This window comes from Diprion similis, chromosome 1, assembly GCF_021155765.1.
Source record: "Diprion similis isolate iyDipSimi1 chromosome 1, iyDipSimi1.1, whole genome shotgun sequence".
Lineage (NCBI taxonomy): Eukaryota > Metazoa > Arthropoda > Insecta > Hymenoptera > Diprionidae > Diprion > Diprion similis.
In genome coordinates, this window is record NC_060105.1 from 12,517,699 (window position 1) to 12,661,877 (window position 144,179).

At 35.4% G+C, this 144,179-nt stretch overlaps 2 protein-coding genes and 1 long non-coding RNA gene across 11 annotated transcripts in view; all 3 read right to left on the reverse strand.

Annotated features, from left to right (window-relative positions):
* Positions 1-882: 882 nt before the first annotated feature.
* LOC124408098 (multidrug resistance protein homolog 49-like) lies at positions 883-61,018 on the reverse strand. Of its 8 annotated transcripts, XR_006929397.1 has the most exons (15): positions 35,550-35,931; positions 25,794-25,930; positions 21,299-21,368; positions 19,612-19,693; positions 17,365-17,558; positions 15,303-15,551; positions 12,131-12,968; positions 10,523-10,726; positions 8,157-8,508; positions 7,831-8,058; positions 6,777-7,726; positions 6,060-6,461; positions 5,549-5,695; positions 2,566-2,968; positions 883-1,527 (listed from the first exon to the last, which is right to left on the reverse strand). XR_006929397.1 is itself a non-coding variant. In XM_046884801.1 (14 exons), the coding sequence occupies exons 2-14, from the start codon at positions 25,906-25,908 to the stop codon at positions 2,765-2,767; spliced, it is 4,035 nt and encodes a 1,344-aa protein (XP_046740757.1). In that variant the 5' UTR covers positions 25,909-25,930; positions 60,802-61,018; the 3' UTR covers positions 2,281-2,764. The 8 variants fall into 8 exon arrangements, 7 of the variants coding, with proteins under 7 accessions (XP_046740757.1, XP_046740766.1, XP_046740743.1 ...); XM_046884801.1 differs by lacking the exons at positions 883-1,527; positions 35,550-35,931 and adding an exon at positions 60,802-61,018 and having other exon boundaries at positions 2,281-2,968; XM_046884810.1 differs by lacking the exons at positions 883-1,527; positions 35,550-35,931 and adding an exon at positions 37,595-37,750 and having other exon boundaries at positions 2,281-2,968.
* A 335-nt stretch (positions 61,019-61,353) lies between these two features.
* On the reverse strand, positions 61,354-87,993 carry LOC124408255. Its single transcript, XR_006929406.1, has 3 exons — positions 87,737-87,993; positions 68,476-68,583; positions 61,354-61,653 (listed from the first exon to the last, which is right to left on the reverse strand). It is a non-coding gene; the product is annotated as an uncharacterized LOC124408255 (long non-coding RNA).
* A 10,199-nt stretch (positions 87,994-98,192) lies between these two features.
* Positions 98,193-144,179, reverse strand: part of LOC124408067 — a 54,973-nt gene continuing 8,986 nt past the window's right edge. Inside the window, exons 2-50 of one of the 2 annotated variants that reach the window (XM_046884735.1) lie at positions 135,647-135,723; positions 135,256-135,479; positions 135,006-135,148; positions 134,793-134,923; positions 134,271-134,656; positions 133,868-134,185; positions 133,540-133,792; positions 133,257-133,448; positions 132,947-133,164; positions 131,391-131,601; positions 130,927-131,303; positions 129,916-130,195; positions 128,222-128,404; positions 127,930-128,135; positions 127,412-127,605; positions 125,719-126,224; positions 124,869-125,267; positions 124,130-124,789; positions 123,349-123,558; positions 122,822-122,907; positions 122,520-122,724; positions 119,828-120,006; positions 119,522-119,732; positions 119,059-119,435; positions 118,850-118,980; positions 118,424-118,746; positions 117,338-117,542; positions 117,109-117,249; positions 116,181-116,997; positions 115,851-115,971; positions 115,407-115,597; positions 115,139-115,277; positions 114,854-115,061; positions 110,919-111,062; positions 110,305-110,497; positions 109,227-109,424; positions 108,615-109,151; positions 108,345-108,523; positions 106,798-107,065; positions 106,615-106,714; positions 106,316-106,458; positions 106,033-106,242; positions 105,450-105,630; positions 104,724-104,836; positions 103,810-104,635; positions 102,766-102,914; positions 102,421-102,603; positions 100,916-101,159; positions 98,193-98,543 (exon numbers count right to left, since the gene is read on the reverse strand). In XM_046884735.1, coding sequence (XP_046740691.1) covers positions 98,397-98,543; positions 100,916-101,159; positions 102,421-102,603; positions 102,766-102,914; positions 103,810-104,635; positions 104,724-104,836; positions 105,450-105,630; positions 106,033-106,242; positions 106,316-106,458; positions 106,615-106,714; positions 106,798-107,065; positions 108,345-108,523; positions 108,615-109,151; positions 109,227-109,424; positions 110,305-110,497; positions 110,919-111,062; positions 114,854-115,061; positions 115,139-115,277; positions 115,407-115,597; positions 115,851-115,971; positions 116,181-116,997; positions 117,109-117,249; positions 117,338-117,542; positions 118,424-118,746; positions 118,850-118,980; positions 119,059-119,435; positions 119,522-119,732; positions 119,828-120,006; positions 122,520-122,724; positions 122,822-122,907; positions 123,349-123,558; positions 124,130-124,789; positions 124,869-125,267; positions 125,719-126,224; positions 127,412-127,605; positions 127,930-128,135; positions 128,222-128,404; positions 129,916-130,195; positions 130,927-131,303; positions 131,391-131,601; positions 132,947-133,164; positions 133,257-133,448; positions 133,540-133,792; positions 133,868-134,185; positions 134,271-134,656; positions 134,793-134,923; positions 135,006-135,148; positions 135,256-135,479; positions 135,647-135,709 — 12,303 coding nt within the window. In that variant the 5' untranslated portion in view covers positions 135,710-135,723 and the 3' untranslated portion in view covers positions 98,193-98,396. Of the gene's footprint in view, positions 98,544-100,915; positions 101,160-102,420; positions 102,604-102,765; positions 102,915-103,809; positions 104,636-104,723; positions 104,837-105,449; positions 105,631-106,032; positions 106,243-106,315; positions 106,459-106,614; positions 106,715-106,797; positions 107,066-108,344; positions 108,524-108,614; positions 109,152-109,226; positions 109,425-110,304; positions 110,498-110,918; positions 111,063-114,853; positions 115,062-115,138; positions 115,278-115,406; positions 115,598-115,850; positions 115,972-116,180; positions 116,998-117,108; positions 117,250-117,337; positions 117,543-118,423; positions 118,747-118,849; positions 118,981-119,058; positions 119,436-119,521; positions 119,733-119,827; positions 120,007-122,519; positions 122,725-122,821; positions 122,908-123,348; positions 123,559-124,129; positions 124,790-124,868; positions 125,271-125,718; positions 126,225-127,411; positions 127,606-127,929; positions 128,136-128,221; positions 128,405-129,915; positions 130,196-130,926; positions 131,304-131,390; positions 131,602-132,946; positions 133,165-133,256; positions 133,449-133,539; positions 133,793-133,867; positions 134,186-134,270; positions 134,657-134,792; positions 134,924-135,005; positions 135,149-135,255; positions 135,480-135,646; positions 135,724-144,179 lie in introns of both variants that reach the window. The other variant, XM_046884743.1, reaches the window with a different exon arrangement.

Here is a 144,179-nt window from a genome sequence, read left to right on the forward strand (position 1 = left end):
ACTTGACATATTTTACGTAAGTATCCTTAAGTATATAATGTAGTCATTAGAAATGAAAGCACCGTTTTTTAGCCCCAACTGCTACTACAGTTATGTATATTATCTTAATCTTGATTACGTATTGTCGTTTCAATAAAGCACTGCGGTATACGTTTTTCGAATTGATTCATTCTTAAGTACTGCATATCGAATGAAAAGATCGTATTGGAAACTGGCTTGAAAAGCTTTTTCGTTCTACTCATTGCTTAACCTCACCCACTTCGCATAATGAATCAATAAACCTTTAAATAATCCTGGTCACACACTTCAACCCTATGGTAAATTCACAAAGATATTTTCAAATAGCACAAAGTATCGAGATTTCTTATCGATTATCGCTACTCTTTTCTCAGGGCTCGACACAACAGTAGGATCGATGCAAAGGCACTTGTGCTGATAAACGATGCGCACCACAAACCAACTAGATAATGATAAGAAATATGAAAGTAAGTGGAAACCACGATGGCAAAAAAAGGGCGAGCCACACTCTAGTGATATACATATATAATCTGTTGCCAAGTGTAATGGATATTCATAAGGCAAATTTTCGTACTGTTCTAAGCAAGTCTTATTGTTGACTATCTTATAAAATATTAGGTCAATAAAAGGAGCCAATTCAAAAATACTTAAGTCATTCATCCGACACGAGGATGTGCAACAGCTGTCGCAACCAGCTACGTTTATAAAATTTTATTATAATTTTTGGTAGCATTTGTTATTTCTACTTATATACCTATTCTTTGCGTAATGGCTTGAGGAAAAAAGTGATTAAATGGAAAAAGTCTTCACTGGTATAAGTAATACGTATTTTATGTAGTCTGATTAGGTGAGGGCTTGAATTGTTCCGAAAGCCTAGTTGTGTAATAAGCAAGTGCAGCCATTCTACAGAATTTTTAAACTAATTGTAAAATAAAATTAGAATTTTTCCAATAACCATTTCTAATCTCTGACAATTTAGAAATTAGCACATTCTGTTCCTTCAACTCTTTAGTAAAAAATTTTTCAAAGCTTTTTGTCATACTTTTCATTCGACTGAATTCATCTCTCAACAAATAGTCTTCAATACAAGAAACTTAAGCAGTACGAGTACACAGAAGTATAAGTACAAATATGGATTTATTAATAACTCATAATCTATGAATCATTTGTGCAAAAATCTCGATGATAATCAAATAACTGAAAATATCTTTCTCTCTCATAAGTACAGACAATGAAAGTCAAGTTAGATCGATGAGGACTTGATAAGTGCGATGGAATAATGTTTCACGTGCCAAACCCATAGACAAACATTACGTGATTCAACTTTCACGGATATAAAAATAATAGCCTATTAATAACGCACATTGTATGTATATTTATCGTTGAATAAAATATCACTATGATATAATCAAGCAAGAAATAAATCTATATTATTCAATACAGAATTGTGCCTTTAAGTTTAAAAGGTTGCCAACCCCAGAACGGTTGAAGTGCGTAATATCCCAATTGCTGGAAAATCAAGTATTTGGTAAGATATTTCGTTCCCACCAATTTAGCACCATAGTGACGTGACAATGAAGGTTCGACGTTAAAACGACTAATGGCGAAGAAGTATGACAATTTAAAATAGTTGAAAGATATGCTGGAGTCTGGATAATGCATATTCTATATCTATATACATGAATGAATATATGGTGAAATAAAAATCGAAGCTTTGATTAATAGACGCCGAAAACTCGCAAAGTTATCGTGCATATGTAAAATATTTCTATCCTATATGAAAATGATTAAATTCTCTTAATAAGACTTTCCTTTTCGGGATAATTTGTTACAGATTATATACCGGGAGGATTCCGTGAATGTAACTGCTCAACACCAGTAGCTAAGGATTCGAAACTACATTTAGAATAACGCGTTTAAAAAAAATTCAAACCATGCTGAATCAGGGTGAAAATATTTTTTTGTGGGAATAATAAAAAAAAAAAAAGAATATCAAAATCAAAAATAGAATTTCGGATAATTTTTTTCACAAACTTTGACTGAAAACGAGCATTTCATATTTTCGCACGTTTGTTTTTTTAAACTGAGATATTTTTAGAAAAAATAATACTAGTAGTTCGAAATGTACAATAAATGATTAGTCAAACCAGTATGAGCAAAAAAAAAAAAAGATCTGAAATATAGTTTTACATAGAAAAAAGTGACTTAAAACTTTCTTTCAGTCAAAACTGAGAGTCAAATTCAGAACGTTTTCATCTCGAACAAGAATCACCCATACGTAGAAATGTAACTTCAGTTGCCTATCCGCTGACATTGAGCAGCAAGATTCACGGAGTCTTCCGGTACATTTAATGGCTACGATGATTGAGACTACATTAATGAACTTGACGAATTATGAAATTAATTGATTTGGAAATCAGTGTAGTTTGTTAGTACGAAGAATTATAACATTGTAAAGAAAAATAATGATAGCGATATTCCTTTAAAGATAAGTACGTTGTTTGTTTGATTTTCAAATAATTTGAACACCAGGTAGACAGAACTCACCTTCGGCTCGGCGCTTCTTCTTTCTGGACGCTCACACTTTATACTTGTTATTCTGCCATTGCGCAAAGCGTTTCGGCCGATTATTTTGCTGCAAAAATATTTATGTACGATTGACGTTTGCAGAATGGAGAGAAGGCGCTGAGTTGAAGGTTGAAGGTGAAGAGTCGAGGGTTGAGATCTAATTCAAAAGTCACAAGTTCTACTCTAACGCGGCTTCTTGAAGAGCGTGTAAGTGGGCGTAAAGGCCATCTGCTGCAATCAGATCTTCATGGGTTCCCATTTCGGCGACAGTTCCTTTTTCCAAAACGCAAATTACGTCTGCATTTTGAATAGTAGCAAGTCGATGGGCTATGGTGATGCATGTTCGGCCTTCCATTGCCTTATCCAGAGCAGCTTGTACGATCTGAAAAATGACGTAAGAACAGCCATTTTTTAGTTCAGCGGACAAAGATAATTTAAATCCGTAACTTTCAGGGATTTGTTTTTTTCATCGAGAATCGTTTATCGTGAGTAATGCATTAGGATCGGGTTTATGGATTCACCAAACGTAGAAATGACAGTGCAACTGAAGTTCATCGAGTTGAATTTACTTGGAACAATATTTCCACACAATGAAGTTTAATATGTTTAGAAATTGCATTTTCTGAACGATTTTAATAAACTAAGCTTTATTTTAAAAGTAAATAAATTCTCCACAAATCATCAATGTCATATTATTTATTTGGCTTTTCAGCTAATCGAAAAAAAATAATTAGTGAAACCATTATAAGTGATAAATAGTTTACTTCCACCTGAATAAAAAAACACTTCACCATTATGCGAAATCTGTTTTCGTAGATTTTTAGAGAATTCATTTACGAACATAACGAGCCCTTATAGTTTATAAAAATCGCATAAACGATGCGATTTTTTTAGTGTCACAATAATTCGACATTGGGACCTCTTCAAAGTCATAAATAATTGTCCTATTAGAGCAAAAATTTATGGTGTTTAATTTTTTTCTGTATCAAGGGAATATTATTCCAACTACTTCCCTACAAAAAATGTCCGACACAATCTAACACGTTCGAATAGGATACAGACAAGATTTCCGGATAGACCTTTACCGATTCGATTCGCATCTGTCCGTGTCTATTAGAATCCTGTAAGTATCCTATCCGAAACGTGTGTGATCCTGTCGAGATTCTTCCATGGAGAATCAGCCTACAGCGCCACCGCCGGCCAGTCCCGAAACAGACTCCATATTTGAAAAACGGAACATAACCTATTGTAACGATTTATATAGATCACCAACGAATCAAAAGAAGGGCTAAAGAGAATTTGACTCGGAGAGTGAGTCACGTGGTATACGTTTACGCCAATTACACTTGCCTTGGCGAAAGTGAATTTCCCAGCATGTCTCTCTTGCTGGTAATAAATTTCTCTGCCAAACTTTCTCGTCGGAGCACAACGTACAAAATTTTTGTCTCTACGAGTGTCTTCGATATTGCCAAATAACCAGACTTCGACAATAATTACAGTAAGTTTCTTAAATAGTCACTAAGTCAGCGTGAAGTCATGTATATTAAATCTTGTGAGGCGTAGTCGAGAATGAAAAGACATTAACATTACACTTTTAACGAACATATCGCCATTGTAAATATCGGCAGATCATTATTCTTATTTTTGAATAAAAATTCAAGAGAGACTGTACAAAAATAAGCAAATAAAGAACAGAGAGATATTTTAATGCCAGTATGGCCGTTTACATTTGAGATTTCTGACATTTTACATTATTTTAACCAGCATTTTATGTACTGTATGAGTGAATATACCTGAATGAATGAATGACTTACCTGTTATGATTGTCCGGCAGTAACTATAAAATTTTCTGAATTCAAATATAAAAGAAATATACACTTTTTCGAATTCTACCGTCTAAAAATAATTTGTGAATTTATTTTAAATAACCTGACCATTACACTATGAACTTCGAATCAAAATTTGAAGCGCTGCAGGCTGATTCTCTATTGCCAACGTAACAGACTAGTCCAAGAAATTAACCGTCACAGAATCACTGACCTCAAGTGTACGACACTGGTTACCACTTTCAACTATATACGTGCTGTGCTATAGCCGTCGATTTGTTCCGTTGCTTGGTATCCCTTTGAAATGATATTTCCCCGAGTTATTACATACTCAGGCGTACGTTGACGCCTTAAAAATATCTTAAACATACCATGGTGCGTGGAAGAACAGGCTTCTTACATCTGTATACCAGAGGAGACGTCGCCTTTGATCTTCCGAAGCAAATGTACCGAGAACGAAAAGAGATGGAAGAAATTTCCTCCAAAACTTGACGCGTTTTCAGGGAGAAAAGTGACACTGATATGGGTTGTGACTTCTGGATGGTGTCTTTTTTGATATTTTGAAAGTACTGTCTGATTTCTGATAAGGATCAGATATTTTTGGTATGAACAGACTGTAGCAAGTTCGCAGAAGATCATCAACATCATGATGGAAATATTTATTTCTGAATTTTTTCAGTTATATTTATCATGAACTTAGCTTCCGCACTTATTCATTGTCCCTCTTCCTCGCTAAAAGGTTTTTAATCATGATTCATGATGCAAACTAAAATTTATGACGAAGATTATTGTGTAACGTTTCAAATTCGATAATGAATACCTCCAGGAGCTAATATGAAAGGAAAAAACTGGATAAAGAAGGAATTACAAAAACATTTTCAAAAATATTTTTTTTTTCCAATTTTTGGATTTATCTTCGACATCACGATCCTCTGTTATATCGAAAATACGTGTTTCCTACCTAAAATCAGACGTTCTACCACAATCCAAAAGTCGACTTACATGGCATCAGCGTCATATTTTTCCATAAGAGTCTTTTCTTTTTATCTCTTTTTGTTTCTGGGATATTCACGCGAGAGGATTGAAATCGCTCACCCTGTATATAATATAATCGTATACATTTGCACTGGACCAACCTTTTCACTTTGGGTGTCGAGAGCAGATGTGGCTTCGTCCAACAGCAGAATTCTTGGGTTCCTTACTAGGGCACGCGCAATAGCTATTCTCTGTTTCTGACCTCCGGAAAGCTGAGTTCCCTTGGTTCCAAGTCTTGTCTCATAACCCTACAAATAAACACGAGAAATCCATTGTCATCAGATCATTTTTTGTATACCCTATTCGCACAGCTCATAAACTGGAAGAAGCAACTCACAGATGCAGTTAAAACGTTAGATAACCGAATACCTACTATCCAAAGTTTATATCCTGATACATGCGCATGAATTTTTCAGATAAAACGTCCATTTTCTTTTAAGTCCAAAACTAATCGTTAAGTTATGGTTAAGTAAGACGTTAAATGATCGAACGAATTTTCGAGTGCAATTTCTAAACAAATTTGTCATTGCGTCTTTCCACGTTAGTGGAAACCTTTGCAAAATAAAGAAGAAAATGTTTGAATGTTATGTTGCACACATCCGTGATACTTACCAACGGTAAAGAGCTGACAAAGCTATGGATATTCGACTTTTTTGCCGCTTCAATGATCTCATCCATGGATGGTGTGCGGCTGTTATCACCATATGCTATATTTTCAGCAATGGTTCTGTCAAATAGTACTGGTTCCTGACCTACAACACCAAGCTGAGATCTCAGGGCTGATAAAGAGACTGATGATATATCACGGCGGTCCATTGTCACAGTTCCTGACAGTGGATCGTACAAACGTTGAAGTAGTTGAATGCAAGTTGATTTTCCGCAACCACTTTGACCAACCAGGGCAACCATTTGACCTGGTTTTACAACGAGATTGAGACCTCGCAGAATCTGAGACTCCGTACGAGTTGGATAGTGAAATTCAACTTTAGAGAATTGAATGAGACCGTCTGCTTTCTGGAATCACAAAACAAACGGACATTTAGTAACGTGTTTAATTACTAGTGATAAAGAAGATACTGTGTTTAAAAGATTGAGTGTGATTTTTGATGATTGTATCCCAGATATGAAGCCCAGACATTAATAAACCATAACGCCGTGAAGCCCCAGCGTACAATCATTATCAACAGACCAACTCCAAATGCTAGACTAAAAGATATTCTTTTTGATGATCATTCACAATGCATCATCACTTGTGATGAATCTCATTATTTTCGGCAATATTTCACTTTGCTTACGTAGCTTTAACATAAATTCAGTCTGTCAGCTTACCCAATCCGTGTCCTTCCCTTCAAGTTCCGCAGGCGTAGTGATTTCGGGAACACGATCAAGTAATCTGAATATTCGTCCAGCAGAAATTTTTGCAGTATTGAAATTAGGGGCAAAGGCAAGTGCTTGTCCCAACATCCAAGAGCCAAAGATCAATGCTTCGGATACCTTGATTACATTCTGATAATCGAGATTTTCTCTGGCCACTAGGTACCCGCCATAATATAAACTAAGTGCGTATCCAAAGTAGGGTGTAGTTTGACCGCAAGAAAATACTAGACCCCTAAGCCTGTTGCGTATTCGGGTAGCTTTGGCGACATGCGCTAATTCCACACAATAGCGATCCAAGAAGGCCTTCTCTTTTCCCAGACTTGCAACGGTGCGGATATTCCCGATTGCTTCAACAGCAATTCGTGTTGCTCCTTCCATCTTTTTCTTCTCCTGCAACCCTTGGCCACTCATGATTCTTGCCTCGAAGAAAACCGCGCCCAGTACCAATGGAATAGACACCACAGAAACCAAAGTCATTTTCCAGGTGTAATACATCGACACACCGATACCAAGGACTAGAGTTGAAAGTGCTTGAAGAATTGCACCGATTCGAGTCCCAGTCGCACCTTGCACTGCGCCTGCATCTGATGACAATCTGGCGCACAATGCACCAACGCTGTTTTTGTCTTCGTCGAACCATCCCATTTCTTGCTTCAACATCGCTTCGAAGGTTATCTTTCGGATTCTTGTTGTCATGCGAACTCCAGCTAGACCAAACATGTACATTTGCAAAAATGTGCCAATGCCCGTTATGACACCGACAATAATGAAAAGTATGGAAAAACTGATTGTTTCGTCGCGGACTTCTTGCGGATCCTGTAATCCTAAAACGTAGTAGACTTCACCGAAAAGAACCGCAAATGCTGGAAAAGATGCTCCGACTGTAGCAGCGGCGAGACAGCCTGGAAGAATAAACAAAATGTAGATTTGTTTCATTCCAGGGAAAAAAAAGACCAGGAATATCAGTTTCAAGGTATTTAGAAAGGAAAGCAAGCTTGCTAATTACCGACTATATTGAACGGCCATTCTGGCTTGTTCAAACCAAAGATTCGCATTAACGGAGCTTCATAGGGTTTCTCATGTTCTTCAAGTTCTTCTTCGGAGCCCTCAGAAGCAGCAGCTAACGAAAGCCGATGAGAGTGCATCGAAAGGGTAGAAAATTGTTTCTTGAGCGGTGGTTTGGGCTTTGGTTTAGCAGCGGTGACAGTTTTTGCAGCAGCAGCAGTCGCTTTAGCTATTAATGGATTTTAAAAGGGTTTTAGAAATCAAATTGCCAGTTTCTAATGGTCAATTTTGCATACAATAATATTGAAAATTCAGTAATTCATGTACCTTTGGCTGCCGCGTTGGAGTCAGCAGAGACCAGAGCGTGATAATGATTTCCAAGCGCAATCAACTCCTCGTGAGTTCCCATTTCGGCAACCTTTCCATCTTTGATAAAAACGATCCTGTCGGCATTTGTGATCGTCGAAAGCCTGTGGGTCACAATTACTGTTGTTCTACCCTTCGATGCAGCGTCTAAGGCTCTCTGAACTGTGTTTTCACTATGCAGATCCAGTGCTGACGTTGCCTCGTCGAGTAATAAAATAGCTGGTCGACGTACCAGAGCACGAGCAATGGCTATCCTTTGTTTTTGACCACCCGATAGCTGCGAGCCTCTCTCGCCAACTGGACTGTCATAACCCTACAACAAACAGAAGGAAAACCATTCTCTTTACGTACTATTTTCACATAAACATTCGTGTTTACGATCTGATGCATGATTTAAATAGATCACATCCGTAATTTGAAATCATAGGACAGAAATGATATGGTAAATGATCGTAGGTAAATGTCGTTCAAGTTTCAGATACAAGCACCATTTTACCAACGCAACATTGGCCATTGGTACTTGTGGTTGCTTGAATACCCTTGTGTGAATGTGCACCAGCTGTGGCCAAAAGCCAAGCGTGACCCAAATCATATACTAAAGTTGGCTCGCTTGCAGTCTGCAGTCTGATGCTTCGGGTGTTCATTCATTAATTGCAGCTTCTTTTCTCGCTTACGTATGAATGACGTTAATACCATCCTGAACGACCAACGTACATGACATGCAGAATGACGTCACAACTCAAACCAAAAGCTATGGAATAAGTACTATTGATATGCTTGTTGGTAATGTGGTTGAACTGTTTCGTATGTAAAAAAAATTCGCAAAAATCATCCAGACGTATCTGTTTCCAAAATACAAATTCATGCTTTTTAATCATGCCTCTCCGCTATATGTGAGAAATGTTAATGTAATAACTTCAGAATCGTCAAATCCTGTACCGGTTAGACATTAGGTCATGTGACAGTCGACGAATGACACGGTCAAATTTAATATTCGAGCGAAACAAATCCTTGGCATTCTCAGACGGTTAGCCAATAATCGTTTCGCAAAGTAACTGTATAAATAACTCTTAATTTATTTGCTGAGAGTGCGTAAAGGGGAAACACAACTGCTAAAATGCGCATCGTGAATACACAGCTTAAAACTTTGATATCCAACGTAAAATATTCCCATTTTGGTAATGACGATACTACAGTTATTTTTACACCTAATTAGAAGCATGAATTCCTATCAGATTTGTCATCGCGGAACAAAATCACCATAAAAAAAAATTTGATTACAACTTGTAAAAATTTTCTACTGCTTTTTTGTTTTCTGGAACTTGCTGACGTTTATTTATGGATAAAATATTCCAAACTTGATTACTTGTATTTAGAAAATGATAAAACGTGTAAAATTTTGAATAATTGTTAACTATATCTTGACTTCCCAGAGGCTTGACTGATGCAGTTAAATTTTAGGGACAAGTCAAGTTTGAATTTGAGTTTTTGAATATTACGATTATAGTTATACTATAATACTCTGAATTTATTTTGAAAATAGCCTTTTTTCTACACGCAAAACAGATGAATGTTTACCATTTTGCTGGCAGTCTTTCGCACAAGAATCTGAAGCAATTGTGATAAAATCTGTAGTAAATGTGCCGGATTCTCTGTACTGACTGATGAATTTTACATTTTAGTCCAATTGCTGTGGATCCTACGGAAAGACGCTTTTGACACAATAGCTATCGCATTTGAAATACATTTTAAATCTAGTTTTTTTTCGGAATCACTATAAGTTGTTTTACGGTTTCTGTGAAGTCTGTTCTAAATAGCTCGTACACAGCATCAACAGCGTCCAAATATATGAGAAAATCACGCGTAACGTTATAGGGAAAAACATGACACGCATAAATCATTCGCTATGAATTACATACATTAAATGCCATAAAATAAAATCACCGCCCCATTGATCGGATAAATTAACTCTTATTTTCTTCTTTTCAATGTGAATCTATCGTGGATCGTATCATTTTATGCTTTACTTAATTGAAAAGCATGGAACAATAATTGTATTACAATCGATGATATATTTTGGCACATTGCATTCTGTCAACTGCAGTTAATTGCAGTTTGAAAACTGCTGTAGTTCCCGCCGAAAGCGAGGAATGAGTTTTCCAGTAAAAATTCCAGTTTGAAAACCTTAATGATTATTCTTTTTTTTTTTTTTTTTTTTTTTTTTTGTAAATTAAATTTGATAGCAGAAAGTCTTACAAATATTGTTTATAACAGTTTACAACAAAAGTGTTTGTATTTTATAGGAAAATAATTAAGTTTTCACTAACCTCTGGAAGTTTGCTGATGAAATCGTGTGCGTTTGCTTCTTTTGCTGCCTTGATCATTTCTTCTTCAGTTACATTTTCGTTTCCATAGCGTATATTTTCGCGAATAGTAGTGTCAAATAATACCGGCTCTTGACCCACAACACCAATGTGTGATCGGAGCCACTGTACGTTCAGTTTCGAGATGTCAACTCCGTCGAGATGCACCTGCGTTAGAAAAAAATAATTTAGACTTTTCTTAAATACTATTCATGCGAATGATCCTAGTTTCACAGATTTCTAATAAAAACTGAAGGCATAGCATGGTTATCTGTAAAAATTCAATTCACTTGTGAAAACATTAAAGTTTCAGTTAAAAAGCACCTAAAGTCATAATTCATTTCTAAATACCAACGTAACTTTGATAAGTCACGTGATTTTTTTACATGGAATACTGATGATAAATAGCACCTACCAAGTTATTAGTTTCAAAAGTAATTTCAGTGGAATACGTCATGCGAAATTTGTATGTTTTGGAATAACTATGTGCCGAGCAGTTAGAAATAAGATTTGAAATTCTCACTCTCCAGACTTAAAGGTAGTATGATTTAAACCATAGCCCATAAAAAGAAGATCATCAAGGGAGTTGAATTTTCTACACAAAATTTGAAAACGATTTTTTGAACCTTTTGAAAAGTTCTGACGACAAAATCCGGAGTTTCTTGATACATTAGAAAAAACGAACCGTTGACGCGGAAAAAGATTTCCTTGCGAGTAGCGATAACAATAAGTTGTTGTTTTGAACGGTTTTTCCGAAACAACAATATCAAGTGAAATTTAGTTCAGACAATAAAATATTTTCTCCGCTGACCTCACAGTTTTTTTTTATTTTTTATTTTTATTTTTCCTTTCGGCTCAAATAATCCTTTTCTTTACTGCAGATCAATTACGAAAGATCATTTTTAGAAAAATATTTTTATGAAATTATTTTTCTTTTCTGCAAAATTACATCAGAGTTTTGACTCTCAATGATATCACCTGAGAAAAAGGCGTTCCTGAGAAAAATTTACGTCATATTTATACCCTAAAATTACTTCAATTGAAGCCAATCAATAAATGAAAAAAATTAGGAATAAGAATAACAAATTAGCATTGTTCTCCAGTCGGTAAAATTATGAGAATAGTACTAAAGTAAACATAAATCTGGATTGGATATTTCTTATTCTTACTCCTGTTTTTTTTTTACCGCTGTGTGAGGGGTTCAGTAATTAATCGTAAACTTGAATTAAATTAAAAATTAATCTTTGAAGCATACATTCTTCCTGATTTCAAAAATGGGGATAGATATGAGAAATTTTCAAAATTCAAAATGCAAGATCGAATATGAGCGAATAGTATCAACTTTTGTATTTACAGTTCACCATATTGGATCCACCATCTTTAATTGTGAAATTCTGACGTCGGATTCGTTTTCAGCGACCCAAAAACCCAAGACCACTGAGTTCCACTTTTTTAATTGAAAAACCGATTCAAAAAAGGTGCCTCGTGTACAAATCGCTGCGTCTCAAAGGATAACTCCACCTTGGAAATTCGTTTCTGATAAACTAACAAGCAAAATCAAATAGCACTCACCTCACCCTGGTGGGGATCATAAAGCCTTTGAATAAGTTGAAGACACGTTGACTTCCCGCATCCAGAACCTCCAACTAACGCGACCGTTTCGCCATGATTGATTTTCAAATTCAAACCCTGGAGTACTTTCACATCTTTTCTCGCAGGATACTTGAAGTGAACATCCTTGAATTCTATATCACCATTGACACCCTTCAGCTTCTGACCGTTGGGACTTAGGCTGTCAATAATCGGTACACGGTCTAAGACTGTAAATACAGCAGCAGCTGATCCTCTGGCCACAGCAAAGGCCTCGAGATGAGGTGAAGTTAGTCCCATATTTTGAGCACCGGCTAACACACCGAAAAATACGATGACCAGTACGGCTGGTGTGTAGTCCTTCTTTTCATTCGGTCTATCTTCCAAAATCAATTGAACGCCGTACCAAAAAGCTAAAGCATAGCTCAAGTAGATGATGAACCACATGACACCTCCACCTACTCCGGACCACATTCCACGTCTCGTACCCGTTCTGTCAGCTGGAACCAACTTCTCCGCGTAGCGACTTACTTCCTTTTTTTCACCACCAAAGGCCACGACCGTTCTTATGGCCCCAAGTACCTCTTCAGCTACGTTACCGGCCTGCCCATAAGCAGCCAACTCCTGAGCCGTCAACGAACTTTGAACCTTAGCTACGATCGCCGTTGCGATAACGATTATCGGTGCACAACTAAGGACCACCAGGGTCAGCTTCCAACCATAAATAAAAGATATGATTATCGATGAGATGAAGGAGACCATCAAGTATGTAAAGATGCCGAGTTTCTCGCCAATTCCGTCTTTCATCTTGTCAAGATCTCTGGAAAGAGAGATCAAGGCTGGATTAACTATTAAGGTATCCATGGTTTGGTGCTGTCCTTACAATTAACGTGAATCTCAAGCCCACATTGATCAAGTTTCTCATTTTTCACTCGTAAATGCGGCACTTTTACCTTTATTGAAAAGAAAAATCAACACTCTTCTTCTCTTCAAAGGCTGGCTTACGTTTGATCTGAATTACGGATAAAATGTCAGAGTAGTTATGAAGCAGTATGTCTATTTTGAAACTCATCAATTTTTTATCTTTCCTGATACATTGTGGAAAATGAAATTTTCTTCTTATTATTGTTCTTGTTTTTATATATAAACAAAATCATAGAGTTTTTTTATATCACCTGTTTTCTGGACAAAGTACTCAGCAGCTACTTTACGAAAATTGTGTCTCAATTCGTCAATTCTTTGTGAGACATGGGAAAAAATCAACCATAATAAAGATAATGTACAATTTTTTTTAAATTCTGTCCTTCAATTTGTTAGTAGTAACCGCTTACATTTTGATTTTTCGTGCCAGTAACAGAACCCTTTAGTAGTAAACATTTGGATCTCATAAAACATTATCTAATGAAAGCAGTCGTTTCATTTTTTATTTTTTTATTGCCTTTATATTATTTAAATAACTCAAAAACCACTCAACTAATAAGATTCAAATCTAAGCTGCAAACAGCTGCGTCGATTGGGACTAAAATCGTCATATTAGAAAACCACTGGATCAATAATATTCAAAATCTAATCGGTTCTAAGTTAAGAAAAGGCCCGTCGATTGAGACCAGTCATTAAAATCTGTCTCATTTGTTCTAAAAATATCTTCGGACATAAATTGTTCAAAATACACGACACATATCGGTTTTTTGAAAACTGAAGTGTTCATTTTCAGGGTGATTACAATAACTTCCATTACTCAGCGGGAACTGAGAAGATTATCAGTGTTTAAGGTCATGAAAATTTATTGACAATCAAGAATCAATACTTTTATGTCAATTTTATTACGAAATAGTTGCACGTATTGAGTTATCTATCAAATTATTGTACTCCTAACCTAAAACAATTTTTTTATTTATTTTGATTACAAGGAGACAAAATGGTAAAAATTTATGTGATTGATTCTGGACATCGATTTCTATTTCAAAACGCTTTAAAATTGTACAAAACGTAATGGATTCGTTATTATATTTCACTCCGCAATGACACCATTTTATGCAGAAGATTATTCTCTGTACGAACCGACTGAAATAATTTTTCCTATCGAATTGTTATCATTAAATATTTCATTTTCCAACAATGCACTGATGATCATTTTAATCAACAAAAGACAATATTGAATTGCCTGTTAAAAAAAAAAAAAATCAGTTTCAGTGGATGCGACAAGAATAGCTTTTCGTACAAGATACTCCATCGAGGCGTGAAATTGAACGAATCTGATACATTTTTCACCATTTTAAAGTGATTTCAGTGAAAAATCGATGTATCTTGTTTAATTTTTTTTCCTCGCAGTTTTACGAAAAAAATTATTTATCTTAGTTTCCATTAAAATTTTTGGCTGTCTTAACAGAACAGATACATTGGATACGTTGAAAGACGTTAAGATATGGAAATTTGTAATCAATGTAAATTTTGTATATAAAACTGTCTGATTGAAATTTGTTTGTTTTTTTAAATTGATGAATACGTATTAAAAAAATGTCTAGGCCGAATGCTTCTGCTCTATTAGAAAAAAAACCTAAGATTCATCCGCCTCTTGAACTTTGAAACAGGAATACACCCTCAATCAACAAATTTCAATTTGGGCAGCGACATTATCTCGCTATGCTATCACGTTAGTTATAAGGTCACCTCAAACTTTGATATGGAAAACTGTGTTGTAAGTTTCTTTTCCACAAAATCTCTTTGAAACGGTCCTTCGAAATTTACATTTTTTACTACAAAACATTTTGCATGATCAACGTTCTAAAGATTCATAAAGAGTAGTAAGATCCTTACAAAAAATCCAAGTGAAAAAAAAACGTGGTCTTAACTTTGGTAATATTTGAGATGAATGCGTAAATTTTTTCAGTGAATTAATAATTTAATAAATTTGGCGCGAGGTGTTTGACCTAATATTAATCTGTTTGGTAATCATGATCAACTATCGTTCGTACTAAAATTTCAGACAACTTAACTACCGATTTTAATATCTTATAATAATAATTTTAGCTCAAACGTAACTCAAGCTTTGTCGCCTCGAACCGATATCGCAGGTCTGTATTCATATTCAATTCTAAATCCTCGTGACAACCGAGAAGTACAACACATGTGGCGATCCATGTTGTCAACTTACTCTGTAATCCTGCTGGCAAAGTTCGTTGAAGTGTTGGTGTCGTACCATGTCATGTCTTGCCTGAGCACCGCCTGTAAGAAAATCCTGCGTACTCTAGCGATCTGTCTAAAGGCAGCTACGTTAAGAAGGTCTACGGTGAATATGGCAAAGAAGAACTGTAGCGTTGATAGTGCGGCACAGGAGACACCGAATGCCTTGGAATCGTCGTATAAAGCGTCCATACGTTCATCGCGGGTAGCATTAGGACCCCTGAAACATTCGAAGGCATCGAATTACTGATTTGTTATTTCAGGAGATCGAAATTGACATTCTCAATGTATTTCGTTTCTCAAAAAATCTTTCATGCAACCCAAGCATGTTTTACGCGTTTTTTTATACCTGTTTTCCGTACACGAAGTACCTTTTTGTCTTACGGTAGAGTTAATCTGCGAATGTGCATGTAAGGGGTACAGAAAAGACCAGGTTTGAGGTTATGTAGTACTTCTACCTTTACCGACCGAGCAAACTCACCCTTTTTCTTTTCATATTAAATAAACAAACGAACGAAAAGGGTTCAAATTTGGACGGTGTATCGCTTTTTTGTAGTGGAATTCAGGAAAGTTATTCATATCCCGAAAATCGTCAATGTTTGGTTTTTCGACACGTGCTATTATTTCAACATTTCTTGCATTGCTGGGATCAGAAAGTGCAGACTTGAGATACTTTGAGCAATTCCGGAAAAAATGAGGAGTGGAGTTTGCCTCCTTTTTATACAATATACTATTAGTTACTCTTTTCGATGTAAATTTATACTCCAAAACATATTCGCAAGCCAATCAAGGATGGTAACAAGTTAACGAGAATATGCCCAAGTTGTTATTGGAGAGACGTATTCATTTGTGAAGTATTCATTGTGTTTCACTCTGTTTTATAAAGTGATAAGAAACCTCTTTATTCTTTCCGTGCATTCTAAAGTCTTTAATTTCATTGTTATTCTCTTCGGTGAGAAGTTTGTCTTGTGAATAGAATACAATTCGACGAATGCAACATATAAAGAAGAGTCACGCTAGTTAAAGTGGACTCTTAGACATGCTATTCAGCTTTTATTTTTATTCATAACATAACCGTACGTTGCCTGAAACTGTTCAACACTTAATGATCGAATCAAGTATTGAATAACAATCACAAGGCGCAAAAAATATTGCATGCCAAAAATACTAATTATGAGTTTAAAAGAGATTCTACAGCATCATCGACGCTAAGATTGTATTCATATTATATACTGAGATGAAGAACGTTAATAGTAACTATGCTACTATAAATAACTGGATTTATTATTCTCTCGATACGGTACTAGCTAAACAATCGATTGTTTTGTGTGTCTTTTAGATTCACAGGCAAAATAACTATTTATGTGGCATGCCCGTAAACCGCCTGTTTTTTTTTTATTTGGCAAGGATAAAGATTTCTGGACGAGCTGAAGGCGAGCCGGAAGCGAGCCGGAAGAGAGTACTGAAATTATCCGAGCCAAAAAACGGTTTACGGGCATGCCACATACAATATTTTTTACGTTTTGGGCATTGAAAAGCAAAACGAAGAGTGAGGTTATGTCGCAATCTGTTCAACGAAGCTACTTTATTCGACAGTTTGGGATGCGCACTTCGAACTGCGCATCAAAACTGCGGAATAAAGACTTTATTCCTCAACTTTGTTCGCTGCCGTATAAAGCGTCACTTTACGGAACGAAAACTGCCACAAAAAGTGGACTTTTCAATCCCCATGCCGTAAAAATACTATTTTTCGCCTCGTTGGCCATTAATTTACTTGACGTACTTTCGTCGATGCGTCTGTACAGTGAAAAAATTTTAGAATAAAAAAAAAAAAAAATAGGTCGAACGTTGAATAACAAAACTACATCCGAGTCTTCCGCTATTATTTCCTAATACTATTGTAGAAATTATTTATAGCCCCATACTCATATGATAACCAACGATATTCGCAGTGCGTCATGGCGTATTATTATTTATACTTTAACACGTGAATCGAACCGGAAATAATATGTCTCGGCACCAAGTGAACTCACAAGACTTTTCCACCGCCAAACCACTCCAGGATCAAGGTCGGCGTGCTGGTTTGATTGTCCATATTACGATCGACAAGGAGGGTCGTGAACTCGCCGTATTGTATGGTGGAGATGGGAATGCAGAGTCCCGTTAGGGTGCCCATGAAGAGTCCACCGAATACTAGCATCAGCTCACTGCATGTTGCAAATCGGAACTGTAAACCAGAAGAATAAAACATTGTATATAGTAAATAGCTTCGGAATATGGTGCTTGGAATGCATCGCTCGTTAAGGGGGTCCCCTGGTCGTTTCGACGTTGACGTCCGCGTATTTCAAACTCAAAACGAGATTACCAGCTCCATTCTGTATGCAATCTTGAAAAAAAACATTTCAACACATTTTCATTTGACGCAGAAATAAAGAATTGGCATGAATTCTAAGAATTTATGATTGCGATTTCGTAGTATCCATGACATTGCTTTATTTCTGCGTCAAATGAAAATTCGTTGGAATGTATTTGGTCAGAATTGCGTATAGAATGACGCTAATAAACAGTTTTTTGCGTTTGAGATACGTGGACTTCGATTTTTGAAGATATAAGGTATACGTCAACGTCGAAATGGACCAGAGCACACCCTTAAGGGGAAATGTTTACCAAGGTTTTCCAAATTTCAGGTACATGATTCGTTAATTTTGAGGGGATAATGCATTTAGACTGTAGTAGTTTTCGTTTGAAAATCAATGATCGTAAGATAGGAATATTCCAAAAAATTTTCAATTTTTCAATAATTCAGTTAAACTGACACCCATCAGGGTTGGTTTGTAGAAGTTAATTTTTTGTTTGGTAAAAAACTAACGACTCAAAAAATTATTCACCTTACGTAATAGGGATATGATTATTTTGAAAAAATTGTTTTTCATCTGAAAATCATTCCAATGTTCTCTTTTCGTAAATGATTAGTAATATAATCCGATTTTATAAAAACAGCGGTTTAATAGCGTTTCGTCAGTTTATGGCGAAAAATGTTTTCTGCAAGGGCATTTAAATACTTGAAGTATTAAAAGCTAGTTTTTAATGAAAAAAAATAGTTTACAAAGTGGAAATAGATTATTTTCACATATGCTCGTATCACGACACAAGTCTTTTAGTTCGATGTAAGGTAGTCGCAACTAACCCTACGATCGTGGCGATCTAGATATGAGTAGGTCACTATTTTTGGTCGCAACTCGTCGTACGATAGGCTGTGACGTATCTACATGTGACACATGAATACTATCTTAGGATGTGGGGATTGGGTAAGAAGAGAAAAAAAATACGGATATTACTGGAGGGTGTTAAATTTATAATCGAATTTTTTAGAGAAATGAAGATGCAAGTGATTCCGATTGGTCCAAAAATCCGGACGAGTAAACGAGAAAATGAGGTCGACGAAGGCTAATTTGAACAGTCAAAATAAAGGTTTACGAAACAAGTAATTTCCTATCTATTTACTAATAATTCACAATATTCAGATAAATCTTTAATTTAAAATAGTTTTGTGACGTATACATGAGAATTTAATATCAAAAATAATTGTTATTACGAATTTTAACATATATTTGTGTTCCGTCATTTCAACTTTTTTTTTTTTTTTTTTTTGCAAATAAGTAACACAGCTTGATAAGTCAGATCGGATTGCAAGAACGATAACTTTTGTTCTCTAGGCTGCTAGTTGTAGGAACTTTTTTGAAAAATACTTTTCTTCTTATACCTGTACATTTTGAAAACTAGTTAATTCGTAAAATTTTAATAATATATAGTAAAATTTCATGGACATTGAAACTGCTCAGAGTTATACTGAAGTGTCCTTTCAATCTGTTGACTCATTGTACAAATTGTTTCAATTTTTCCGAACAAGAAAATCAAATCAGTCAAAAGAAATTTCTAATACGATTATCGAACTTCTCGTCAAAATCTGCGACAAAAAAAAAGACTCGTGAAGATGGACGAGGATTAATTTTCACTCGCTCCTCAGTGAGACCCTTTGGTGACACACTGATCCTGATCTCAGAAAAAAGCGTCGCTAGAATATATTTTCACTTGTTAATATGAAACTTTAGTTTCTTAGAAATGTTTGCACCTTACCCAAATTCAAATTGGGGACGAAATCAACGATTTTTCAAATACGAAATTCTATCATTTTTTTACTGTACACGAATATTATTAAAGCAAAAAATTATAAGTAAAATACAGTGAGCAGCAGATTATTTGTGACCAGATCTACTTACAAGCCTATAATAAGGTACTGGTGGTAGACTTGGCTGAGGGGCCGGTTTTTCCTCCTCTTTCTTCTGTGGAGGAACAAATTCACTGTGGACAGAAAATATTTTTGGTTACTGAGACACCTACGAATAATACATATTGATATATTGATATATTGAATATGATTATTCGAAAAATTTTAAACTATCTTTCCCAGAATTGCAAACATGCGTAAGAGTTCAAGTTTTTTTCTTGATTCTTACCAGTTTTGTTTTACGAAAAAAATATTTACCGTATAACATTGCAAAGTTTAAAAATTTCTTAAATTATTTTAATCAAGGAAATCGTTCAAATATTTTTGTTCGAAGATTTGATGGAGTATAAGATTCCATTTAACTCTTTTGTTCTAATTTTTTATCTAATCCGTAAACTCAACAGCCCAACGCAATGTGCTTATCTAACAATTTCATTTTCATTTTCGAGTGTAGTTGTTTAGGAATTTTTTCTTTTACAAAGGAGTCCAAATTCGCCACAGGATACAAATTTTCATAACATTCAACCATTATAAATTATCTAATATTTTTTCTAATAAATCGCGTAACGGATTGATTTTTTCGATCCGTATTAAAAAATTCAAAACTAAGTAGAAAACAAAATCAATCGACGTATTTAAGTCCTAAAAAATTCTTTTACCACGTTCGAAATATCAAAAATTTAATGAACTTGGCGCGATCGATGACCGCCGATCTTGATACAAGATAAAACTAAACACAACTAAACTGGATAATAGGATCATTCACAAAATGTGTTTCAACTTGGCTTTTAGATCAAACGACAAAAAAATGTGGCCCAAGTGGCAAAGAATGTTGAAAGCATACTATTTCCAATAACTTTCTGTACAAGTTTATGCCATTGATTGGGATTAAAATGTGAAAAAATTTTCATATTTTAGTTAAAAACCGTAGAATAGCTGATTCGTCATTCATAGTACTTTCAAACAACGTTTCATTTTACAATAAGTTTGAGCCTCAATTTCCAGAATAGATCGAATATTCCAGTCTGGAATCTGAAACACAAGCACAATCTTTGCGTGAATAGCGTTGAGTTCGGTGAAACAGTTATATTCTGTCCACGACAGTAACCTCGATTCAGAATTGTTTTCTGGCATGGCGATAGTACTTCAAGAAGAAACGCAGCTGCCAAACATAAGTCAAACTAATCGTCACAGCAGCGCGCAATTCTGGGAAAGGTAAATGTGCAGATGTGTACAGTCCGCTTAAGGTTATGTAGTACTCGCTACCTTACCGACTGAGAAAACTCAGCATTTTTCTTTAAATTTGAACGAAATTGAACCATTTCCGTTCGTTTGTTTATTTAATATAGGAAGAAGAAGGGTGAGTTTGCTCGGTAGGTAAGGGTAGGAGTACTACATGACCTCGAAAAACACGCAAGAGCTAGGCTCAGACATTTTGAACTCAATTTCTTTTCAATCCTAATCGTATAAATCAACCCCATTTGGGTTCTATGAATTTTCCGTTGCTTTGCTCTCTTTTTGTCATTTAAAATGTGAACAATGTATCTTCTGGATTCTCATCGTTATCGCCTTTGGAAGATTTTCTGTTGCGTTTGTTTCCCGGACAGGATTACCCGTCCATTCATGTCCAAAACCTCGTTATTGTCATCTAAATTAATTTTCTCAATAATATGCCGTACATTGGTTCGCCATTTTCTTGCAGCATGTACTCAGTCTCCTGATTATCCTTTTCCTTGTCGACCTGCGTGTCTGTAATGAAACACAACTTTCCGTACTTACTAACTCATATCAAAACCGATGAACATAAAAATAAGCAAAATCAATCAAGATTTTTGTAACAAAATTATTGGATAAAACAATTAATGCATAAAATTTTAATTATAGTCATAGCGGAATAAAAAACAAATGCATAGATTCGTAAAATATAGAAGACATGTCCGAAAAATCATATCAACGATGGATTTTGATCATAATCGCAATTGCTGATGAAGAGGAACGATGCAAAAGATATCAGATAAGCAGAAAGGCGTTTTGCGAAAATCCTAATGATGGCGCTGGGATAGGAAAAACGTGATATTCGTCTTTGCCTCGCACCGCATCGTGGCGAAAGATTTTTGTCTTGGGAAATAAATCAAATTGATGGCCAGGTGGATTAACCCTTGACAAATGGTTCCACTGGTTATTCCTCTACTGTGAAATTACCATTCACTGCGCTTAAAGTAATAATAATATTACATAATATTTAGCGAAGATTTCATTTTCTAAAGTAACTAAACAAAATATATCATCTCTGTGATTAATCTGTGTAATTCTATATTTATGTTATAAATCAATGCAAAATATTATTTATTTAGTTAGTACAGGAGTCGTTCCTCGAATTTTTTCCTGGAACAGTTTTGTACGTCGCTACCACTATTTTGATTCTAATTTTTTGAGTTGATATTAAATATCAGAAAGTACGACGCCTACTTCTCTCAATTTTTTTTGGCTCTTAGTTTCTTGAGAATCTTGGATCATGGATTTTTCGAGTAATCAAAATCATGGTATTCTGATTGTAATTTTTAGTGCTTCTCTAGTACGTAACGAAAAATTAAGCATAGTTATGCCTGTGTTAAAATCCTAAGAATTGTAAAAAAATGTCAATTTTGAATTTTGACGTTAAGAAACTTTGGAAAATTATCTTTGAAGTACAGAAAGTCGTTTTTTATTGTGTGCACAGATATAATTTTTGTTTTTTAATTCGAAATTTTTTATTTGCAAGAATTCGATTATTCAAAAATCGATTTTGTGATTCTGACAAAATAGAAAACAAAAAAAATTTGAAAAAAAAGGAGTTACAGTAGTTCGAGACGTTGACTATTTACACAAAAATTAAAATCAAATTGGTGTAGGTAAAGAAGTACAAAAGTGTTCCGTGACTTTGGAGATGAACTCATATGATTGCTCGGCAAAATTGAGGTTCGAAAAATTGTTTATCATTGTTATGAATTTTTACAATACTGCAGCTTATGCAATAACACGATATTATATGAGATCTTTATCAACCTTGACCGATTCATCGATTTCTTTTCTAAAGGGTGTTTATATTCCACTTCGTCCGTATATTCCGTATTCAACAAAAGAACCACATTTTTGTTATGTATGTCCAAGTCGTCAATTGCGAGTAAAACTGCTTTAACTGACAGCTGTCAAACATAACCTGAGATTAATGCAACCCCGTTGCCTTTGCAAGAAATAGATAACTGCAGGTCGATGGAAAAAATTTATATATAAAACACAGTGGCATACAATGAACTGTATTTTGTTGTAGCAACTGCATAATCATGTCAGGTTGTCAAGTGTTCTCATTGAAAAGTGATCGAGAACTGAAAAGTGTTACGCTTTTTTCAGGAAATTTATTGTTTATTTTAATATTGTTCGATGTCGATTTTCAGAGGCTGGTGCCAATAGCGTTGCAAAAATACAAGAGTCTCTCAGAAGCCTTAATACAGCACAATTGTTTGTAACGAATCATTTTTTTATGTCGTATTAGACATTTACAGACAGTGCAAACTTTGATATTTTTTGGATGAATGTTAAAAGGCATTCGAGGTGGGGTTGAAATTGCGCAATTTTAAAAGTTCCAAAAGCGCCGAATTTCGAATTTTTCGGTGATGTAACTTGAAGTAAAAAAATCAAACTTCCATGAAATATTTAAGTTTTGAATGGTCCAGAACCAGACGCTCAAAGTTCCGAAAGTACGTAAATGAGAAAATTTAAAAACTTGAAACATCAAAATTCCGAAGGATCCAAGATTTTCAGTTCTCCGAATTCCTGGCTTGGTGAAATTTTACCACTTTGATCTTTCTTTGTTTTGGTTTTTCTAATTTTTTACACCCAATCGTTGAGTGAACTACCCTGTGTGAGTTTATTTTAATCTTTGAAATTTTACTTTATCGAAACTTTATTTTTCAAAATTTTACTTTATCGAAATTTTATTTCTTGGAACTTTGCTCTATCGTCGCTTCAATTTTCAGAATTTTGCATTTCGAAACTTCGAGCCGTCGGATTTCCAACAATTTGAAACTTTGGTGTTTCGTAAAGGTTTAATTTCTTTACTTCAAGTTTCGTCACCAAATAATTCCGAATTATGTAGTCTGGGAATTTCCAAATTCTGAACTTCAAATCTCTTTCATGCATTCCCGAAACAAAAAATTCACAAAGTAATAAATTTTAACTCCCATAACATGTTGCCGTCAGACCCCTACTAGGATTTTTTTTTCAAATATCAAGCTAAGAAGCTTTATCCATAAACTTGGAGCATTCCTAAATAAACTATTCTGCCTGATTCGGCAAAAAAAAAACTTTAGAAACTTTACGTATCATGTTCGCGATCAATTAATTGAATATGAAAAATAATTGGAAAATGAGAAAAACCACAAAAAGAACAACTTTCACAGAGAATTACAGAATTTTTTCAAATCTTCATATTAAGAGCTGAATTTTTAGGTGGGCACTCTTAAAATTAAACATTCCAAGAACAAAAATTATATAGAAGCTGGAGTTTAAAATAAGGTATTTATTTCGAAAGTTTAAAGGACGAATTTCAACCAAATAAGCATTACTCATTTTTACAAATTATACATCTTTACCAAAACTGTTTAATAAATGACAGATTACTAAGATAAAGGGATTTAAAAAAGATCATAATTATCTACCCGTTAGCATGGCATCTGACATGAGCAAAATAATATCTGGTATCATTAGAGAATGCCCCAAAAAAAAAATCAACCCCCAAACACATAGTACTAACCTTTTGACACATAAAAATAGTAAAATTTAACGAAAATAAATTATATTAAACAATTATACAAATAATTATAACTGGCACACTGGGGTCTCTGGAGACTCACATCCGTTTCGTTTAATTGACGCAACTGCACTGATGCTTCTACAGTAACGTAATCTAGTCGAGAGCGAAGAGGGTAGCTTAAACTAATAAGATATGGTATGACGAGAATCATTTTCACGATATAAAGTGGCTTAAATTGACGTTGAATTAGCTGGGGTCGTCTCATATCCCACAGTGCCAGTTAAGGATTAAGAAAGAATTATAGAATTGTTGTACTCAAATAACCAAAGTTTGAACATGGAAGCTCGATAATATGGAAAATAAATAAGTAGCCAGAAAATTTTTCGAAACGCCATTTTTTAACATCATGAGAATTATTATCTATAAAGATGTGTCAAGTAGAATTAATCTAAACAGAATGAAAACCTCGATGGAACTTTTATATTTTTGTAAAACGTTGGTAGTGTTCGTTATGGGTTCCCATGGGAGAGGACCGTTTCTACAAGTGGCACTTAAAGTTTTGACTTCGTTTTTAACATTTATTTCTGCATTAACTGAAATGAGATTTTTTCCTACGGTCGATCGGCGATTCCTAGAGAAAATAAAAGGCTTTCTACCACATTCGCAGCTTCTTTGAAGCCTATAAATCTATTGAGGTGCACACCGAGCAGTTGTCTATTGTATCACTCTAGTGCTCATAACTTTCTCAATTTTTGGAAATTTGATATCGACTTTGGGCCAAAATATTCTTGAAAGATATAACTATAATAATGTGAGGAAAAAAATCAATTTTTCCAAATTTTTAGACCAGAATACTTCCGTAATACTAACCACTATATGGCTCTCTGAGTCGGACTTTCTTAATTCAAGAAATCAGTCGATGTTGATTATTCAATAATCAAAGAAACATTACAATAAAATATTGTACGGTTTTGGCAAATTTCATCGCACTGAAAAATTCTACCAACTATTCTGGCTGAAAGAGTTACTATAGGTAAAACAGAAATAACGTTATGACGTAGTATTAAAATTTATTCAACTGTACTCCTCGAAACTTGTGCGACACGGTTGCACAAAAGAATAAAAGAACTTCATCAAATTTGTAAAACATATTTTGGACGCTACCTATAAAGTGACTCCCATCAGCCAAATTATAGAATTTTTTTTTTTTTTCAAATCAGAAATGGTGAGAGCCCCACGTAGGTTGAGTTGGCGTGGAATGCCCCATACATTTAAGCTCTTGAATTACTTTTTACGGTATTGTAGCAGGTCGCGTAAATTGTATGACGTGAATCGCATGTAAAAATAAGTTTACATTGAGGTTACTGAATATGAATACTTACACCTCGAGGGGATTTTTTCCTGGCGGCGTGAGTTTAATTTGAGGGGTTCCATTTGCAAGTCCTGCTGCTGTCCCTCGTGAGGGTTCGAAGACCACTGGTAAATTCTCTGTGTCATTGCGCATTCTCAATTAGCAAATCTAAAACAGAAACAAGAGGGCACATTTTTAGTACGATGAATAATATTCTCATCGATTGAAATATTACAGTCGAGTAATGAACATTTCCTTGTTTGACGTTATTACGGAGATTAATAAACATGTGAATGTCTTTGCCGATTTTATTACCTTTGAGTCACATTGTTACGTCATCATTCGGGTTTTATGTAATACGAACCATGACTTGTATAGTTTTTTGGATACTCATCATCGAAAAACATTTTGAAAATCTACCTGGATTCGATCTTTTCCCGTTTTCTCACGACGCATGAAATTGAGGTTAGGGTCACGTGATGTCTGATATGGTTGCGACTGCGCATGCGTGGAGTGAAGAAAAGACTACTTTCAACTCTTGAGAGTCACTCTACCCTTATAGAAACGGGTACTTTGTGCACGGAAAACACACGTGAAAAATCCTGATTGTGTCATATAAAAGATTTAATTCACTAGATTCGGTATTAGAAATATTTTCTCAATTCAGATCGATGCGCTTTCACTTGATAATGTAAATTGTTGGTCTTGACACTTTTTTTCTAACCAAACGAGATACCATCTTTCGTGAAATCGATAAATCCTCTCTCTGTACGTACTGTTTTCATTTTATTTACTCATTTCTAAATGATAAAATATTGTTCTTTGATGTAACATCATTTTTTACGAACAATTGCATTGAGTGAAGTGCATATAGAATTGTCAACGGCAAAAAACATTGCTTGGAAATACTACAATTTCAATTTGCATATCTTATTTATTTATCTTGCATACTATTTTATGTCAGTTCTTAAACACCACTAACAAGTTAACAATAAGAATATTTTATGTCTCTGTGCAGCAATCGAGATGCTGTTACAATTATTAACACAAATCTTACAAGTTTCATCAATCATATTATATATTCATCAACTTTCGTCAACATTCCGTAAAACCATAGAGAAGGGCACAAGAGTGACAAGTGGTGTGTCTCATTAGCAATATCTAAGAGGTTGCAAAAATGTTGATTAACAAATCGCAAAGTGAAGATTTTAAATGTCTCAAAACTGGGCTCGATCTTTTTTCTTTCTTTCTTTTTCCATTAATCTTAGATTATTGAAATAAATGTTATAATAAAAGTAAACTTTTCACAGCGATATTTCAAACGATTTGTGAATAAGAAAGAAATAAATGTACGATATAATTCAGTGAAGCTAATCAGATTCATAGCTTTTATGCAACTCGTGAAACGTGACTGAGATTTTTCGGAAGAGCGTGAATATCTTTCAGAATAACTGGGGAAAAGTTGTAAAGGAAATGCTTTACGGAAAAAGATGAGAAACATCCCCGAGCATTGCTTTCTCCTGATGAATTTTTATGTAACGAGGCCTTTATGTTCCCGGATGTTTAATTTGGTAAAACGAAGAGGGAAATTTTAGTATAAATCACGGTTTTTCCTCATGCGAATGACCTCGGTGATTGCATTTTACCGCGCGAATTATCGGAGAGATTTAAGGTTGATTCTGCAAGTGACAGTGATCGCGTATTTGTTGTACAAGGTGAGAAAGATGAAAACACACAAGAACGTTTTAAGTAAACGTTTTTACCCGGTTGACACCGCTTAACTACACTGGTCAACAGTGCTTTTGTTGCTCTTGATAATTGCGTGCTCTTAGTGTTTGTAAGATTTGATGTCATTGACCCTAGGAGTGAGCGTAGTTTTTTCAAAATTGGCTTCAGTTATTTATTTTATTGAAATTTTCGTATTCGTTTTAATACGACTCAAAAAAGCAATAATTAGCTGAAAAATTCGATTTTCTTTCTTCTGAATCTCTAGTTTACCAAAAAAATACTACACAGCTTTACAATAAACAATTTTTTGGTTGATTTAACGTTTTCCGTACAGTCTTGTGTTGAAGAACAAAGAAAAAGAGCAAAATCTAATAAAATCATGATTTTAATCGCAAATTCTACGTTCTCAAAAACCAAAATGCGTAGAAAAAACGTCGCCTCAACAATAAAACTGAATTTCTTTTTCTTGAGACAATCTAAGTACGTCACCGCACTTAGCATTGTTTTGTTCGTATTTGTTGCAGTATAAACTAAACATGTGACAATTGCATTTGTTTAATTGTCGGCAGTATCAATTTCGATGACTGCAAACTTGATAGAGATGCTTTTTTGGTTCTGAGGTCGAACTTGTCTTACTTTATTCGTATCTAACTTCCTTCATACTACCCGGTCTTATAAGTATCTCTGAAACCACTTCCGTAGCGAGAAAGTTCACCGCCTAGCGGCCGTTTATGGTACTATTATACTGACGTTTACGATGAACGTATTCTCTCCTTGTTTCAAAGCATGTGGCGTGTCTTTTACCTCTTATTGTTAAACAAATTGGTACAACTGATGCAACCAGTTATGCCAAACTAACTCCGGTTAGACCAACAAAGTATGAACTCATTTTATTTGAAGTACCAAATTGTTTCTGTCGTCGAAGATGCAGTTTGGAGAAACAATGCATAAACTTCAAATGAAAGGTTCACTCTGATTCATACTAAATTCGATCATGACAAGAAAGGCTTTTCTTAAAACAAGGAATTCGCTTGACTAAGTCATTTTGACAAACTAACAAACTCAAAATCGTTGAATCGAAGTCATCATATTTGGAGCAAATAAGGGAAATACCGGATTGAAGTGAACGGACTTCAACAAAATCTATGTTGTTGAAGAAAATTTCTTCGCGTTACTTCCGCCGTTATGCCAGTGAAATAACAATTTCATACACATCCTTGAACAAACAGCGTTCCGCATTTTTTTCAGGATCCAATTTTGTTGGACTCATTTGTCAAGTGACGTTCAATCCTATGGACCTATCAGTGGATTCGTTTTCTTTACCGCAGTAGCTTCCGATATTTAATTGCAAAATAACTTCGTATTATAATTCTTCGCACTGTAATCCTATCTTCACTGCAAACATACCACGAAGTCTCCATCAGCATTTGAAGTTTTCTCGGTCCTGTGGGAGCCTGATTGTTACCTCTGTAAAATGTAGTACGTGATCCGAATATCCTTTGAAGTGATCAATCAAAAACGGCTGGGTATTTTCCGCGTGGGTGGTTCCCAGAGGTTTTTTACGCAAGTCTTACGTACAGATCCTACATCAAAGGCGAGAATTATACGTTGTGATTATCTTTCCTTTCGCTCGAAATCAACGCTGTTTGAGGATCATATATAATTTAATTCAACTAGCAGTAAGGTTTTTTTCTGCTACGAAGATATCGAGAATGAGAGAAAGGTGAATAATAACGCTGTTAGTAATTGGCCTCTGAATTCATTTTTGATGACTAATTACATACCATAAATACTGGTTCAATATCTGTCACAACATTATTATATTATTGCCCGTGGTTTTAGTAGCGGAAAATAATAATTTGTAAAAAAAGAAAAAAAAAAAACGATGATCAGTCACAAAAACTATCAATTATTCTCAGATGGTTTAATTTGTAATTTTTAAATTCAGTTTGATGTTTCTTCTAACACTTCACGATATGAGATGTATAACTAGATTTTTTTCAAATCATGGAAACAGTCATTTTATAGGTAATTATTGACCATAATTATTTAAAGTGATTAATTTCGAGCGAACGAATCAATTCTCCAAAATTTGAATTCAAGTCTGTGTGAATGTGCGCGAATAATTTTTTCTATCGACACTATCTGCAGAACGAATGAATGGATTTTGATCACAATCGACGGGGCTTTTCTTAACCCTTTCAATCAAAGAAGCCACTATAGTGGCACACTTTCTATTTTTTTGTAAATTGTTTTTATATTCTGTGCGAAATCCTGATTGTTTTGCATTTTCAGGTGAACAAAAAAAAAAAACTCAAACTTTTTTGTGAATTCCTAATAGTTTACAATTGTTATAAATAAACACATGGAAAAAAGTTATTTTCGTGAATGTCACACTATCTAAAACGAGCTTGATATATCACTCCATTTTCACCCCATTTGAGGGGCTGTTTTTGGTTTTGATAAATTTTTGACATCAAATTCATATTCATCGTCGATAATCACACTTCCGCGCCAAGAAAAAAAAAATTGAATCGCGTGACTGAAAGGGTTAACTTAGAACTGACCATAACTGAGACCTGATTGATGCGGTAGTTTTTTAATTAAACAGACAACAAAATTGAAAAAATAAAATCATCCATTTGGTAATATTTTATGAACTCGTAAGGTGTTCGAACGGGATGCTCTGAAGCTGGTCCATCAAGGTCAAGGCCAAATTCCCCCCTTATTTTCGAAAAACATTTTTGTATGATTTCTACTCTTCTGTATCGAAATAATCAGCTTATAAATTAGTGCGATTTCATTATTTTAATTCAGAAAAAAAAATGAAGTTTGTCTGGTGACACACGTGCCTACGCTATCAAAAACCGCGGGGGTTTAATATTGTTACAAAAGGTGAAATCACCCATTTTGCAATAGATAATTTCTTATCTAGTAGTCGTCATAGATGAAAGACATGTAAAGGCTTTCATATTTCACAACATCAATAAGGTTGCTGCGTGAATCAATATTATCATCTCGTTCCAGACTTTAAACTGAAAACACGCAGCATTTTTTCCAACTTTCAATTTCTCTGCCTGTTAATTCGCTTTACAAGCTCACGAACCTAATTTTTTCATTCCGTAACGATTAGATTGTTACAATATCTTCAGTTCAAGCGACACCTAACGGAATCAATTTTTTTCAAAATCACGTCCGACGGTTGATTGCCATGAATTGTATACAGTAAATTAATTCTGGCTCGAATTCAGTTTTTTCAAATGACTCACATTGGCTTGACTTTCACGACAGCAATGCATTCTGTCATTGTGATATCTGACGACTTTGTTTCAGTTATTCAGTGCACGGATATAGATCGATCTGCAGATTTTCTAAAATCTTTTCTACTTATAGCATACTTGCATTTTTTAAATCTTTTAAAGCCAGTAGAGGTGCCAGGTTTCCTTGTATGTATCTAATTTTTTAGCTATAGTACACTTATTCATACCCCAGATATAACCTTTTTTCAAAATATTGATCTTTTTGAAACTCAATCAAATCAACTTAAAAAAGTCCTTGAATCGAAAGTTTTCTCTAGTATCCTGCTGTGTCAAAAATCACCTGACAATAAACCGAAATCAATCACAATAACGCAGAAAATAATCATATTCAAGTTAATATCGTTGTCGTAACGATTCAAGTTGAAGAAAAACCGTCATTTCGCAATTTTGGCATAGTCTGAAATTCAGTAAACCGTACTTAAACAAAAACATTCGTACTTCTAAATCTTAAATCTCAGTTCATTCAAAATCATTGTAAAATTAATAAAATAGTGATTTTGCTGGTAATGTTTTATTACAGTAACGTTACTAACTTCAAGTTCGTAGAAATTTGTCATTGATATTCGAAAACGTCAAAAACTAAAAACCTTACGATGTTTCTTCACGCTGAAATGAGTAACGTTAAATTAACCAAATATCATAGAATAAATCGGTGCAAAATTTTAGAACAATTTTCAAAGACTTGTCTTTTCAAAATACGAACACGTTTCTTTTTTCATAATTTATTAGCTCAATTTCATACAATCCTAAAGCTGCGAAGGAACGATCTTCTTAAACGTGGATCGTTGAAGTAACCTTAAAACTTCAACCTCACGGTATTTCCTATTCATGGGCTAAGGTATTCATTATCATTCAAATCTGTTCATCCGGTAGAAAATCCTTGTATATTCATTATTCCGTTTCACTGCTGACACGTGGACTGAACGATTTTGAGGAAATTACAAAAGTACAATCGGACGCGCTAATTTCCCACGAGCCTTGACTAGTGAAATTTGAATTCCCCCTTGATCGACATCGTCGCTAGATCACAGTATTAACGGTCGCGTTATTTTTGTCGTATTGAAAGATTTCTCTGGCGCGTGTTAGATGCCAGACTCGAGCAGTAATGGGCGTCATGGGCGTCACGGTATTCGGTTGGAAAATTTAAATTTAGAATTTTTCGGCACAGACGAGATTGGAATCGAAAAACCGCGGTTTTCGTAATGACTTGTGAAAATATCTGTTATGGGTTAACCGCATCACAGCAATGTAAAAAAAGTTGTTTTTACTTTTTTTTCTTTTTGTAATTTTCTGCCAAATTTCAACTTCGAATATGCTGGACAATTTTTTTTTTTTTTTTCTTCTTTTATGATTGACAAGAAATATCAATTTTGTGTTCCCCTCTGATTTCGTTAAGACTCGAACATTGAAAACTAAGAGACACGTTTTTTTTTATCTGCGGAAAAACGGTTTAAAGGGGTGAAAACGACTCTCAAAGATGGCCACTCAACGAGGTGATTTCTTGACGTGCTTCATGTGTTTAAATGAAACCAACACTGAAATGTATTTTTAATGAATAGAAAAACTGTATATATATATATATATATATATATATATATATATATATACGACTTTACGGTAGTAGAAAACTTCTTTGTTCAAATCAATTAACGCTTAAGCCACGAGATTCTACTGCGAGTTTACAATTAAATGAATTCTGTCTGTAACATTATCCTAAAAATAATCATTAATTTATATGATTTTTACCTTCGGCTATTAGTTTCAGTTATTAAATTCGTTGGGTCCAATTTTTTTCAGGGTTCAAAATTTAGATCCACCAATTTACTCTCAGCTATATAATTACGTGTATTTAAAGCTTTCGTCAGCAATCTGGATAGAAACTATCTCATCACTTGCAACTCGATTGTCTGCTGGGAAAACCTCGAGCGTGAGTAAACTAGTGAATAATGCCATAACAAAAAATGATTTCATGCGCTTGTAGAACTATAGAAACTGCTTTGATATTTTGGAAATGAAAGGTTTTCACTGCATCTCGTACTCAAGACGAGATTCACTTCAGTAATGCCGAGATCATCTCTTCACAATTCTCCAGTTACCGACTGCTGGTACAATAGCGCACTGCAAGATCCAAATTAACCTATACAGGGTGGTCCATTTGACTCTGCCACCTCGAATAATTCGGTTATTATTGATTGTCCGAAAAGTTTCGTAGGAAAAAGTTGTTGCATTTGAAGAGAGAAAATGAGTTTTGGAAGTGAATGTCATCTGAAGAGCATATCTTATATGATTTCGGTGTTCGGGATGGTTTTTTATATCGGACCACTTATTTTCTTGCTCACTACAAAAAAGCTGACATCGAAATGCGTGGAATCATGTTCATCAACGTGACCTGGGCTCCAAAATTCACGATTAAGTAATGGAGGTGGGAATTCAAGGAGAATGAATTGTATCGGCAAATTCACTACTCCAACATCAGGTGCTCAAATTTTTTTCCATCAACCTGAATGCACCTTTCAATACGCATATTGAAGGACTTCCCAGCTCTGCTTATCATTTCCGGAATAATACTTGCACGCGCATTGTTGATACGTCCCTTCATATCCTTTTTGATCTTTCAGGATTTTGACTCCCACACGATATTATCAGTTTTCAGAGCATGAATTTAATGTCTGATTTTATCGTTATTACAGGTATGTACAGAGTGTGAAGTAAGAATAGTCATCGTTCCATCTAGAGAATTCGACCCAAGCTGCGAAGCGCTATAGACCCAGAAAAAAGTATCACTGAAGTAAGGTTATTTATATGCCTGAAGCCCAGATTCATGAACCCGGGCATATACTGTCTGATTTAGTGATAGTTTTATTTCCATTTCATGTTTGATAATCCTTTAGACAGCAATAAGTTATTAACTATCCAGGAACAAATTAGGCACACAATTTTTCAATAGATTTTTTCAAAATTCTTTCAGATGTCAATGTACACCATTTCAAGATTATTATGTTAAAATTTCAAATCAATCAGAAAAAAACTGACGGAGATAGATCATTTTTAGTCTTCGTCCCCCCTCCCATACGATTTATAGCGCATGCGCGGCAGGAATGTGAATGAATAGACTGCATCCAAGGTGAAAGCCCTCTATTGTATGGACCTGGTATTGATGATTTTGTGTAAGTCAAAAACAAAAAAAAAAAAAAAAAAAATACACTTGTTTGCTAGTGTTTATTTTCTCAATTTTTTGTTTAAATCCTTGAGTCGATTTTCGCACAAGTTGCGTTTTCAAAGTCGGTGGACACTCCCATTCGAAATTTAGTGTACCGATCTTTCTTAAACTTTGCATACTTTTTCTATGGATTACCAGTGAGATAACGCTGTCAATTTTTTTTTCTTTTTTTTAATGTTAACTCATGTTTATAATCATTGAATTGTCCACTGTTTGGTCAAAAATCTGTGTTTTGACTTCTAACCACTACTAAAAATCCAAAAATAAAAAAAAAAATAGAAATAAAAACTTGACAGTGTTAGCTTGAAAAACCTATCGGCTGATGACATTTTTTTGATCTTTTCATTTCGGATAATCCAGTAACGAGTGTTCCTTTGTCCACCGCAAAGCATCATTTTTCTGATGCGCCCACTAATTGTAAGAATTGCTATTACCAGCTCATGTCTTCATATTTTTAAATGAAAATTTCAGAGAATACTCTTAGAATGACACTTTATTGCATGCTTTATTAATAAATGAATTTATATTAACCATATTTTTGAAAAAAAAGTTTCTAAAAATATGCTGTTTTTTGACCGAATCAACGTTACACCCCCCCCCCCCCCCCCCCCCCCCATAAGCGCTTGGATAACATTATCAAAATGGAATTTCGTGTTATTTTCACGGGGCTAAAAGTAATAACAAACGACCAGGACATGATTAATATTCCAAGTAAAATCGGCATTATTACTATCACATGCAATGTTTACCGTAAATTATGAAATTTGGCGAGTTTTTTTAGCCTCCCTAGCAGGTTTTCGAAACAAAAGATGTATATACTAAATAGAATTTCGTTCTTTCTATACGTACGTCCGTTTTTTTTTTTGCGGGTCCTATTTATGAAAACGTTCCACCAAAGGGAAAAAATCGTCAAATCGTACGTTTTTCTGTACAAAGAGCAGCCTGTAATTTTGAATCTCAAAATATATTTTCACGTGTAAGTACGTGTGAAAAATGGTCCAAATCTTGAGGGATCATCCTAGTGTAAAAAAAAAAACATTTTCCATCAAACAGTCAAAAAAATAAGCTAAATTCTATATTTTTTCTCAAACGGCCACCAAATGGGTAATTTTTATGTTACATATTTTTTATCAGATAACATTTGGGGCCACAACCGTGAACACCGTTAGGACTCCTTTTTTCGAAGACATTTTCAACCGTTAAAAAAATGTTGAAAAAGAATGAAAAATAAAAATCAACGTTTAAAAATTTATTTTCTATCCGTCATGAGTGCTTTGATTTAAGATAAAAAAATCTAACTGATGAGCGTATTACAACCAGCGAAAAAAAAATCGCGAAAATCATCTATTTTTCGAACCGTTACACCAGGATGACACTTAAGAATATCTTTATTCCATGACTATGGATCCTGCAGCAATTAGTTTATCGGAATACCCAGAATCGAATGATGCGATGATGTTGTTTAACATTTATTTGACATAGCATCTGATCAACGTGACCTAATTTATGAAAATCCTACCGTTTACTGCTTCCAATCGATATCCCAAATATGCCTGATTTCGGATGAGATGGTTTTCGGTGCGATAGCGAGGCCCTTCATAAGTTTCCTTCGCAATTAACACTTTCAGGGGTCCACTGTCAGGTGATCTATGCACTACCACTGTTGTCTGTTTTTCGTAGAGTGTCAAATTTCACAGATGAGTGTAATCCTTACAAAACTATAATATAAACCGAATCGATAAGAAGTTTACGAAAATTAACGGTTGCTCTATTTTGGAAACTATAACACCGAACCATGTGGAATAAATTTTCACTCCCGCACTTCTTGTCTCTTCAACAAACACTCAGCGCCACTAAATTCCATCATTCAGGTGAAATTGATAAGACTAAAAATAAGTGACTTAGGTAATAATATTTATTTAGTAAATAGTTAGTATTGCAAGTCTTATTAAAAATCTATTTAACATTGCTTCAAAATCAGATTTCAAAAAATACACTTCGCGAACTTCAAAATTTCTGACGTGAATGATGGAAGTGAGGATTCAACATGAGTTATTCGATGCAAACGATTTTCTGCAATTTCTCGCACTTTGAGGATTGATTTGACCGCGTTACATTAATGGATTTCAATTTTAAAGAGCCAACTTCAGTACAACTCAAAGAAAAATATTAACTTCATGTAATCGGACATGGATAAAGCTGCGATCTTCGGTTTCACCCTCAATTTAACGCGGACAAATATCGGAAGATCACATCTGGACTTAAAGTCATGATTCCTCGTGATAAGATGCAAATAACGTAACTCTGACAAAAAAACTATTCAAAATTTGCTTTGTCACTGCGATACTATTCTTTCACAATCTTTTCTCAACTGATCATCCTCTTTTTCATTGCATTATATCTAATACTAGCTTCAAATGCGATACCAAAAGTTTCGTGGTTTAGGAGTTATAAATTCATATTTTCACGAGACTAGAACAGGTATTTCGTAGCAATATTTTTAGGCCACATTTTTTCGTAATTAATACAGTAGTTCAGTAATCTACTAATTCTGTTAATTAGAATAATTACCAGTATATTAGAACTGGAAGCAATCAAACTGCACGGATTTCTGTGGGGCACATTGAAAATTTTTAGAAATGGATATTGCATCAATTCAATTCCGTTACGTTAATGAAAAAAAATTGGAGTGCAAACTTTCAAACACAGAAATACTTTCAAAATTATTGCAACGACCCCATCAGGAATGACAGTTTGTACTCTCATAGCTTCGACAGTCGCTTTCATGAATCGATTGCATTTTTTTTTTTTTTTTTTTTTCGAGAGAGTCATCGAGAGTTTTATTTTTCCTCACATCCACCTAATAAAAAACTAAGATTTCATGGAAACTTTTGTCAGCAGTCGTAGTGGAACTACTTGTAAAAAAATATTCTTTCTATAAAAGAGGCCTGAAGCAATCGGTTTCAAATTAATATTGCAATCGGAGTGCAAATTAACGCTATAAGAGCCACCCCCCCCCCCCCCCCCCCCCTCTTCGAGTTTCGATCCCTCCACCCCTCCTCACTTCCCGACAGAGGTTGCGATCCGAGCGCCATTTTGGTCTACCGTCAATGACCTTGACCCCATACGGACTGCGACGTGAGTTGACCTGGGTGATGTCGCGTAGGATACGATCTGATCGACTTCCGAGGATGAAAATTAAACCTGATAATTCATAACGTAGATCGTGTACAGTGTACACCCATCACCTTCGCTCGATGATTTCTTCTCCTTTGTGGGCACGGATGTATATTTATATACGCATACACTATACTCCTCTGCAAAAAACGCACGGCTGAAAGGGGCTTTTATATTTTCGCGTACCGTAGAGCTTTGCGGCGCTCGACCGACTGACGCCACGACGTCCCGACGTCCAGACTCTTACGCAACAACCCTTTTCCCCTCTTCAGCTAAGAACGACGCATTGCGTCCACGAGGAGACCGTCCATCCATCCATCCATCCCCAGATCTGAATCCGGTGGGATCTGGACCAGATACGATCACGTCGCATCAGACGATATTTACCTTTAGTCACGTGTCGAAGACGTCGCGATTCGTTAACGGCCGGCCGACGAAGATACGCGAACTCGACGTGAGACTATAGCATTCAGACTCGACGAGGTGAGAGGGAGTTGATGTGTATTTTTGAAACACCGGCTAGACTTCCGAGTGCAGACAAATTGTTCCCCTCGACTAGGGAAGAGTGACGCCAAAGACGTTATGGCGACCCCCACGTCGCGCGGTGTCTAGAGCGCAAGCTTGGCTCGGTGCATTTGGGTTATGTTTAGCTCCTTGCACAGTGCGATCAATCTGCGAATCCATTTAGTGAGTATTATAGGTATGCAATGATGAGTGTGGGCACCGTGCAGACGCGCAATTAATTTCTTCGTAAGAGACGTTTTACGGTGACGCAATGGTCTTATTGTTGGCTGGTAACCACGACGTCGGGGTGGGGGTTGAAGTTCTGGGTTTGAACGGTTTTGAAAGTACCTAATTTCGAATTTTTTTGGTGGTGAAACTTGAAGTAAGGAAATCAAACTTTGAAGATACAAGGAAGTTTTGAATGGTCGGAAAGTCGATGACTCAAAGTTCTAATCCAAAAATATTCCAAAAATATCCCGGAAATTCACGGAACTAAAAATTTTTGATCACTCGGAATTTCGGTGTTTTAGATTTGAAAATTTTTTTATACTCGTACTTTCGGAACTTTGAGTCGGCGGAGTTATGTCCTTTCGGAATTTCACCCTTTTGGAACTTTGAACTTTCGGAACTCTGAGCATCGGGTTTTGGACCATCCGAAACTTTGATGTTTTGTCAAAGTTTGATTTTTATACCTTAAGGTTCGTTATCAAAAAATTCGGAGTTTGGCGCTTTCGAAACTTGTCTAATTCGGAATTTCTTATAAAATCGGTATTTTTTATAGATCAATCAACAAGTAGACAGAGTTGAATCAAATTTTGGCGAAGCACTCTATACAGTGGCACGATGGAAAGTTTGTAATAAAGAAAGAAAGAATGTTGGCGAAAAAAGGATTTGCTAAATTATGTGACAGAGTTTTCTAAATTTGTATAGTAAAAAGTATAATCATATTTTCAGAGTTTCATTTGCGTGCGAAACTAGCAGCATGCAAACCATATATTGCAATTTTTTAATTTTAATATTAATTATGAATAAACAATATTCATCTCAGTCCATTATTTCCCAAGTGGATATGGCATAGGTATAATTTTTTATTTTTTTTTTTATTTTGATCTCAAGAATAATTTTCAACCGTAACTTGGTAACAAAAAATGATTAGCCAAAATCCTGTGCGATTGGTATTTGCACCACTCGAACATACAGAGGATTATAATGTACTTTGATTCAAATCTGATCTGATTTGTTTCTACTATCCTATAGTATTTTTCACTCGCACGCTAGTTTCGGTCTTGAGTATTTTGCACTCAAAGCAGAACGTTTGGCTTCAATTTATAATCTGACGTGAGTTTACGAAGTGCTAGAAATTCGGAAACTGATAGGCAAACTCAAGCGTCAGCGAACTGTGCCGATCTTTGATCTTTTGACTTATGGAAGTGACTCGATATTATAAATCGTGAACTATAAGCGATAGTAAAACTGAGTTGCGAAAGTGTTTCACTCACAGAACATTCATCGTTAGCAGACTTAACCTCCAAGGTAAATGAATTTGACTTGAAATGGATTTCATACTATACAGTTTTCTACATTCACATATATTCTAGAGTTTCTGCCTATGATGTTGAATTTTCTCGAGAATTACATCTCCTCAAACTATATTGTTAATGATGACCGATTTCGGACCACCCTGTTGCATCAGAATTAAAATTGTTTAAACAATAGTTAGTCGATAGTGCAGCGTGTAAAAATTTTCAGAAAATCAAGAATGAAAAATTAGGCAAGGGCAGAAAAAGAACAGACAAGGCAGATAAAAATCGGGTATTCATAATATCACTTGTACCCGTTTCCTTTATAACATGAGTTGTTTGTTTCGTTCAACGCAAAATCGTAACATAAAAACAATTCAGCATATACTTAAGGATCATTCAAAAAATCGTCTTATGATTTTTGACTATCATCGTTTATGTGTTAGGGTGATCTTAATTCGGGAATCAGAAAAATTTTCGTCTAGCTACCACCCAGATCTGTTTCAAATCATTGGAAAAAAAATTGTAAGGTGTTTAGTTACTTGTCTAGAGTACGATTCCAAAGCTAATCGGGATGGGATGAGTGAGTGAGAGGGTGAATAAATAAAGTCCAAAATTTCACGAGAGATAAGAGAGCGCTTGCTTCGGCACAAAAACCCCTCACGGTTTAGAGGGAAAAGCCGAAGTAATTCCTGTATTTATCCAACAAAAATCAGTTCGGCAGGCTACAGAGTAATAAATTAACTTGCGCGTTCCTTATTAAACAAATTAATCTAAATTCAATGATCATTCAATAATCTCAATCTACCTGCCAAGTATATACTACTCATCAACACGCCGCACTTCCGACTGTTACGTGGAAGTGGGGTAACGGGGAGCGTCCAAAATGGCTCAGGGCCGTGCAAACAGCGATCCCGACGTCTCGGGGATCCAAGCTGTTGTGTTCGGACGACAAGTGTGTCGCCGCACCGACGCTCCCCCTAGGAACGGGCACCTCAGGTCACCAAAAGGTGGACCCCGTTCCCATAACCAACCCTAAAAACGCGATCCTTAAAACTACGTGAGATGGAAAGAACTCGACACCTGACCGAGCGCGGAAAGAACGCGGTAATCGAACGCGTGGGCAGAATAGGGAGATTTAGCAGTACGTCCTACCTACTCGAGCGCTCGATTCTAAGTGAATCGCGCACGCGCGTGAAGTCGGGAGCTACGCGCGCGCCCTCTAGACTCCGTTTTCGCACAGCGCGCCGCCATGCGGCAGGGTACCCTCAACGTCGTGAAGTACCAACGAGTCCGCGAGGTTCGAGCGCGAACACAAGGTTTCAAGCCGTATACTACATGTATTTAAATACTTATGATATTTATGTGTCGCTAAGTCTACATATATTTTTCATTTAAAACTTTCGGTGCTTTGAGGCACGTATGGCATTTGACATAGTGGCTTGAAACGTTACGCAGATTTTCTTTTGCTCCAGTTGGAACAGATCTGGGAGGAGGGGGGAGGGGGGCGAGGTCAATAATAATTTCTCCAGCTCCCGAATAAGGACCACCCTTATGTAGTTCTACAGACTCCACGTTTCTACTTTGCTTCGTAAAACTAAACGATTTCACATATAGTTGGTTAGTTAAATTAAAGGTGAAAGATGTGAGAAGAGCATTTTTCCTACATTTCTCAGCGTTTTGTGCATCGTTAAAGGAGAACTTGCAGATTTCCGCAGTTCACGATAGGGAGCGAATAATCGAAAAGAAATATGAAGTGTTGAATCAAATTTGAATATGGAGAAAATAGAACTGCTGGTGCGCAAACCACTGAGTGCAGGGACCTTTGAATGTAATTAAACATTGTGTATCAAGTATTCCAAAAAGTACGTGTCAATCTTATACAGTTTCACATCGTTCAATGTTAAAATCAGAAACAGCAGCCTCAGTTGAATAACCAAGACATAATGAAGTGAGTTAATTCGTCTTCGGAAATTGCAATGAACCGGCAAAAAATTTTCCAGCGTTGTAGTGAAATAAATCTGTAGAAAGGCTCAAACAGTTCGAAGACTTAGAAAAGAAGACTGAGTGCAGTACGAATACGCAATTGTCCATTATGTAAGTGAAGAACGTGTGATTCAAAACAAATCATGGAAAAGAAACGCATCCGGAATTAGTTTGATTACCAAGCGTAGAATGAAATTGTCTGCATATTTCCAGATTTATAATGTCGAAAGTACAGAGTAAATTTCAAAGTATTCAAGTCCACGTGAATTTCACCCCAAACTGACCTACGCCTGACCCACACCATCAGCGATTTTTTTTTCATTTTTGAGTATGGTGCGGGGTGTATAAAAAAAACCATTTTTTGGAGAGTTTTAGATTTTTTCAACCGAGGGTTTGATTTTACTGTTCCCAAAAACACAAAAACCTAATATCGAATTGATACCCCTGATCAATTGGTTTTAAATATTTCTGATAAGTTTTTGGTTGAATAACGAAAATTTCAAGGCCAAGATGGAGGTAAGCAAGCTTTTGGTGTAGAAGGTGCAGGCGAAACAAATAATTAAAAAGCTTCTAAAATCTGATTGAATATAAATAAACTTAAAAAATAGAAGTTTATATTGTATTCGAAAAAATAGTTTTAGAAATATATTATCCTAAAAATAGTATCTTACTACTAGTATTGTTTGGGACATGAAGGTACATTCAATTTACTCTCGACTTTACAACGAGTCTCCCAATCACAAAATCGTAGTCAGAAGACATAGATCGAAGCAAGCGAAAAACCATTTTCTTTGATTTCAGACTGAAACAGCAACTGAAATCAACATGCGAAGCAGTTTTTTTTTGGAATATTACACGGAATCTGTATTCCAATGATGTCAATACAGAATTATAGTGATATAACGAGTGTAAAATTTTAAGTATTCGCGAATGCAAATGCGAACGTGTTTAAGTCTGGTGAATTTCTTCATCGTTAAAAGTTGACAATTGATCCAAACTAAACCGATTGTTTCTCTGATTATTTAACGACAGATTGATAACAGAAACAAATTAATTTTGAGATTAGAGTGTGATTCAAACGTGAAGAAAAATTTTTATAATAGAACTTCATTAACAAACCAATATTTTTTCTCGTATTTAACATTATTTTTATAACTTTTACAAGCAAAATAAAAAGTACTTGTAACAGTCACATTCGCAAAATATTCACACGATTTTTGCAAATGCGGATGCGAATGAGAATATGAAGAAATATGCGAATATTCGTTACATCACTAACATAATTATTGTGACGAAACACCCTACTTACAAGGTTACTGGTTAAAATCCCTCTGTGACGAAATGTGCGCGGATAAAATCTCCAGACAAAACCCCCCCGGAAAAAATTCTCACTGGACAAATATAGACCCCCTGGACCTGGACTAGACCCCCCGGATGTCAAAATTATTATGAATTGAAAAAAGACCAAAAAATATATGAATAAATAAATATATAAACAATTGTATGAACAACAATAAACGTATAATAATATTGGGAAAGGGGAATTCTGTGAAGGATGGATTTTCTGCAGGGGAGATTTTATCAGGGAAATTTTGAAAAAGGATATCGTGGATCCGAGCAACTTAAAATCGTGTGGCAAATACACGAAGGCACGAAGGGCAGGCACAAACGGGCCTATTTGTGTGCCGCAACGGTACGAAGCTTTCTCTAACCTTTCCTCTTTTCTATTGAGCGCCAGGTCGGGTATAAACTGTCTTACCTAGGATCGAACTAAACTAGAATATTTCCTGGTCAGCTAGCTCGAACACGTGGCCCGAAGTTCGTGTGACCCTGACTAAATGCACAGGAACTAAACGAGAAGTTTGTGATAACCTCAAAAGCGCGCAGAATAGATGCGAGGAAGAAACACTTGAAGTGTAACATGGAATAGTATATGCAGTGATTGTTCAGTAGTTTGTTACCTTATGGTCAAAGGTATTGTGAAGGTGATTCCACAAGTTTCTTCTTACGATTGGTTAAATTTTCGATTTTTGGCTTGCACGCCTCACGCAGACACACACACATACTAGTACATTGGCACTGGACTCTACAAGAGTTTACTTGAGCACGTAGCTTTGGCGAGTTGTTGACTGACTGACTGACTACGACTTATCCTTGCTTGCTGCCCCCCTCTTACCCCTTGTTTCTCTCTTGACCAAGGGTACGCTGACTTGAGAGAGAAACGAGAATCCAAATAACGGTTCGAGGACAATACTGTAATGGGCAGTTTGAATTTCATGCCCTCAAAGTAATTCTCGAAACTAGTATAAGAAGTTAGGCAGGTTGCCGTATTAAAGACACTACCAACGTCAACATCGGATCAGTTGCGATAAGAGGAATAGATTTGAAAAGTTCTGTTGGGAACCTACTATATTTGAAAATGTAGTTTATGCACGTAGGGGAGGGTAGGGTCCTCTGTTACACGGGGCAGCCTGTTCAACTATCCATATCTCGTTTGCCTCTCGTGGTGGAATCTTGAACTATTAAACTATCATTCGTTGTCTAAAGTCTGCCAACTTATCCTATTTTCATAGAGTGAAAGGTTGACATCGCGTAGAAAAACAATAAAATAGATTCGGGCCTTACGGAAGCTGGTTTTTTTGACTTGTATGATTTGTTTTTTATCCATTGCAGTAGAGTTTTTGTTGAAAGTCTCCTCATACGTGATTTGCCACATATAAAGGCAAGTGCGAGTAAGAGTAACATAACCTGAAAATGGATCTTCTGTCAAATAATAATTGAAAAAATTATAAACAAGCAATGGGGTACATTGACAAACTTTTATGGGGCTTATTGAGACAATCCCATGGTGCAGTGTATAAAAATGATTTCATTTTTCAGGTATGACTCATTTTACGTCTAACTCAATGATTCCGATTTTTTGAAATTTTTCAGACGCATTCCACATATGAAAAAATGGAACACGTGTTTCAGTATTTCAATCACTGTGACCAAAAACTTGACCATGATACTATTATTATTATACATTTTATGTGGACGGTTTCATTGGACGTATTTTTGTGCGTAATAAGAAATCATAATATTATAGAAAATCCGTAACTCATCGTCAAAATTAATCAAGCGGAACTTTAAAACGCAGTATAATCATACTACCAAGAATAAAAGCTCTTGTAGAATAAAATTATTGAAACTTTTTTTAATGCTCAAAAAATATATTTGCTGATTAAGAGACTTTAACTCGTTACAATACAATTCAGCGTCTGTACGACAAGAATATTCTCATTCGAGATCGTTCTCTGACTCAACTTTAAGGTCTTGTAGTACTCCTACCTTTACCGACCGAGCAAACTCATCCTTCGTTTCATAAATTAAATAAAAAAACGAACGGAAGGATTTCAAATTTCGACGGTGCATCCCTAATTTGACATTCCCGGATGAATTTTTTAAAAGTGTGCAAACACAACTTGACAGTTGGAACAGATTTACAGTTTCAAAAATCTATCTGTTGTGTAGGCCCAATTTCGATACCTTATGTGGACTTGTCAGAAAAACTCTACAATTTTTCGATTTGGTTCAGATTTAATCACTCATAATAAACTATTGTAAGACAAAAAGTTTTCACGCGGTTTCGATCAATCATGTTCCACATGACTCGAGATATTATTGACAAGTAAAAAAAAAAAAAAAAAAAAACCGTCCAAAAGTAGTGTACTTTAAAAAGTGTTCTTTTCACAATTTCAAAAAAATTCATAGTTATCGGAGAAGCGTAGGAAACAAAAGTTGCCGTGGAAATTGAAATCTGACAAATCCCGACCTAATTATCCTAATAATTTGCAATTGACCATTAATTTCAATTTAAAAAAAAACCTGTGAAAATAGTTTATTATTACTAAAATATGAACAGTTCTGAACTGTTTCTTAGATGCTATTTCATTGACGAGGTGAACTACAACGTATAAAACAGTTGGATATAAAAATTGATCGCATTTTTAGTACTTAATAACATTTTGAAATTCTATTAAGAGTAGATTTTCACGTCCTCGCAATTTCCACATTGTGACCCTTCCATCTTTTGATTCTTCTACATTTTTCCCCGCCCATTTATTCGTCTACAATATTTTATTTATTATTTTTAGAACACATTTATCTTTTTTTCTACCCTCTAACTCATGAGTGGGATCGATGACAACTCCACGGGTGTTTTGGTTCGCAAAATCGTTCTAAAAGCAATAATAGGACTCGTAAGTACGTGAATCTTCTCATTTTTTAATAAGGAAACGAATGGTGAAGAGCAAATTTAATTTCATCAAAGTTTGGTTGTAGTATTAGCGTAAGTATTAACACCATAGTGTCAACTTCTAGCCTAGAAGTACAGTTTGAAAGCCGATTGGGGTCGCTTACGACCTCATACATGTCTTCTAGGGTTAAAATAAGACAGGTAATACGAAGGGTTGGATTACAGAATAATATCGAAGCTTAAATTTTCCAATTAATGTCTGATACATTTTATCAAAAAAATCTTATGTGTGTAAAATAATTTTTTCTAAATGAGGCTAACTAAATGCAACCACGTGACCGATTCTTCCAAGAATACTTGGGTGTCGCCCCGATTGCTGAAAGCCGTTCTAATGTCGAAACTCCAACAAAGAAGTCTCGATATTTTCAATTTCTATCAATTTGTTCGGAATAAAAAAACATTGAGATTCCAAATTTCCATTATAACAACGATAATCCCAAAAAGACTCTGAGGCTTAGGCACAAGTTCTCACATGCTGCATGCATCGAAATCTTTTCCACGGGATACTATAGAAACATGCTTTCAGGGAGCCAGGTGCCTTGTATATAGACGTCACCCTGGCAGAGCGAAAGAAATGGGCGGTAAGGGGGGGGGGGGGGGGGGGGGGGGGTAAACCAAGAAGAGACGTGGCCAATCCATTCTTCAACATTGAAAATGTTTACAGGATCTAAAGTTACGAGACTTCGTTGGTAAAGTCATGGCAAATGTGCGTAGTGGGATTAGTAGTACAGAGTTATGGTAGGGTAACTAGAAGGTGGAGGTAACTAGAAGTACTTCATATGGGTTTTCAACTGAAAAAGTGTCCGTCAAAAGGTAGGAAATCGTGGTTCAACAAGTCACCAGAATGGCGCCCATAAGCAGTAAGGGAGACAATCTGATTGGCGCTTAGCAATCAGGGTTCAATCGGGTTCAATCTGATTGGTGCTTTGTGGAACTTCTGCTGCAGCAACACCATCTTAATTTCCCTTTACCTTACGGACGCTTTCTATACACGGAGATAGTCCACCTTACCTTTACACTCTATATATATATTAGGGTGGCGCAAAAAAACCTACTACTATATATATATATATATATAGAGTCTTGTTCAAGCGCTTGCGTATTGAAGCCATGGGCAGTAGGGGTGGGGGTTGCAGACAATGAATAGAGTCATGACCTAGAAGTCGTCCATAAACTACGAGCTTAAAACTTGTAAAAGTAAAAGATCATGATTAGCTAAGTTGCATTTTCAATAGATTCCATAATCAATTTATGAATGAAATCTGTAGATTTTTTTCATCTGGTGATGAAAATTTTGGTCCAAATATTTTTTATTCGCACGAATTTGCTATTTACATACAAATATATATATATATATATCGTGAATGTGATTATACTCGTTTACGACCAGAGAAATATAGACTGGGTGTTTGTTTAACTTATTGTTATTTATGGGGACTGGGATAGTCTCAACCAAACAAGCTAGATTGCGAAACCAAACTGCTGTGCAAACGAACCTTCTTGATCATTCCGGAAATTCATCTCGTACCGAAAAATATAAAACCTTCATGTTTTACGCGCCCAATAGAGTCAAGCCAAGAATTACACGTATACAAAATATTAAATGCGAAATTATTTGCTCTTAAATTTCGGTAGATTATTTTTTGTTAAAAAATAATAACAATGTTTTTCGCGCCAAGCTCGTATAGCCACATTTCTCACGTTTGTGAAAAGCCTCTAGATACCTTACATCGAGGGGTGACCCACTTCGAGATCATTGATTGATGATTTTTTTCTTAGCGATCGATTTGGAACAATTTTATTCGCACATCATGGATAATTTCTTCTTCTTCTCGTGGTCAAAGGATACGTTAAACGCAAATGAAACAGATTATAGAGCGTTAACCGGTACTTAGCAAGTAAAGATTAGACTTCATCTAACTTATTTTAACCTCAAAAAATCATAATTTCAGAGTGTTTCACCCCTCGCCTTAAACTTTATGTTTATTGTGCTCAAACCCCCGTCATAAGGCTAGTAATTAAATTTTCAATCCACATGAGAATGTTCGAGGTGGCCTAGTCAATGACGCAGGGCTTCAAGATGGTTACCTTGCATCTATTTTCAGCGCGTTTAAGTATTTCAGTGACTAGCTATTTTTGCACGCAGACGGAGCTATAACCTATCATGCACTCGCAAATCTTGCACAACTTATACGATCACTTGATCGAATATGTGAAACGATTGAGCATTCATTAAAAGATTAGCACGATCAGCAGTTTTTTCACAATGAACCGTTTACTTAATCTAATGAAAGTAGACATAAGAAGATAGATCAACGACTGAAATGTTCCTAAATCGTTTTGGATCGTGACCTTGTACATTTCTACTTTCAAAGTTAACTAAAACTTATTATCGGTAACTTTGAAATCATGAAAGTCAAGTAATTTAGGTTTCTCTAACCACTTTGGTTTACCGGGTAAATGATTGAAATTTTATAACGTATTTGATCTTTCGTTTCTGATGTCATATTGCCTGTCATACTCCGCATTTCGCAAGCATCTGTATATCACGCATTGTCAGGTTATGTTGAGTAGTCATTGCCAACATTTCAAATTGAGATGAAGTGATATAAGTCAAAATATGGTTACAAATTTCTGGTCAAATTTGGATTGAAAAATCAAAAACACTTGCTGCCAAAAAGGCGTAACATCATTTACCAAATAATTTGATTAGTATTGTTTGGCGGTGGAGGGAATTTACGGGGAAAAGAGGGCAGCCCCTTCACTCCCAGAAATACCCAACCATGATTGACTATCGTTAAAAAATGTCAAACAAAAATAAATAATTCTACGCGAACGTTAATGACTCAACAGGTCGAAACGCAGTTTACAGCCTTTTGGCAAGTTGGTGTTTGGAATTTTCATTTTACGGGGATCCAAGGTTAGAATTGTTGTTAAGCCCTTATGGTAAGACATCCACTTTATTGGGAGATGCTACGAACCATAAATATTAATCAATGATTCCGATTTTTTTCTTCAAATTTTGCAGACACATTCTAAACATGAAAAAAAAAAAAAATACGTATCTTGCAAAAAAAATTTACGACTTTTTTAAGAATATATGCGAAAATTCAAACTATTGTATCGTCGAACCCATTGATCGCATAAAAAAAACAGAAAACCGATTTTGAAGATCTTGAGTCATTCTATATAGTGATATCCTTCAAATTTGCGTTTGACGTCAATAAATTATTATTAATTTATCTATAAATTTCATTAGCATTTTTCGTCATCAACTCAGCAACTTAAAATTTTTGAAAGAATATCATCATGTTTTCATTTCGATTCTAACCGAATAGTGAAAATTTGAAAATGGAACTCAAACGGGCTCTAAATTAAAAAAAAAATCTTTAAACGGTCTCGTCGACAATATTGAATACTTTACGATACGATAAAAGTCGGAAAAAAATCAATCACAATAAAGATGATAAGGAAATTGAATATGAGTAATAATAATGCCTAAATTTATCAATAAATTGCTTAAACAAAAAATCATATGTATTTTTAAAAAATCAACGAATTTATTTAGAAATAGGAAAAAGAAATCTGACCGAAAAACTGCAAATCGAGCATCCTTCGACTACAAAATCCTGCTGATTCTTGATAACCATGATTCTCATATCACGATAAGTAGTTTGAAGTTTCATAAGACCGATGGAATTATCCTGTTGATCCTACCGCCTCGACAGGTACTTGGCCGTTTAATCGCAATCTATTTTTTCCGATCCACTCCAACCATTGAAACGAATCAGGCCCTAAGCGTAGATTGAAATATCGATAATACTTCACGTAATATTAATAAAAATGATTATAATAATAATAATGATAACGCGACTGAGTTCATAGATTCAAGAATTACTTTTGATACAGTTGATGTAGTATCACCAAGCTCAGCAAGTGATGGGGATCAAACTGATCCTGCTCATCACAAAGCATCGATATCGCTCGATGCTTTATCGTTATGTGATATCTTAAAAGCTCTTGAGAATGGTCCTGAGCCGATTATCCTCGACGTTGAATTTATAGCAGATGCGAAGCTATCAGTTATTAACTGTGAATCTACTGAAGTTCCAGAATATTCACTGAAAGTTGAACTTGAAGCGAGAATTAACTCAAATATTGAATGTAAGAAAACAAATATCTTGCTGCGAGATATTAAACCATTTCCAAAGACCAAATCTCGGAAAGGAATCAACAGAAAACGTAAGAGTGACACGATATTAACGGATTAAGAGACACCCAAGTGAAAGATACTTTATGTAATGAAATGAGAGTTGAAAAGATTTTTGAATTGATAGAAGAAAAAAAGCTGCAGAATAAGCCAAGCTGAAAGAAAATGTGCAACAAACTCAAGTTAGATGATAATTTTGTCACAAAAATTCGCGTTAAAAATTCAAAAGCCAAAGGAGTAAAGAAGGAATCTTTACCGAGCAAAGGCGGTTTGATTGCAAAAATTCTCTATAGAACCAAAGTTATGGTACAAAATGTGACTGTCCGACGAAAGAGGCCAGAACAGCTCGTCGACAGTAAAAAAATTAAGCAAAAACAATTAACTACCGACAAGGAAGGCATACAATACGAAGCCGGAATGGAGGATTAAACGTAAGTTTACAAAACAAATGAAAAAAATTCATAAGTTCTTGATTTAGCTGCGCGCGACTTCGAGCAAAATGCAGTTAATACTTTAAACGCGTTTTTCTCGAAACTACTTTTTCCGACACGATCGACACGATAACTCGTACAGTTTTTAATATTTTTTGATGCGATTTTTTACAAATATTCAAAATAGTTTTCTTTATAGTCTGTCGAGCCGGATTTTTAATATTTTGATTTAATGATTTTATAAAAATAATTAAACTGTAAAATTTATGACGTAAAACGTATATTTTTTTTTAACCTGCTATAAATTGCTAAAGGTTTCGAAATCCAAAATTCCGGCTCGACAGACTATAACTACAACTTTGTTTTACAAGAATTTCTTTCAATTTTGCAGATCGATCAACATTCACCGGAGATATGATGTCGACCGTTGAGCAACTTTTTTTTCTTACAGTTGTGGATCACGTGATTTTTTATATAGTAATTTTTGTAAGAATAAAATGAAATGAAATTTTTCATAAAGTTTAAATACCAATGAACAATGTGTAGCATTTATTTTTATTAATTTCTATTGTTATCCCTTCCAAAAATTTCTTTTCTTGTTGACAACTGCTAATACGTCGAACAGACGCAAGACCGAAAAAATTTGCTGTAGACAATCAAAGTTCGGAAAAAGAAAAAATACGATCCACAAAATGTAGAATGGCCAGAAAGCTTTCGGTCTATAAGCATGAGGAAGGATCATAAGTCCGAATCCATGAATAGCTTCAAAGAATCTAAAATAAAATTCAATCAATAAATATGAACCTTTAATTACAAAAAAAAAAATATTTGATACACGTTATTTAAATAATTATTTATAAACTTTGACACTCCGCAGTTTCCTTCATCGAGGAATGAAAACATTAAAAAGTGTAACGATTATTTGAAGACCGATTCTGAATCAGTTATTGACAATTAGAACTGTGAAAAAATGCACACGGAAACATTCGTTTAAATAAACAACAAATTAAGTCATGCAGTCCTACGCCTCGTAAATTTATCCATACATTAACTATGTATTTGAATATTTCTGTTCTCTAAAAACGCAAATAGTCGTTATAATATTTTCAAGTAAATTCGGTTCACCAATAAAGTCAAAAGTGAACTGCTTTATGTGTAGCGATACCGAGATTTAGAAAAATGCAATGCAATTTATAGACTGATTCCTTGATTATTTGGGTTCACTAAGAAGAGTTCCTACAAAATGTGTCAAGTAAGAAAGAAAGAATTAAACATTCATACGTACATTAGGTATAAAAACGATTCAATATATGTCAAATTTTTAAATTAATTATTAATTGCAAATTTATGTAGCTACAAAATATGCTTTCAATCTGCCCTGAAAAATTTTTCATTTTCTTTGTGAATTGGGCATCTATTTTTTAATCGCTAGCGATCTCAAGGTCCAGTTCTACGAATACTAGTTAAGTTATACATCATTTGAATTTACGTTAGCGTGATTATAAATTCAGCAATAAATAATTTGAACCAACGTTAGTGGAAAGAATCCAAGTAAAAGTAGTTTCATCGCGTATCTTTCAACCCTTACTTTGCCCTGAACTTGGAAGTAAATTATCCGTGTAGGTAACAAGTGACGTAAGTACTAAAGTCTGTTTGTCTCACTGTATCGTGACTCCTTGCTCAATATTGACTCCGCTGCCAAATATTTGACGCAACCATCTACCGTCGTCGCGTCGTGTTGACGCCCGATGCTTTTCTTGTCCAACGTACAAGTCTGGGACCTGGTCAAATTCAATTAAACGAGATGAACGTCAAGAAATTTCTTGATCTCCTAAAGTTGTACGAATTCCAATAGCCGCACTGTTTCGGCAAAATAGCAGATCCACGTTTCATGTGTTGTCTATCGTCTCAAAGTCTTCTATTTGTGTCAATTGTAAGAGCCTCAATCGTCGTTCTGACGTATTTTGATGAATTGCACATGTCCTTCAAATAAAGTGCATTGTATTATTGTTTTATAAATCGATATCTTTCTTATTTATCATTTATCATATCGCTTCACTATGGATCACATGGATCCACTATCATGACCCTTCTCTTTGAACAGCTACGTCGTGGGATAAGTCGATATTTTTTAATAAGAATCGAGGATAAATTTTTAATCTCTTCTTCATTCTATCCAAGTTTTTCTTCTCCCTAAAGTCATTATTCAAATGAACTTTAACACGATTTATAACTAACAAATAAGAGGATTTTCTGCATCTTCTAATCCGGATTTGGTTGGATTAGAAGATGATCAGATCAGACAATATCCCAAGTCACTTGTCAGGAGTCGTAAGTTTTGACAAGCTAGACGTATGAAATCCCTAATTTCGCAATTTTCATCTGCTTTACATTTGGAACGGCTACATGGATGAAAATTGGATGGAATGCACTGAATTTCTTATATTAAAAGTCTTTAAAGCCAGTTACATAAGCACAATGGTCGACTTTTTAGAAAATATTTTCCAAACTTTATCCGACTGTTAGTTCAAAGTTCTATTAGTTCGACTAACGAGTCATACTTCACTTTATGTAGACTTAGAACATCAAGTCATAAAAATGACATAAATTGTCTAAAAACTTGATAATTTTTCGTCCAATGTGGTGAAAAAAATTCAGCTTACAATCAGTCGTTACGGGGATTGAAAAACTGACAATCACAAAGTTTCAAGTCCCGTAACTCCGATAATTATTTGAATTTTTCAAAGTCCTTCTAACAATAATTCTTTCACCACCGAAGCTACGGAATCGCCAAATTTCGTTCAAATCCCTATAACTACGAGGCACAGATGGGGTACAATTTAAACATGAAATCGTCCATAAAGTAGAAAAAATCCTAATTTTCGTTCTAAAAATTTGCAGAAATAGCATATTAATTTGACTTCCGGTCTAGAATTCCGCCATTATATTTTACAATTACAATATTCATATTGTCAAGAAAATTGTAGCGGTTTGGTTTCGTTATGAGTTGGCGTGAAAATGACTGAACAATAACAAAAACAATGGGATTGAAACAAATGAGATTGCGCCTAGAAGTATGCAATTTAGCTTTCATCCGTGTAACACAAAACGCTAACCTGGCCGGCTGATATTGCAGTTTATATAATTACATGAAATCCTTTCTTTTCGTGAACTCACTTCCAAAATTTTTATTGACCAGAGAGAAATCTCCCGACTCCCCCCCCCCCCCCCCCCCTTTTCTCATCTTGTATCAGATTTAAACATGTCCCTGTCCTACAATTTTTCGTCTCAACATTTTTCCAAACAAGCTTAATAAAAGGAAGTATATGCATTAGGTACAGAAACTTTATGCAATAATTGAAATGTTCATATTGAGTAAAAACGTAATTTTATTTCAGTAGAAATATTTTTCTACTTGTAGCATCAAACACAAGAGCATGGTCGCGATGGAAAGTAGTAAAGATTGCAAAAAAAAGTAGCAACGATCTCTCACTACAAGAAATGTAATAGAAGGATATTGAACTGCTGAATACAGTTTGATATATCCAATAGAATCAAATCATTGTCTCCGATGGTTAAAATTTTATTCATATCGGAAAAGTTCATGGCATGGAAAACCACAATATTAGAGAATTTTTGTATCAAAGAAAAAATTAAAAAATAAAAAAAGCATTCCATTTGGTTAAATCTGCATGTATATAAGTATATAAACTGCGTATCATGCGCATGTATTACATGGACTTGACGAGATGATAACGCCTCGACGATGCGATCGATTGAACCTTACTGCTCGGTGCAGCGATCTGGTTAAATAGTTAAGTCGGTGTCATCGCTGGCCGTGATGATTACGATTAACTTCATTTGACTCTTATTATCGATCAATCATTGCACGACTCTTGAGATGGGTATCTTGGTTATAAATAGTCAATCGATCCATGCGTTGACGAGTCAATTACAATTGTTATATCGGCTAGTCAACTGGGCAAAAAATAAAGAGTGCAATTTATTTAATCGGTTTATTTACCACGAATATTTTTAGTTAAATAAAAAAAAAAATGCTATTATTGTATTTCACTTGTGGTTATATTCGCTGAGTTCAACCTTTATTAGTAATGAAACATGCTTGGGTAGATCCGAAATCTGCTTTTTAAAAAATTTTGTAGTGCAATTGAAATCAATAATAATTATACTATCTTGAACATTTTTTAATTTGCGACACTTAAATGAAAAGAATAAAAAATCCGTCGCAGAAAAAATACAGCAACTCTTGCTGTTCAAATTGATCACTAAACCGAAAGACAAAAGTCGATGATCAACTAAATCTGCAGTCACGGGTGACGAAATGAATATTAAAGTGAAACTTTTATTTATTTGTGACAATTAAAGGTCTGCAGGTCTGACAAAATAGCTAAACTTTTTAAATCAACTAGACATTTTGTAGGACCCACAGATCTTGAATTGACACAAATAAATATTCATTTCGCAGCCTGTGACTGTAAGTTTTATTGATTTAACAACTTTTTTCTCTCAATGTAACAATTCGCACGTTAAACGTTGCGCAGCAACGTTTAAAATAATGTGTGCGAAGTACCCAGCGAACTTTCCTACGAGCTTTCATGTCCTGATTTATTTCCTTCCAGGATACGGACATGAAGGAAAAAAAACAAAGAAAAAACAGGTCCTTACAAAAAGTGTAGGTGATGGTTCTCTAAGTACCGAACATAATAAATGCGCCTCGTTTTGCGGAAAACGTTCACATTTTACACAGCTTACTTACGAGTTACTGCGAAGAGTACAGCTTCGTTCAAAAAAATATTAACGTAGTCTAAAATCCATTTATTTCCTAGTCTAAAATCGATTTTCATCATTGATAAGAAAAAAAAAAAAAAAAATATGAAGAAAAAATAATGAAGTATAAGTAAATATGAAGAAAATATATAGATTCCTTGTGTCCTTCGATGCACCATTTCTCATCGTATGAATGTGTTGTAATGAAAAGAAAAAAAAAAAAAATTTCTGGCAGTCAGGATGGTTTGTTCTTGAAACCTTACGTTCAAACCATGATTCATCGAAAGGATAAAAAATTCCTTGGGACTCAAATTTTCCACCACATTTTGTTCAATGTGAACAAGATAGTGTTGAATTTTTTGAAAGTAGCTATACGGATGGTTTTAACAGTTTACCAGTTTCTTCAGAAAACTCCTTCAAAATCTATACTACCGTTATACAAATTTTCGAAGAGATTTATTTGTTTGCGGATTAACTTCACGATAGACGTAATTTATCTATTTAATTCAATTCTTAAATATATTACATTACGTAACAAGGGAATAAATTAGGAGATTATTCCCTCGGGTGGGTTTGTTCTCGCTTCCCTTGGGCAGTAATCACCCACGGGAATAATCGACTTTTATACCTTCGTAAAGTTCGTTTTCATAGATTCTTTTTCAGTAATTACATTAAATTTTTGCTGTAGTGTAAATGGCAACAAACCCGTTCAAAAAACGGTGGGATTGTTCAAGAAATCGTCTTTATCTATTAATATGCAGTGAGATGATTGTATTGCTGTTACCACTGCAGACGTGATCATTAATCCGTTACTCTAAGCTGCAGAATGTGTCCAATAAAAAGCTAGATCAAGTCTGACTAGCTTCAACTTAGGCTTGCGTTGAAAAAATTCATACCTCAACACGATCGACGTTTGCTAGAGCAATTTTGAAGAGGACTGTACCATGTACTCGGTAACTCAGGACACCGACCGGTGACAAAGTACGCTGCCGTAACTATCTACATGAGCATTTATTAGAAATTTACGACCTAAAATGTTGTCGACGTTGAGAATTTTTGGTTAGAATTCATGGCTCGATGAAATTGTTTGTTCGGCAATGAAACCTTCTGCTTATAAATTTTTTCTTGTAACCCCTTTTTCGAGTCGAATGTAGTGGAGACATATATACATATTCTGAATTGATCAGAAAGTCATTAGCATATTGACTTAGTTTGCTGCTAGCTACAGATATGGATAATTCCATGCCAAGGAATTGAACTTGTATTTTTTAAATCAGAGAAAATTTTTTTTTACGTAAATTATACGGAAAAGGAAAAGACGCTATTATCATTTATTTATTTTATTTTTTACTTTCTTTTGTCTGGATGAAGAATTTTTTTCCACAATTACAAGATATTCAATTTTATTGAAAAGTAAACCGTGATTCAACGTAACAATTATAAGACAATGAAGGAACGCCAATTTTGAATTGGGAAGAAATAAGTTTCTTGGGAAAAAGTGTAAGTTACTGAGAAAGTTAACATTTCGTATCATTATGGACAGCTGAAATGTTTTGAAGTTTTTGTTATCCAATTATGGATGAAACAAATAAAAATCATTGAAATTATAGCTTTTCTTTTTGCCGTTTTAAATAACAAAGAAAGTGACGCTTAAATTTAAGTGATTCGACATTTCTGTCTAATTCAAACGCAGCCGAGGTTGATAAAAATATGTTGTTGAATAACTTTGAATAGTTGATAACAATCCAAATTCTTAGTTTTTCCCATCACAAATTTTTATCATTACTCACTTCCCTCCATTTCAAAATTTCATTCACTTATCGTTCTATGAACAAAAAATATTTTTAACTAATAAAAGAATACGTATCTTTTAATTCCATATGTTCTCTGCGTGAAAAAAGTTTGAAATAATTTAAGGGGACATTTAGAGAAATATCAAAAAATTCCTGGGTATTTCAGTTATTTATTTATTTTTTTTTTAACCAGTAAAAGTTGATTTTTCACATCTTTTAGAGTAAATTTGTTCCATTAGATTCTCATTTAAATGTATTAGGATGATGCACAGAGTGGAATTTTAATACTGTGTAAAAAGATTAAAATTCGTTCTAACGACGTTTTGAGCAACTGTTAAAGCTAACAATGTGTCGTTAGTGTCTTTCTCAAATTTCACAATTTTAAAACCTTAGAAAAAATCTGAAACAATTCATGAGCCTTTTGTGAACCCTTAACTAAATAATAATAATTTGTCCCATTTGAAAAAAAAAAGAAAGTTTCGATAACAATTTCATGCAAAATATGGAGACAATGTTTAAAAAAATAATATCTCCCGGAATTTTTTAAATAAATTACAAAATCCAACGGCACTTTTTTACTGAAATGACACCTTTCTAGAAAAAAAATATGTGAAATTTTGACTGTTAAAATCGAACCCTTATTTTTGTTTCTGAAAAATGCTTATTTCCTGACTCCCGTATACGTTTTTAGTGAAGGAAAGAATATTCGGAATAACTTTTACACGTACGAAACGTTTTTTTTTAATGATATTCATTAAACTTTTATAAAAAAATAAATCTTACGTATAATTTTACAAAAGTATCTACTTTTTCTTTCCTTTTTTTTTATCTGAAGGTTTTCCGCATCTGATACAAAAAAAACTGTGTTTTTTTTTTTCATCCTTTGAAGACAGTTTCGTGTCACCATTTTGCTAAAAGAAAAAAAAAAAGATAAAAAAAAAAAATCGAGACCAATGTAGATACACTTTTTCTTCTTAGATGAAAATAAAAAATCATTCTTACGTACGTTACAGCTAAGTACGTCGTCGTTTGTTTCCTCCACTGATTTTCACAGCACCTTAATCACAAACGGAATGAGATACAATGCCGAAGCTCGGCTGTTAGGTTATCCCTCCCTAAACATTTTTCCCCCAAGTTCCAAATTTTTACATACAAGGGTCCACAAGAATCCATGTTGGATAATTTTGACCCGGATAAAAATGACCCATCGTTAGGGTATGAGGGTTAATATTTCACACGTATAATCTACCTGTAAATTGACACAAATTGTCACAGGATTTTTTCAATAGCATAAATTTAAAAAAAATCATCATTTTTTAAAATCGTTACAAAAAATGAGCCGTTTTTCAACAATAAATTTTTGGGCAAAATCCTGTGACAATGTGGGAAGAATACTCAAAAAAAAATGTGAAAAAATTTCAGGTAAATCGGTTAGAAACTGTAGGAACAATCTTTAAACTGTTTACTATATTAAACTGAAGGTTTGCGACCGTTAAAAAAATCTTTATGTACAGAAGGGATGTAGGTTTACAAAAATGTAAAAAACTGACAATAGATTTCGTAGACATAAATGTCTCCTTAAAAATGCTAGGTCAAAGAAATTCTGAATCCATCGAGTTTAACGTGTAACTGCTCATACGTGTCCACACGTGTGATAATTATTGACTCAAACCGCTGCAACGTATGACCACATCCAGCAACGTACCTTATATGTACTAAAATAGCATATATATATATAAATAAATTGTGCGAATAGATGCACTTTTCTATACGCAATATGAGTCCGATTAAAAAGCTAACAGCTGCAAAGTCAAGCTATAGTAAGATCGCTGCGCCTAGAACTTGTGAAAAACCGCTGGCGTTTCAAAAACCATTCGTACGTCAGTTCGCAAGTTCGAATTTCAGAAACGTTTACATTTTTTCTATCCTCAAGCACGATGGTGTTTCCACAAAGAATTTAACCGCTGAAATGCGCTATGACTACAATTGAAGTGTGAGTAGTGGTAAAAACATGGCCGCCGATAGTGCATTCCGCATCGGATGCGCACCACTTATCGCGTTGGTGAGGTGAGGATGGCGTAACCTGAGGTTATTAAAATTTAACAAGACTCGGAGCCTGGCGGTATAATATCAGCATTAGAAGCGCTAAAATTAACCAATGAGTCACCCTCTCTCATCGTCTACTCTCGATTCTGCTCGTATTATATGAAGGTTTACCCAACTGACGCCAGCCGATGAATGAACGTTGTGTGTCGTTGCGTCGACGCGACGCGACTCGACGCCCGTTGAGATAGTGGAAATTTCCGCCTGAAGCCCGGAATCTTCTCCGGATATAACCAACTGACCGGCGATGATCGATTCGTGTTTCGTTTGGACATGGGTGGAGATAAAAAGTTGGAAGTTGGTTTGAAACTTGCGAAAATGAAATAAAGAAAGTTGAAGTCTTGATTTTGGAGAGTGTCATTGGAGATTGGAATAAGACTATTGCTCAGTAACATTTTGAAAAATCAATATTTCGAATGTTTCAAACTTCGATATATCGGCCATTTGCAATATTGACTCTTTCAATTTTTAACCCTCACCCTTGGACATGTGCATTTGATTTTTAGATCGTTAAGTTTCGTTGAAAGAACGACTTCTTCGCACCATTTCACTTCATGCCACTGTAATAATTTATTTGCCCTCTTCCTTAGGTCATATTTACGTTTGACAGTTACTTGCCACTTGTCATTTCTGTTTAACGCAAGGACAGTTGCGTGACATCGCAGTGGCTGGCTGCTTGTGGTTAATGTGAACCTGGCTTCAATTATGCTTTATCTACTTCGCATGTGTCATTTTTATCAAGGATAGATAAAACGTAATACCGTTACACGGTGACGGAAGCGGTAGACCTGGTTGCGGTCGATGCAATATTATTGGCAAATTTAACGGGTGTTCCTTTTTTTTTTTTTTTTTTTTTCAAACTTTATATGTAATCTGTTTGAGAAATTTCTTGTAGGACCTTTAAGTCTTTCATCTAAGATGTAACGACGGACTCATTATAAGACAAAAAACATTTCGCGAGTCCCAGGAACTCTTCCAGGTCAATGAATGTACCTTACACAAACTATCATCAATTGAGTAACTTTGCGAAAAAATGTTGAACTACGGATAATTGTATGAATTAGTCATTCTTTGTGAGAAATGAGCTTGAATATCTCAAGTATGAACAATTTATAAGGTATATGAAATTGATAAACCTTTTATCAATTGTAATTCCCATTAGTGTTATGTTTTACTTGTACATCAAGAAAGCATCTTTTACCTTGTAGATGTAGTTGAATAATATTCTGAGTTATCTAGACCTTCACAGATAGTAATTATAAAAAATACACCGATTGCAGTGTTGCTCGCAATAATTATCTTTTTCCTTTCCCGATGGTACCCGCACGATACCGAGGTCAGGGAATGGTCAGATGATGAAGTATTTTGTCGCAATTACAGTACGTGATGATCATCGGTCAAATAATAATTTTTCAAAGCAATGAGTCACACTTTTCAGCCCAACTCAAAGAAAGTGATTTTGAAAAATTTCTGGTTCTTTTCATTTTCAGTACAGAAACAAAAATAAATTTGAAAAAAACGTTCGATTTTGTCGATTAAAATTGTGTTACTCCGTGTATATTTTGGGGTTACTACTGCCAACTTATGAAACGTTGTGTTGGAATCAACCAAATGTTGTGTCAGACTCTTGTACAAGAAAGAAAATATGTTTGCCCTTTTTACAAAAAGTTTTAGGAACGATAATTGTGTGTAGATTGGAAAAAATTGTCATGCACCATATAATATTCTTATTAAAAAATGCGTACTCATATTGAAAATCTAAAAGTAAGTGAAAATGAGATAAAACAAGCCTTTTTCACTGGCGCTTTTCTTAAGTTTGCTGAAAACCACGTGGCTCAATCGATTCGTGTCACGTGTCAGTATTTTTACACCACAGTCTATCACCTTTAAGTCATATTCGTACAGAAAATATCGTAAACATTCAGTCGGTTTTAAAAATATAATGAAAGTAATTCTACTCACCATGGTGGAGATACACTGCCAAGACGGCACATAAAATTTAGGAAGAATGATTAAAAAATCCGGTGAAAATTTACTCCAGGCAATCACGATGTGCTCTTATAACGTACTTCATCAAATTTTCACTGGATAAAAATACTGCAAATATCACTTTTTCCCTGTGACCACTTTTCTTTCTGTTCCAAATTTTTTCTCCAATCCTACGTAGTCGAACCTGAAACTGCAAAAACCAAATATAAATATTTTGAAACAACGTACTAGCTGCATTAATTTTTAAACACTGCTTATTAAATGGTTGCACAATAATTGACTGATATTTTTGTAGAGTGTATTGGAAGAAAAATAAATATTTAACTCGCGATAACAAAGACTTTGGTGACACGAGGATGATCAATTGTAAAGACTCACCTGTCTATAAAATAAAATTTAGTTTCTCAGTAAATGGAAGTCATATATCACATCACCGGGTAGCGTTGTGCTGTAGACACTTCGTGCAACGTGGATCCCGTGATTCGTAGAGACGAAGATTTGCGACTGTTTGGATTTGCTAATTTCGGGCTCTCGGTCTAGCAGTCGGTGCAAAGAGATAAGAAGATCCAGCCAAAACGTCGCTTATTGAGATAACTTTTTCACTCTTGGAATACGACGATCATCACATAATACGAAAGAGATCGTGTATACACAACTCACAACTCAGTGTGTGTTTACAACAAGAATACTTTCACTCTTCAAGGCGCTATTTACAATGAATCGAATTATAGTCGCCTATAAATGTTCCCGTATATTAATCATTTTGTTATTTGTATTTCCAATGAATCTTCTCTGCTTCACCATATGGCCACCAGTCAACGTAATCTGTATAACAAATAAAGAGATATTTTTCTTTAAATTTTAGTCCACTTGTTTTCTTAGTGTAATACATTTTCATAATCAACAATCGACGTCAGAATTTCAGGGAAGCATAAATATTAGGTAATGAAGACATGGGACAAAAGATTGTGCAGTTCTAATGGTAGATTTACACTCAATCGTTATCAGTGCGTATTGATCGAGTTACAATTGTGATCTCGAAAAACTATCGAAATCAAATTTCTCGATCCCCAAAATTTCACTTTCTGAGTTATAAAGAAAAATGAAATATATTTCTTTACCAGCGCTTTGTCAATGACCTGCTACAGAAAAATTGAGATTATGACCCACACAGTACATTTACCTCTGATCGACGTACCTTCGACATCCATGATGGATATGTAATACCTCTATTAGACATTCATTTCAACCGAAATGAGGTACATTAGAGATCTATTATAGATTCAAATGTTCGTTTGTTATACATCTAGTAGAACTTTATTGAGAGGGTATCGTTTCTACAAGTTCGTTTCTATAAGTGGCAACCTTACAAGTTCGCTTCTCGCGATTAACTTTGAAAGCTTCGTTTCTACTAGTTGCTATCCTACAAGTTCGTTTCTACAAGTGCCGATACCTAGAAGTTCATTTCTACAAGTGGCAACCATACAAGTTCGTTTCTGCAAGTACCGATACCTAGAAGTTCATTTCTACAAGTGGCGACCATACAAGTTCGCTTCTACAAGTGCCGATACCTAGAAGTTCATTTCTACAAGTGGCAACCATACAAGTTCGTTTCTGCAAGTACCGATACCTAGAAGTTCATTTCTACAAGTGGCGACCATACAAGTTCGCTTCTACAAGTGCCGATACCTAGAAGTTCATTTCTACAAGTGGCGACCATACAAGTTCGCTTCTACAAGTGCCGATACCTAGAAGTTCATTTCTACAAGTGGCAACCATACAAGTTCGTTTCTGCAAGTACCGATACCTAGAAGTTCATTTCTACAAGTGGCGACCATACAAGTTCGCTTCTACAAGTGCCGATACCTAGAAGTTCATTTCTACAAGTGGCAACCATACAAGTTCGTTTCTGCAAGTACCGATACCTAGAAGTTCATTTCTACTAGTTGCTATCCTACAAGTTCGCTTCTACAAGTGCCAATACCTGGAAGTTCGTTTCTACAAGTGGCGACCATACAAGTTCGTTTCTACAAGTGCCGATTTTCAGATCACAGATCTCCGTTAGAGATGTCGTGGATTTTGTAGAAAAAAAACTTAAACCTCCAATGGATATCTTTTCCATACATTCTTGCCGTACATCCCGATCTCATAAGAATTTACGGATCTGTGATATGCAGAGTTTTACTAGATATCAATGGATTTTGTAGAGAAGAAATTGATACCTTTGATCGACGTTATTTTCCATCATTCACTCCTGGGTCCGTTTACCTTACGTCATCAAAAATATTGCACATTGCGTTCTACCCCAGACAAGAAGGTCACGGCCTACGTAATATAGGCACTTAATAATGAGAGCCGGACACATCAATATCGGACGAAATTCAGAGTAAACGAAAGGACAGAATTGTTGGGGCGTTGTATGATTGAGAACTCTCCTTTATTACGAGAGAGGAGAGCGACCATTCGCCACCTGGTGGTTGTCTATGGTACCACCTCTTATGTGTATGGATATTCATAGACATCCAATGAATATCCATGACCGGTTTAATCTGACCGTAGATATTGTGGATTCCAGTAGATGTCTATACGAGATCCACGATCAATATGGACCTTTTATGGAGTTTTGGATCCTGTATTGACCTCTAACATACGGAGTATTCCATGTGGAGAAAGTTGACTAAAACTTTGAAAAAGTTATTTTTTCCTATTTTCATGGAGTCCACTTGATTTTCGAAAAATTCATGTGATTTCAAAAGTATATTCACTTGATGGCATCAAGAGGCGACTCTCTGGATTTTGAATTTCTAAGAACTTCAGGAGTATATATATCTTCCAGATCATACACATGAGTTAGGCTAGAAGATAAAAAAAAATACTCATTTTCCTGACATTGCTGGACTATTTTTGGAGCTTGTTACAATTTCACCATCTCGACATCAATTTCGTTTCATAGGTGACTCTCAAAACTATGCAAGTGACCCCCATTATCTAGCCTAAAGCAGTCTTGATACCCAGGATTGCTGTATCATCGAATGGCAGTATATTTTTCTCGTGGAATCGCGTCCTTCTTCAACATCTTGCCTTCCTGTCTAACCACCTGCAGCGTTAAAACAATCGATTTCATGAAATCCAACACAATTCGGCACTGGCATACTCGGATAGTTGTTCGATTTTTTTTTTTCAGTTCAAAACGCGTATTGAATGACAGCGAACTTCAGTACACGGTGAATACCAGACCAACAACTCCTTCTTCTTCTTCCTTCGTGGCTATATCCCGTTAGGGCAAGTGCCAACGGCCCCCAACTCCTGAAGACGAGAGCAGGTTTGAGTGCAAGAAATGACATCAATGGACTTAGATATATCAGCCCTAAGGAGTGGCTGGAGAAAGGAAAGTTGATCCAAAGTCCTCTTTCGCCGCCAAATTGGACAGACATATAAATTCCACTTTGATTTTTGGCGTCCGTAACTATAAATTGATGGTGAAAATAAGACTCTTTTGCAGTAAAGCTCGAGAAATCAAACCAAGTGACAAGAAATAGTTTTTTCAAATTTCACCATAACGCACCACTGTTTTCGACTCCTAGGAAGATCAGATCGATGGACAAGTATAATAATTCGAAAGTCACCTTCTAATGCCATCTATGAAGAGTCCTTTCAGAATTTCAGCAGCTTTTCAAAGATTGCGCTTGCTTCATAGAAATGAGAAAAAATTAAAAATAAAATTCCTAAATGTTTTAACTATACTTAAGAAGCTCCACTTTTTGTAGCGATTTGTCAAGAAGGTACTATGAAAAAGTATTTTGCAATGTTCTTTATAATCAAAAAACCGTATGTACTGGAAGTTGGAAAAGGTATTTCATAGTTTTCCAATATTGTTATATGTTGAATAATCTTAAAATTTGTTTGTGAGTCATTTAAGTTAATGGAAACTGTCTCCATAATTGAAAATTTTTTATAATTTTTTCATACAATAAATTTTTACATTTTCCAAATTTCAATTTTGATCAGAAGTATCAACGGATGTTTAAAGTATATCTCTGATTTTTTTAACTAAAAACACCAACGGATGATGCACCAACGGAATCAAAATCAAATTTGACATCAGTGTGTCAAAGAATGGTTTACATCTGACAAAACATGACTGAGCACTTACAGACTTTTATATGTCCTGAATTCTTCCACTGCACCCTCCATCTTTGGCGATGGTTTTACAACACATGTTTCATTCTCTTATGCACACACCACATTCAACACATAAATTCTCAATTATTTTCAAACCCTCTCCAGAGCTGACTGAAAGACAACAGAAACGACTCAAGTCTCGATGCTATAATTGCAGGAATCATGCTTTCCAGTCTTATCTAAAAGTCCAACTGTTACGTAAGTCCATATCAGGAAACCAATTAACCGATGTGCAGTTACATAAGTATCACATCCACGTGCCATTACTGATTACGGCAATCATGTTGAACTATATTCGCACTTCGTGAACGCAGATGTGTGTGCAGAATTTATTGGTCTTAATTTGCTTAACACGGATAATTCACTCAGCACTACTTAAGCGCGAATGAGACGATTGCTTCGAGTGTAGCGCACTTTCATCATTGAAGCTTGTATCTTACAAATTTTAGTTTACATATTTTTATCTGTAACCCAAACCAAGAATGAGGCGTTTTCAACGATTCCCAGTATGTATTCAGATAGTAAAAAACTACTTTCTGACTTCTAAATTATTTTTTTTCGAGGTCACTCATCGACATTTTGTATTCACCATTGGATTAACATTCTCCAGTTTAATTCACACCACACTCTTGTATATAAGAAGAGTATAATGACAGGATTAATGGATACGGGTTTAAAGTTAACGGAAGCCCAGAAATAAGAATTTTTACTTAATCTCAGACACGTTGATACACAATGTCCATCTAATACACTTGAATAAACAAACAAAAGCAAATAGGGTTAACAAATTATACAACGCTAGTAGATTTAAAGAGTTATAGTAACACTGTGTTACTATATGTTGAAGGCCTGTCTGACGATATACAAAAAAATCCTTAATAAGCACGACATGAAAGTGGTATTCAGGAATACCAGCTCAAATTGGTTCCAATTTAAAATAGGAAATACCGTTGTAAGATCAGTCAAACGATGTACACCAGATCGACTGTCTTAACTATGATAGCAATTATGTGGGACAAGTGTTTCAACGTTTACACAAGAGAGTTTATGCACACGAAAAATGATGAATTATAATGAAGCCTGTTCATACCCACGAGTCTTGATTCTTCAATTGTTTATTGCACAGAGAAATGATAATCTCTATCCTATTGACAGATTTGGATTCCTTTCATGTTAATAAAATGGCGAATATTTTACGTTAACTATGGTTTCATAAAGAGAAAAAAAGCTTATTTTGAGGCACCCTAATCTGCATATCCAAAAAGTGGCTTCCGCAACTTTAAGATGTCAAAAACACGCGTTTTAAGATATTATTCAGACATCAAAACATTCAATAATTATCAGTTTTGTGCTCCCTGGGTAGGCAATTGTTTGCCATCCAAAACTCATGAACATAAGCTATAATCTATGTTGTATTGAAAAATGAGATCAATGGAAGTGACAAGAGACATTCTATTCCATAACATGATACACTAGCAACTGTAATAGGTGAAATTTGTAACGAACTGTCTGAAAAAATGCGATTATACGAAACGTGAAATATTCTGGTGATCCATTACGTTCTGGCAGATGATTCCATCATTTTACACTCAAAAATAAACAAACTAAAAATCGTTCCGATAACATATCATATATTCTGAATATTGTAAAAAATTAGTTGCATTCCGAATCAAAAGAACGACTTGAAAGTAAGGTTTAAAGTAATCTGTTGCTGATCAAGTTACATTTCCAGTAATCCTTTACAACACCATGATGGTACCAATATTAATTTCATGACCTCAAAACGCAGTTATTGATCCGATCACTCCCATCTATCAAGGAAATAAACAGTTGAAAGAATTTGTTCGCCAAAAAAAATTGATGGTTGCATACGAATAATTGAAACGCGTAAAGGCTGGAAAAAAATTCGGAATGAAATCTGGCAGCATTGCGTAATGCTCAATGAATAGAAAGAGTAAAGCTGAATAAGCATGTCACAAAGTACCTCACAGCTTTTTATTCAGCAATTGCAGTAATTAAATTTGTATAAAAATAAGATTTTTCGGTTGAATATTTTGAAAACTTTCTATCTCAGTATTTTCGGCCATTAGTTGGACACCGTCATTTACAACAATCGATTTTTCTTGGGGCCTATCACAGATATCATGTTGAAAACAAGACTAGGTACTTGGATACCAATCAAACATACGAAAAGTAATATTTTTGTTTATAGTTCATGAATAATTTATTGTATTTTTTTTTTTTTTATCAATATTCTATATCCTAATAACTCGAAGATATATACAAATGGATGCGTTTTTCAGTTTACTTTCTGATTATGCTTTGAAATTTAATTTTCAAATGATACGCCTACACGAACATCCACTGAATTACCGTATTTAATTTTCTATACAAGTTATCTTACACTCAGTGATGGTGTCAATTTCGCACCTACAAAGATTATAAAAAACTGTAATGACTTCTTGTAATTTATCTTGCACTCAGTGACGGTGTCAATTTCGCACCTACAAAGATTATAAAAAACTGTAATGACTTCTGGGAGAGCCATTACGTGATATCTTGAATTACGAAAATTTTTTTCATTCATTCCCCAAAACGATAAAAAAGTGATTATTTACAAAATTATCTAATTCACTTTTAAATAAATATTTAAATCAAGAATATTGTTGAGTGTTTTATAACATTTATCGAATGAAAAATTCGTCATCAACCAAATTCAAATGATCCCAATAAAGAATTGAGTATGTATAAAATCGGGGTTCCCAAAAAAAAAAAATTACGCATAGTATAAATTCACCGACATTAGGGTGTCGCAAAAAAATCGACTATCTTCTTTTTTTTTTGAGTCACGTGTGCTAAAATGTTAATTTTTGATGTTTTAAGAGCCCACTCCAAAGGACAGCTCAAAAAAAAGTTTTTAAGAGGTCGCTCCACATTTTTTAAAGCGTCAAAAATCGTCAAAATTCGAATTTTTTCTTTTTTTTTTAAATTTTTTTTCTCGTTACGGTATAATTTTATAGACTGAAATAAAATGAGTTTCCGAAAGTTTCAGTTCAAAATTTGAATTTTGAAAGGTCGCTCATAATTTTTTTTAATTTGTTGGGGCATTTCTTTAGATTTTTTCGAGCGACCTTTTAATATTCATATTAAAATTTCATAAATTTTTATTCTTTCATTTAATAAAAAAAAATCAATAAAAATACACCACGACATGAATTAAAAATCAAACTGAATGAAAACATGAAAAGAAGAAGAGAAAAAAAATTTTGAAATCTGTTTTAATGTATTCAATTCTCAAATGTAATTGACATTCCTATATCAGCAGAACTGATAGCAAGATTAGTATGCAAAAAAGTAGCCTGCTGATTGCAATTGTAAACTGAACAATATTAGAAAAGGAACAACAGCTAAGTATAATTGGTTTTCAATTTGTGAAATATCGAAGTAAAAAAAGTCTGTACTAACACACATCGGTTACGGGCTGTTTCGCAGTACTTCCTGCTTCAAAAACAGATCTGCAAACGGCGTTTCAGCCGCTTACTGCACAGGCCATTCACAAGCTCAAAGGACAACCTGTAACAGAAAATATTTGGGGCTATTTAGTTTATAGTCTATAAGAAAAAATTTATTTGGTTGAGATGCAGATTTTTTAAAGATTACACTGAGTTATGAAAATTTTTAAATTATCGGGTCTTTAGCCCTTATCACTTTGGATAAAAACGTTGATTAATTTTGTCACTTCATTTTTGAATTGGACTTTCGTCTTCGAATTCTTAGCACGTGAGAAAAACGATGGCTAACATCTTTTTTGTGTGAAAAAGTCTGATCTTGCCGAATATGAAATCTATAGTAAATTAAATTCGTACGAAGTGCCAGAAAACATCTTTTTTTTACTTTTTAAGACATGTATATATGGTATTCCACAAGAAACGAGGCGGGTTTCAGGCGACGGTCAACGAACTTAACGTCAAGCTGAAGTCTCATTCCTTATCATCTTGTGAAAAGTCTTTCATAATTTTGGATTGTAAATAATTTTTGACTCCTTGTAAATCGAGATTAAAGGGATTTTCCTTCGATTCTCTTAAAAATTTTACCAAACACAGTTCAAGTTGTCAAAAATAAGTGGTATAATTTTCAGCTGGCAGTTTTTTGTTGTTTGTCAGTAATAGTAATAATTATTGAGAAGATCTGATACAAAATTTTAAGTTTTTTTTTTACCAATAATTTATTGCTGATAAAGAAAAAAAAGCTGAGAATCATTCAACACTTTTTTCACAAATAAGAGGCAAGATAAAAAAATTGTTTTTTTTTTTCTGTTCCGAAGAATAGATATTTTTAACTATATTTTGAAAGTGGTATAATTTTCACATAAATTTAAAGTTTTTTGAATATTGAAAAAAATAAATCGTGTACTAATTTTCCGATTTGGTTATGTGTAAGAATTAAACATTTCAGAGAATATTCTAACGTTTTTAAAATCGAATGAAAATAGTATCGTAATTAAATCTATCTAAATCTTCTAGTAATATAGAACATATTCAGAAAATTCCAGATGCATGTAATTTTTATTAATTAAAATATAAAAAATTTCAAGATTCACTTCGAAATATCCGTTTCCCCGGACAAAATAATGAGAGGAACAATTTTTTTGTTTACTCTCTGTAACAGAAACAAACAATTTACCAGAGATTTTCTTTTTAATATTCCAAAAATTTGTAATTTCTTTGAAAATTTCAAAGTATACTAAAAAATCAGAAATCACTTCAGACATACATGAATGTGCAGTAACAATAATGTGAAGTAACAAGAAACGTGTGTTTCTTCGTCTCCTGAGGATCTACCACAAAATGGATCTCATATTCGCTAATATCAGACTTTTACACAAAACAAAAATCACTGGATCATATTTTTTCCCGATGACAGTGACTGCCAAAAATTCTAAGACAAATGTCCAATTCGGAAAATTAACAAAAATGATCAACGTCTGTCTCGTTGATAGTTAAGGCTTGACATAAAAATAGAAGGATTTTGTGAAATTTTAGTCAAATAAAAAATTTTACCCGTAGACGAATTATGAAGTCAACATATCAAACGTTCTTTCTCTCAAATTAGAGTCATCTGCAAAATGATACGACGGGTGTTGAATTATTTCAGAACAACAATTGCGATAAACGTGCGGCACTCACTGATAGATATTAATCAATACTGCGAATTTCATGTCAGCCTTACACCTCGATATCAATTCGCCTTTGGTGAGCCGTCTGTGTTTTACTCGCATCTCAATTGGAGCGAATGAGTTCGCTGCACACAACTAAGAATTTCATGTTGATCTCGTATTTCAGGTTCAATATCATGATGAGTCACCAGCTACGTCATGTCGCCCTCATAAATCATCCCGATCCTTACTCCAGCACTGTGCGTATCAGATTTCTTAGTCGCGTTCGACGTATAGAGTAGTTTTTTCAATCACCTGAAGCCGACATCTCCAAAGCAAAGCGAGATTTGAATGACAAGTAAAACTCTATATAGTTTTTTTTTTTGGAATCGTGTACTATTTGGCATTCGATCCTGGAATATTATTTCAGATAATTTAACGATCAAATTAAAAAAAAAAAAAAACATTGGAAGGTGCATGAAATATCCTTCAAATTCGTATGATTTTTAAAACAAATTCAGGACAATCTGCGGCAGTTCTAGTCTTCCGTATCCGTCAAAAACTTGCACTAAAAAATTCTATCCTGTGAGAAATTACACTATAGATAATACTAAGAAAATGTCGAAAGAGTTTGATATTTAAATAAAAGCGAGACTCAGATATAAAAAATGCGATCTCTACCAAAAATTTTCATTTACAATTTGGTCACCAAAAGTGTCAGAAATAAATTTCAAGTTTGATTGCACATAGAAATATCGATTTTCACGATATGAATTGTGTACATTAAAAATCGATTAGGATTTTTGAAAAATCTTTACGATGACACGTCAACTAATTTCCACCATTTTTTATGAGCCATGAGGTCACGTTCTAACCAGAAGTTGTTGGAACAATTCAAGTCAAGAAGTCATACCTAGACTATTTCCAAGTTTAGGAAAATGGAGAAAAAAAAAACTGGGCTAGATCAATATTAGTAACGAAGGCGCGAGTTACTTGAAGGTTGTTGTACTGCACTTTGACATGGAAAATTTAAATCTTTTCTATCGAAGTAACGGCTTCATTTTTTGCTCTCCCCGAGCTTGCATCAATAATCATCGTAATAAGACGCTAGTAAACTTCGATGTTGTGTACAATTATACCTGCAATAGCTGATAAAATCTTATCACGTCTCAGTAAACATTGCATCTGATAAAAAATATATATATACAAATTTGCGCTATATTAACCCGTTTACATTACAATAAAAATATTGACTCAAAGTCAGGAGTAAAAAAATTCTTTCGGTTATATTTCAGAAATTGAGTTTTATTTTCCATCAAGATATTTATTTTCTCGCAACGTGAGAAGACTTCTACAAAGTAAACAGCGGTAATCGATTTTTCAGAAAATTTTACACCCATTTTGTGGGGCAAAGTGGGTCCCGTAAAATTTATGACAGATGAAAAAATTTGGGGGCAAAGTGGGCTCCCAGAAATATTTTAAACAACGAGGAATAATATCGATTACCTGAACTTTTTATTAAACATGAATTATTCGGAAATTATTATTACTCTAAACATTTTATTCTGATTTTAGTAATTATTTTTTTGAGGGGCCCACTTTGCCTCACCTTCCCCTACGTAATTTACAATTATTTGATATGCCGTTGGTATCGAGAAAATTGTAAAAAAACGAAAATCAAGACTGTACTCTATAGTGTAGAAAAAGCAAATGGATTAATTAGTTAACAAACGACGTTAATTACTTCGGGTGAACACTTCTTCCGTGAAAGAACCATCAATAACGATAATAATTAATTATTCAACTTACTGAAAACGTCAGAAGATTCTGTTCACTAATCACATTCAATCAACAATATGCACTAGATTTATCGGTTTAGCATATTGACTAGAAAACTGTTTCGGGAGAATGAAAAAAATTCAGCAGTAATATTTCAAACGAGCTCCGAAGTGTTCGGATTCGGTCGCGTGACTGTCGTGATAGCAAACCGTCTTGCTTACTAAGTCACACTGCGCGCCGCGCCGTCTCGAAAATTCTCTGTTCTGATTCGTACAAGGAATTATAATTGCCAATTTGGTTGACCACGATAAGTCATAAGCATTAGCTACCTAAATAAACTGATAACCTGAATCTTATCTGCTACAGTAAAGCCATAGGCCAAGCTTTTGCGCAAATCCTTATATACATGTAGTATGTAGAAATCAGACTTGAGTATACATGAACGTGTCGCAAAAAAAATTTTGTTTCTTCTTCCCCTTAATTCACGCGGGGACGCTCAACGTCTCTTATTTTTTTGCAGATTTTTATTTATTAAACTACATTTTTCGTTACAACTGCCGAGATATTTGGTTCCACACGATCTCTGAAACATTTCTGAGTTAAAAGAAAAATGTGAAAAAATAGATGATCAAAGTTCGTACTTTTTCAAGGAAAAAAGCATTTTTTGCTAATCAATTACCAATTTTTGTACAAAGTTAATACACACAAAAAAATTTGCAGACTTTTCTCAAATTTTTTTTTGCCCGGTTTTATTTATCAGCTATATTGGATCCGCCATTTTGAATTCGAGTATAGATTCGTAATCAGCGAAAATCATGAAGTAAACTTAAATGAAGTGACCTAAAAAATCTTCGCGGAGGAAAAAAATGGTCATTAGTACAATAACAGATTGATATTTCAAACTATTTTCTGAAGCATAAGAGGGTCTATGAACTCATTAAGAATGTATAAAACTCATTTAGTGGAATTCAGAGACATTCTTTAAGAAGTGAGTTAATGAAAAGTCAGAGATATATTATCGATTTTTTTTATTTGTTCAATTCCCTGAGATCCTCAGATAAATAAGGGGGCAAAATGTATCAAAAATGTTAAAAAATGGTGGAGCTATTCGCCCGTAAGTGCGCAGCTGTGTTCCACACAATCGTTGATGGTATAAGTTCCTACACTTGATCAGAGGTTTAGAAAGTATAATACAAAATTTTTATTTATCATAGGGAATGAATCACCTAGGTTAAAATTAGTGGACCATTCAACGATTCAACGATAGCAATTAGACGCTTTAAACGATTAACTTCAATTCTTAACGATCATATTATTCGACAAACAAAATTTGGAACGTAAGTTTTTCAATGCGATTTGTGGGAAAATGGTTTGAAAGTTTGTAATTGAAATTGGGACTAAACTTCGTGTAACTTCCGCAAATATTCGATTTTTTATAGGTTATGGGCTCGAAACATTCTTAACAGTTGAGGCTATTCTAAAATGAAGGAAAAAAATCGTTTTTCGGAAAATTTTTCAGAGTAGGTATGTACCCCTTTAAAGCAGTCTTTTTCCTCAACTTCGTACAGATCTTCATATCAATCATAAGTTGCCATAATCATACCAAATGAGACTTCATTCTGGACAATATTGTCATCGGAATTGTAAAATTATCTCTTCACCCCGATACATTGTTATTTTCTAAAAATAGGGTAAATCCACTTACACTTATCCATTTCAGGATAAATTCTACCCATCGACATTCGGTTCTGTGAGCTATAAAGGTTCCTGAGAAGTGATGAAGAGTCAACCATTCGTGAAACACGAGGCAAATGTCGATCAGCAAACTGACTTCTCGAATGTTAAATTGTTAGTGGATTCCAATATCGACTTTATGTCCTTAATCAAAAAAATTCAGGCTTAGTTACGCCAATTTAAATTGCTCGTATCGCACTTACACGATATGGGATACACTGTAGACTGAATCCAATCTGGATACATTTGATGAAAACTTTTGTAGATTTATTCTAACGTGTATCTATTAGTTACTGTTTCAGTGATGAATATTTGGCACATTCACCTTACGTATGGTAAAAGAGAAGTGAATGACGCGTATCACTTATCGTCGTGGGCGTGGACGAAATGCTATAAATAACAGCAACCGAAGGGTAGGAATTATCTTGGGCTAGATGCCAGGTCAAGTTCTTAGAAAAATGGGTCATTTTTGTTGATGAAAGTTGAGCCACGGATGTGCAGAGAATGTTATATCTACCTGATTAGACTAATCTCCGGTCGATACGGTATCTGCAGGCTTCAATATATCAAGAACCTGAGATACTGTTGAAGATAAGAGTGCAAAATGTACGGGGATATCAGTTTTTACAACCTACTTCTCGACCAGCGATATATGCTTACTGTGTCGTAGAGGGATTCCACTGTCTAAGTCAGTATCAAACTATGATATTTGTCTAGCGATAAAGATACACTATCGTTTGACACGTCTCATCTGCATGTGACATAACTTATACTAATATTGTAAAGAGTTAAAATTTCTTTGTTTGTTGTAGAGGATATAATGTCTGGTACGCTGAACCGATTTTAAAGATTCTTTCACTGATAAGGAAAATCGCGAAGTGTCAGTCTCCGATTTTTATTAAACTTGGGAGGAATGTTGAGTAAATGTTATGTTAAGGTAAAAAGTTGGTGGAAACTGTTTTCAAGATCGTTGATGGATCTGGCCAAGAAAATTCGAAAGTCGAAGCGACGAATTCAAAACTTGGTTTCCATATTTATTTCTGAAGGAGGTACTCATCGACTTTCATTGTCAGAATTGCCATCACTACGTGATTTTCGGATTAAATATTCACTCTCAGAAAATCAAAGTTGGGTAATCTTGTTATCGATTTTGAATTCGTCGCTTCGAATTTCGAATTTTCGTGGTCAGATTCATGATCAGCGATCTCGAAAACAGCTTCTACATACTTTTGGTGAAAATCGATTGATTTTTCGTTATTTACGTCGGCCATATTGGGTCTGCCATTTTGAACTTTTCAATTTGGAGTTCAAATTTGAAAAGAGCAACGTCAGAAAGCCGAAGAAATCGAGTTTGCCTGTAATCCGTACATTAAGCCCTATTATGCACAGGAATTATCAAAAATAGCATTTAAAAAGCGAATTTCACTCTCTTAAAATTAATTTCCACTGATATAAAAAAATACGTATTTCTCATTTTAGCGTTCTTGACATTCTAGCCAAGTTTCATCAAAATCGGAGGCAGACACATCTCGGATGTTCCTGGTGAGTAACTGAAGCTATAATTCATTTTGATAAAAGTGAGTTTTTAGTTTGCGCAAGTTTCAAGCGAAGAGACGTCTACTTACGTGATTAAGTGTACATTTAACTTAGATTTGTCTATCTGTCCGAAGTCGTGACACGGTCACCTATTTTTATATAATAAAGCGCAAAGAAACTATTTCACTGATGTTTTCAGCACGTTAAGAAAGAAAATATAGAGCATTTTTCTGAAAGAATATTAAGGGGACATTCTGGTTAAAGAAAAAAAAAACTATTTCCCATAAACATCACTTTCGTGTACATACTATGTACATTCAGAAGTAGTATACAACATTTTATTCAGGTCGTAGAGCTCTAAAAATATGTAAATAATGCGATGCAATATACGAGCGTACGCAGCTGGTGTTTTGGCAGCTGCTGAGTTTTAGCGGTACGCTCTTGTTTACCCTTTTTCTTGATATATATCTGATTCTTACACGTGTTATTCTCAGTTTTAGAAGCAGTTGAAAGTCAAATTTCGTTTAGAAAGTTTGTGTGTAGTACAACATAAGACTGCGTACACGATGGATAAAAAAAAGTAGTAAAACTATTAGAAAAAAAAATTGTCAAAATTGCAGCAACCATCGTTAAAAGTTATGAAAATGATGGTCGTTTCAATTGGCAAAACAGCAGTTGATCTCGCGGTATTGCGACAGCTGATCGTTGCAACGTCGATGCTTCCAAGAAACACAGAGCAGAGCTTAGATTGTTTAGAAAGTTAATTTAGATTGAAAATCTTATTTTGAAGAGCAGGAAGGAATAACGTATGCAGTAGGCATAACTGATTGAGGGTAAGATGCTATTTCATGAATTCATACATTTTTTTGATGACAAAAAAAGTTTAGACACGTTTTTTGACCTGGCGTACACGGTTTTGGAAATACTACTAGACCGATCGAGCTCAAATTTTGAGGAATTATTCTACACACATACCTAGTTTCAGTGTGAGCCAGAATTATGAATAGTCATTCATGTTTTACCTTTTTTTTTTACAATTTAATTTGCAAAAAAGAGTCAAAAAATTAAAAATTCAGCTTTTTTTTAACCCAAAATGATTGATTGTGGATCAAGAGGTAGCGGCCGACTTATATTTTAATATCCATTTTGAATTTTTTGTTTCAGATATTCCAGAGTCGATATATCGCCATATCACCGCTTTACATCAAAAAGAAAAAATAGAAAAAAGATCATTTTTGACTTTTTATTTTTATATGCGAACTATCATATACTCAAATATTAAAATTCACTTACGAATTTTACTAGTAAAAAAATTATCTTTAAAATATAGCCAATAAACCCAGAATGCCCCCTTAAAGAACATTTCAATCGCGTTTTAATAATAATTGATACTACATAACAGAATAACTCAGAAAGTAGTTTTTAATGTAATTTTTTATCATTATCTTCCAAGAAGCCAGCAATTGGATAACTTGAGAGCAGAAGGAACACCACGAATTTGGATCGAAACTATACTAATTATGAAGACAATATTGTGCTTTTGTATTTACAGAATTCATGCATTTGTTCATTAAATAGCTAACATATAGTGGTATTTTAATTTCACATGGGCTATTAGGATCAATATTATGTATCAACATCGCACGACGCTTGGTTACTCAATAAATTAAAGTTACTATTATAAGTCATAAATGTATTGTTGCAAGATGAGAGATTTTATCTCGATATCCAAGGTCAGCTGCTCAGAACTGTAATATTCATAATTTGGCAAAAACCCAAACAAAGAATCACTTGGGCCATACAGCTTAACAATTATCAAATAACAAAAGGCGTTGAAATGAATTATGTATTGAAAAAACAATGGCATACTGACTAATTTTACACAAAAAGAACTATTTGAGGTTAACTGCGGAACGAACTGAACCTATTCATGTCTTATAAATGTAAGCATCCCCAAAATCAATTACGCACGTCATCCTTTGTGTAAGCCTAGATCGTCGTCTGCATGAAAGTTACAACTATCTATCAGTCTCTCTATCATTCGGATTTATTCTCTAAGCAATTATTAGAAGCTCTTACCAATAGCACGCAATGTATGATTCGTGTATCTGGCTCTTTCGGAGACATTATTTTACTGTGAACATAATAAAACCACTTTTTTGAATGAGTGAAAACAACAATGTACCCGGTGCCTTAGAGAACACGTCGAGAAGCACCAAACACAGTCAATGACCAGAGAGACTCACGAATCAAAACAAAAACAATGGACTATATGGTGTCAATATCGACGTGGTGGCGAGAAGTCTACTGACAAAACAATTTCCTAGTTAGATCATTAGCGGAGAAAAAGATCGGCAGTCTACTTAATAAAAATTTACTCAAATTTTCACATAGTTTGTTGTCACCTATTGTATTACACATTTCTAGAATTAATCTTTTTCTGAAGTCCTTTTCTCGGCCGAGGATACAAGCCTCATTGCTCATTGCACATTGTTGCAATGGTTAGAAGCTAATGTTGATCGCACTTATTATACCCGAGCTTTTTAAACAAACTTTTACTTAAAAGTGTCTATTTCAGGTTATTCCTTTGAATGTTTTGGATCTGATACGATAAATACTCACAAAGTTCACTGGACAGATCGTACTGACAATGAAACTCAAAGCTTTTCCAACAACGATTGATGACATTTTCGCGAGTATAATACAAATGGTATCAAAAGGTACACAAAATTGTGTAATTGAATAATTGAATTTAACTACTTGAAGGCAAGGATGAAACAATAGCGTGGACCTTAAAACAGTCATTTTTGAATTTTTACCGACTCACCACCCAAATCAATTCCAAATAATTAAAAGAAAAATTTTTTTTCTTTTAATTTTCTCTTAAAATTCTCTGCCGCTTGTGGATCGAAGGATAGCCGTTCTCTTGAAACACTTAGCAATCAAGTCCCGTTGCGTCGTTTCCAGCCCACGTGCCAGCTGTCACTCGCTTCAAAATCGTGAACACCCAAGAAACTAGTAAAACCCAACACCTTCCCTTTTATAAAGGGCCCAGAAGCAGCTATTTTCCAGACAGCGTGCGCATAATTCGATTTTACGCACGCGTGTGAGTGCGCAAAATGTTCTACTCCCACATTGTGAAACAACGTGCGTAAAGTAAATTCTGGCTGGCGCCAATATAATCGATATTGAAGACTATTTTCAGTACGAGAACGTTGGCTTTGTGACGATTATGACCTTCTCCAATTTTCCGATGATTCTAAAAATCTTTAGTTTTCTTATATTATTGACGTTTTTTTTTCTCATGATTTTTGTGCTCCATCTGGAAATTCAAACTGGAATAACGAAAATTTTTAAGGGACAGTGACCAGTAAGTTGGGATGAAATGACTGACATAAGGATTCTTTCAAATATTGTGTGCAAATTTTGCATAAATTTCCTCACATTTCAAGTCATTTAGTGTGGTTTTAAATTCTTTACACTAATTTTATTGAGAAATAATTGGCCACGTTTTATACTGTCAAGTGTTTTCCACCCCAAATGACACACATTAGCACTTCCATTCTATGGCCATGCACAGAAATTTCTCGCGATTATGTTTGAGATTAGGAAATAAAACATTCAGCACTCTCCTTTGCCTCATTTGAAACGTTTGTTGTCGATCGCGAATCCTGATAACGTTAGAATTTTTTATATAGTCGCACGCTCATATAAAAAGTGAGACTTATCAGTTCACTTACAAAAAATTTCTTCTGGAAATTGTTTTATACAAAAACATTTTAAATTTGAACCTATTAAATATATTTTTGTTTAGATAAAGCATATTTTGCAATAGGTTTTTATTCAAATAGCTCATTTATCTGGGTGCTGATTAGCGGGTTTAGAAAGTATTGTTCTTATTTCCACACATACCGCACGACTACTCGCAGCTCGCCAAGCCATAAAAGTTCAAATTCTTCATTTTCTTCAAGAGTATAATAAACTTATTGCTATTGCATTGTCAAGCCAAATTAATAAGAGAAATAAACCATTTTGATCCGGAGTGATCGAGAAGAATTTATTCAGAGTATTACCTCGTTATTAGAGCGGGTTAAGGCGGTTAGGGGAATAGAGTCCCAAGAAACTCGGCACCCGAGCATTCCCCCACTACTGCCTGGAGAGCTCAGGAATCGCATGTGCGTGCGTGTGCCGATGATCATCAGCACTTCACGTTATAGGAGAATCACAGATCGTATAACGAGGACTCGGCACCAAAGTTGAAGGACTTCAGGTACGCAGGTAGAATTGGGGAAGCTATAAAACTCCCTGAAGGGGAACGGAGGTGAAATTTTCTTATAACGAGGTAGTATAATGAATTATTTTCGAAGAATAGTGCTGTAGCGTCGGAAAACTTTCCAACACGGAAGGCTTCCGTGATTCTATATGAAAAGAAATAAGGATTGGAGGATGAAATATGGAACGAAATAAATTTGTCTAAATACTCAATTGAGCCAAGAGAAATTCTTGCTATTTATTGGCTCACAGGGGAAAAGCCACCGAGGCATAAAAACCCCATATTATTAGAGTAGTAAAGTTGTGTCAAGAGTGTATGAGGTGTTAGTGTACGATCAATGGTTGTGTCTCGCAAGTGGAGAGCTGCCGTGAGATTCAGAGGCCGAAGGCGTGAATCTACGGAGGTTCGATCGGCTGACGAGAACCTGATGTTTAAATTGGAGAGGAGAGGAAGGGAACAAGAGAGTTCCGAGCGCGACTGGAATGGCCGGAGACTCGAATCGGACTGACCAACCGAGCGTCGATTCCCGGTCAGTTATTTATTCTTCCAACGATCAGCGCCATCTTTGGGGTAATCGACGATCCACCCAATCGCACCCCCGCGATCGCGCCTAAACTTACCGCGGCTTGTTGGTAGCGGTACGAGCGGTAGAGATTTCGGGTATCAGATGGTGTAGAAAGTACGCGCGGACATGGGAAAGGTAAGGATTGATACGGTCTGAACAGTGTTTTACAATTAATTATGCACGATTTTACCGAAAGTATAAATTTTTGTTATTAAATTCCACCAACCTCAAGATGAAATCATTTTTCTTTCAACCTGATGAAGTTACGACGCGGGCACTCAATTTTTCGTCAGTTTAGCTTATCAAGCAGCACCCGGTATATAAATTTGATCTTTCAACAAGTCTGTTGTCGAAAAAATATTTGAGTAACTTTGGTGGATTTTTTTGTCGCTATTCAGTGATAGATTTGATAGTTACTTGGAAAGACGTTCAATATCGCATAAATCATGGTTAATAATCACTTTATTGCCAAGGCATCACATACACGCTCGTGTCGTAAGTACCAAACATGACGGAATGGTGTCATAAAGTAATTTTTTTTTATTATTATTTTCATTCTATTAGGTAAATATTTACTGTTGAAAGAAAGTGTTTCTAGTATTTTTGAGGTCAAGGAATCCGATTAAGAATTCATGAAAAGTAATTTTTTTCGTATCCATACACTTTTCAGTCCTCGAAGTTGACAAATTTTTTATCACATTCTTAAATGGCGTCATAGAAAAGTTTTTGTGATTTTTTCTAAGACTCTCCAGGATTTTTTAAGGAATTTAGAACGCATTTATATGTGCAATTTCTTACTTCATAGGTTAGAGATAAATGTAGAACGTCTTAATTGCTCTCATCACGGTCGTTCTTCGTATATCAATCAATGAAATGAATATCGTTTCGTAGCATATCATAGAATTCCTCGCCAAAAGAAACAGTTCATGTTTTTTTTTCCATAAGACTAACCTATTGAGACGAAGTGAAACCTTAGTTCACTACATTTTTCTTGTAGGTGAGATACGGTATCTAACAGTATAGTTCAAGAACCGTGTTCCATGCTTTGTCGTCGGTATTCGCAGTCTCGTACAAACTCATTGACAGAACCCCGATATTTTTCTGTGAAATTTCGTAAAAACAAATTCTTGTTTTTCGAGTTATTGATCCTCAACACTTTTAACGTCTTCAATGATACATTGGAAGACGTTGTTTACAATGTTGCGCAGAAGTTGGGTTCCGTATATGAATCACTTCGTATACAAAAGGCAGCAAAAATATTGATGATAGAAAATTTGATTTTCCTGGTCATATTTTATTTACTTATTTTCACTTACAATAAAAAGCTCCATTATACGAATTATTGTGGACTCTTACAGGCAAAAAGTTGCTGTTGGATCTACTGCAACAATCTCCAGCAAAATGGGAAACTGGCACAATTTTGGCTGTTAAAGTTCACACAGCAGCAATACTGCGAATTAGTGGATTGCCACTCAAGTTTATCAAGGACAAAAGTGCCAGTTGCGAAAACAGAATTTTTTTATGCACCTAAACTCAGTTAATAAAAAAATTCTGTTGAACGATAAAAATAAAGGCACACTTCTCAAAACTTAATGAATATTAATTGTATGTTCATACGACAAGTTCAGATGATACGAAACAGAAGTCGCCGTAGATCGGTTAAAACGGGTTTCTATAACTATGAAACAACAAGAATGATCGAGAACTCGAATGAAGCGAGCTTGGACGATTGAGACTCTATTGCAGTTGTCATTTCTCTTATTGTTAGCAACAATAAATTTTTTTATTCGCACTGTAATATTGCACCTGTTATAATAAAAATCCCTGTAAACATTTTCGATAGATTTGTATTACTGTGACATCATACTGTGAAATCACTAGTTCATTTTTATTCTTATGTAAATTGTATACAACACTAGCGGTTGACTGATCCAGAGTTATAATTGTTCTATAACATTGTTACATAACCCAACAAGCATAAATCTATGTAGCTATATATAACAGAACACAGGTATCAGGCCGTCATTTAATCAGGGAAGCATCAATTGATACATGGAATTGACATTAAACGTAACTATTCTTGTGTATCCATAGTAATATTGGAAGAATAATCAGGCTCTGTTTTGTGTAATTTCGGGATTACAAAAATATTCTAATAATACTAGTAAAATCAGTAAAATGATGTTACCGTTTATGCAAGCTTTTGAATCTTCCACTTTTCGCTGTACAGCATTTATGAAACCAAGAGCTGTATGGATTATTTTTCGTTTTAAATGATGTAACGAAAAAAAATACTCGTATTCAAGAGTTCACAAAAAATAAGGATCTTTCGCGAGCCGGACGGTAGGATACAAAAAAGTAAAAGTAATACGATCAACTTCGAGGTCTATAAATACATGATCCACTACTGTAGAGGACGCCGTAAAGCACGAAGATCCGAGCGATCGACACGTGGAGGAACCGAGCTCATCTGCACAGGGCCGCATATTACTGAAAATAAAAATTCTCAAAAGAGAAATTTTTTGCAGTAAGTCTTTATTTATTTATTTTTTTTTGTTTGAAAAATAATTGCATGACACACAATATTTAATGAAGGCATTTGAAGTTGCGTAAAGAATTTCAGAGCTTGTTTATCCTGAAATATATCTACCTTCGGGTCAAGTAGCATGATCGAAGTCGTTTCAAAGTTTAAATGTGACTTGTACACCGTGTAACAATTTCAACGTGGGTGACGCCAGCGAAGACAGATAAGAAGACAAAGGATGGAAAACGAGATTGCAGATAATACGAAGCATTGTGACGGGACGATAGCCAAGTATTTCACAAGTTATGCATTTTGCAATGCTTCTTTTTGACGCGTAGAAGGGTAGGCTTGTTGGCTGAAGTGGGAAGTGAACACCGAAGGGCAAGATAATGTTTTGGCTGGAGTTGTTTGAACAGATAACTAAATTTTGTATTCAATATAAAGTCAAGTATAAGCCACATCTCATTGTCAGTGGAACCTTTGTACGAACTTTGTTGAAATATTTTTTATCAACCCATCAAAATATAAATAGAGTAACCAAATGTTTGGAAAACAGATTCATGAGATATATTCATTCATTTATACTTCGTATATCAGAACCTCACAATGGTCCTAAAAATGGACTTATTTTCTACATATTTGTAAAGAAATCTCTGTACACGTACGGTGAAATTAAACAGCATATCAGGATGGAGAGATTCTCATTTTTATAATGGAATTTTTTAATGAATTCAACTTTTACAAGCGAAGTTGCTGTAGAATGACTCCCTGATTTTTTCGAACCTTAATTTTTTTCACCATAGAGTTTCAGAAAACGCATTAATTCGTATAAGTTAATTGATTGTAATTGATCTTGATTGAAGGTGTCAACGTCAAGTAAAGATGGAAAGAAAAATTTCACCAAATATTGAAAAGAAACAAATAACGGATTCCATCGAACTATCTTGACTCTGAGTTTACATTTTTTCTTCTCTTTCCAATTATCGTTACGGCTTGTCATAGTTTCTTAGATATATATTGACACTTTCCTACTTTTATGAAACATATAAGAAAACATTTTTTTCGATTCTCCAATACCAACGGTTACAACTTCTAAATAAAGGATTGAACCATCTCAGGCATAATATTACAAGTTTTTGCATAAATTCCGGAATTTCGTTTAAGCATATCAAAAGTTTGTGAAAATTTTTTTTTTGCCGATCGAGATTTTTTATTCATTTTGTCTATAACTGTGTATTCTACGGGTTAAAGAAAGTTTTGAAAATTTATTCACACACAAAGCAATCATTTTTACGATACAAATTTTTGCTGTACCTACAAGTCTTTAATTTTAAAGTACGATCGTTTGAAAAATTTGAATATCAAGAAGTCCAAATTCGGTAGCTACGAATCGGAAGCTGAAAATAATCTATAATAATTCACAAAAATTTCGTACACTAGGTAAAATACCATAATAAATCGGTGAGTAAATCCAAGAGCGTGAGGATCAGGACTTGTTCGAATTGACGTCGATTACCCGATCTAAAAATTGTCACAGATGCGGATAAACACGAAAATATATAAGAAATCAATCTTGAGATGACAATCCAATCAAGGTTAATTCAGTACAATGAAGTGATTCATTTTTAAACTCTAACGACTCTTTGGCGAAGTATTTTTTCTGAAATGCCTTGTTTCAAGTATTTCGAAAATTCTTCTCACGAGATAAAGAGTATAAGAGGTGGTTTTTACTCCTTAAACTGAACTCAACTGAGCTTAAATTGCCGGTATGAAAAATTAAATTAATTCACTTAGTATTAAAAATAAAATTAAATTAAATTAGGGTTTAAATAGTGACTTTGTCTGTTTGTAATTCAACACTTGTGCGATAAAATAGTTCGTTCACAGAAAATTGGTCAAACGTTCTATGATTTATACGAGACACGTTCTAATGTACACGGGGATACAATTCAATCAGAATTCTACCAATATTCGCCATGATGAACTTTAGGGGGTTGCATACAGTCAGGATGCCCAAAAAATCGATTTTTCAAGAATTTTTTTGAGAATATCCTTTAACTTATTGAAGTAAAAATTTGAATACATATTATAGTGAGTCTTAACTGTATTTTAACATTTTTTATTTGTAAAAATAATTATTTTGAAAGTTGATAGAGTTGATCGGGATCTTCGGGAGCACCTCTAAAAAAAGCGTCTTGAGGTGAGCACAATATCTTTGGACTGAATAATATAAAATGAAAAAACCAAAAATATTTCATTATTATAATGTATTATCTTGTAATCGATCGAAGGAATAAGAGAAATAATAAGTTTTGACAAAATGGTGGCTTCTCAAAGACCAAAAATCAATTTTCGACCAAAATTCAGGCCTTAAATTGTTTATAAAATGGCAAATATTTATCAGTGAGAAAAAACCTTCGATCAATTACTAAAAAATATACTTAAAAAGCTTGTTTCGAAATTTGAGACTGATCGAATAAACCGTTTCCCAGAAATCTTGCTCAACGACTTTAAAAACACAGTTTTGAAAAAAACGCGCTTAAAGTTCCAGAAGTACAGGAAATTTTTTTTTTTTTTCTTAATTGACAGAGTTGTCAGTATTCGCCGGTTGACAAGAAATTTTCTGTGTGTCTGTACTTAAATATACATACATAACGAAAATAAAATACAATAAAAATCGATTGTTTGAAACTTTCAACTGACTACTTTTCTTCCGATGGGTTTGAAACAAGGATATATTTTTGTGGGTGACTGTAGATTGGGAGTGAGAATGACTCAAGGTCATGCCAAAGCGTCACGCGCTTGGTGGGCTGGTGCGTGTTCCAGTCAGGGTATATTTCGGTGGGGCAGACACCCAACTTACATGTTTTGTAAGTTTTAACAAAAAACAATGTATTCGCAACGAATTACATTTATTTTGTCCTCTAGGGAAGACTCCACTGATATTGAATGAAAAAATGATCAAAAATCAATTTTGATACTAAGGTTTAACTAGAAATCCTTTGTTTTTTCAAAATATTTTCAGTATATTTTTATGATTGATCAATTTATGAATATTACTGCCGATATTTCAACGTTGGTAACTAACCTAGGTGTTAAAAAAACGTTATTATGCTGTTAAAGAAATTATAAGTTGTAAATATTGTATATTTCCTCAAAAAGAGTTGAAGTAACTTTGGCTTATTACAATTAAAGCTGAATTCAATTTCGAAAGTAAAGGAAGTTATACTAACCTGGCTAAACGTGTGACGCAAACCTTCTTCAAAAATTTTAGGGATTTTATTTTTGTGGTTAGTAATATTCTACACGCCTATTGCGATTGGTTGAAATTATAGATTTTTGATCACGCCGATTTTGAGCGTGAAATTTGTAGACAATATGCGCAAAATGACGAAGCTGAAGTTAGTAACGTTACTCTAACGGAACATCAGGGAAAAACTTCATTATTGTTTAATTTTAGAATAACTTTCAATGAGTTCGTTTTTTCAAAATATGAATCTGTTTTGTTTATTGTGCTCTACTCAATTTCGGTATGATCTTGAAGGTGTGATGTAACGATTTTCTCTTAACGTTACTAACTTCAACCTCATGCAAAATGAAGGATCTCCCATTTATATCAAACTAGTTAAATATTCCGAGAGATAAGGGTTCTGAAGCATTTGGATAAATTTTGTGATTTCGAGGAAGTTAAAAATTGGCATTGTCTGATTTATTGCGGATGATATTGCTTGGAAGAATTTTGAAAAATAACGATTGAAATTAAAAACCGATATTTTCTTTTGCATAAAAGTTAAACCGTTAAAGTGACATATTTCCTTTTTTTTTATCCAAATAAATTCCAAACTACTCAAGTTTCAGTGAGAAACCGAGATCTTGACTTCCATCAAAATTGCTAGTATAAGCTTACTCAATTGTCCCATTTGAATGGCATTATACTATGAATATTACATAAAGCGATTAATTTTTCAAACGTTGTCCTTGCAAATTACGGTAAATTAACCAGAAGTTTTCCAACTAACGCTAAAAAACTTGCGAATAGCCTTCATCCGAAATTTTCATTTCAAACATATTCTTTCTTCTCAAAAGTAGCAACTGCAAATGTTAAGGCTATAAAATTTCGGTATTTTTTGCAATACATAGAATTATATCATATTATAATAATTTATCGTATAAGTTGTAATTTTTGTGCAGTGCGAAAACGAAAAATACATAATTTTTTTCGTTAATTATTTGAATACACGACGAAAAAAAATGGATTTCATCCTGAATTTCGAAGAAATTCAATGAAGTTACGGATAGAGTGGCAAATAAAAAATACTTGACACATTAATTTTACGTGTAAGAGAATTCTCGTTGCATAATTTTCAAATTTGAAACAGCATTCATCGAATTCATGATACAGAAAGACTTCTTCAATTTATTTCAACACATGGTACATAAATGAGCGTGCATTGCCTGTACTTTAATATAACCTTGCACAAAATTGCATCTAAGCAGAGTAACCAGATCATAAGTGCAACGCAAGTTTCTGCACTGACGTAACTCACAACGACACGCAGTGTTTTTACCCGCCCAAGAAAATGAAAGTGACAATAGTTTAGTCACGATGTCACTGTTAACGAATAATTGAACGTTGCGAAATAAATTGGAGAAATTCACTCGCATTACGATTCTTCTTGGTACCGAGGTTTGCACGTCATGTTCAACGTTTTGAAAATCGCCGCCAATTACCATATCAGTCTAAATTTCTAAACTTTTTCGTTACAAAGACCCTTTGACATACGGCAAGAAGATTTTGGAACAGTGAAACAGATTTTCGTAACACACACAGTGCCTGAACCACGAACGCAAAGCAATACAAAAACAAAACAAAAAAGTCTGTACCGAGTATCGGAAAAGAAAGTAGAACGCCTAGTAACATAGGTCAGGAACATGGTTTCATAAAATCCAAGTCATCTGGAATTCGCAAGAATTCAATTTCCATCATCGTAAGTGAAGCTGCGCTTGGTACTTGACGCAACAGGAAAGTACATCATAGAATTCTATAAATACATGCGCGACACCGGATGCAGAATTTGCGGTTCATGATGTAGGATCATGCACAACCAGTACATATCGACACAAACTGAAATATAATTTCTGAAAAGCTCCGATTTCTACCTTTCTCCGAAGCTCCACTTGGTACCGTTGAGGTCAACATGTAGTCCAGGATTACATCCACCGAACCCGTTCGCACTAGGCCTCGCGAGTAAAAAGGTTGCTCAGGAAAACTACTCGGTTCGTTTCTAACTGTTCCGTTCCAGCGCCTGATGCAGTCGAACAACTACACAGCTGAGGCACTCTCAACGGTGACTCTGCGAAAATACCACTGGACTGGACACCGTCAGCCAGAAGGCCGTTTTACACTGACTGCACGCTGTGGCAGCCTGCTATGTATACCAACCCGTTCTAACGTTCTTACATGGCTTGGTGCGTCGGTTACGTACGAAACGTTGACGTGTGCGTTACTTGCTACGAGGCTGCATGGTGGAGGGAGGCCTCGTTACACCGATAAACTTGATTCCAACCGCGTTGCTGCGCCGTCGCGTTCGTTTCATTGTTTGTGTCATCAAAAACCGTTCGTCCAAGCTCGAGTTATTTACTTTTTAGTTTTTAGTACGTATGTTTGTTGGGGGGCTGGGACGACATGGTGGGTGACCGGTATCTCATGGTTTTTGTAAAGCTGATGGTGGATGTGTGTGTCACCTATGCTTCCAGATTTTTATTTTGAACTTTTTTGGTCTATAGTAGAGATTATAGGCACCGTAAGTTCGAAGATCGAACCTCTACCCTTGGGAGTTTGATCACGTATTATCTTTCAGCTTTGGAATTCCTGAATTGAAGAACTGACCAAGATTAATCTTCATCAATGTTTCCAGCAACTGTCTCTCGTTCGGATTTCTGCATGCCGCTGTTATTTCCGTCGTTATGACGAAATGAATTCCGCGAATCGGTCGATGTAAACTGCGCGAATATCCTTACTGATTTCTACATCTGTCGAGGTTGAAAATGCAAATTAGTTATACCAGACGACCCAAATCATTCACATCTCTGATATTTATGGGATGTGACTCTCACTTTTAGATTTTGAATCTTGAAATTCAGTGATACACGGATATCTTGCATTTTTAACTGAATTTTTAACAGACAGTACCTTTTCAGTCGTTCCAAGTCAAATTCCGGATGTGTTTTCAGGATTTTATGAATAATATTTAACCGCAGTGAATTGAATGTTTTCTTTGATTTTCATTTAAAATGCATGAGGAAGAACCTTCTTCACTTTTCTAATGCGGCTAAGAGATTAAGGGCTGCTCAGGCCCACTGGCATCCTGGAGGGCCCAAGGGCTTCAGGTTTCGACGTGTGGGTCCCAAAAGCAGCGTGAGATTTGGGAAAAGCAGACAACAATATATTGTCCAAAGAGCTCTCTGTTTAAGTTGCTTCCCCGGCACTATCTATATCAATTGGTTTTTGAACCCATCTTAAGGGAACATAATCCTAGGCACTAGTGACTCAATAACCCAATACGCCTCCTCAAAAATTAATCGACTATAATCTCATTATCTGTGATTAATCTTATTAACTGTGTATTAAACCTAAAACCTAATCACGAATGAGATTATTACATCTCATTTTAATGAATTTTAGTAACGGACGTTCTTTGCACGTTCCTTATGTAACCAGAAAAACAAAATGGTCCACCATTTGTTGCTCAAGAATGGGGAAATGTAGAGAAACTTAAACAGACTCTGGCTTTGTTTAGTTTACAAAGTTGATTTCCGTTTCTTTTGATACCCTGAGGAACTCTTACGTAAATTTCTTCTTTTAATATACCGCTCAAGAATATGTTATTTACATCCATGTGGTGAGTTAATATATCCTACTGATTTGAAAAAGCAACTATAAAGTAAAAACTCGAAATTCTTGAGACTGGTGCAAATTTCTCACTGTAATCATCTAAATACTTTTGGCTAATCGATTTAACCAGTATATCGAACTCGTAATTTGTATATTTGGCATAGAATTTGAAGAAATTCCAACAATAGGTACATATAATTCACATTTTTAACAAGAGTGCCTAATGATTCCTGAGATGATCAATATCGGTGCGTTTATTGCAAGTAGAATTTTTTGTTATGTTGATCACTTCCTTAATTAATCTATGTTGAAAGTTGGATTCATGGGGTAAAATTCTTATATTGTGAAAATCAAAATTATGCCCTTACGTCGAACTGTCATCAGCCAGAACTCATTTGTTAATATCTTTGCAAAGAATACTGCATTAACAATCTTTGATACGTTTACCCAGGTGTTGCGATGTTTGACTAATACATGTGTTGAAACAATCTTTGCAATCTTGTTTGATAAAAATCATGGTGGGGGAAGTGACATCGCACTCAAAAATTGAGTTATACTAATTTCCTTACCATACCGCTAATTGGACTGTACTAAGCGGTATAATTCTGTAAAATGACGAGCCCAATTTCGGTAGATCACTCTGTATCAATAAACGTTGTGAAATGTGAAATTTTCCCATCTTTGGCGGATTTGCGTAAATCGATGTCTGCTAGAGGTTGGTGTGCCAGCTTTGTTAGTATTTTTCGCCGCTCGTAAATAAGGGCTCGCTGCGGTAGATCACCGGCATAATCCCTTGGCCAACGCAATCACCTCCATCGCTGCATCATGTCTGAAGATCTTGCATATTTCCTGCTGAGTTTTAAATTTCTGTATTTTCTGTCGTGTCGTGGGCAGAGTTACTGTCTAAGGGGTAGGAAAAGGTCAGTCTTCCACTATTGGTTGATTTTTGTCTGGAGGGTTGAGTCCTCGGGTATTGGTCTGTCCATATAAGCCTGCGTCGTTGAAAAATCTCGTATTATTACTTTGAATTTCAAGTAAAATTTCTACCCTAAAACCAAAAAGAAAAAAATGTCTCTGACAATTAGTCATCTAAGAGTGAGTGCCAAGTGTTTTCCTAACTTCAGTATATGTATGCAAAAAAGAAAAATTATTGCATGCTGGTATGGTATGGAATTCGATGGCTTATGGAAGGACGATGAGGCGAAAAAGCCCCCATATACAATTGGGACCATCTTGTTTGGTGAACCCCCGAGGAGTTACAGATTCCTTATAACCCCAATTATTAATTGCCATTTAAATTTAAAAGTTTATTGATAAGTTTGTGAAATATACTTTACTTTTTACAATATTTGCTAGTGTTTTTGTGTTACAATTTTTATTCTTCTCCTAATAATCTGTAGATTGGTTCTAAGTTGATTTCAGGTTTTGGTTTTTAATCCAAATGTAGTGTCGGTCGTTTGAGCTGCTCGGTTTCATCGAGATTTGTTTTCATCTGTGATTCTGTGATTCTTTACGCACCCCTTACAATCGTCGTCTAATTGTTCTGTTTTTTGATATTTTACTAGATAAATGCTCTGTCCTACTTGGAAATTAGCTGGATTATTTTTCTGTTATAATATTGTTTCGATCTTGCTTTAATTTTTCTAAATTTTCGTAAACTGTATTTCGAATTTTTATAGTTCAAGGGGGGATTTTCTTTTTTTTTTTTTTTTTTTTCAATTTATGACTTTTTTCTAATTTTCTGGTCAAGAAAATATACAACGGATCAATGTGAAATTTGACATGTGAATTTATTTATCCTTTATCTATTCACAAAAAAAAAATCAAAAATCTAAATTATTAACTATTAATTAATAAAACTATTCAACAGCTTGCCTTCAAATTTGAAAAGCATTCTCAGTCGACGTCCTTCTAACGTTTCATGAAAAAAAGCAACATGTTGGATATTTTTTACAAAAATATTTATTACAAAAATAACGATCTGTTTTTTTTTTTTTTTATCAATGGATATTTTGAGTTCAAAATATCACCGGATCCGCGATTTTTTTTCGCTTCATCGAACGATAGCTACATGTGTGTGAAGTAAAATGTGTTTTGGTTTTTGTTGCATGATCAATGGAAAGACTCAAATCATGCAGTACGTCGAGGAGGGTGGGAGACGTATTTTTCGAAGGAAATGATTTTTAATTTTTTGTTAATAGATAAAAGATAAATAAATCCACATGTCAAATTTCGGATTGATCCGTTGTACAGTTGCTTCACCAGAAAATTTAAAAAAAACGATACATTTAGTGAAAAAAAAGAAAATCCCCTCTTAAAGCATGGGGTTCTTTACATAATCATCATAGATCATGACTTTGTTCGAATTCGATTGTTAAATAATGTTTTAAATAATCCATAAGTACTTGAATTTCTCGTTCTAATGAACCAGTTGATTGAGGATGAAATGCCGTTGTTGTAGAATATAAACAAAAGTTTAATAAAGCAGCTTACATATTAATTATATATTTAACAATTATCTATTTATTAATGGCATAACATCGAATGGTAAGACGAATTATTTCATTCAATGTGATGCTACACGAAACAATCCTCTGGTCATGAAAAGTACAAACCTTTATCATTGCTAACCATATCCAACCTCTTGATTTTCTTTCTTTCCCTCCTCCTCCCCCTTCGCGTCCTCCTCCTTTTCATCATCTCAATCTGATGGCAATGTATTGAAATTATGAGTATGTAAGAAAAATAAATAAATAAATAAAAACATTGAAAACGGTTGGAAAAAAATTTATTTCGCATGTTGGTCAAATCGGAAAATGTTAAAAAATCGAAAGAAATTCCAACATGCAGAAAAACCAAGACAATCAGACATCTGTGCCTTTGAATCAGTTGTTAAATGCTTAACAAAGAAGTTTTACAGAAAATGAAAACAAGTTTGCAAAAAATAAAAAATAGTTTTCCAGAAGTAAAAAACAGATTTACAAAAACAAAAAAAAATTCTTCATACTAATTTTTTTTTTACATTTGCTATACTGATGCATAGCATTTTTTCTTTTTGGTTTTAGGGTAGAAATTTTACTTGAAAATGAAAGTAATAATACGAGATTTTTCAACGACGCAGGCTTATATGGACAGACCAATACCCGAGGACTCAACCCTCCAGACAAAAATCAACCAATAGTGGAAGACTGACCTTTTCCTACCCCTTAGACAGTAACTCTGCCCACGACGCGACAGAAAATACAGAAATTTAAAACACAGCAGGAACTACGCAAGATCTTCAGACATGATGCAGCAATGGAGGTGATTGCGTTGGCCAAGGGATTATGCCGGTGATCTACCGCAGCGAGCCCTTATTTACGAGCGGCGAAAAAAACTAACAAAGCTGGCACACCAACCTCTAGCAGACATCGATTTACGCAAATCCGCCAAAGATGCGAAAATTTTACATTTCACAACGTTTCTTGATAAAGAGTGATCTACTGAAATTTGGCTCGTCATTCTACAGAATTATACCGCCTAGTACAGTCCAATTAGCGGTATGGTAAGGAAATTAGTATAACTCAATTTTTGAGTGCGATGTCACTTCCCCCACCATGATTTTTATCAAACAAGATTGCAAAGATTGTTTCAACACATGTATTAGTCGAACATCGCAACACCTGGGTAAACGTATCAAAGATCATAAATACAGTATTGTTTGCAGACATTAAAAAATGAGTGCTGCCTCATGACAGTTCGGCGTAAGGGCATAATTTTTATTTTGACGATCTAAGAATTTTATCCCATGAATCCAACTTTCAACATAGATTAATTAAGGAAATGATCAGCATAACTAAAAATTCTACATGCAATATACGTACTGACATTGATAATCTTAGCAATCTTTAGGCACGCCTGTTAAAAATGCGAATTATATCTATTTATTGTAAGAATTCCTTTAAACTATATTTTCCGCCCCGTCCTCGATATCACTAGATAGTTTCTCATCTCATGGGCTACGTACCACCACTTTTAAGGTTATTATACTGCAAAAACATAATTGCAACACCATGTATGCGGTAGCGTTGGCTGCTAACTTTATACCTTTTCTTGGATCGTCGCTACACGCCACGTATTTGTGAGAATTGAAGAAAGACGTTTAAAATAAAACTAATTGTGTCGCGAAATCGACTTCGCAATAGTGATTCAGAAGGATGGAAATCAGAAGAAAGTGAACGGGAGGATCACCAGCCCGTGGAACTTTTGAAACTACTAAAAATGTTGGAAAAAAATTGCATCAAGAAATTATTATTTATTTTAATAGTTCTGAGCAACACTTCTCTCCGAGTGAAAAACAAGATATACAAAAATTTCTGTAAACAAATTGTTAGGCCCGGGAGTCATTACGCGATGCAGCTCACATCCTGGGCAGTTCTTGTCAAGTATATTTATGGTTCGGATATCAAATGGCTCGTACAGATTCATTCTGAACCTAAAACAACTGAATAAGTTTCTTATCACCGAGCATTTTGAAATGGAAGATTTCAGAACCGCTGGAAGGCTCATGTCTCATAAATGCTACACGAGTACTCTAGATTCGCAAGATGCCTATTTTCTCATTTCTGTCTATCCAGATCATAAAAAAGTAAGTCCTTTTTTCAGGCTTCTTGCCGCTTGTGGATATCGTTCGCCTTTGTCATCGACGAGTTGATGGACAAATCGAATAACCAAGAATGACGCTGGACCAAGTCTGAATCTGTCTGTCGTCAACTCATGGGTGGAGATGGGTCCGTCTTCTTCTCTCCATAGAATTCAGAAATACCTACGATCTTCTTCTCATCGTATCACCCGTCGGTAACAAATATCACCAAAATGAGATTTTGGTGTTCTTCGTAATCGAAAACTAGATCACCTGCCATTTCATCACTTCACTATCAAATCTCATGAGACTTGGCTCAAAATGTGTGTTTTATCACCGCCGAGTGGCATGATACCGGATAGTGCGATCCATCCAATGCAATTGTGAAAATTTGGCCAACTTCTGTGGGTGGTAACCAATCTGTAAAAATTTTTTCCAAATCTTAAAAAAGTAATTTGTCGCTCCACTTTTTGCCAAAATAAGGCATTAATTGCCCAAGTTTCACTCTGATCGCTTAAGCGGTATAGGAGTTTTGCATCCCCACGTTTTCGAGGTGTACAACGCGTAACGGGCCTTTATAAGCACCTTAACGTGACCTTGGGAGAACTAGAAACCAGCATGACAAAGCAGCTTGAATTTGAATTTTTGTTTGCTGCCTAACCTCTTCTGCTTTTCGAATCAGTTTACGGAATTCGGCTAGGATTTATTTTCTAATTCTTTGGTATACACCTCCTGTGCGTCTAACAATAAGTCGTCTTCTAGTACCTGTTCGTGTATTGTGTGAATTGTTTAAACATGCTCACAAAGAGCGTCGACTTTCACTTGAATCAGATCTAAGTCTGGCGAATACACCAGTTCTGCGATAAACGTTTTGTGACGCATGACTTTTCTCTTAATTTTTGCACATTTGCGTTTAACAGTGACCAAAGTGTCTTTCGTCGTGATAGATTATTTGTTATTTGTTTTAAGTAGAGATGGCAATATGAGAGAGAATGGCGATTAACAAAACGAGCTTACTGTTTAGGTGCCTTGATTGAAGATACGTCGCAGGCTGCTTGTTCTTCGTCCCTCGTCCTTTTGGCTGTGTTGATCAGACTGATTGTTACGCTGATCTTGATGTACGATTTCACTGAAGTTGATTGAATTAATAACTGTCTATTGGTTATTACTTTGTCATTGAATTGAATTCGTTAATTGACACTAGCTTTCGTATTTTATCCAGTATTATTCGTAGTAGTTATAAATTTGTATCGTTATAGTTATAGCGTCGGAAAACTTTCCAGCATGGAAGGCTTCCATGATTCTATATGAAAAGAAATAAGAATTGAAGGATGAAATATGGAATGGAATAAATTTGTCTAAATACTCAATTGAGCCAAGAGAAATTCTTGCTATTTATTGGCTCACGGGGGAAAAGCCGCTGGGGCATAAAAACCCCTTATTAATCGAGTAGTAAAGTTGTGTCAAGAGTGTATGAGGTGTTAGTGTACGATCAATGGTTGTGTCTCGCAAGTTGAGAGCTGCCGTGAGATTCAGAGGCCGAAGGCGTGAATCTACGGAGGTTCGATCGGCTGACGAGAACCTGATGTTTAAATTGGAGAGGAGAGGAAGAGAACAAGAGAGTTCCGAGCGCGACTGGAATGGCCGGAGACTCGAATCGGACTGACCAACCGAGCGTCGATTCCCGGTCAGTTATTTATTCTTCCAACGATCAGCGCCATCTTTGGGGTTATCGACGATCCACCTAATCGCACCCCCGCGATCGCGCCTAAACTTACCGCGGCTTGTTGATGCGGTACAATCGGTAGAGATTTCGGGTATCAGATGGGGTAGAAAGTACGCGCGGACATGGGAAAGGTGGATTGGTACGGTCTGAACAATAGTAGTGAGGTTGATATTATCTATTGGTTCATTTGTTGAATTGCTCAGAGTCCGAAATAGTTGTTTATTAGATATATTGATAATCAGTTGACTTGATAGCTAGTTGAGTTTAAATATTTTTTGCGAGGTCTTGATAGGAACTGAATAATACTTATAATTGAAAAATACGCGACACTTCCGCACCTTCGCGTACCTAACACCCAGGCAGGCCAGCATCCACATCTGGTATCCAACTCAGTAGTGTAAATTGGTAAGAACCCATGGATACTGAAGTTGAAAAAACCCGGTTGAAGTCGCTTACAACGCTTCAACGCTTCAGTCATTGTTTAATATTACTTTATTGTTTAGGGTCGTAGTTCCTTCAGCGCGACATTATCTTGCCAGATGTAGGACTCTTGCGTTTTCTATATGGTTTGGGATCTACCTACCATGGAAGTCTTGACCATAAAAGAATATATAGATCCAAACAAGACTTGTTATATCAAAGAAATTGTGCCTTTAGATTACGACAGCAGTTTTGAAGAGTGAAGTCCAGCAGCCAACTGACTTGGCTGCTCATTCTCACCGAAACTCACTTGTGGTTGGAAACATTCGTCCAATGAGACCTAAAACTCGTTTTCACTCTAATTTTTCTGTACATTGATTACTGTTACCTGGTATTCCACACTCTCACAGACAAACTAAACAAAGAATTGTAACAGCTCGTGTGAGCTGCTGCGTTCGCTTTATTTCCAATTTGAGGGGGGACAAGCATGGTTCCCTGTATCGTCTGCAACTGAAGTGGATGTCGTACAAAAATCGACGGCTTTATTTTCTGGGAATCTTGACTTACCGTATTTCATACCTCGAAGGTCCTTCATACCTCTCTGACTTCTAGCAAGACGTGATCGAAACTGCTGGCATCTTCATCGGCATATTACAATATTAACTCTTTGGGGAATCCCGCAGTTTTGCACCACCGCATAGAGGATCTTTTTCACCATCTCCACAATGCATTTTTGGTACTCCCCGCCTCCGCCTTCACATCTCGACTGCTATTTCTCTCTTTATTTCCAGAAAACTGATCAATCGTATTTCCTTCTATGTAACGAAGAGTAAATTTCTTCTGATTTTCCGGACTATTGGACAGCAAAGATTGATTGTCGTAGCTGTACATCGACCCATCACCAGTGAGCGCTTAGTTTAGTTTAGTTTAGTTTATTCGGTTAACGGATAATGGATAACTTGTCGGATCGCAATTTTCCTAGCAACCTTTGTTCCCTACGTTTTTTGATAACCGTGGAATTTTAAAAAACATGTTCGACAAGAATCCTACTGCAATGAGCTTCATTGGAAATTTTACACATTGATGTCATTTTAAATAATATCTGAACAAGTGTAGGTTCACGTTTCCATATAGAATGCGCATGGTTGAATTACAAATTGTTAGAAGTCAAGTATGGACTAGAATAAGTTGATTGTTTTTTTTGTACCATCGCAGAACCGGCTACTTTAAGAGGAATCGGTAACTGTAGTTGACCAAGATTTATTGCACACTAGCCTTTTTGGACACAACCCGCGATTGGACACCAGTTGTGTTTATTGTAGACACGGCCCCGTAGGGTGTCAGAAATTGAATTATTATATTCAAATGCATGATTAAATCCAAAATTGTCAGACGTGGGACAGTAAAGCTGAAGTCCAACTTCCAGACTGATGGTGAAAAACGAAAGATTCTTCTCTTTGAAGTATACGCACATTTGTGGGGTACCAAATTTGTTCTTCAGCTGTCGACAGTCAACCATTCAGACGCAATCAATTTTGGTGGCGTCTACGTTAGTATGCGTCAAGACGTTTTTTTCTGTTGTTATATTTTGCCCGATATTATACGAGACATCGGTTGATATAGAACTGAGAACCAATTAATATACGTATTGTCTTCACCTGTGTGTCACCATGTCCCCTCCAATCCTACATATTTTTAGGCAGGAAAATGATGAATCGCGTATGAATTATAAGGAAAAATTTTATTTCAGAAATACTTGATCGCAGTATAAAAAAAGACGAACATCTGACACAGCCTCTTTGATTAAATTCCACAGGCTTTGAGCAAATAATAAAAAAAAAAATTTACGTCATAAGTACATAAAGTAAATAAAATAACTGCGTTTCCATTTAAAATAAAAACATTTATATACCTGTATGTATATGTATACAGGATTCTGTGAAGCGAGGCTTTCGAGCTATTCATTGGCTCTGTGCGTTACGTTAAGCGTTTTAGATTGGCCCAATCATTGGTACAGAACCCGCTCTACTGAATGCGAATGATGTATGTATACCAATTGTCAGTGCTATATAAAATACATTACGAATGGAGTTTCACCTAAAATCTTTCGTACGAGCCATTGGCTGTAGATATTGTAAGCGTGAACTTATAATCAACTTCAACTAATGGGTAATGCGGTGAACCGTTCACGCCTCATAGTATTCAGATGAATAGCGCCAAGATTTGAATGTAATTGCGGGTCACTTGAACTTCCATTCTCAAAATTTCTTTCTTCATCCAATTCTTCTGACAAGTTCACCAAAACCTGTAAAAAAAATTTTACAATTTATTTCCGGAAAGATGAAGTAGATGGTAGTGTCAACTATGTTATCTTCCAAGATCATACAAACTTAAAGAAATAGACTGCATGGTCTTATGGAGAGCTTGAAGCTTCGTGTTAAGTAATACCAGACAACACACCTGACGTCTAAAGACGCCCTACAATCCTATCCATAAAGACGTCTTCCAGTTTTTCATAAGAGACAGCTAATATCAAGAGGTAACCTGAATGATGTCGAAAACATGGCAAGTGCAACACTTGCTGCCATTCTTTAGTTGTGAACGAATAGACGTTTTGAAGATATCCTTTACTGGTTGATTTTGGAACGCCTCTAACTTAGTAGATGCGAAAGCATATCTCTTCAGCCAATCAACGGGATGAAAGTGTGGTAAGTGGAAGCATTTTTGCGATTGATAATCGAGTTGGTTCTCCTGCTACACTTGGATGTGTCTCATCGAAAGCTCTTGTGACAAGCTAAGAGATCCATAAAATTTTGGCTAACTCCTGGAGACATGTTTCCCTCTCTTCAATGATTTAACACCCAACATTGACCTTCTTCGGCGAAGAAGAAATGACGAACACCCAATAAAAGTGGATTCTGATCCCCCTCGTTAGATCTTTTAAAGCATACATGTTTTTGATGATCGGATAATAATGAGAATTCCTACCTGAGAGTCTTTGGGTTCGCTGATTACGAATTCAATGTCAGATTTTCGAAATTCAATATGGCGGATACAAAATGGCGGACACCGAAACGTAAATCTACGAGAACATCGATGAAAATTTTTACTCAGGGATTTTCCCGGCTGCTGATTACGAATGCGATGTCAGATTCACGTAATTCAAGATGGTGGATCAAGTAGTGCCGACAGCATAAAATAGAAGACAAAAAAAAGAAATGTGAAAAAAAATAAAGAAACAAAAAATTGAGGTAGAACTCTTCATGCCTTCGTTGTTAACTCTAGGTTGTGCAAAGAAAATATGATTTTGCAAGACCTTATTGATATTTTCAAAGATTGGCGTGTCGGTGTCGCCACTATTGGATCCACCATCTTGAATTTTGGAAATCTGATATCAGATTCGTAATCAGTAGCCCCCAAAAGGCTGTGAGTAAAAGTTTTCATCTCCATTCTCGTAGATTTAAGTTTTGTTGTCCACCGTCTTGAATTCGCCATATTGACTTTGGGAAATCCGACATCGGATTCATAATCAGCGACCCCAAAAACCCATCCACACAAAATTTCAAGATATTATCACAATAGGCACAATAGATTCTCCCTTTTAACCAAGCTTTGCTGCCTGTTGTAGAGCATGCAGTCTATCTCTATAAGCGTATGTCTGACCACAAATTAAAATTATCATTTCATTATAGCTTAAACGATTTGATTCTTGAATTTCTTAATTTTTCTTTTCAATTATTGCAAAAGTAATGAAACAATTGAGTAGTGCATCGTATTTGGCAAAGAACCCGTTTCCAAGTCTTAGGTCTTTCGCGTCAAATTCTAAAATCTGCAACAAATACTTAAAATGCTGGAACCCAAGAGCTAATCTAACATCTTAATACTTACTTACGGATCTATTAAACCATTTTGATACATCAATGTTACGATTCAAATTCTACGTTTTAATATAAATGAAAAAAAAGGTCAGATTTAGAGGGTGTGTCAATCGTCTAGATTGCCTGGTTGCAGAATTGTTTTTCAATCATTTGGTATCGATTTTGAGAACGGCCCGTAAAAAAATTTGTCAACACCTTAAATAAGGACCATTCTGCTCTAATATGTTGTTCTTACATCATTGTTACATATATTATTCCTCTGACATATAAGTCACAGTTGCCTTTGGCGGACATAACGCAGTTCATGTAGTACGTACGACAAAAAGTAAAAACTGTCATTTTATGAAGACCAAAGTGGTATAAATTCTATGCCCTGGATACAAAATATTGGTACCTGAACGTTTTTCCTTATACCGAGTTCTGGGTTGCCATACAATTTTCCTAGCGACAATGTTTTCAAATGCCTTCACAGTAAGAAATATTATGAAACTTGAAATATTATTACTGCTTTCCAGCACCAAGATATTTCGTGATCGACGACATCAACATATACGTTTTGAAGAGATACTTGGATGTTCTTATGCAAGAGATCTAATGGACACGTACTTTTTTCAGGATACTTCTTGACTTGACAATCAGAATTTTTTCACGACGAATACCTTACACGATATCGTTCTACAGCCTCGTCCATAAACGACGCCGTAAAAAGTTTTCTAACCTCAAAAAATGTGGCTTTTGTATACCTAATATAGAAAGCGAACGATGTTGACGTACCAAGATTTTCAGGATCAACAATTACCTGATCTAGTGAACTTTGAGTAAGCGTGTAGTCCGTAGCGTTCAATTCACGTGCCAAATCCTTGACCTTTACAAAGACTGCACTCAGCTTCATATCGTGATTACGTGGCACCAAAAGTCGAGCAGCAAGGGCCTGTCTGGAGGCAATACTGGTTCCTGGAAGATGGCTGGATATCGCTTTCAAGAGGTCTGATAAACAAGTGGGGCGTTTGAACCGCAAGGATATGATATAGCCTTCTCCGTACCTACAAATTATAGATAAAATGATTCCTTTGCACACTTTTATCGGGATTCATAAAGATCACAGTTCATTCATCGGAATTAGAGCAGACTATCGGATGTTGTCAAGTTGTTTTGAGCGAAACAAAGGTTTTCTCAATTAAGAATATTCCTATATTCTAAGTAAATTAGGTCAAACCAGACTTTTGAACCAAATAAAAAATTAGATAAAATTCAAAATTTCAACTGTTTCGATCATGCACCAGCTAAGACTTCGACCCGATAAAATTCCTTTTATTCAATTCAATTGTTTTATAACTTAATAACAGTTTATTTAAATTTGACTCGCACCATTAGGTTAGTCCGGAAATTCGGCCCAAAAAAGTGTAATTTTAGATTGATAAACATGTTACAACGTGTGAATAAAATCCCAATCTGCACCTGTGTACGGTTAGAGGGTTTAATAAATGACCCTGAAGGTATAGGATGTATCGCAAACGATTTTCATAGGCTTCAATAACAGTTGTCATCATTAACAATTTTGATCCAACCCAAACAATTTTGTTAATGGATCAATTCAATTATTGTAAACATTATTAACGTTACCCACAGACACAGGTCATATTTAGGTGTTGACGAATTTTCTCAAGCATACCTCCTAAACCAATTTCAAATGATTCAAAAACAATTGACTAATTTTTTCAGATTCTTATCTCAACTTTAACCCGTGCCAACAAGAAGATGAATTTCCCCGTTAAAAATATACGTGCTTCGGATACGTTCTCAGTATATATTTCATTATAAAAGTAATAATGTTTAAAAAAATCTGTAACTGCAAGGTTTTAGTTCATCAGTGCTGCTATCTAAAAAAATCATTTCATGCCCTGCAATCTCGACGAATTACAATTCCTCTAAATGCAAAAAAGTCAGATTTCTAGAGTGTAGAATCTGTCGCGATTGCATGATAAGATGATATGAATTTTTTTCAGATAGTAGCACTAATGACCACTAAAACCTCGCAGTTACAGATTTTTTTGAAGGTTATAACTTTTATAATGAAATATATCCGGAGAACATGTCCGAAGCACGTGTATTTTGAACGGTGAAATCCATTTTGTTATCGGCACAGATTAAAGTTGAGATGAAAATCTAAAAAGATTAGAAAATTGTTTTTGAATTATTTGAAACTGATTTGGGGATTATGCTTGAAAAAATTCGTCAACACCCTAAACATGGCGCTTGAATTCTTGAATATCGAACTTTTAAATCACAAAGCTCAATTCTTACTTGTGTTTAAGGTATTGCGGCGATCCAATACATTTAAGGCCGGCTTTGGCCAAGACGCCGACGCGGGTACAAAGATCTTCACACTCTGCTACGCTGTGGGACGTCATTAGCACACTACCTTGAGCTTTGAGGATAGATTTCACCGCGCTAGCAACCAGATGTTTTGCTGCTGGATCCATACCACTACAGTGAACATGAAATAGTCATTACAGAAAAGCAGTTAAAATAAATTTCATAATGACTTAATACACTTTCATAACATTTTCGTAATGAAATTGGAGGGCAGAAGTCAACAATAGTGGACAATGCTGAATAAAGAAGGAGAGAAGCATCAAAAACGGTTACCTAGTTGCCTCATCCATTAAAACGACTCGTGTTGGTGCCATAGTGCTAATGGCCGCACACAGTTTTCTCTTATTTCCACCACTAAGGCTCGCTACTCTTTGGTGAGCATATTTGATAAGATCAAAACGCTTCATGGAGAGTTCAACGGCCTGATAAAAGTTAAGAGGTGAAATTAATACAAACTGATGCGAAATTCGACGCACCAAAGTTTCTTACAGCTTTAAGGTGCTTATAAAGACCCGTTGTACACCTCGAAAACGCGGGGATGCAAAACTCCTATACCGCTCAAGTGATCAGCGTTAAACTTGGATAGTTAATGCCTTATTTTGGCAAGAAGTGGAGCGTCTTTTTACCATTTGAAAATTAAAAAAAAAATTGTATAGATTGGTTACCACTCACAGAAATTGGCCAAATTTTCACAGCTGCACTGAATGGATCGACCTATCCGGTATGACGCCACTCCGCGGTGATGAAACACACATTTTGAGCCCAGTCCCATGAGATTTGATGGTGAAATGACGAAATGGTAGCTGATCTGGTTTTCGATTATGAAGAACATCGAAATCTCATTTTGGCGACATTTGTTACCGACATTACGCGCATGCCGGTAATGTATGCGTGTAATGTCGGTAAAAAATTACCGGCATGCAGAAAAGGTCGATAACAAATGTCGCCAAAATGAGATTTTTGTGTACATCGTAATCGAAAACCAGATCAGCTGCCATTTTGTCATTTCACCATCAAATCTCATGGGACTGGGCTCAAAATGTGTGTTTCATCACCGCCGAGTGGCATCATACCGGATAGTTCGATCCATTCAGTGCAACTGTGAAAATTTGGACAATTTCTGTGGGTGGTAAACAATCTGTAATTTTTTTCCAAAATTTTAAAAAGTAAAAAGACGCTCCACTTTTTGCCAAAATAAGGCATCAATTGCCGAAGTTTCACTCTGATCGCTTGAGCGGTATAGGAGTTTTGCCTCCCCGCGTTTTCGAGGCGTACAACGCTTCTTTATAAGCACCTTAAAAACCAGTTGAAACTCACCCTTGGAACGTTTCTGAGGCCACAGATTTCACCGTGTATCGTCAAAGATTGATGCGGCGTAAGGAAGGGGTCCAGAGCATCGCTCTGAGGACAGTATCCCACGTCTCCAGAGCACAATGGACCAGACCCAACCTCTTTCTCACTTATAACAACCTCACCAGCCGTAGGTATAATCTCTGTGGTCAACATTTTAAAGGTTGTACTTTTTCCAGCTCCGTTAACACCGAAAAGACCGAAGCACTCTCCTGCCTGGATTCCAAAGCTGAGATCCTGGACTGCAACATTCTTTCCAGCAGCACTTTTGTACTCCTTACGAAGATTAACTGTCTTCAGTACATCATTACAGAGTCCCTTCTCGACTCGGATCCGCTCCCTAGCTACATCTTCTTCCTCTTCATTGATTTGGTATCTAACTTTTTGCTTGAAAATATTTGGAAGCGCGCGACATTCAACGACCAAGTTAATCGCGAAAAGAATTGCTCCAACCACGAAGAGATAAAGGCAGTGCGGACCGAGAAGTTCCCAGCTCAATGGCGACTTGTATGTGTTCATGTGAAATCTTTCCAAAAGACTAGCTGTGATGTCGTTTCTTGATATTTGTACAAGACCATCTCCAAGAGCGTATTGGGGAAAAAGTAACAGCAGTTGATGAAGAAAGTTTCTAACATCCTCAGCGGTTTTAGTCTTTCCAAGAATGTCGATTATCAGAATCGTTGCTAGCGATGAGACTCCGATGAAAGTGTTCAGGCAGAAGAGAACCATGTTTGAGAGACTGGCATCATCGAAAATTTTTTCCGCCAGATGGGTAAATGGAATCACTGCCCAACTAAAAAAATCATAACATGTACATCGATATCATCGGCTTGAAGAACATTCAAACACTTCCATCTACCAAGTATATCTTTGAAACTCACGCGTATAGTAACAAAATAACACAAACTGACGAAAGGTTATCTCTGGCTACGTAGGCAGGAAGTCCAAATATCTCGAAAACTATCACGGCTAGAAGAATTGATGCTGCAAACACCTGTAACACAATTAAAGCTTCTATATTATTGACCTCCAAATTTCTATTTAATGGTATTATTGCTCAGTTTATTTCAATATTTAAACAAATGTTGAGTGAACAGCAAGTGAGTTGAGACTCTTTTTTGTTATATTATTGATCAACTTGACGTTTTTCAGATCCAACTTCAATAGTTGATAATTTCGCAGACTCTGGCATAGTTTGTAATCATGGATGTATGAGTTGAATCCGATACTAACTTTGAAGTAATTTCATCAATCCAGTAATGATGCGATGAGCCATACTGGCAAGGAGTTTGGGTAGCACTTATAACTAATATTCACCGTCAGTCATTAGAAACAGTTATATTTTGATTTATGGTCCGAAATGAAGAGCCGGTATCTTATGATTGAAAAAAAGAGGAGTGAAAAAGGACGGACAGATGAAATGACGCAATGTAAGTATATTTTTCAGAGTTTCGGAAGAAAATTGTCCTCATCATATCAACATGCCAGAAAATACTTTCACAAATGCGAAAAAATCGAATTGAACATGTTTAGGCCATTTTCCAGCAAGGACTATGGTCTCTTAGAAAATGTATATCTCTCTCAGAATACAGAACAAAATGATTTACCAGAATGTCCCAGATCAGCGCAGTGGTCCAATAAGTTAATGGTCGAACTCCAGCTAAGTAGAAAATTCTTTTCTCTTCAGAGAGTCTTTCCCTAACTAGTTCCTTCGCACCCTGAGCACCTACGAGGCTAAAAGCCACCAGTAATACAAGGGCCACACCGACATCAGCCACGTGTTGAAGTCTGCAAAATAATTAAACTTACTAAGAAAATTGGATCAACTGTTAAGATTACTCGTTCAGATCTATCATGTATTAGTCGCAGTTATTTAGTGATTTAATGACAATTGAAATCAACTAAAATTTGCAGGAAATTTGAACAATCTAAACGTAGTTTTCTTGGCAAATTTGACTCTTTTTTGCTGTTTTTGCACTTTTCACAACAGACGTTACGAAGGTATTTTATCACACAAAAATAAAAGGAGATACAGTGTAATATAGTAATTAAGAATTATTCCAAGTATTCTCGGTTTATCACTCCAAAAAATCTTTCACGTCAGGTATTTAATATTGTGTATAACCACCCATTTGGCCTTTAGTATACACGCTATTGGTCTTCAGAACATAAAAGCTGCATCTTACTTACAAGCTGGTACGGTTAAGTTGGTCTCTGGACAACTTAATCGGATGATTTATTGTGGTGAGGTGACCTGACGCACCGTTTGCTCTGAAGATTGCCTCGTTGAGGGCGTTGACGTAAGCTGGCAAAGAATGATGTCCCTTATTGTTGTACCAAACTACGAAAAGTCCTGTCTTGTTCTCCGGCCCCGTGTGCGATAAGGACCATCCGCCATACCTGAAGGAAATTAACATCAGAGATATAATTGACATAAAACATGGCTTAAACATTCCGTGTGATATTTTCTTACCTTTTCTCAATATATTGCTGCTGTGTTGATACGATCCAATCAAGGGTCGGAGGACCCGGAAGAGTCTCAATTAAACCTTCATATGGAGGTGGAAGTCCGTGACAAACTTGATCACCGTCGAGGCATTTGCAGGTTCGCATTTCCTGTTATAAGTGTTATTAATAATAATAGGTTGATTTAGAAGACATAAGTCGCAGGTCGGAACAGATGATCTTACATTTTGAATTAAAAATTACACATGCATAATCATTTTTAGATTTATGTATGTATATATCTAACAGGAATAAAAGAATTCATACATTCGGTGAAGTTTGCCAAGCTCCTGCATTGTCGTCCCCAAAACGGTTGTGCAGTTGCAGCGAAATACTTCCATGGAATTTATCGCTGGTATTATCAATGCTGAAATATGGGTTTCATAAGAAAATATTAAACAATTGATGGGCGATCATACGATCATGGAGGGTTCAAGGTATTTTGCAAACCTGTAAAAATGTACTGGATGAACGTTGTATAGTTCAGGAGTCAAAACCAGAGGTGGTTGATCATCGGAAGGTGGTCGGATCAAAGAAAAGCCCATTGCGACTGCGACGAATAAGGTGGGCAAGACTAGTGCCGCAAGAAGTGCACACCAATCACGTGAAAAATGCCACCATCTCTTTTTCAGCAGAGCTTTACCTTGTCGTATCACGGATTGCGGAATCTTGGGTTCATGACCAATCAAGTCAACATCGTCAGGAGGATTTTCAAGGCCTGTAGCATTCAATCGATAAAGGCTTAACGTGCTTCTTCGTGTAAAACCATCAACAGACTAAAATTTTGTAATTTCGAATAAGCTGAACATACTCCGCTAATTTTACTTTTTTGGAAACAAGTATCCACTCAACATCGAGTGCTAAGATTTTCAAACAAATTCACCAAAGTAATTGTATAAATTTACTCTGGTACATTTCTATGATACTATATATGTATAGTCCACCACTACAAATCTAACGGCATGCATTTTAAGCGATACGACCTTAGTTCGACAAGGCAATTTAAGTATTCATGAAAATTTTGGAATAAGAATTTCGTAGCATTTACTTTCACGTTCAACGTCTGTTTAACAACTGCAAAGATTAAAAGGGTTCCGAGAAGATTTAGGGGAGACGGGTTCTAGTTGTCATGGTCCTTACTCTCCGATTTTTCGAATTTTTTTGAATAATATTTTATTTAATTAAGATAAGGGACACTTTAGATGCATCCTTTGCGCACCTACATAGATGAAATTCGTGGTTGTTCCAAAGCAAGGGTTTATTCGAATTCTCAAACAAAAAAAAAATTGCCGGGTAAGTTTTCCGAAGTATTAAATGATGAATAACTTTTTTTTTGCATGTTGTTTTTTATTCGATATAAGAAACTTGGGTTTTCAATGTATATTATTAAGCAATAATTCTTTTCTTTGCTATATTTTTAACTAGAAAGCATGAAACAGTTAAACTAGACTCTGAGAACCCCAAAAACCATGAAAAATTTACTTCAGACTCCTAGAATCCCGAAAAACTTGACCCGGACTCAAAAAACCATGAAAAAGTCGGAATGGGGCAAGTTGTCGAAAAATTACTGTCACATCCGACAACTTACTCCAACCCGTGATTTTGTTTAAGACGTACATATCTTGCTGATCCGCTATTCAAATATCAAATGAAAGAGACAAGAATTCTCCTCCCGATTACCTCATTGCGAAATATTTCAATACAACCAAAAAAAAAAATGAGAAAAAACATATTTATAAGATGGAAAATAGTTATACTTATAAGGTCCAATTTCAGTTTTTTCAAACACTGCGAGGACGCATATGATGCGATATTCTAGTTAACGACATTCATTTATTTCAAACATTGAACGACGACCTTATTAATCTATAGAACCACTCATTCCAATATCTAGCTGCGGAGATATGGACCTTGTGACAACTAGGACTCGTTTCCCCTGAGAGGGGGTTTCATTTAAAAAGCATACTATTTACTACAAGCATTTAACATTCTCCTACCAGCGCTGCTAACACTATTCAAGCTTTCCAAACTTGTGGGCTTTGCGTACGTCCGTCCGCTGTCCGCATCGGTGCACATATTTAGAAAAATTCTTTCAAGTGTATCACACTCTACATTGAAGTGCGAGAACCCCACTGTCTGTTGATTATCTTCAAGAGTTTTCACAACTTCCGCCATACTGAAACACATTCACGAATCGCATTAAGAAACACGGAGACTTGATAACTCTGTTATTGAATGGGTTGTAGTACGATATTCACGTTACTTACTCATTTGCAGCTCCGTTTGGTCTTTGGAAGGGTATAATTATATTCACTTCTGAATCACTCACGCCATTGAGCAATGCGTTGGGAACTACTTCTTCTAGAACGGTCGTCAAGGTTCCCAACGGTTCTGATACCATTTGCGCATCATCTCTTTCCTTTTTAGTTCTAGTCCTAGAGTCTTGCAACGGAAAACATACTGTAACTTTGTATCCATGTCCATAACTCGATTTCAATGACAATGGTGAACCACTGCAGAGAATTTTTCCTTTGTGCATTATGACTACGGTATCACTCAGCATGTCTGCTTCGTCCATGTGATGAGTAGACAGCAAAACGGTTCTTCCAATACGGTGTTTGTCGATTAAACGCCAGATTCTCCGACGAGCTGCTGGATCCACTCCAGCACCGGGTTCATCAAGAATAACCAATGATGGTGAACCAAGGAACGCTAAACAAACACATAGACGACGCTGTGTTCCTCCGGAAAGTCTGTAAACCAACTCGTCCTCTTGCCCATTCAATTCCATCGAAGTCAGCATCCTATTAAGTAACAGATAACTGAATAGAAACAAAAGACGCCAAGTATTTTGAAGCAGTTCGAAACAATATACGCACATATCAATGTCTCTACCCATATCGTATCCGACTTCGTTATTCTTTAATCTCGCGTAAAATATCATGTGCTCTCGAGCAGTAAGACATCCAATAAGAACATTGTTCTGGGGACAAACTCCTATGTTAGGTTTATCAGAGCTGCTATTGGGCAACCAGATCTGTCCACTGGTTGGTGCTTCCATGCCAGTGAGCATTTTTCTGAAAATTCAATCCGCATAAATATGTCATTTAAGCTTAAGGTGCTTATAAAGACGCGATGTACACCTCGAAAACGCGGGGATGCAAAACTCCTATACCGCTCAAGCGATCAGAGTGAAACTTGGGCAGTTGATGCCTTAATTTGGCAAAAAGTGAAGCGTCTTTCTAATTTTTTAAAATTTGGAAAAAAAATCTACAGATTGGTTACCACCCACAGAATTGGCCAAATTTTCACAGTTTCATTGGATGGATCAAAAACTCCCGTATGATGCCACTCGGCCGTGATGAAACACACATTTTGAGCCCAGTCCCATAAGATTTGATGGTGAAATGACGAAATGAAAGCTGATCGGGTTTCCGATTACGAATAACACCAAAATCTCATTTTGGCGACATTCTTACCGACATTTCGCGCATGCCGATAATTTTTTACCGACATTACACACATGCATTACCGGCATGCGCGAAATGTCGGTAAGAAATGTCGCCAAAATGAGATTTTGGTGTTGTTCGTAATCGAAAACCAGATCAGCTGCCATTTCGTCATTTCACCATCAAATCTCATGGAACTGGGCTCAAAATGTGTGTTTCATCACCGCCGAGTGGCATCATACCGGATAGTTAGATCCATTCAATGCAACTGTGAAAATTTGGACAATTTCTGTGGGTGGTAACCAATCTGTAACATTTTTTTCCAAATTTTCAAAAAGTAAAAAGACGCTCCACTTTTTGCCAAAATAAGGCATTAACTGCCCAAGTTTCACTCTGATCGCTGGAGCGATATAGCAGTTTTGCATCCCCGCGTTTTCGGGGTGTACACCGTGTCTTTACAAGCACCTTAATAGCCAAATAGATATTCTATACGTTTAAGCAGACCCACATCACAGTAGTTTTCCCAGCGCCGTTTCTTCCGAGAAGAGTAGTTACTTCTCCCTCCAATAATTTTATGGAAAAGTCATCCACTGCAATGCATTCTCCACTATCCGTTTGGTAAACCTTTCGAACCTCATCGAAACGAACTCCGGTTTGTTTCTCTTCATTTACATGTAAGCTGCTGGTGTCACCTCCAACATCTGCTACGTCACGATTAAAGAATACAAGTTGTATACGAACAAGAATTATTGTAATTGATGTACTTGTGGTACATCTTCATGCGTGGAATACACATTCTTTTCAGTAGAAACTTAACAGCACAAGTGTAGAAAGTTAGCCAGATTGTGTTAGTATGTAAGCAAACTTGACTTCGAAGACATCGTAGGGCACAGTAAAGGCATAAACATGGAATAATAAAAATTTGTGAATATGTATGTATAGATGGAATGTGACGCAGATTAGTAGACATATAATGAATCATGGTAAAAGCGTGAAGCTGCAGTCACGAGAAGTGATAATTTCTTCATTTGTGATAAATCACCGTTATCAATGTGCCACCAAACTCAGATGAAACGAAAGTGAAAAGCCATGCAGCGTGCCGCGTGCGTTACAGAATGATACCTTCATGTGTGCTTGAGGATGGATCAACATCATCGTTAGTGAAATACACCTGGTTCTCGAAGGCCAGATAGCTGGGTCGCCCATAGAACGCACGAGTGTCGGCCCACCATAAGCTAATGGATCTCAATCCATAAAACCCTCTACCTGAAATAGTGGATGTTGGTTCATTTGAAACATCTGCCTTTTGAAGCATTAAAATTACACATATGATCGAAGCGATCAATATATCAAACTCAATGATAGCTTCTTCTTCCATGTCGTACTAACAGGATGAAATTATGTAAGACCAGTCGTGATTTGCATCTCCCTAAGTCACGCTTTTGGTAATTTTTTGCTTCTTCAACACTTAACTCTGAATTGGGCGACGAACGACATCGCAATGTGGGTGCTGTGTTGCAGGATTTTATTGTTAGTTGGACGCTTGTTAAGTATCACAACTTCGCAATCCAGACAGTATTTGAGTTTTCGGTTGACATCAAAGAGTCTTGAATGAATGCGAGAAAAAATTTGGTGTTGATGATGACAAGTACTTGCGGCTACTTACACGATACAGACGTACCTCAAACAGTTAGAAATGAGTAATACCTTAAAAGAAACTGAATATATATTTTATACAATAAAATATACATTTTGAATTCTTAAGTTGCTTTTGAAATCTGTGTATAATTTCCAAAATCTACAAAAAAAAACCAACGTAATTGTTGTATGACCTCAAACCATTTCTTTCTCGAACCCAATCAACTCAATATATAATGGGATATCACCTTATTAAGACTCTAGTGAATTATTGAATCACAAAAATAGAAGATAGGACACGAATATTTTAACTATAGAATTGAATAAAAATAATATCCAATATGATACCAATAAAAACACTCGTTTTACCAATCCCGTTTTATTTACAAGGCCAACTATTCAACTCGTTATGCCATTCACCAAAAGACCAGCCACGTAAGAAAGCATGTCATAATCATCCATAGACCAAGGATGATTATTGAAAAAATTAGAATATAAATAGATTGCATGTACGATATATTTACAGAAATAGAAAATCCAATATTGCATATTCTCGAACTTGAGTGCATGGAACAACAGTAGGTCTCTTATAGGGCTTATTTTAGCCCTATCAGCGTAACTATTGAATAAGTATGCGAATAAGACAGCAAATTTTTATTGCGAATGCGACTGTGTCCAAGATGCTGTGACCATTTTTATTGAAACAGAACCAACCAGGCCTTACGATTATTTCACTGCCATAAAATTTGAGCAGTGACGTAGCGCCTTCTACAATGACAGAATATGAATACGTGACCACTAATACCGATACAATTGACGACATTTATCACAACAGCAGGCATCATGTTCTACCCTTTTTATTTTATGTGTTGGAAAGATAAGGAGACTCGATTAATACCGATCCAATAATCAAGATTTGCGGTTGCAAGCTGCCAGCTACGAATATCTACCCGAACGAACGCAATAGTGACGTCATTATACACGATTCCTTTTAAATCATTGAATGTTTCATATTGAGATTCGCATGGTTCAAAATAAACAGGTTAATGAGGTCTTTGAGGATTTCACTGTTGGAGTTTGAATAAGACTTGGCTTCTGGTGTGAACTGTGTTGAAGAACGGTTTTTTACCGACGTTTTGTGAATATTGCAGTTCACTTCATGAGGGCAAGGGGGAGCCTGATACTGGTTGCTCCCTTGGGGGATGTCCCTATATATATCTGGACTGGATTCCTCAGGGCGTGACGTTCCAGTCGGCTGGAGTTTACTGGAGGTTTCCGTAACTGGTGGCTTTTTATCTTAGATTATCAAATGCACTTTCCAGAGACTCATTCCTTTCCAAAAGCGAAGATTTTCACCCTTGACAATTTGTTTGACTCAACGAATTTTCCTCCCGGCTGTGACTTTTTTCCCTCTTTCGACCATTCTCGCTGCTCAGTATCGAATGGCTGCGTTTATGATAATACGATGAACTTCTCAGGTAATGCTCTTGGTTTTTGTCGTCAGGATAAGCAGACGCCATTGTAGGGCATTCGCTCTTAGATTCGTTGTTCTCTACTTGGTGAGCAGGATCTTCTTTATGAGAAGGCTGTTTGCTTAGTGTCCTGACACCAACTGGTCCAAATGCTCGTTTTCGGAGTTGGACCTCCCCGTTTTCTTCTTCACCTTTCTTCTGAGGCGTCGTAGATTTCTTGAAATAGCATTTTATCCTTCACCTCTTCTTTTTCCACTGCGGTGGTGGTAGCACAATGTAGCACTTTTCTTCTTCTCACTAACGCAGGATGCAGATAAGTGTGGCATGGACAGCACAGAAAACGTTATGGCATTACGTGGGACTGACTGTAGAGCGCGATAGGGAATTTTGCAACCTCGTGTTAAGATACTATCGTAAAAGGTAGCTGCAACCAACGTTGCTACATTTGTTCTAGAAGACGAGACAGTCGGTCTGTATAATATAATTTGACTTTCCAAGCAGGTTTTGGGAAAAATGCTACGACACCAAATTTCAACTATGAACAATTTTACTTTTACGGCATGGGCATTAAAAAGTCCACTTTTTGTGGCAGTTTTCGTTCCGTAAAGTGACGCTTTATACGGCAGCGAACAAAGTTGCAGAATAAAGTCTTTATTCCGCAGTTTTGATGCGCAGTTCGAAGTGCGCATTCCAAACTGCCGAATAAAGTAGTTTCGTCGTACAGATCGCGACATAACCTCACTCTTCGTTTTGCTTTTCAATGCCCATACCGTAGAAAAAATTGTATGTGGCATGCCCGTAAACCGTTTTTTGCCTCGAATAATTTCAGTACTCGAGCTTCCGGCTCGCCTTCAGCTCGTCCTGAAATCTTTATCCTTGCAAAAAAAACAGGCGGTTTACGGGCATGCCATATAAATAGCTATTTATGGTTACTAATAACCATGGTATTGAAATCACATCATTTTACAATTCATTGTTCATTGTATAAAAAGTAGAATAATGGGCTTATTTCGCGATTAACGGTGTACGTAGTTGAAATTAAGTGCTTCTAAACCTGCATTTCTGCAGCATGGGACGTGTTCAATTAATATTCAAATTGATTTGTATCAATTGCACCGCTTGAACCATTTTTCTAATAGTAGAGTTGCGGCTTGTTGCTGTTCACTGTATTTTGTAGATGCATGATTATTTCGAACAAAGAAATGCAGTTCTTCATATTATATTGTATCGTTTATGTGTTTCCGGAAAAGTACATCATAATTTCACCGTACGAAAATAGTTGTGCAATTGGGTTAGATGGTGGCAAACAAGTATTGTCATTCAAAAACGGCTTTCAGTTACAGAAAACTGCAGCTTTTACCATACTTGCTAGATTCCGTTACAGTCAAAGCTAATTAAAATATATTGAAATCATCGCAAACACACGCTACTTATCGGCAGACTACGTACAGTCATGCTTGGTCTTCATGACCACAAAAATAGTCAAGACATTTATCAAATCATTACTTCACGATAGCGAAAAAACTGATTCATTTCAAATTATATATTCTTTTTGTGTGAAAAATTAAATGACGATCTGACAATTAAAACACCGTCTATTACAGTCGGAGAAAATTCTTCTCGAATATTGGCCACGCAATTTTGTGTAAAGTGCTAAATCTATCTGAGCAGAGCCATTTGATTAATGGATAAGCACATAAATTCATCCATTTCAAATGATAAATAAAAAATAAATATTCAATTCTATTAGAAAGTCGAAATTCAAAATGTTTTTTAGCACTTTGAATTCCTGTTTTAAATAAAACGATTTCAAATATTACACACCCTTGTCAAATGAAAACTAATACATGTAACTATGCGACAGAAAACTCGCGTGATTCAATTTTTCAAGTTAAGAAAATAAAATGAATATCGCCATTTATTAGCAGCCTAGTCTAAGATTCTTACCTGAATTCGTGTATCTGGTCACAAGGTAGCCAATCAACGCATACAAACAACCGTCAAAGGCGATTGTTATCAATACTAATCCAAGAGACATAGAATCTCCAGGGCTAGTTTCCGTCCAGACAGAATCCCAAGTTAAACCAACACCCTGCACTTCCTTTCGAACAGCAAAAAGACATCCATAACAGAAACTCGTGGACATGCTCAAACACTGAGAAATTCAAAATGTTAATAAGTATGGCACAGACTGCATGCTTATTTTGTGTTTTCCTAAAATGATGAACATACCAATAATAATTTGAGAGTAAGTTCCACACTAGCTTCCATGGCAATCACGATGATGTACGGCATGTACGTCAGCAAGAACATTACTACTGTAGTAACAGCTGCTAAACTAGCTGAGCTGAACATTGTTGAGATCATGTAACTGTAATAAGAAAAAGTGCCAGTTTCATCCACAACACACTTATGTATGTGAACATGTATATACTGATAAGCAGTTCTCTTTCTATTCATAGCATTATTCCTACGAGATGACTTTGATGTAGTAACTTACCAGAAAGTTACAGATGCGAAGACGTAATCAAGTAATAGAAATAGTACCAAAACAGGATCGGAATGTTGTAAAATTTTACCAGTAATCAATATTATGTGAATGCATATCGCTACTATACTGAGTTCAATCATCGATGTTATGAACCATGCAAAGGTATTACGCCATGGCTTCAAACCCATTACGCTCATGACCTAAAAATAATGGAAAGATCATGGAATGTGGATTACATATAACAATAATAATGAATGTAATTCCACCATCTATACCCTTTCGAGTACGTCCCCGTAAGTGATTAGCTTGTACGGGAGGAGGAAGGAAGGGGTTAGTGACCATCATCATGGATCTGCAGTCGTCTTAAGATATTCAAAAGAAACACGTTCATTCACACGAGGGACAGGTGGTTGAAGTATTTTTTTCTGCGTATTAGTATTTCGAGAAATTTACCATCGCGTTTTGTGACTCTCGCTCCCATACGATGTGCCTTACAGCTGCCCCAACGCACATCATCAATGCAAAGAAGAAACAAACCTGAAGTCCTTGAGATTCGTACAACGATGATTGGAACCTAACGGTTAAATGAAAAGTGTTATACACAACCATTTTTTACTGCTTGAATATCTTACGGCAATTGGAAAAGTGCTCGTCTAGGTCCAACACCGTGGTAAAGTGCAAGACATGTTTTTTTCCATGGTTTTGAAGTTATGGTTCAAGTTAAACTAGGCATAGTTTCGTGCAAGCAATACATGCCACAAGGTAAGTGAAAGCAAAACTCACGAAAAGAACTTCCAGCATGGATACGGCATCTGCTGAGAGACTGTTTGCCATTTTAGTTCAGTATGTGTTTTGGCTTTTATAAGTGCACGATCGATCGAGTCTTGCAATTGGATGAAACCTCTTAGATAACGCAAATTTTCGATAAAGCTACTGTCCGGGCCTGGAGTCCAAAATTGATTCTTTAACCTCGAAGTTGAGGGGACAGAGTCAACATCCATACGAATTTTGTAGGTTATGTTATCCGGCAATTCTTCTTCATAGGATCGCTTTATTCTTGCGGGACTTTCATCCATAAAAACCACACCAGCCAAAAAGTCATTGGTTTGGATGAGTCTACCGGCTTCTTCTTCCAACTCCTTTTCATTCGGAAATCCAATCACACGATCGGTCAAAACGCAATCCATTAATCTGTTCAGCATTTGTACAATTTCTACTAATTTATGTGAATTCTTCATCCTCCAAGCTAACTTTCCAAGATCAAAGCTAGCTAAATCGGTCGCAAGAGAAGGACCACTGAGTGATTTTACCGCTATTTTCATCAAGTCTGATGCCAGGATCTGGTTCAAATCTTTCAAATCATCTCCCAACTCTGTCAGATTTGCCAGAGCGCTCATACTCTGTGCAAAACTATTAATCAAGATGCCAAAATTTTCAATATAAAAAAAAGTCGAATTAACTTCCTTCATAACGCTTTCGATAATCTTTGTTTTCGGCGTGTACAATATACGTCCACGTAACAAAGGCTTTACGTATGACCATACAATTTTCCCAGCACCTATTCTTGATATTTCTTTATACGTATCCCTACAGAAATCATCTGCAATGAAAATTTTTTGATTACTAACAAAATTGCGTATCAAATCTTTTATCATATTACAATATATAAAAACATATATTAAAACGATGTTTTATTGAGACAACAACTTACTTGGAAGTGAAGTTAATTCTTCATCATTTGAGTCTTGCTCATTTTCCCGGATATTAGATATCACTTTGTAAAATCTACCCGTGTCCTCGACAACTGGTTGACCACACAACATTTCACCAGTATCGGACAGAAAGTTTCCAACTAATGTGAAAAAAAAATAATGTGTTAAGAATTAACTCTGGCTGTACATACATATCACACATTATATGCGTAAATTTTTATTTCTTACAACTCATCTTCGCATTAGGTGAAGAATATTCTGTTTCATTAGCGATCAAATAATCGGCTGAAAATTGGTCGGACATGTTAGCGACAGCATCCTTCAGAAGCGGTACCAACTTGGCGGCGAATCCCAAGTTACTTATGATTTCAACCCCCTCTTTTTCGTTTAAATTTGCGTTCGACAGAATATTTTTTACACTGGCACTCATAACCTACAAATTCAGTACATGAAAATCATTAAATCATTGATGCCACTGTGTTAAGGTGCTTATAAAGAAGCGTCGTACACCTCGAAAACGCGAGGAAGCAAAAGTCCTATACCGCTCAAGCGATCAGAGTGAAATTTGGGCAGTTGATGCCTTATTTTGGCAAGAAGTGGAGCGTCTTTTTACTTTTTCAAAATTTGGAAAAAAAATTACGGATTGGTTACCACCCACAGAAATTGGCCAAATTTTCACAGTTGCGCTGAATGGATCGAACTATCCGGTATGATGCCACTCGGCGGTGATGAAACACACATTTTGAGCCCAGTCCCATGAGATTTGATAGTGAAATGATGAAATGGCAGCTGATCTGGTTTTCGATTACGAAGTACACCGGAATCTCATTTTGGCGACATTTGTTGCCGACCTTTCATGCCTGCCGGTAATTTTTTACCGACATTACACGCATACATTACCCGGATGCGCGTAATGTCGGTAACAAATGTTGCCAAAATGAGATTCCGGTGTACTTCGTAATCGAAAACCAGATCAGCTGCCATTTTGTCATTTCACCATCAAATCTCATGGGACTGCACTCAAAATGTGTGTTTCATCACCGCCGAGTGGCATCATACCGGATAGTTCGATCCATTCAGTGTAACTGAAAATTTGGCCAATTTCTGTGTGTGGTAACCAATCTGTAAAATTTTTTTCAAAATTTTGAAAAAGTAAAAAGACGCTCCACTTCTTGCCAAAATAAGGCATCAACTGCCCAAATTTCACTCTGATCGCTTGAGCGGTATAGGACTTTTGCTTCCTCGCGTTTTCGAGGTGTACGACGCTTCTTTATAAGCACCTTAACAATCTGAACATCTGTAAGGTCCACTCACATCTTTGAAAAGGGTCCCAAATTTGAGCTTCTTGATTAAACTAATAGTTATAGATTGGGTCTTTTCACTGCTAAGTTGACATAAAGAGGCGCTGATTTCCTCTACCATAGTCTCATGACCCTTGAACTCTATTATTTCTCCAAGTTTTTCCGGTGAACAAATTGTGTCCTTCAAGCTAACCGCTTTACGTTCCTTGGAGAAGATGGACAGCATGTTTACTTTCCCTCCACTCAATGCCTTAGTCACATCACCGGATAATCCCAAAGTTTTCGTTAAGTATGATCGCAGATTGGGCCAATTGGGAAACATTTCTTGGATAGCATCTGAAAATGAGAAAACAAAATGTCACTCGGAATGATAATTACACACTCAATTGTAAAACAAAGTAAGAGCATCCAGATTTTCGAATCTCAAAGATACGCCTACATTTTGTATTGAGTAGTCCAAGATTTTTGAATATTTCCATGGATTCCAGCGTGGTCAGTACAGTACGCAAGTCATCTTTCAGTACCTGATCACTAATGAATGGTTCCGTATGGTCCAAAAGTTCGTTGAAGCTATAAACGATAAAAAAAAAGAAAAACATTATGAAACAATCAACTGAAAAAACGTCGATCTATAGTATTTTGACGCACCCTGTAAAAAATTTGTCGATTGTTTCTTCTCTCAGTAATTGAACGACTTTTTCAAGTACGTCGGAATCTTGCGACAAATCTTTGCTGAAATCCATTCCACTAGCAACATCCAATAGATGCCCGGTTTCGGCAGCAATCATTTCTAAGTTTTTTAATATATCCTTAAGCCAATATAACTGCATTGTAGCTTCGTGTCGCCAGATAGATATTTTTGCTTGTATTTTTCCTGAATCCAAACGTTTGGCTAGTTGTAGAGAAACATCGCTGGTGGATGGAATGTCAAAAGAAATGTTTGAGTATTTAATAAAATATTTTACTCGTTTAGAAACAAGAATCTCGTACAACTTGGTTTCGTTACGAACAACATCTGGCGTTAGCTGAAAAATTAAACACACGATCCATTATCACGCACACTTTGTTGATAAATCAAGCAACATATAAGTGATATTGTTATAATTATTACCATATTCACGTTGATTAAAGCACCGTGTAGCAATTCATTAACTTCATTTACATCTGATTCTTTTACAGTATCAACTACTGGTATCCAGATCAGCGTAGTATTTTCCGCCATTCTTCCTAATTCTGATAATTTCTTATGGGTGTTAGCGGTATCCAAAAGATATACATGTTCATACAGTAACGTTAACAATATACGGAAGACGTTGATATATCTGTAAAATGATCGTTTAACTGTATAAAAAGCTCTTTAAATGAAACATGAGTGTTTTTTGAATCACGTGACAATGTATCGAACAAAAAAACTTACGTTGTTGGTTTTGAGATACGGGAACCGTCAAATTTATTCTTAACGCAAGAATACATCACTGAATTATTTGCCTTGGAAAATTTGAACGCTATTTGTGCTAAGTAGTGTAACGTATTGTTCAACTCCGCCGAAAAAGCTGGGACTGAACCATTCTGCTTGACGTAATCAAGTCCAATACCCTGAATTTTAAGTATTATATTATAATATACTCTGTACTACTAAATATGTATATGTATGTTGTATGTGTGGTTTTCACCCCAAACCGACGTACGTCTAATCCTCACTATCGGCAATTTTTTTAAGTTTAAATGTGGTTTAGTGTACAAAAAAGTAACATCTGTTATTGGGTTTTAGATTTTTTGAATCACGAATTTGAGTTTTACTGCTCCTGAAAACACGGAAACTCGATTACCGTATCAATAACCCCAATTGATGAGCTTGAAATTTTTCTTTTAAACTCTTTGTTAAGGGGTTAGGTATAGTTGTAATTTTGACGAAAATCGATTTTTTCTAAAAACTTTTCATTAACTTCAGAAACAAAAATTTTGAGAAAGTGATGGAAGTGGGCAAACTTTTGGTTTAGATGCTACAGACGAAACAAGTCGTTAAAAACTGAATAAGATAGAATTAAATTGAATTGAACATAAATTTTCATTTTTTAAATTTATATTTAATTCGATTTTTCTCACTTTTGAATAACTTGTTTCGCCTGCAGCTTCTAAATCAAAAGCTTGCCTATTCGGACATGGTCTCAAAGTTTTCTTGTAGCAATAAAGATTTTATAAAAAAAAAATTTGCAACCGATCGATTGAGGTTGCTGATTCGGTTATTGGGTTTTAGTGTTTTTGAGAGCAATAAAAATCAAACTCATTGTTCAAAAAATCTAAAACTCAGTAAAATATATTCTTTTTGTACATTTCACTGTACCAAAAAATAAAAAACAATTACCGATGGTAGTGATGCGTTGATTTGGGGTGGAAGGCCTCATGTGTACTTTGACCTTATATACCATTACTTATACCTGAAGAAGCACATCTACAAAATAAGATTTCCTTCGCAGCTAAATTAATCGAAAATGAAAGTGCTTTAGAATATACCAGCACGGAACATCCATTTCTATTGAACATGCCGAGAACATTTGTGATGGATGTGCAATCAGTGTTGGGAATTGTTTTAATTAATTATATCTTAATCACTGATTACAAATGTAATTTGTAATTGAAAGAAAGAAAAGTACTAATTACAATTTTGATTTGTAATTAGAAGAATAAGCAAACTAATTACATTTTCAATCTGTGATTAGAAAAATTTCATTTACAATTTACGAATGTAGTTAGTATTGAATTCTCTTCTAATTACAAATTACGAATGTAGTTAGTATCGAATTCTCTTCTAATTACGAATTACAAATGTAATTAGTATCGAATTCTCTTCTAATTACAAATTACAAATGTAATTAGTATCGAATTCTCTCCTAATTACAAATTACGAATGTAATCAGTATCGATTTTTCTTCTAATTACAAATGAAAATTGTAATTAGAATCGAATTTCCCCGTGATTAAATTTTCCGAATGTAATTGATATAATTTTTCGAAATAATTGCAATCGCACTTCGGCTATATATGAGGTATTCCAACGATATATGAGTGACTCCGAGTATATATGGGTCATTAAATATAAGTATCAATAATTCAGATAATTTTTCAGTCATCACAATGAAATTCGACTGATTTTCAAGCTCACTTCGATGCTGGGTATAGAACATAACTGAATTGACTGAATACTATTTTTTTAATATTGTGGGAATGTAATCAAATTACACGAATGTAAATAAATGGTACCGAATGCTCCAAGTAACGAGAAATCGAATGTATTTCAATCAGTGTTGGGCACCACTAATTAATTTGTGTAATCCATTTCATAGAAATTACTAATTACTTTTGTAATTTGAAGAAAAATCGATACTAATTACATTCGTAATTTGTAATTGAAATTTTTCCAATCAAAAATTGAAAATGTAATTAGTATTTTATTTTTCTGTTGATTAGAAACTACCAGTGTAATTAGTAATTTCGATGTAATTAATTACACAGAGTAATTAGTGCCGCCGAACACTGAGTGCGATTCCTCTATTAGACATCAATTTCAACCGAAATGAAGAACACTGCAGCTCTACTAGCGATATCTATTAGTATTCCAAACATCGGTTTGCTTTACATTTTACAGTAGAACTTGCCTAAGTGTCCACATAGATATTACTGGGGAATTACTGGGGTTCATATAATTTGGGTTTCATTTTTGTAGCGAGAGAGAGGAGCAACATACGCGGCCTCCTGGTGGCTGTCTGAAATACTTTCATTTATACGTGTGAATATTATTAGACATCCAATGCATATCCATCACCGGCATTGATCAAACCATCGATATTGTAGATTTCTGTATATGTCTATTAGAGATCCACCATGGATATGGATCTTTTATGGAGTTGTGCACCGTACATAAACCTCTAATATACGGAGTGTTCCGCGTGAGCATTATTTGTCTTTTTTTTCATGCACTTTGAGTGCAAGAAAAACCGTGATTTTCGGTTTTATGTACATTTCAAATGTTTTAAATTAAAGATATATTTTTCAGCCACGCGTAAGAAAATATCGAATTCTGATATAATTAGTGAGTGTGAATTGCTTTACCTTGTTCAATATCCCCTTGATTTGGATTTGATTCACCTTGTTCAATATCCCCTTCCAGTTTAGTTTGTCAAACAAAATAACACGCATTTTCGCGAAATCCAATTCCTCGGCCGAGCAAATAAGTGTTGCATAAGTTTCGTGTTGCGATAATTGTGTATTCAACGTGTGTAACAAATTTGTTGCGCTACCACACCAAGAACAATTGCTGAAATATATTTATAGTGTATACGTTAGTTAAAAAGTGCGAAGCTTACATCAAACTTGCAATTCATGCCGATAAAAAAAACGTCACAAAAACTCACCCAGTCGAACCTAGCTGCATTACTAGCATGCTTTCAAGGAACTTTGATATTTGAAGGGCTGTCACGTTAACCAGACTTTGTGGCTCCTGCAATAATTCAAGAGTAGCAAACGTCGGAACATTGTGTAAAAAATCATTTTCTATATTTAATGCGACGACTTATTTATTTCTAATATTCACTAGGAATGCGTTCAACTTCGTTGGATTAGATCAAATTACTTTTATTAATTACTTTTATTATTATAATATATGTCATCTCGTTTCAAAAGTATTGAACAATATTCTCAACTGATCTTTATCGAGAAGTTTGAATATTGGGTGCTGATGGTGAGTGTGGAGCAAATATTTTTCGACAAAATTCATAGGTCGGGACATTATAAAATGCTGCTAATTCAGCAATTGAATGGCAAGCTTAATCAATTCAAAACAAAATTTTTTAAATCTAAACTGATGTACAGATATATCGTTTTGACTATGTCGTGCAACTTGTAAGTCAAATTCAAATGACAACATTTAAAATTTCCTTACCATCGATTCATATTCAGTTAAAAAATCCTTAAAGTTTCCAGCCAAAAATGATGTCCAGTAAGCTGGGAACCTGAACTCTTTCAATCCTTCAGCCAGTGTTTCAATGATCATTGATTGTAGTTCTTTTATATGGTTCATTATCAGAGTCTCAGATTTTTCGAAGATCAGGAATGATTCGTTGCGATTGACGATTGAAGAGACTGGGATGCTCTGAAATTTAATCGGCAAAAAATTAAAAATACTCAGAAATTGTTTTACGTCATTCTACTAGCATCTTGTCAGAAAAATATGAGAGAACATCTCGTTTCAACTGACAAGCTTCTACCTATTCCACTTGCTCAAATAAAAAACAAAAAAAAATCGAATAATGCGCTTTTTACATACTTCTTTTCAATTCGGTGTGAATCATACAAAAATTACGTGAAATCTGTTCCTCAAGAAAATGGGACAGTTAGAAAGTTCGAAGGTACACCTGGTATAATTTGAACATCAATTAACACTGGCTATTTTAGAGATGTTGTTTTACCATTTTGTAACGTTCCAACCATTACTCGAAATGGTTTTGGCGTTCAAAATACTACATCTAGTTCTAGTCAAACATTGATTTCACTTTATATCCATATTGTTCTATTCAAGCCTGATCTTTTTTCGATACGTGGTTAAAAAGCACAATATTTGACATTATTGTAAATTTTGTTTCAAAAGCTTTTCTTGGATGATTCTGTTTTATTTCATAACAAACGTAATTTCCAGTGCAAGTTTGAGTGTGTTAATAACTTACAGCATCAATTGGAATAATGTCTCTTGCATTAAAGTTTTGCAGTTGTTGACATAAATGAGAAAAGCTACCAAGAAGTCCTTTTCTTCGCATATACTTTGGCTCTATTAAGTACTTGTTGACTTCACAAGGTTTTACTTTGCCCATCACCAGTGCGGTAACATCGGAGGGTTGTATTTCCTTATTGAAGAATGTATGCACGACCGATAATATCAAATTAGGCATATCCTCAGCCATCGACAACACGACTTTCATCAGAGGTTTGCTCTCGTAAACAGCGCGCAGCTTTGACCATACATCTCCTCCTGAGAATAAATTAAACGACAGACTCAAAGTTTGAATTATGTGATCAAATCCGTTTAGATTATCAGCAATTCGAAGAACATTGGAATCATTCCACATAGAACCACGCCTGAAATCACTGAGTTTTTCAGTGTTCATCTTGTCGAAGTAATAATGCAACCAAGATCGTTCCGTATCTTGGATTATCGACCAGGTAGCATTGTCGAGATCCTTCCATGTCGCAAGGTTAAATATATTTGACTTGAAAGTAATATCTGGCCGCGAATTCGATAAATTAGAAAAAGCTTCGATCCCATCAGCCAAATATTCCGAGAGTGAAAGTTCTCTTTGTATTTTAGAATGGGGACCATACACTAAATCCTGAAAAAAATATTTGTTCAATTATACATTTTCCTGACTATCCAAATTTCAAAGTAAAACGTTAATATAAAGTTATTACGTAGAATTCCTGGCTTGTTGCACTTTTCAGCAGTTGCCGAGGGTCAAACGAACACACTCTTTTCAAGAAATTAATTCTCTCAGTATTATTCCAGAATCCTGAACCAAAGTGTCGTTCGCACATATCGTGTTTTAGATCACGAATAAACATGGGTTTAGCAGTCGTAGGGTCGAACCAGGCAACAGTTGCAGCAAGTGAAATCGATTCTGAGGGATGTGCTTCCAGAATTTTTAACAGCTGCCGGACATCGCCATCTTCCACCAAGTCCCAAAGGTAGAATCTACCATTTGGCACATTCTTAGCTCCGATCTTTTGCAGTGATACCGTAAGGTGTCTCAATAGTTCGCTAATCAATTCTATAGTAACATGAAGGGCATCCTCAGATTCAACATATCCAATCTGGAAAAAGATAGTCAGTGATTAGTGTCAATAGGGTATATAAAAATAGTGTATTGTGTCAGGAGTGCAGAAAATGTGCGCTTTTCGATTAGTGTGAAGTTTACAGAATGTGCCGAGGCGAGTGCTGTGATCACAAGAGTCACGTGGGAAACACACTATTTTCTCCACCATCTATGAAGAGTTTGATTTGAGAAACAACTCAGGTGCCACTGACAGTTCAAACAAATGGTGGTTAAGTAACTTATATTCGATGACAAAGCATGTGAAATTGATTTATTCGGAAGTACGCATGTGCCAAAAAGCCCTAGTGCGTAAAGTCGAGTACTACAGTTCTACACATGCGCCGAAGTCGTGTTACCAGACTGTTTGGAAACGGAGTACTTTAGGTACGCTCCACAGAAAATCAAACTTTCCGAACAAGTGTTGGAAAAACATAATTTTTTCAACTCACCCCCTGGATAGTACGATGTGCTTTCAGGTCATGTGTTAATTTTTTACCAAAGGCATCCCAGTACTTTCCAGTAAACGGTGACTTAACCTTGAACCCATTAGTTACGGCATTTTTGATGGCTCTACCGAATTCATACAATCTAAGGATGGTCCTTCCAGCGTAGAGGGGGTAGTCCTTTACTGGTTTTGTGCGAACTATTCCTTCGTTCAAAAGGAGATCGGTGAATGCATTGAAGTTTACTGGATCCAAATCACAAGTACCATTCTTGAGTCTGGTATAGTCCTCCAGAGAAATCTCTTGTCTGAACTCGGCGAACCAGTGAAACACATCTGCACAAGTTGGACCACCATACGGATTTTTGGAAATTGACGAAATTTTCTTTATTATTGTTGAACTGGAAAGACCGGTGATCAAGGTCGCTGTGAGATCCGGGAGATGCGAGTATGCAACTTTAATGGGACTCTCATCGGTGAATCCAAGTATAGAGAAAGCGTCTATGTCTGGTCCTACAAAATATTATTGACAGATTATACTACGGCTTTTTTCCGACATAACGCTGGAATAGTATTTTTTTCATACATGCAGGGAACGGATTATTTTTCTGCCTGTAATGGTGGACCAAAGTGTCATTTTGTCTCCTTGAAAATCTTTGCTTTCCGATACCTACTCTGTACTCCTTAGAAGTCTTTTTTCCCAGTTTTAAAGATGAAGTAAAGACGTGAAGTTTTTATACCAAATCATGACAAGTGACGAATCTGAGCATGACGATGAGTTCGTATCACCACATATTCTGGCAACACCTAAACGAGTTCGAGTCGATTCTGTGCTACCCAAAAAATCAAAGAACCGCTTATGGTAACTTTTTAACCTGCAAATCAAGCAAGGCACGAATTTGTTTATCGATCCTATACTACTAGCCTATTTTAAAAACATGTTCAAAAAATTAAAACCTTCGACCCTGTGGCCTATCCATCCGATGCTAAGAACTACAATGGACATTAATAAAGGCATCGAGTAACCAAATACATGCAACTACTTCGTTTTATAAAAAAAAAAAATAGAGCGTTGGATTTCAAAGTAAGAACTCTCAAATTTTGACGTGCGAGGAAATGGAAAAATTCCTACACGAAGTTCCAGGAGATAAATATTTAGCCACGAAGTTAAAAAACATCGATCATATGTGCTATATCGTCAAACGTCAGTGTAATATACTCGTACAACAACATTTTTATGTTATTTTTGGAGTGTATGGAGCCTGCCGAGGAGGTAAACTGTGTCGAAAGACGATCAATAATCTGATCAATGTGAGGTTATGTCGCGATCTGTTCGACGAAGCTACTTTATTCGGCAGTTTGGGATGCGCACTTCGAACTGCGCATTAAAACTGCGGTATAAAGACTTTATTCCGCAACTTTGTTCGCTGCCGTATAAATGCGTCACTTTACGGAACGAAAACTGCCACAAAAAGTGGACTTTTCAATACCCATGCCGTAAAAAAGTTTTTTGGAGTCAATTCCAGCCACTCTAATGCTATATACACTATGTAATAAACGTTCATGCCAATTCTACCAAGGCAGAATCCTGATATCTAAATTATTGTTTCTACAGAAAAAATCGGGCTCCGTGCATGTATAAAAAAATATCTTGTGAATCCATACAAGAAATAAATTATAAATGAACCCATCATACGAACCTTTGTTTAGAATATTCGATGCTAGGGTTAGAATTTGATAAATTATATGACTTCCATATTTGGCAAAAACAGCGAGCCTGGTTGGCATATCTACACCATGTTTCATGTTTTGAATGCCATCGGTTGTCCAAGTTGAGTAATTGTTTCTACTCAACAGTTCATTCAATTTATTGTCGAGGCTCGTTACAGCATCGCTGCGGATAGATAAACGTTAAAGTTAAAAAAATTTTTGGTATTAATATTGTGAGCTTGTCTTGATTGAGAATTTGAATGAATTGATAAAAAATCGTAAGGATTATAATCGAAATTAGGCGAGTGCAACGAAATTAAAAAAACAGGTATACGTAGCACAATGGTATTATAATTACATATTTTTCTGAATCGCAGATCAATGAAATGGCACAAAAAGAAAAAACAATTGCACAAAGTAGTTATGCACAGTTACCGGTTCAACTTGGGTACACAGAATCGACTTTAGACGTGTACTTAACGAAGCAAATGTTTGGTAATAAACTCACTTCCAATCAGTCAACTCCGTAAAATTACTTTTAACGAATCTTATGGCATGTTTGAAAACGTTTTGGACATCGTTCAGAGAAATTTTTGGTTCGTCTGATAGAATACTCGACTCCCAGGATAACTTGGTAAGATTTGCAACGAGGTGTCTGAATTTTCTGTAACCTTCAGTCCAGTCGAATGGTGTTTTATGATTATAACTTCCGTTCTGAATAACAGAGTAATAGAAAAAAGGTCAAGTATATTCTGAAGCTTCGTTTAAAGTCAGCCAATTAAAGTTATCTTAATACTTACAGCATGAACATCAAACAACTGTTTCCATTCATTGATGAAAAATCCAGGGTTACAAGCTATTCTCTCAATTTGCCTGATAATCTTACGAGTTCCATTGCGAATGTCTAGAATTTCACCAACGCTTTGTTTCTTCAAACAAGGCCAGTCTGTTTCGTGAGTTCTGTACTCGATAATTGCAGAAAACTAAAAAAAAATAAAATGTTTCGGTATAAATATTACAAAACAGAAATACGAATAAGCGAACAATGATGTCAAATAAAAATCAGTGCTAAATATTGCCACGATCTATAATTTAGGGTGAGCCAAAAAAACTAACCTATCGAATTTATAGCTCAGAGAGGACCTATATACGGAGAAAAAAATTCTCTCGCTTGAAATAAAATTTAGTTCAATTTTAAAAGGTGTCGCTGGCCATTTTAAATTTCCCATTTAAATAACACGTAAAAAAAATTTTTTTTATTCAAACTGCAATAACTTTTTAGCTATTTGGGATAAAATTTTTTTGTTTGCAAATTCTTGTAGAAAATTAAATTTCTCAAAAAAAACTTCCTCACGAGTAATTTCTAAACTCAAGAATTCGTATACTTCAACGGCCTGTAAGTTTTAAAATTTTGAAATTTGATATTAACATTTGAAAAACAAAAAACTCAGTATCACCGAAATTTCACCGAAGTCCTCCCTCAAAAAATTAAGTTCAATGGTTAATGGAAATTTTTTGCACTATAAAAATTTTTTTAGTAGCTAATATAAATTCTTTTTATTGAAAAATTAAAATTAGTGATTACTGGAAATGTCAATACATAAAAAATTTATTGCCTTATTTACAACCCTGTGTGAGAAGGAGTTGACATTAGTCTGGGGGTACAAGACAGTCAAATCATGTCTAGACAAGGTAAAGAAACTCGCTAGGATACGAATATATCAAGACAAGAGTGTGGCAGCAAAAAGCCTTTGAGAAAAAAGAATATGAATCTAAATGAGTCGATATTAAAATACGAGAAGAAGGTAGCGTCAAAAGAAACGTATAAAAAAGTGCAGTCACAAGAAGCGAAGGAAGGAATACCAAACACAAGATATGATAAATGGATCAAACAAATGAGGGGGCCAGAAATACCGAAATACCTGAAATCAGTATAAGAGGTAAAAAAAAAAAAAGATGATAAGAAAGTGGGATTTAGGTCTGGAAATGAAATGCAGACCGGAAAATCTGAGAAGCTGCACAGCAATAGGAGAGGGGGGGGGGGGGGGGATATGGATATACACAATACAACAGGATGAAAATGATTTTGTCGAAATTTGGGCTAAGAGATGAGGAGAGTCTTTTTTTCGATTAGTTTTTTCAGTAAATCCCGGATTTCTGAATCAGTATTGCGAGAAGAGCGGCGTTTTCTTTACTCCTGTGAACTCATTGATCTTTTGAATGTAAGATTATTCAAATAGCAAACGGATTTTTCAACGTGGAATTAAATAAAACGTATGAAGTCGCTTTGCAGAAGGTGAAAAGAATAAAACACATGGCATCGCAAAATTTATTAATTAACTGTAAATTTTGTGAAGTTACTAGGCAACGAGGACTGCTGCATGGAATTTCGAAAACCGAGACTCGAAATATAATTTTGCGTTTCATCTATTGATTTTATGGACATCTTTGACAGTGAATTTAGATACAAAATATGAAAACTCTTGTTACTTACATTTTGCATTTTCAATGTTAGTAAGTCTGCAACGTCATTGACGCCATCCTTGATATTTCTCAGAACAATTTCTTCAAAAATTTCTGTTTCCGGCATTAAATTCAAACCAATTGAAGATGTTCCGTTTTTATCCATGATAATCGTAATTCGATCCTCGATAGTCTGAAAAACTTTGGAAAATGCTGTGGCCCACAACTTGACAGTTTCCCATTGTTGATGATACATAAATTCATACAGTCGACTATCGAGTATTTCACCCAGCTTGCACAGGAGAGCTACACTGCAAAACAAGAACTGGATTTTGACATCCTTAACTTGGCGTTTCTCATTCGAGAAACAAAAAAAAATGACTTTTTTTTTTGAGTCTCGTGTGGAAAATGTTAGTTTTTGATGTTTTAAGAGCCCACTCCAAAGGACAACTTAGAAAAAAAAATTTAAAAGGTCGCTCCGAATTTTTTTAAATCTCAAAAATCGTCAAAAAATTAACTTAAAAAAATTGTATTTTCAGTATTTTGTTTGATTTTCGATTCATGTCGTGGTGTATTGTTATCGATTCTTTCTTACTAAATAAAAGCAAAAAAAATTTATGAAATTTTAATATGAATATTAAAAGGTCGCTCGAAAAAATCTAAAGAAATGCATCAAAAAATTTAAAAAAAATTATGGGCGACCTTTCAAAATTGAAAATTTTTGAAACGAAACTTTCGGAAACTAATTTTTTTTTTTGTCTATAAAATTATACCGTAACGAGAAAAAAAATTGGAAAAAAAAATTCGATTTTTGACGATTTCTGACGTTTTAAAAGATGCGGAGCGACCTCTTAAAAAATTTTTTTCGAGTTGGTCTTTAGAGTGGGCTTTTGAAACATCAAAAACTAACATTTTGTCACACGAGACTCAAAAAAAAAAAAAATAGTCGGTGTTTTTACGCCACCTTAGTAGGCATTCTGTTATCCAGAATTCGAAATTGGATCCGAATAATCACTTTTAGTTCCATCGTGTTCATATTTACCTGATTTCCCAGCCATCGCTAGACGTGATATTTTTAGTCCAGGAAGTAACGAATAGATCTTTCAGCTCTTGCCGTTCGGTAATATTGTATTCAGGATACTTTGTGTGAATAATTCTATCAATATAGCTATAAATCATTATCACTCTTTTATTGAAACCTGTCCAATCAAAAGAGTTTTGCCTCTGTGAAGAATTGCTAGTTATCTGTTCATCTTCAGATTCATAATGTAATTTTCCTTCAATATATTCTGAAATTTGACAAACTCGACGTTTCAAACGAGTCTCATTCGTCCCTTTTGGATAAATGATAAGCTGCGGTGGGTCAGAGGCTTTGCAATAAGTATGCGTAAAGTTTGAAATTTCAAAGATGTTCAAAACCTATAAACACAAAACAGAAACGACAATATAAATATAAATATTTCGTTACTATTCATTTTTAATATCAATGTCTCGTCATAACCATACCTTTGACCTATCTGCGGCAGTCGCGTAAAACGCGTTGACTAGTTGAGGTACGTCTTCGTCAACTTCTGTCATCCAATCCATCGATTCCTTTTCTAAGTCTCGCACTAATATTTCAGCCAAGGAATCCATTTTAATGAGGCTAGGCTTAATGGTACCGTAACTCAAACTGCGCAAGCCTACATTTTTGGCAATGCTTAGGTGAATTCCAAGTCTAGAGGATACAAATTCACGTTAAGGTATAATTTCAATCGACCAACAGCAATTAGCTTTGCTGCAATTTCTAATTTCTCGTGAGTGGATGTATGTGAAATAGATCTTCCTTAACGCACGAAATCACTAATACTGGGCCAACAGTGGATTCAAAAGGAGATTCAAAAACGGTTCTGAATTCCCAAAACCAAAGATTTCAGCAAACAGAGAAAAACTAAGTTTCTGCACTGTATGGCACGAGAGAAACTAATAAATCAGCCTCATGTTTATTTAGAGAATATTTTATAATTATTATTCAAATCGATGATCTAGAGATGAGCTTTTATGTAACTTATAGAAGAAATGCCTAAAATATTTCCATCAAAATGGATTCGCAACGAAGGCATTTGAAGTGTAACAGAAGCCATCAGAGACCAAAATTATCTTATTTTGAAAACACGTGAAATAATTGCTGCCATTTTTTACCGTGATATCGCGAAACATGCCAATCGCAATCACGCTCAGATTGGCTAACCTGAAGTTCCAGTACTCAGTTCAAGCCAAAGACCTTCGAAAACAAAATGTAGAGAAGCAAATCGACTGATAAAAATTTGGGCAACTGCATTCAAATGGCATCTCACATTGAAAAGCTTCTTGATGATAAAAAAAGGCGATTCTTACACTTCTCAATAAATTCTTTACAATGTAAACAATTTCATCCAAGGAGATGTCATAATTAGTACAAATGTATGTTTATAGGTAATAAATGAGTGTGTGATTTAGAAAAAAAATTATTTTTCGCCTCGTTTCTTTTGGTAGTTCACAGTGAAGTTTACGGAAACATTATGGGTTCTGAGTGGCTTCAAAGTTTGGTGACCATTGATATATACGCTGGTTTAATTGGATCAAAATGCCGAAGGTCTAATGGCGATTCTACACACCCAATAAATCCTGACGAAACTGCTGACATCTTTTCTTTAACGATATATTTTGCAGTTATTTTTCTATCGTTTTCTTCATCAACTTTGATGGATAATTTCCTGGAAACTATTATACCGATATTCATCAGATTAACAAAGCAAAGTCATATTGATGGGGCTTTATGGGCCCGTCAGTTTCGTTGCAAATTATAATTTTTATATTTTCGATCTCACTAAATATCCAAAAATGCTAGAATTCTGCTTGTCACGAATGACGCTGTGCAAAAAGGAAGACCTACTTCAAGTTTTCATTCACAAGAAATTAGAAAAACTGCAGTAAACATGATTGCAGTCGATCAAATAGAAGTATAGCATCGTGTTAAGGGTAGCACTAAATTTGTCGATCATTTTTTAAATCACTAAATAATTAAAAGTGTTTAAAATTACATGTCTAATCTGCCCTGAGCACTTATGTGCCGATGTGTATCAGACCAAGTACTACTTGGGCCAAAAATTTTCCAGTCGGGTTCCTTCGATGGCTTAGGAGTCTCTAAGTAAAGCACAAATTTCTTAACGCTTCGAATAACAGTCGTTAAATTAGACGCAGTCATTGGCACTGGTAATTCTATGACTCCATAAACAAATGTGGCCAGCATATTTTCAACCTATATAAAATAAACAGTGAGTAAAAATATTTTTGTAGACTTCTATTCCATCGCAATAAATGTCACTAAACGAATGTGCATCCACTCCTTACCAGATTTTCAAAATTCTTAAAGTTGAAACTATCGTAGATTTCGGTTAAAAACTGTTTTCCTTCGTCGCCGCAAACAATATCTAAAGTAGCCTTGTAATCTTGCGGTGAGTCTTTAGAGCCATTAATCATTTTCTGAAGTATTTTCCGGTCGCAAAATACTTCTCCAGCACCCTTATTTACTTTCAAGAAATTCTGTCAAAAGCAATACGTTCACAATGAGATAAAACAACATGTTTATTCGTGATTAAAAATACTTAAATAATGTCTTTAGAATCATACTAACCTCGACTATATCAAGTTGTGAAAACGATTCTACGATTTTGCGATAAACCGAAGGACTTGTCGTCAAAATAGAACGTACAAGTGAAGTATGATTCCGAGCAATGTCCCAAATTCTATTCGAGGTTTCAAAATGGAGAGTGGCAACGTGATGTGTAGCTTGAACAATCACATCCGTCAACGAAATTAAGTATGACAAATTGTTCATAATTTTCCTTGGAAAAAAATTCCTCAGACTGTCCAAAACCTCGGCCGTTCTACAATGGGAGAGTCTTGTTAATACTTGTTAGGTTATGTATTGTTAGGTATGTAATATTTCTAATTGCACGTACACTTCAATGTCACCTTGATGATGGGTCAACAGAATCTTAGTAAGCTTGGTACCTCCCAGCAATACTTCCCAGGCGGTATCCATGATTTTACCTAGACTTACAACTTCGTAAGAGTGGAAAGTAGTGTTTAATTTTTCCAAAATATCGTCGGTCATCGTAAAAACATTTTCACGACTCGATGGGTCAATTGGCTTATTGCGAATCATATTCTTGACCATTTCCAGCATCGAGTTTAATTTGAGAAGACCATTTCTCGCGATAGGCCAACGAGCGTCATTCTTAAAAACTGGGTCCAATAAATCAATCGCATCAGTGATGCTGAAATTATGAACCTTTTTTAATCCATATCCAAGTTTAATAGCAACAAACTTAAGCTGTCTAAAATAAAGTAGCAAGTACTTACAATGATAAGTTTATGTCTTCGGAAGTTACGTTTCTAAAGAGTGGAATTATCTTTGGTAGCCATTCCTGGAGTCTTAAGTATTTTGGTACATACGAATCTACCATTCTTAAGCTCAATATGGAATCTGCAGTTTGTTGAAGATCTCTGAAGATATCATAGCTACTAAACTTAGCCATCACGAGATTAACCATGCTGAATAGTCCATTGAAGTCTAGTTGTTCGGTCAATCGTTGCAAAAGTTCTGGAATCAATGTTGAATTCAATGAACAGAGTGCTTTAGACACTTTCAACAGATCTTCGTCAGTTTCGAGGATGAGGAATTGCTTCAAGCTCTCCGGTGTGCAAATAATCCCATCCATATTAGAGGATCCAAAAGCCGCAGCAAGCTAAAAATAAATTTACAAGTTCGAAAACTTCAATTACTTTAGATTTTTTAAGTAATTTCAATTTCCTGCTTTTCAAATTGCAGGATAAAATGTAGTATTTCTGTTAACAATCAGTAAAGACAAAAAAATTACTTACATATTGTAGTTTTATAGAAGCATTCAGAATATTATTCACAACTGCTGGACTGAATTTAGGAACTTCACGTTGTACGAGATCTCTGATCTCATCATGATCATTGAATAAGTCACCGATGGAAATACCTCTTTCTGTAGTTTAAATTAAAGACAATAATTATACGTGTTTCAACTGGAATAATATTTATGTATTGAACAGTAAAATACTACTTACCAAATATTTTCTTAACGCCTGGTCGAGTCAGAACTTCAGCCATGGATTTAAAGAATTTAATACTCTTAGGTAATGCTTTGACGACATTGAAGATTGTTTCATTTTTTATCATTGGCTGCAGAGCGTTTAACAATGGTCCCAATCTACAAAATTGAGTGAATAGCTATACATACAATACATGTACGATTGTGGATTGAATTGAAGTAATTATTCGGATACTACTTATCAACAAAAAAGCTCCGCAACTTACTTGGCATATTTGTACGACGGTACTTCCTCGTATTCTGAAAGAGGCTTGCACGGATTGCCCAAGGTACAAACAAAATTTTGTAGAAACGGCAGGAAGTCATTTTGAGGCATCAGTCGAGCAGGAAATTGGCAAGTTGGATTGTACTCAGGATCGGTATTATCTCGAACGGCATACAAGACGAGGAATACTAGCACTGGCCATAACAAGACCAGAGCCAGCATACCCTGAAAAGTGCTTTTATTGCATACATGGAGTAACACCAGCAGTACATGGATTCGTTTTCGTACAAATCAGAGTATTTTCTATCGTTGTCAAGCTTTCTGATTCAAGGCATAATTTCTGAATTATTGGATTTATTCAATTACTGAGACCTAGACGTGGAAATACTTACTGGATTCCGTTTTCGAACAACATAATTCTTCCACAGCAACAGACAAAGTTGGTCACCTATCATCTTGCGCACCGCCCCTAAAACACAATTGATCACTTTCTTTTACTTTTACATAAGGAGAAAGTCTCACAAAGATTCGAAATGGTGTTGCGTGACTTTTAGGCTTTTAATGATTTGCTGATAACGAGGAATCCATGCTAAAGTTGGGAGTCCTCAGGTAGACAGGTAGAGTAGGGGAAGCTATAAAATTCGTTTTTACGGCATGGGCATTGAAAAGTCCAATTTTTGTTGCAGTTTTCGTTCCGTAAAGTGACGCTTTATACGGCAGCGAACAAAGTTGCGCAATAAAGTCTTTATTCCGCAGTTTTGATGCGCAGTTCAAAGTGCGCATCCCAAACTGCCGAATAAAGTAGCTTCGTCGAACAGATTGCGACATAACCTCACTCTTCGTTTTGCTTTTCAATGTCCATAGCGTAAAAAATATTGTATGTGGCATGCCCGTAAACCATTTTTTGGCTCGGATAATTTCAGTACTCGCTTCCGGCTCGCCTTCAGCTCGTCCTGAAATCTTTATCCTTGCCAAAAAAACAGGCGAGTGGAACGAAGTGTAATTTCTCTTGTAACGAGGAAGTACTGTACTTGCACTAACCCTCGATGATTTTGAAAATAGAAGTATGATTTTGAACCGTAGGTAAAAATAGCTTGAAAAGATGACATGATGACTAATCTACAAAACACTGTAAAATATTGCAGAAATACTTGCGAAATATTTCAGTTGAAAAAATATTCAATTTGCCATGCTTCTGAAATACAATGGAATCTGGTTACAAGCAATTTTCATTTCGATTTTTTTTTTCAAGTTCACTCAATGCGGTCTTTCACCGCAAGTTGAGGCCAAGTTTTGCGCAACGTAGCTTGTTATAAGTAATCTCTTCCAGCGTGGTGGTTTTAACCATGTAACTACTATTGGGTCTATCCACTCTAGGATCGAAAAATGCCTGAGCATATTTAGAAGGTTGAAAAGCCATGGAATAAGTACTGAGGTGAGACAAAAAGGTGTATAAAAAACGCATATTTCACAAAAAATCTCTGTCAAAAATAAGTTGTATATCTTAATAGGAAAAGATGCCCCTGAGCACTAACTTTTTCCCATTTAAATACCATAGGTTTCTGTGAAGGTCCCAAGTTCGATTTTTTATGATCACGTTCTAGACGTGAGAAAAAAAGTGGGACTTGGCACATCTCTTGAATAATACACCATGTAAGCCTCCGAAAAGAACCCCAAGTTTCTTGGATGTTCCATTATTATGTTTTAAACAATTATATGCAATATCAATAATGATTTTCGAGGTAAATCGCGATTTGTTCTTGCTTGGCGTATTTTCTAGATAGTATTTGAGTGATTTACAGTTCTTAAGAGTATATAAAAAATAAAAATAATGATCGATAGTCAGGGATATATATATATATAATACACATAAATAAATTGAATAAATTTTCAATCACGAAAAGCTACGTATTTTCTAGTTCCTTCACATTATAATAATGAACAGAGATTTGAAAGGGGGAAAAGTTTACTGACTCTCAGCCAAAAACGGGCCACTTTACGTGTAATGAAACCTTGGCTGAAAATTGAAATTTTTTTCCTCAAAAAGCTTTCTTTCAATTTTGGACACGGAAGATTAAAAAAAAGAAAAAAATATTGAATTTTTAGCTGCGGTGCCCACTCTTCCCACTCTCCTCTGCGTACATTATTTGAACCCAATAATTTAAAAAGCTAGGTTTATAGCTTAGGTTCTATTAGTGCGATCTTTCACGAATAATTTGGTTCAAAGAAAAATGAAAAATTTGTAAAATTGAGCTTAGGAGAGCCAAAAATGTGAGATGGTGCGTGACCGATGCGGGTGCTAATTTGCAAAAATAATTGTGTGATAGTGAACACTTGTTGCAAGTAGAAAAAAAATTCCTGGCATCACCAAAAGAAACTAGAATACAAAAAACCGGGGTTCTGTGATTTCTGCGGAAGAAGAAGCTGCCCTAACAAAAAATCATTTTACAGGTTGGGTAGTTTTTAAGGTACGTAAGTTACAGTTTTCTACCATAAATATTGACCCAAAACTTTAAAGCGTTATTCTCGAAAGGACATTTTTTTTCGTTTTGTCACGATAAGCTAAAAACGGTAACGACTCTTTTTTTTTAATAATCCTTGAATAATTTTTTTTGTTAAATAATTTTCTCCACAATTCGTCAATGAGCCAAAATTTCTATGAAAAACTTAATCTTTTCTGACTGACCAGATAATAAACATCATGTATCAAATTTTCTCTCATTTCATATTATTAGTCGCCATTCTTCGAATTTTCAAGTCCTTTCACAGATTTCAGATTCAACTTACGGAAGTGAGTCCCCCGAATAGAATGCCGTTTGTAAACTTAGAAAATTCGCTTCCGTTTACTTGGAATCGTGGCAGACCGAAAACAATATCTTCCTTAATTATCAATATTTTATTATACGATGACCACTGATTTGCTACACCAAAAATATAATTGGAAACTTGATGAAAAGAAGAATTCTTGCAGTCGGTCATAACCTCTATTTGAATTTTTTCCCCGTTTTCGGCCATTCAAATCTTCCTAGTCCCCTTAAATACCCATTTGATTACCCCTTTTTTGCCATTTTCAAGTATAAAGTAAAGGGCTTTTGTTAAAGTCGAAATAGGGAAATTATTATAGACTCATCCATGACAATCATGTCACGTCTGAGTTGTGTATATTCTTCTGAAATGCATTGCGATTGAAATTTTGGATAAGTCAACGAGTGACCCTAGCCATTATCCATACTGCAGTATGACGGTAATTCCAGGCTTACTTTTTGTACCATAATCACAGAAGTCATGTACAGTATCGTTCGGCTGATAGATCAAGAGAAAAGCATATATGTAGTGACGTACATCTCATCTATAATTAGAATGCAGTCCTTCTTCAACCTTTGATTTTTAATTTTCAGTCCGATTTTTCAAGTATATAAAAATAGAACCATACAGCCCAGGTGTCAAGTGAATTTAGCGAATGATTATAGGCATGAAGTTACAACTCTATAATTTGTGTATAATAACCTTCACTTCGAAACAAGATAGAGATTTTTTATTGAAAAATCTATCACGCAATATTATATTCATACAATGTCACACGTATATTCGATTACCGAACAAAAATTTTTGTAAAAATCTACCGTCAATGATTTTTTATGTAATAATAAATCGTAATACTTATGTAACTTTCATATTTTTAATTTCCATTTAATCGGTAAACAATATTTTTTGGGCTAATTATTTGTCAATACTCAAAAAAGAATAATATCAGGTTCATTGAATACATCGGGAATCTTTGGTCCTACAAATACGAACAAAACATCCTATACCACAATGAGTATACCTCGAGGCTATGCGGGACTGTGGATTGCTTATAACTAACAGTATTGCGTATTTCACCGACTCACACACTCACACACATTGAGATCGACAATTCATGCTCTGTAGTGGGGGAGCCATACTTAGCAACATTTCGACTTTATTTCTCCTATAACCCCGAGCGATTGCTTATAATCAGATTCTACTTTGAATGATTCTCTACATTCAGTGCGCGAAGTAGTTACTAAGCACACTATACACGTCAAAATGTGTGAGTCAGGGACTTTGCACACAACCAACAGCCATGAGAAATTGAATTTCGCAGCCTAAGTTAAAGAAAATTGCTTATATCTATTGAAATGACAGCAATACAAATGGTCCCTACAGCAATTATGTCAATAGATAAAGAAGAAATTGAATACAGAGATTGTTGGTAAGGATGTAAAGTAACGGTAGATAAAGAAGTAAGGGAACGGTAGGTAATGCAGAAAAGAAGAATCAAGAATAAACTAGAGATAGGAAGAAGCTCTGGAAGGAGAATGTACTAGAGAGAGAGAGAGAGAGAGAAGATATTATGTATAGAGGAAGAGGAGAGACATAGTCAGTCCGTGTTCGTGAGAGTAAATAAAGATAATAAAACAACGAAAGTGTTCTATTCAATTTTTCAACAATATTTAAGCACATTAGATCATAGGATCACGACCGCTTGCGGTTCACCTATTCATACTTAGTATTCAGCAATCATCAGATAGTCACCACAATACTTCGTGAGAACGTGAAGAATTGCAGGATGGTTGGACTAAAGGCGATGATACTACTGGCATAAATTTTGCTTTTTAAATTCGGGTCAGACCTGACAGTTCGGGGCACTTGACACCGCAGTGACGTACTACTCGAGGGTAGACAAAGAACCTGGTGCTTTAATCTAGGGGCGCAATCATAACAACAACTAGGGCCCAGGGCCTTGTGGTCTGCCCTAAGACTAACCATCCTAAATCGGCATATTCTATTCATAATAGAGATTTCCGCGGTATAAGAGTTTTTACCACTACTTCATTCGCTGAAAAATAAGATAAAAATGTATGCACAATGGATTCTATTGGTAAATTGTTTATTTGACTTTTATACGTGAAAACCAAGGATTATTTTCTTTATCAAAGACTATCTGACCCGTCTCGGCCTCGCACGGAAAGATAAATCTAAGTTAAATGTACACTTGATCAAGTAAGTATTTCTCCGCTTGAAACTTGTACTAAAAATGGCTTTGTAACCTCGAAACGTGAAGTTATCTATCGCATCACATTGATGTTATATTCACGTATATGCAATCATGTGGTTAGCGCACGCCGATAAAGCAGTCAAGCAATGCTTTTTCCTCCAACTTAATTTACAAGTATTGAAAATTTAAATTAAAAACTTATTTTTATCAAAATGAATCATAGCATATAATACTGAGGGATAGTGTGGCTTTTTCTTACAGAAAAGATTGTAAAAATCCGTTCAGTAGTTCCAGAGATCACCCCCTACATACAAACGCACAAACTTTACCTTTTCATGACTTAGCATAGACGAAAAATAATATGTAAGAATAGGAAAAAAATCGAGTTCTTCATGCCTAAACTGACATGTTCGAATGCATTGTTTTATGATTTAGTAATAGAATAGATTCAAGTAAGTAAAGCATGCGCCATGCGCCAGTTAATACCAGTGTTTAAAAATTGTGTAAGTTTATCTGCGATGCTTGTATCAAGTGCGGATGCGACGATGATAACACTTGTAGATATCAACATGGAAGACCAAATTGAACGAATCATTCGAGGCAAAGGAACGAATGCAATGCGCTTTCATCGCAAATGATTCTATGTGTTTGGATTATATGCAGAATGGGAGAAAAAAAATAGTACCAGGTTAGAACGTGGATAAAATCCGACGGCGTCTACCGATTTTCAAAAACTTTTTTTGTACTTCGCGTGTTTGAATATCAAAGAATCGGTCGGGAGTTTTTTCGGAGCTACAAGCATTTGAAAAATGGGTTTCGAACCATTACTATCAACAAATATGTTTACTTTCGTGACTGGGGAGAAGGGGTGATAATTTTATCAAGGTTAGGCTCAATTTTTGAACAATCGATATTTAAAGGTTATCTGGTGATTAATAAAAAATCTTCATTTATTTACACGCTCTTTGCTCGCCCAAAGAAGTTTACCAGGAACTTATCGTGTTCAAAATCATTTGGCGACCCACCATGAAAGCTGGAAAATTGATCTTCTAGTGTGCCTAGAACTTCTATGACACGCCCCTTTCTTCGAGGCCAAATTTCCTTTATGTGAGTCGTGTACCAACTGTCTAAAGAAACCCCTATATTGTTAGGGAATTATTTTTCTAGCAAATGCTACCTTGCCGGCAATGCCATCGTGTATAGTTGTGGTGTGAGTTATTTAAAGTCCCGCTTATTTTTTCCCCACACAGATTCAACGTCACAACAATTGATCACCACCAATCTAGGGTATTTTGACGCCGTTGGTACACATCTTACTCAAGTCCAGTTAGATACTCTACTCTAACTATGAGATGCTGGGTGTTTTGTGGGCGGCTACGAGGGTAGAAATTATGGACGATTACTATTGCGAAATCCCTATTTTTGGGTATCGCCTAAGTTTCGGGGAGAGGTTTGTAACGCGTATTAAAAACGCCAGGTTACAGTATAAACTAATCCGGTTGAAGCATTTACGATAAAAACGCATTCGCTCTCACGTTTCAGAAGTTGCGTTAATTCATTATTGATCATTGACGTTCTCAATTGTTTTCAACGTCACATTTACACTTCATACAAGTATTGCAGTCAAGCTTAATAGATTCTAATTTCTAAAAACTGACGCCAAAAATCCTGAAATGGATCATCGTCTTGTTATCTCAAAGCATGAACTTATTGTGAGTATCAACTTTTCTGCGCTACTTGCAATTGGTATTGCATCAAAAATAGTTGGTCTTTCTTTTGGCTGAAATTATCAACATAAGATGCGTAACAGAAGAGTGAAGTTCAAACTAAAACTCACTCACTTGGTCTTCATTTGAGATACTTATTATGCATATAGTATCAACTGAATCTTCAGCAGTATATCTGGACCACATCCGAGTAAAAAATTAAATCGAAAAAACTTGATGTGGTATGTGATGAAGCACAAGTTGAAGTCCCGTTACATGTAACTTTAAACATAGCTCAGAACTGGATGATAATCCAATATTATTTTTTTGTTTCTTCGGTAAAAATTTTGCAATCCATTTTATTCAACTATACAGACACGAGCTGACATTGACATGAGGACGATACGACAACCATCGACGCACAGTTAAGGCAGAATTCAATATGTCCAAACATATTCCAATATCTCACTGTAATCAGCATAAAGTTACTAAAAATGGACTGTTTACAAATCCGTAATTAAATTTCCAAAATTCAAAATCGCGGATACAAAACGGCAGACAGTAAAATCAGAAAAACTATCCAAGTGCCACGTAAGATGGTACTCGGGGGTTTGTAGGGTCGCTGATTGCAAATGCGAGAGAAAATTTCCATGAATCAAAATGGTCGAGAGTCGGAGACCAGAACACGAAGTTGAACTTGAGTTCAATTTTGATCATTTTTCATTTTTGAAAAGTTGAACGAGAATTCATGTGAGGTGAAGCAAAGAAATTTTCATTTATATGAGGCCCTTTTGGAAATATCGACCACCATATTGGATCCGGTATTTGGAAATTTTTTGAATTTGACTACACATTCGTCATCAGCGATCTGAGATACTCCTACCCACCTATTTTCACCGCCATTTTAATTTTTGGAAATTTTGACTGAGAACTCGTGAATAGTAGCCTCAAGATACTAGAATATCTTGTTTTACAGAATTCATGAAAGCTTCTTGGAAATAAAACGGGACCGGGAATCGTTTTCCAAACGATTACAAACCAAAAAACGTTGATTTTGAACGGAATAGAGGTACAAGTTGGTGCCAAAACTTTAAGTATTCATAATTACAACTTGGCACACTCAAAATATATTATGTTAAAATAAAATTTTGTAGTAATCCCTGACAATTTCTCACAAGAGATCAATTTTAGTAATAATGATACTGGATTATCAAAAATTGAGACAAACTTTTTTTTTTGCATTCTTCACAGGCACACCCTTGAAAATATTTTTGGATTCTTGAAATCGGACCATGATTATTGTCTGAGTGATGCTTTTTTCGAACTTGAGTTGAATCCAAGTATTTCAAAACGTAAATAAAAGGTATCATTTCATAGGCACGTAAAATTTAGTTGACGGTAAAAAAAAACAAATAGAACACATTTTCATAAACTTTCGAACGTATTTTAACTATTGCTTTGATATTTGGTTCATAAAATTTGTCAACTTTTGCTAATATGTCCGGAAATATGGGACGTCCCACGTTTTTCGTTTTCAATCTGTATGTGGCGAGGAGAAATTATTTTATACTCTTAATCTGTTAAATAAATGTGCAAGAGTATAATTCTTATTTTTATTTAAATAAATAATACGTAGGACAGCAATTGGGAACTTTGTAGCTCTATAGGTACCGAACTGACTACAATATTTATATATATAGTGTCCACATTTACCATACACAAATCCTATTCCATTTGGATAGAAAAAAATGGAAGATTCAAAATTTTTTGGCATTCAAGCTAACAATTTAATAACTGAACGATTGAGATGACGCTATCGTGAAAAACGTTATTGTTTTTATCAATTGAGCTTTGGCTTCTTGAAAAATTTCCATTTTCATTGCTCCAAATGGTAATTCAGATTATGAAAAATTTTTAAGAAAATATCGTAAATCATCAGTAAATACAACATACAGTCAGTTTAAAGTTACCCAGTGTTTAAAATACTTTCTCACACGCATCATGCAAGGACGTCGCTATTCATGCAAATAACCCGACCATCCAGCTTTATTTGTAAAGACTCACTCCTTAATCTAATACTTCGCATTTCGTTACTTCTGTTTGTTCAAGTGTGGGGCTGAACCACTGAATGATGACATCACGAGCAAATAAGAAATTGAAGGTGAGAAATGTTGTTTGATTTTCTACATCGATGAGTTT

What these genes read in the sequence shown, in the direction of transcription:
- LOC124408098 (XM_046884801.1), bottom strand. Translation starts at nt 25,908, where the DNA reads ATGACACAGAGAATTTACCAGTGGTCTTCGAACCCTCACGAGGGACAG. An exon ending in ATGATCCCCACCAGGGTGAG is followed by an intron (nt 10,727 to 12,130) that starts GTGAGTGCTATT and finishes TTTCTAACGCAG; the next exon opens with GTGCATCTCGACGGAGTTGA. An exon ending in CTCCAACGCGGCAGCCAAAG is followed by an intron (nt 8,059 to 8,156) that starts GTACATGAATTA and finishes ATCCATTAATAG; the next exon opens with CTAAAGCGACTGCTGCTGCT.